The sequence below is a fragment of the Siniperca chuatsi genome, linkage group LG1 (genome assembly GCF_020085105.1).
Source record: "Siniperca chuatsi isolate FFG_IHB_CAS linkage group LG1, ASM2008510v1, whole genome shotgun sequence".
NCBI lineage: Eukaryota > Metazoa > Chordata > Actinopteri > Centrarchiformes > Sinipercidae > Siniperca > Siniperca chuatsi.
The window spans coordinates 36,271,941-36,393,836 of record NC_058042.1 but is presented as its reverse complement, the minus strand read 5'-3'; the positions used below and the strand labels follow the sequence as shown (position 1 = coordinate 36,393,836).

The window sequence follows — 121,896 nt, the reverse complement described above, 5'->3', positions numbered from 1 at the left end:
CCGGAGACTTTCCTCATGCAGCCATGGAACTCTTTTTGCACTTTGCTTCACACTTAGGCACTGCTGTGCTTCTTTTAAAATGCAAGTATGCACGTAAAATTATTTTACTTGATTTGATGCATTCTATGTATTCCATTTTTTTACTTTATTTTATTATTATGATCAAGTGGGTTTTATTCTCCGTCTTATCTTACATTCTATCAATGTTTTTATGCTCGTTCTGTCTATTTTCATGTGAATATGCATTCAATGTATTCTATTCCCATCTTTTTCTTATTTTTCCTATCATTATCAAGTGGGTTTTGTTGCTTTGTATTTTCCATCTTATTTTAGATTAATTATGGAATTCTATCCCGGTCAGTTGCTCATTCTATATCTTTTCTTAGTGAACCACTCGGTGTGTGTAATTTCTTTGCTGTAAAGCACTTTTACAGCTGCATTTCTTGTATGAATGGTGCTATACAAATTAAGTTTATTATTATTATTTCTATGAATATGAGCTGTACTGGGCCTTTGATATAATATTGAATCACTTCACCACCATGGGAACACAAACATCATGTTTCAGCTTTATGTCCAATACTTTACATGAATAGTTTTAGAAAAGGAAAAGGCAAAGCATTAACAAAACTCACATTCAAAGGATTGGCATCACATTGGAGAGCTACACTGTTGAGTAAGTAATGGCCTTTATTTTTCTAAACATGCACTTGGTGTAGACAGTGTAAATGGGTGAAAACAACATTTTGTCATCAGTTACAAAGCCAAGGGGAGGTGATAGCCACTGGTGAGAGCTGATGCACTCATTGTGATAACACTACAATCACAAACAGACACTATAACTGCCTGGTGCTTTCAAACCATGCTGGAGGAAAACTGTTAGCGCTGTCATTTTCCATCCTTTTCTGCAGCCATTTCCCTCAATCACCTCTTCCATTTTGCACTTAAGCACACTCAGAGGGGTGTTTTATAAAAAAAATATTACCAGTAAAGCCAGACAAAAAATTCTGTCTCATAAAATAGGTTTGGTCAGTCCACCACTTTGGTCCAGACTGAAATATCTCAACAAATATTGGTTGGATTTCATGACATTTTGTACAGACATTCACGGTCTCCTGATGATGAATCTAGCGCCACCAGCAGGTCAAATTTCCACTTATTTAGTGAAATAGCTCAGAATCTACTGGATGGATTGGAACAAAATCTGGTACCAACATTCGTAGTTTCCAGATGATGAATCCTACTAACTAACCACCAGCAGGTTGACATTTGCAGTTCAGAGTGAAATGTCTTAACAACTATTGGAGAGATTACACTGAAATCTGGGAGAGACATTCATGTTCATATTGTTTTAACGTTGGTGATCCATCATCATGTCAAAATTTCTATTTGTCCAACACTTTGGTTTCTGACCAAATACCTGCAAAATGAATGCCATTCCCATCAGCCTCAGCTGTACTTTGTGTTTAGTGCTAATTAGCAAATGTTAGCATGCTAACATGCTAAACTAACACGGTGAAAATGGAAATCAATACCTGCTAAACATCAACAGGTTAACAATGTCATGCTTGATAGCCTACTGGCATTAGCAGTTAGCTCAAAGCACAACTGTGCTCTTAGACTCTGGTCTTGTTTTGCTTCAGGCTATTCGAGTAATTCAATGAAATGAAAGGTACGTTTGGCCCACAGCTGTGTGAAAGTAGCCTAGTAGACCAAGTAGCCTAGGTCTCATTTACATGAGACAGACCATTTGGTCTCATGTAAATGAAAGAAATGAAACAGACACCCAGAAATACTACAATCAAAATACTAGAGAGGCAGACAACCAGCCTGAAGGTATTTAAACATTACTTTCATCATACAAAGGCTATTATGTCACTTGTACAAACCAAGTAGCATAATTCAACTGAACTTTGTTCTTAGAAACTGCAAATTATCTAATTTTGGGCCCTATTTGATACATCAAAGTTAATTATTGTCATGTTTCATTTTGTGCAAACATTTTCAAATTCAAATGACTCAAACAGGATCTGAAAAAAAGATGGCATGATTACAAGCAGAGCGCTGTAACAAAGTGAGCTAACACAAGAGTTCATGGGTTCTGAGTTCATCTACAGCTGGTGTGGAACATGCTGCCGAAAGTTCTCCTTTGCTTTGTTAATGGCAGTCGTTTCGGTTTAGTTTTTTCGCTTTATTATTTTCTTCCTAATATTATCTGTTTAAATGTGCTGCTCTGTTGCTGTGAACATCACAGTTTTGTCTTTACGTGTGTGTTTGCTTTATTGACGTGATCTGTGCTTGATGTTTCAGGTCTGTGTTTCAAAGTCATGAACAAACTGCTCTAAAAGCAGACTTGACTTCGCCTGACGTCATTAGCTTAATCTTGGTTCAGTTTGTTCAGCTCCTTCAAGACTGCTTGACTGAGCCTTCTTTATAAAACGCCTCTCTGTTTCTTTACAAAAATCAGCAGCATGGTGCAGGCACGAACAGAGAGCATGTGATTGTGAGCTCTGTCAGAGGGGACGGTGCAGAAGACAGGATGGGAAATGTGATCTTGTTGTTCACTCAGGTGCAGATTTATGTGTGAAGAGCTGCGCAGGCCTGGTATCATCTTCTTATTCAACATTACAAGGTACAAAAATATGATGTCTGCATTTTAAATGAACACATGTTCCAATAAACCCTCATGTCATGCTTTCTCTCTCTCTCTCTCTCTCTCTCACACACACACACACACATTTCATATGAAATAAATAGCAATATGTACAAGACTGTCTCCAGAGGGCAGAAAACTCAAGTTATACAGAATGTAAGTACACAAAACACATCTACACACAATACACAACTTCCATCATGTAAACAACCAACAAAATGCGTAGCCCTGTCAGGTTAAAGTTACAGAAAAACCATAAACCATGAAATGTAAGTTGCACAAGGATTCCAGGATTAATCAAGCTTAATCAGATCTAGACACAATCCAGATACGAGGCATTTTATAATGGTGTCAAGGTGGTCGGTGTTCCCAGACATCACACCGACAGTCTTAAAAACCCTTATGACAGAATGAAAAGGCAGCACTCAAAGGATGATCTCCCATACGAGCCCAGAGTTCAGGAAAACATGATCCAACCGTTCTTGTTCTGGCAGCCAGTCCTTCCTGGCATGCTAATCGCCGCCCCCCACCACTACCTCACCTCTAAAGTCCCAACAAAATGAATAGCTAGTTCTTTGTCAAACAAAGTGTAATAGAAGGCAAAGGCAGTATGTAGCAAAATCAAGCTGTCTGGATGAAAGATAACAGGATCTTCTTTTCTGTCTTTCACCTTTGACAGCCTTTCTGGGAAGACTTTGACCTTTGAAGATGCTAATAATGCTACACACCCATGTGAATGAGGACATTATTGAAGGGTAATTCTGCTTTCTTACAACTTGGGTCTTATTCTCAAACCTGGAATAACTGGGAATGTTTAACATTTTACAATTTTAACCTTGTACTCACTAAAATTATTAATGAGATGTCGGAACATCTGAGACAACGGAGCAAAAACAACTTGGATTTATGATCAGACAGGCTGTTAACAAGCCAGGTTTAACCAGATGATCTAAACCACATTGTTTGGAGGTAAAACCGAAAGCGAGGCCATCTGAATTTTTACTAAAAATTCCTGATTCGACAGGAAATCTGTGTGCACACAACTAGTTGAGATCTGCTTGGGCCTAAAACTGAGACCAGAACCCAGCCCTTACCTGCATCTTTCACACCTGGCCCGGCTGAACCCGACTGGTACTATCAATTTGAGACCCAAATCCGACCCAAGACCCAAAACTCCATTTTTGCTACATTTCATTCATTGCTGACTGTTAGATCGGCACGCATTGGCTGTCTCTAAGGCTCTCCCCACTGGGCAATGTGTATCTTCTTAAAACACAAGACACAAATGGAAGCAGACAACTGGAACAGTCAGAGAGAGAAACGTGATACTCTGTCGGGACCAGACAAGATCAGGTCAGGTAGCAGAAGTTGAAGTGGAACAGTTTAGGTAATAATTTTACTGTGCCTCTTCATTTTCTCTTCCAAATAAGTTGGGCTAACCTGGGGGTTTGTTTAAAGCCTGTCTGATCATCTGACTTGGTGTGTTTCTTGCCCTGTCAGCATTCTTTCGAGCGATGTAGTTGTGTTCCCAGATCTCGGTGAGTACAATGGTATTATTACTGATAGAAATGATGGACAAAACTCTGAAAAAGAGATCTAAGTTGTAATAAACTAGAACTATCCCTTACCATCTCACTCAAAGTGAGGCGACCTGTCTGCTGATTACAACACTGTTATAACATCAGGATTTCTCTCTCATTGTTTGCTTTTTCCCTGTTGTCACATAATAGGGTACTTGAGTGGTCCAAGTGCCCCTCTGGTTGGTCCAAGTGCCCTTCAGTTTGACCCAGATATGCTCAAGTGCTGCTCTAGTGTGACCATTGGGGACAAACACCTTTATTTAACCATGATGTGTCTGGAGGCCCACGGGACACTTCCATGCTTCACATTTGACCTGATGTCACATAACATGTAAGACATTTGATGCACCTTGAGAGCCCCTGTAGGCAGCCCAAGTTCCCCCATGTGCCCCTTCAGTTGGCCCTAATGCCTTCTAGTTCAAGTGCCGCTCTGGTGTGACGTTAGGGCAGAAATGAACCCTGACCCTGTGAGAGGAAGAGATGCCCCTGCTTTATTTCCACCTCGGCCCTTTAGAGAGTCTGTGTTTGCCAATGTTTTCCTGTTTTTCTCCTGTGTTCAGTGGAGAGGTTCCCACTTCAGTATTTAGGGTTTACTTGTCAGAAATACACTCTTAGGGAGAAATGAATATCTAGCATTCAAGGGGCCAAATGTAAAGACACTGAATATCAGTTATTGGCAGGTTCAATGCAAATGTATCATCAGTATGGGCTTTCAAAATTCCATATATGTTGACCTCTACATTGGAAGTTCCTCTTCCAGTTCTAACCCTTGAATAAGAAAATGACAGGGTTGTGCAAATAGAGCTCAATAGAAGCATGTGGCTACTAGCCTTTAAATACGCTGCCTCCACTTCCTGGAATAATGTGCAGAAGGACCTGAACTTGTCAGAGCTGATTACTAAGGGGGAATTCAAGTCGATTTTAAAAGAGCGAGAAAATAGTACTCTTGGTCATTGTAATTCCTCCTAAACTTTAACTGAAAATAGTTTTAGGAAATTCTACCTGTTTCTGCATTATAAATGGATTTTTGTCCTTGACCTTGTATTGCATATTAACTGGATATTGTGTTCACTCGTGTGTAGTGTGTGACAGTTGTATTTGTCTGTTTGTATTATTGTTTATTATTGTAACAATGTTTCTGCTGCTCTGTTGGCCAGGTCACTCTTGAAAAAGAGATTTTAATCTCAGTGAGACTTTTACCTGGTTAAATAAAGGATACGTATAGGAGGTGAGATAGCACACATCCCAGAGAGAGTCTGAAGCTCTACGGGTGAATATCCTGTTTAGTACAGGAGCCAATCCATAAAATGAATCCGATCACAGTTTCATTTCACATCAGTTATCAGCGAAATCAAAGGCATTGATCCAGATGCGGACATACAGTGAAATTATCAAGTATTCTTCATCCAAGTGTGTCAGCTGGCACTGGTACACTGGGAACTTTCCACATGGGAATCCTAGGTGTCAGTGTATTTCCAAGCACAGTCCATGTGGTGCTATTAAGGCAACATGCAGTCCCAGCCCACGCAGTATTCAGTCTAACACACTAGACCTTATTGACGTTAATCCCATGGCAGCCATCTGGAACTTGTGACACCCTTGGGGTAAGAAACTCAAGCTAGAACATCAGATCCGGACTTGCTAGTCCTAAAGTATACACACCATATAAAAAACATTGGAAATGTGACCAAAATTTTGCATTTCACAGATTCCTCACTAAAAAACTACCAAATCTAGACAGGTGGCTGGGTAACAAGATAGGTTTGTTTGTAAAGGCTTTAATATGCCTCAGATGAACTAAGTTCTACGGTGTATCATCAAACACATCGCAAAAGTGTTTATACCTGTTCCGAATGGCCACATTCGAAGGTGGAGTGAAAGACCCGCCTTGAAGTCTTGACGCAGCGAAACGTAAAAAATGTGATATCAACACACATTTTTGGACAGTTTCTCCTCAAAGGCATTCATGGTGTTGCACTAGGTTTCACACATGAAAACTGACAAATATTCAACATATATGGAAAGCAATGTTTCTAATAAATATATATAATGAATGAATAATGGAATTAATTTTTATTTGGATTTAAATGGAGCATTTCTTTGGAAATTCATATTTCTGCTATAATTAGGACCAAATTACATAGTTCTCTCCATGAAATGTCCTGGTAAAATGATTAGGTAATTATTAGGAATGAATTGACCCATAAAATAAAGTGTTATCAGTTTACTGTAAATATACACTACAGTGACATCAGTTTTCATGTCTTCCTCAAAACTGAGAAATAAGCCAAGCTAGGCCGATGTTAACAATAACAAATATGGATCCCGGTGCTAGTTTTGACACTGATGAGGTTGAAAATACATATTCATATGCATACGATGGACCACAGCCAGCAGTGAGAAACTGAGTTGTGGTGCGAGCAGAACCAGGGGAGAACTGGGCAGGTGTCTTGGTGATGAGTGACCAGCATTAGTTAACGAAAGCAAATGCTGTGTCATTTCACTTCACAATGTTGCAACATGTGCTATCAGCTGAATCTCGTACTGCCAGAGATTTACTATCTAAATCATAATTTCAATAAAAACCTTTAGTATAAATTCAGTAAAAAGAATCCCTAAAAAATTGCTCCTTAAGGCTTTTCACCCCGCCTTCGAGAGTGGCACAGGTGGAAACACTTCTGCTTTTGGACCTGTTCGGACAACATGTAATACAATCTAGGTGGTTTAAAGCCTACTGAGAGCTTTCAGTCCTTACTTTAATCAGCAGGCAACATATGCCAATCTTCCAGGCAGAGGTTCTCAGCCTGAGTGTGGAAAAATGTCAAATATCCCACATCTCCTGTGAAACTGTAGGAGCTGCAGTCATGCTGCGGTCATGTAAGGAAGCCCAATCTCCATGCAGTCTTTTGTGGAATTTAGTTTTCACTTCCTGCTTTCTGCATTCAGGATGGTCGTTTGGCAAGTCCCGCCTACAACATCTCCTGTGAGGTGTAACGTTGGGCTGTAAAACTAATATAAGGAGTAAGAGTGTGTGTTTCTTTCAGTGAATTGTGTGTGCTGCATGCATTCTTCTGTGTGTATGTGTGTGTCACTGTCCAGGGTAGGTGGGGTAGTGTGTCGGGGAGTGTGTGTGTATGTGCGGCTGGGACTGTGCGTGTGTGTTTGCCAGGGGCAGCGTAGCATGGCGGTCAGGAGGCAGGCGAGTGGACAGCAGATCGTCTTCTGCAGCATCACCTACAGACAGAGCAGAAGCACAAACCAGATACATTGTGTTAATTCATTATCTTTAGAGGTGTGTTTTTCCACTTTGGACAGAGCCAGGCTAGCTGTTTCCCCCTGCTTCCAGTCTTTATGCTAAGCTAGGCTAACCACGTCCTGACTCCAGCTTTGTACGTAACACTCAGACATGAGATGGATATAAGCCAATCAGCGTAAACTATCAAACTATTATTTAAACACTGAATATGAGACAAACCAAAAAATAAATATTCCTGCGCACACCGGGATACTAGGATAGACACTAATTAATTAACAGATTACATTAACAACAAAAAGGAGCAAACTACGTGTTTCGCGTGTTGCTTCATCAGATTTGCAAAAAAGGAGAGACGACAGTTCTGGTTTGTGATTGGACAGAACCCAAGTCCCCGGTGACAATTCAATGTCATGCCTTCTTTGTGTAGCCTGGCCTGGCCTACCGCTCTCAGCAGTGTCCTGGCACAAATCTTAAACTGAGTTTGAAAGGATGGAAGAGGAGATTGAACCCATAAGAGAATACTTTAACAAAGGACATGATGTAACCTAATTCTTGATATGCTTTCAACATATCATGACATTAAAATGTCCCGTGGGCCTTGGAAGCACCCTTGAAAGAATTAGGACTGAAGAGGCGGGGCGGCTAGCCTACTCTTTAACATCAGGTTATCAAAGCGCAGTGCAGACATGTGTTTGGATACTAAACTGGCTGACTTTAAAGCAGAAACTTGGCCTCTGTGTTAAAAGGGAGATGATAATGTGAATACTTCGTGAACTGAACCCACGTGGAATATTGTTGCACGTTGTTGGCATGGAGACGGGTAAATTAAAACCGCTTGGACGGGTTCTCCCGCAGAATCACGCTGGTCAAATGTGGACCAACAAACAACAACAACCCCGAGGTAATAAAACACTTCGATATCCAAACATCCCTGTTTCAGAAAGCGGGTTTAGTGAAAACTCTGAGTTTGTTTACCCTGAGATGAGGGAAACTCTTTTCCATTCCAGAAAGAGACTTAACTGACTGTGAAGCTGCTCGCTGGCAGGTTTACTTCAACAACATGACGCTTTCATGATCAGTCTGTCATCAATGTAAGGACAGAGACAGCGACCGCTGGACATCGTGGATTCATGATGAAAAAAAATATTTAAGTGAAAGAGGCAAAACTCAACATTACGAGAGGTTTATTCTGATCTTGGTGTGTATCATCTCCACTCCAGCCATGTTGGTGCAAGCAGGTTTGTTTGGCAGCAGGAAATTAGGTACAGGCTCAATAAAAGATGTCATAGTTTGCATTATACATATTCTGTAATTTACCATATAATGCCTACATAAGAAAAAAAAGGACAAAAATTGTCTAAAGGCTGGTGTGTGGCCTACCGCTGCCAGGATCCATGCCGGTCTGGTTTCCAGTGATGTGGTGCCAGTAGGCGGATCGAGGCAGGATGGCGGTGGGGGTGCAGGGGTAGGAGCCAGGCTCTGAACCCATAGACATCAACTGGGAGTCACATACACACAACATCACAGATTAAAAAGAGCACTGTGGATGAGAAATGTTAAGTACCACAATTAACAATGTCCACAAATATTTTTGTGAATTTCACTTCAATTCAAGTGGCTTTACTGGCATGTTGCCAAAGCATATTGACATAAACTATACAGTCATAATCAACATAAATAAACAAAATAAACAATTAATAATAACAATAGGGCTTGGTAAGAATAAGATAGGTACGAATAAGATAAGATATAAACATACAACAAATGAATTAATTATTAGCCATGTGGGACCGAGGGCTCACAGAGCTTTGGAGCTCGTGGCAGGCTGCTACATATCTTGCCGCCAGTCTACAGCAGTCCTCCCTCTCTCCCAGTAGGACCGGAAGTCTCTCTGAGTCACTTAGATAGAGGAACTCTGGGAATATTTTTATTATTATAAAATATTGGTCTCTAAGACTTTGATATTGGTTGCAGTGAGTTAGGAAGTGCAGCTCTGTCTCAGCTGTTCCCTGGTCACAGTAAGAACACCACCTGAGACGTAGACCGCTCGCTGCAGGAAGAGGCAGCAATCCCTGTTGACCCCCAACACTTTAAAGCTGCATTAAGTTTTTTTTGGCCACTTGGGGACAGTGGAACAAGTTGGAAACACAACAGTGGAATATTATCACCTTATAAAGTTGATGGTGAACATGTCAGCAAACAGTCGCCTATTCACACATCCAGCAGACACAGAGAAACATTATCATTCATTTGGAGTCATGTTTCTAACCTTGGAAGCCAATGTTGTGTTAAAACACACTTAAAAGCGTGTGTGTGTGTGTGTTGGGGGTGGTGCGTGTATATGCATGGGTGTTAGCCACACTCTCACCCTGCTGTTTTTTTCCATCTCCAGCAGGACCTTCTTGTGCTGCTCTGCTATAGCCAGCGTAGAGGAGTGAACCCTCTGGTAGATCTGCTCTCCCTCTCTGGTCTGGAAAGTGTAGAGGCCTTCGCCGCTGTCACACATCCTACACACAACAGCAACTCAGTATGAAACCGGTGTAAAAACAGCACTGGCTGACAAAGAGGCCAATGCAGTATAATGGAGGATTTTACAGTGTGGAAACCCTTAATGAGCTCCTTCTCCTACTACACCTAATATAATTTAATCAATGTAGGATACCAGGGAGTGATTCAGTGTCCTTTGATGTAAATGCTGTTTCATTCTGACAAGAACACAAATTTAATGGAAACACAGAAGTATTGTCAGTTTTAAAGCTTTTCCACACTGTGTCCAAACCAAATTCTGATGCCAAAATGCAAATGGGACTAAGTTCACTTGACTGTAGTTCATTCGGTCAAGACCAAAGAAAAACATGATGCATTGTTGCCTTTTAGCTCTAGTCTGGTTTGTATTACTCACTAACCAAGGGGAGGACACACAGCCAGTCACAAGTGGACTGACATGTAACTCATTCACTGGACAGTTTTAGTGATGTCATCCTACATCATCACTGCTTCATGGACACACGTGGGGAAATGAAACTGATTGATTGACACCAGGTCATGCAGTACTTTACTGAACCTGATGTGTGTATTTATGTAATCTGGTGTCACAAAGAGCTCACAGAGAAATACCTGATTATCAGCATTATGAGTCCAGACTGCAGCTGGACCTCGTATAATCGTGTAAAATGTATTTTATAACCCGACAAGGAACTGAAATCTGCGAAGGTGCTTAAAATATGAGGAATGGAGGTAGGAGCTTTATCGACATAATAAAATGTCATCAGCATATAGGGAAATTGAGTGACTGGTATTAAAAAAGTAATTGGAAAAATAGATGGATGTTCCCCAAGAGTTTTTGCAAGTGGTTCGAGTGACAAGGCAAATAGAGAGGGAATAAAGGGGCAGCCTTGACGACAAGAGAGTGTGATGTGAAATTGGGGGGAGGCAATACCACCAGTAACAATCCTAGCTGTAGGGTTTTTATAGAGAAAGTGAGTCATTTTGATGAATTTTGACCCCAATTCAAATTTTTGTTTCAGTAATATCCACAGATAATCCCATTCAAGTCTTTCAATTGCTTTTTTCGCATCCAGGCTAAAAACAGCACTTGGGGATATTATATCTTTTGCAGCATGTATGATATGCAGAAGTCGGCCAGCCGTGACTTAATAGAACCTGTGTGGTCACAATGAACCAATAATTTACATAGAGTAGGGTCCTTGCCGGGTTTAGGTAATACAGATTATAGAGCTAAATTTATATATTTTAAAAAGCAATCTTTTTCAATAGAACAGTTAACCATATCCAATAGAAACTGACCTGACAGTTCTCAAAAAGTGGAATAAAATTCTGGGGGAATACTGTCCCTTCCCTGTGATTTACCCCTTTTTTTTTATCCCCGCAATAGCTTCCTTTAGTTCAGTCAATGTGATGGGGGACCCTAAATCATCCAAAAGAGAGGGTGGGAAGTTGTCACACTTCCCTGTGATACATTTTTTTACCCTTAAGGCTAAGAGGTGGCTTGGTCTGGATCCACTGAAATAATAGTTTCTTCTGGATCTGTGAATCAGACATTCTGCTCTAGCTCTTAAGAAAGTTTAATTTAATGGATTCAATTTGTTTTTTCTTATCCTCTGAGAAGCCAATATGTTGCTGATCATGCTCTAAAGAGTTTAGATTAGCCTCATAATCATTAATTTGGCGTCTAGTTTTATTGAGATGAGAGGAATAGGAAATTGCTGTGTTTCTTATACAACCTTTAACGGCACTCCAAAGAATCCGTGGGTTGTTAGTGGTCCCAGCATTTTCAGAAATATAAACAGTGATGGTTTCTCTAAAGTAAGCGCAGATCTCATTTTTTCTGTCAAGTTCTCTGCTTCCTCCTAGCCAGCAGTCTCTCTCTCCCTCTCTCTCTCTCTGTTGGTCTGTGCTTGATTACAGGAGTGGGATCAGGTGTGTGGGTGTCGGCTGGCAGGTGGCCAATCATCTCCAATCTACTCTGCTTCAGATACTGGGCTTCAACTCCACCACACCACCAGGTCGTAGACTTGGTTACCCAGTTAGTCTCGCGGCAGCCGTTCTTTTTCCGCTGTTGCCTTGTCTGAGTTTTATGCTAACCCATGTTTCTTGTGCCTTCAGTTACTCCCTGCCTAGACCCGTCTCCCGCCTCATTCCCACTTCTGCAAGCCCTGGATCTCTGGACTCTCTCCCTGGATCTCTGGATGTGCTCGGCCTGGCATCTCCGCCTGCTCTGCTGCCTCGCTTCCCTGGTTCACGGCTCAACCCCCAGCTCTCCCTAACTCAGACTCTGCTCCCCTTTTTAAGACTCACTTAAGTACTGTGTCCAATAAATTATCTTTTGCACCAGCTTCCTGCCTCGGAGGGGTTAGGGGGGGGGGCTGCTTCCATAAATTTCTATAATGCTTACAGAGAGGTCACGATTAAGGACCACTGAAACACAGCTCTTAGAATTAATTGAGGCCGCAGCAGCTGTGTAATAGTGCCTATTAGCAAAATGATGACAGTCCTTACTGGCATGATGGGATTTCTGAATAAGTGCCACCTGAGTTTCATGCTTCTTCAAAAAGTCTAAACATGCAGAACGTTTAACTGGACCATTAAGACCGTTAGCGTTCCAGCTGGCCACATTAATCGTACTCACGTGGGTAAGTTATGAAGAGGACATTACACATCCTACTGCAAAAAACAGGAGATCAATCACATCCCATAACCCAGGTAACCCTCACATATCTATTATCACAGAATCCTGAGGTTGGTCTGCTTTGCATTCAGACCACAAATGAACTACACTGTTGTTTTCTTGGAAGAAGACCGAGACGCACCTTCTCAGGCACTCTGGTGTGCTTTCACACCTACATGTTTGTTGCGGTTCAAACAAACCCTGGTGCATTTGCCTGTTGGGTTCAGTATGTTTAGGCTTGTGTGAATGTTGTCAGTCAACTCTGGTGCGGACGAAACAACCAGACCGAGACCACCTGAAGAGGAGGGTCTGTATGTCACAAAGTAAAAACAGGTGTGTTGAGCTTGTGTCCTACTCTGTGTATTTTAACAATTAAAACAAACAAAGTAAAATGTAGAAACCACACTGTCACTGTAAATAAAAATGAAACTTTTGCACACAGACTTTGCCACATAAATGCCGGAAAAGTACAAGTGCACTTCTGTACAACCTCGGTGTCCTTTCACACAGATGACCTACCATTTTGCACTGGTGGTTGTGATTGTGCCCTTAGGCTTTCTGATCATCAATTCACAAGCAACTAATAGTAAGCTAATTCATTTAAAATGGTCTGCTTCTATCATTTTTAGTTAATGCACATTACTGTGTCCATATTGTGAGTCTAGTAATAAATGTTAGCTTAATGAAATTGAATGGCAGTAAACTAGCTGTAAATGTATACATTACATACAAGCCAAGTCTTTGGGAATGATGCAGTACAACACACCCACAGACAGAAGGCTCTTTTTCTATTTTGGTTTGTTTCAGACCTCAGACACACACACACACACACCCCATTATCTGCATGCTGACCCAATCATAGCTCGTTTTATCAAAGAGGAGATAAGGAGGTCTGGCCCAGCATTGATTCATCGTCTAATCTATTCAATCAATCTCTTCATGCTGCTCAGCCCAACACAACCAAGCTGTGTGTGTGTGTGTGTGTGTGTGAGTGAGTGAGTGAGAGAGAGAGGGAGAGAGGGTGAGATATCCTTGGACTGACCGTAAGCTGACTGACAAGTACACGCACACACACACACACACTGTGGTTGTTCCGATAAAGGTCAAATATTTCATCTTAAATACACACTTCTATACCAAAAGATTGTGTTGTCCCTAACTTGACACTAACTTTGTAAATGTGTGGCAACCTACGATGTATGTAACCTGTATTTATCTGAGGACAGACAGCGATCAAACATCTCCCCCTCCCTCCAACAGCCGTCCCATTCCTGTTCTCACCGTCCGGCTTCGAAGGTGAAGCGGGTGGCGTCGCGTCCGTAGCGCCGCAGGGAGCAGAGTGGCCAGGTGACCAGCTTGGTGCGAGGGTTGTGAATGTCCCACAGGTAAATGTTCTCGTGGGTGATCTGCATCATGCACTCCCCATAGATGTCCAGGTTGGGACAGGGGAGGAGGAACACGTTGAAACGCTCTGAGGAGACCAAGGAATGACAAGAATAATCCCAGGGACTTATTTTCACTGTAGTTTGAGTTCCTTCAGAAATATCACCAGAATCAAGTGTTAACAGAGAGAAAAAGTCCTGCCCCACAGGTCAGCTCTGTTGTGGGTTAGTGCTGTCTCATTGCTCATTGTAATTTCTTATTAAAGGTTTTCTTTCATCAGTCTAAGTGAAACACGCTCCTGTTTTTTTGTGTGTCCATATTCATGTTAAGTTAAATAGGTATCTAAGAGCAGAGCTGTTTCTAAGGCCAGGCAAGGCAAGTTTATTTGTAAAGCAGCTTTCAACAACAAGGCAATTCAAAGTGCTTTACATGAGAAATAAAAGGTATTAAGAAATGAAACACAAGGCAGTGTAAAAAGACAATATGAATAGGATTTAAAAGAAAAAAATAAAATAGAAAATAAATAAGATAAAACAGAATAAAACAGATTAAACGGGGGAATGAAATTACAGTGCAGCTACAGTGCAGTGCAAGATATGAATAAATAGTCCCAAATGTAATTTAATAATGACAGAGCTTCTGTGGCTCATGGGAGGGTCACAGGATACAATGTTGAATGCTAACAAAATAATTAGTTAGTTTAATCTTTGTTAAAACCATTAGGTGTACAAATGTCACCGTCCAGTACAGCAGGAGACACCAATTTAGCATAAATATGGACAGAAAACCCCACAACAATGTTTAATTTTTTTTTTTAGAAAAATTATAATAAAATGACCCTAGCTTCCAGAAACTGTTTCAAGCAAGTCAAATTGTTATTTCCAAAGTTGCATTAAAAACATTTCAGTTTGCATTCTCCCAAGTGGGAATGTCCAATTACACTGCAGTCCTTGTCACTGCTAGCTCCATTTGACCAAGGAAGGATGCAGACAGACAGATCGCTCCTCTGTTATACATGGTGCTTCGTTTCACTCCGCCAGCAGTGAGCTTCAGGAGCAACAGATCTGTGGTGGTGGCAGTAGAAGCTTAAACAACCTGTTGAGATGGAAACCTTTACTCTGCATGTTTGATTTTGTGTGTTTGTGTGTGAATTACCTGTGTGTTCACACTGCACTCCAGCAGCCAGGAGATCAGGCTCTCCCATACTGATGTCATTGAGCCGTGTGCCCAGACACTCGATTGACAGCGTCTTAAACCAGTCCTCTGCCTCCAGCTCTGGAGTGAGAGAGACAGAGAGATCACATACAGTCAAGATCATTCCTGAAACAAAGAAGTCAAATGGTGAAATGACGACCCTCTGCTGGCAGGTGTTTGGAGACTAGATTTAATGACAAACAGGGCAAATATTGTGTGTAGTTCATGAGGCTTGAACTGTAGCTGTGGTGCAGGTCGGATTAGTAGGAATACATGCATCAATAAATATGGTATAGAGATGCAGCCACATCAGCAACCTACAACCATGTATGTAGAACGAAACGCGTTTTCATCCGGAGCATAAAAGTTCATTTTTGACGTTGGAAATAGTAGTTTGATAAAGAAATAAAAATCTCATCTCAGTTACGTGCTTGAACTATTTCTTGGTGAACAACAGCCGGGTGGACTGACTGCGCTCAGCTTCCTGAAGTCTTGTCATCAAAGTGAGGTTGCCAGGTTTGTTTCCATCGTGCCGCTACAGCAACCTTAATATCTGTGCTCCCCAACTGTATCTGGCAACCCACGCTATAGCCAGAGATGCTGTACAAGCATCAACAAGTGCTGAGCGGATGGATAAATTGATGTTTGTCAAGAAATATTTCTAGTGTGCGACTTCTCCTAAGATCACAAATTGTGCTTTTTTTGGTGCTTTTTTGTCTGTTTATGTACAGATTACAAAAACGAGATACGTTGTGTTAATTAGTGAGCTTTAGAGGTGCTGGTAGGTGTATTTTTGAACTTTGGACAGAGCTAAGCTAGGCTAAATATGTCCTGACTCCAGCTCTGTACTTAACACACAGACATGAGAAAGATATCAATCTTCTAATCTCACTCTCAAACAAATAAGTGTATTTCCCACAATGCTGCACTATTCCTTAAACTTTTCATAAAGTGCCCAAATAAAGAAAAGAAATCCATCACGTTACCTACATTGTCCACTAACTGTCTGATGTACTGTAAACCAACCATTAATGAACTGACTGTGTGTGGAACTACAATTGGCCCAACCTTTTCTGTTTTATGTATAGAGAAGTTTTTCCTTGCCACTGTCACCAAGTGCTTGCTCATGGTGGGATTTGTTGGGTCTCTGTGAATAATATTATAAAGAGTACGGTCTAGACCTGCTCTATAGGAAAAGTGCAATGAGATAACTTCTGTTATGAATTGGAGCTATATAAATAAAATTGATTTGAATTGAAGTGCACTCCTGGGTCTGGTGTGAACAGCGATAACCCATGACTGCATCAACAGTAAGTATGCATGTTTAAACTTGGGTGGCACTACACAGGGTTTGTGTGTGAAAGTGGTATTAATAGATTAGTAGTCAATTTCACAGCAAATTACCACATGAGACTAAAACACTAAGTAGGATGTGTTTTGGAGTGTTGAGAGTAAGTTTAGGGTTGAGTCCTGACAATACAGAGCTGAATCGGTTGTGTGTGCGTGTGTCCATACATTACCTGATTCACAGGTGAAGGTGCGTGAGGTGTCGTCTGCAAACACAATGGCCACTGCCTGTCGCTTGGTATCTCGCGGCAACCGTGTGACATTCTTGACGTTGCTGATCTCTGTCACCTAGGCAACAGGTTGAAGGTAAAATGGTTAACAAAGTGGACATCAGGGCAGATTAACTTACTTGTTATTGTTTGATTACAGTTTTTCTCGATTGCTTACACACATTTAGCGAATCATGGGTCAACTTAATCTAATGCTCACACCTTCTTTGCACAGCAAGGGTTTTCTCCGGCGAATGGGTTAACTATTTCTCATTGCTTTCACACAATTTTCTTTGAGTTTTCACACACTTTTCAAAACAGCTAACATACTTCTCAAAGAGAGACATGAAACCTAATTAAATAACCATGTCAACACATTTCAAACACTTAGCAGCCTATTGAAACTGCTCTCTCAATTCTAAATATCGTCAGCACCTGTGTGAACTCTCTGTGCACATTCATCAATTAGTTCTCAATTTTATATAGAGGTCAATAGGTTGAAGTTGGTACCAAGCATCAAGGAAGCTGCCACCGACAACCTCAGCGAGGACGGGGACGAGGACAAGGAAGAGGTCGTGGTACAGGTAGAGGGGCCCCTGTCAGGGGACGTGACATTCACATAAGATGCTTTAATGAACAACAATCATTGATTACGTAGTCAATCATGGCCTCTCCATGAGAGAGGCTGGTCAAAGGGTTCAGCCAAACCTGAGCAGTCATACTGTGGCATCAATTGTTCGTACGTTCCGCATTGAAAATAGGTAAGTCACTTCGCCAGCCTTTACAGTCAATGTACTGTGTTTCACTGCATTTGCATTCTTGCACAATAATTTCTATACTTTTGTAGTGTGTTGCCACAATACAGTGCAGTACTGTAGTTTCACCAAAACCATTTACAAAAGAGTAACTGACTTTCAAAATATACAGTAGAATTCTGATTACTGTATATTTACAGCAGCCTATTGCATTATTTTCACAGAATCAACACACTGGCCCACACTGGTGGCGGGGGGAGAATGTTCCCTGCAGAACAGGAGGCCGCTCTTTTGGACATGGTGGTTTCCAACAGTGCCATGAGATTGCGGGAGATCAAGGTAGTGGCCATTGCTGACCAGGGGACATTTGTCAGTGTGAACAGTGTCAGTGATGCAACAATAGACCGCATCATCAAACACAATCTGGTGGCAATGAAGCAGCTGTACAACGTACCATTGCAAGGGAATAGCATACATACAGGTAAGGATCTGTCTGCAAAGGGTTTGTCTTGCTGCACAGTATTCAATTACTGAAGAAAACAGCACCTTCTGTATGTGTTGTAATATATTCTGTGTTGTAATTTCTTTATGAATGTAGAGAGTAATGGATCTGGAAGCAGACGCAACACATCGTGTGTTCATCTATGTGGAGGAGGCGGGAATCAATCTCTCCAAAAGTCAGGAGACTTGGCCGTAATATCGTTGGTCACAGGCGACAGTTACCGTGCCAAGACAGAGGGGTGCCACCATTACAATCTGTGCAGCCATTTCCACAAATGGAGTCCTTTGCCATATACCAACCATAGGCCCATACAACAGTGATCGCCTAATTACGCTCCTCAATGCCTTGCATGACAGCCTGGTGCGGTCACATGAGAGAGAGAGGACATGTCCGTTTTGTAATCATTTGGGACAATGTAGCCTTCCACCATTCACAAGCAGTGAATGACTGGCTCACTGCTATGGGGCTGTTATGGGGCACTCAGACATGTTGTTGCTTGCCCAGCTTTCCTGCACTGCAGCTTCGGCCCTTCTCCTCGCGCTCAGGCTGCTTCTGCGCGCTCGCAAAACGTCTGCTCTCAGATTTCTCCTCTGCTCTCTGACTTTTTGGGCAATAATGCTGTCAAAATCCCACAACCAATGGAATGCCAGGTGAAGTGTTGACCAATGAAATGATCCGTGCCTCGTTGCAGGCGCGTTTCCTTTTCTTCTTAGAGCGTCCCTTACGGGCGGTTACTCTTAGCCGGGGTCATCCACTCCCGCCCTCCAAGGCTTTATAATATATACTTCCCTTTCTTTCTTTACGACTTTTGGAATAAAAGGACAGTCAATATATATACCAGCGTGTACTTTTTCTTTTAAATAACATTTTAAAAAATGCATAAACTCCTAATTGGGACACTGACTGCCTCATTTCATTCCTTGGTGACCTCTATGAAACACTTGTGCCAGGTGAGGAAGGGGGGCAAGTGTGGCAGAATCCAGAAGGTTTTGTAAGTGTTGATGTGGCGTTTCACCATCACTTCCAGTCACAGAGTGGTTTACAGCCCATCCCAAGACGGTGTAACTTTTCTTTCCACCTTACTCTCCATTCCTCCACCCCACAGGGGAAATCTTGTCCTCATGGAGGAGGAGAGTTTATGACCAACAGTCACATGATCAGATGTCTGTAAGGGTGCAGTGAGGACCCACGTGTTGATTCTGAGATGTGTGTGAAGTGTTTTGGTTGCATTAGTGCATTTTGGATGTGGGATGAACTGTTGTGCTGAGCTACATGTTGGTAAAGAGTTTTGAAAAAGTGAACTCAGTATAGAGAAATGTGGGTTAGCAAGTGTAAAAAAACTTTAAGTCCACTGGTGTGTTGAAGGATGCTAAGTGTAGTCTGGTCCGGAAGTAGACAAAAAATGTCAGGTGAAGGAGAGGTGATGATGATGAAGAATGAAAGATGATTCTCGCTGAGCTCGGGACAAAAAAGACTCAGACTTTACTGTGAAGGCTGACTGCTTTCATCCCTGTCAGTGTGTGTCTGTCAACTCTTTATCTTTGGTTTTCTCTTGCAGAACAAAGTATACCTGTCACACACGCGCACACACGCGCACACACGCACACGCACACACACACACACACACACTTACCTTAGGAAAGGCTCTGATGTAGGCAGTCTTCTCATCAGGGTATTTCTCCAGACGACGAGGTCCTTTGCTGGATGACTTCTTGAACACAAGCCAGCAACGCCGATAGATCTGTAATATACACGCACGCACGCACAGACACACACACCAACACACACAGAGATAGAATCAAAGTAATTCATTATTCAATACTACTTTTATTTTAGTCAGAAACAGTGAGTTCATCACAAACCAAACCTTATGTGACAGAACAAATAAGTACTTTACATCAACACACACACACACACACACACACACACACACACACACACACACACACACACATTTTCACGCTTTAAAGGAAAACTATGGTTTGTTACAGCTTTTGTTTTACTTTTGTAGTTTGAGCCATCAGTTCTATCAGTTATAAAATGTGGTGAAATTGCTAAAGCTTGTAAACAGGGTGATACTTTTGCCGAATTAACTAAACCACTTTATTTAGTTGTATTTTCTGTATTTTTTGTGTGTCTGTATTCGGTTGTGTGTCTGTATTTGGTTGTGTGTCTGTATTTGGTTGTGTGTCTGTATTCGGTTGTGTGTCTGTATTCGGTTGTGTGTCTGTATTCGGTTGTGTGTCTGTATTTGGTTGTGTGTCTGTATTTGGTTGTGTGTCTGTATTCGGTTGTGTGTCTGTATTTGGTTGTATTTGATAAAGAAGCATATCACACCGCTAGAGCAAGACTGAAAGCTGGCATCAAAGAGGCAAAGTGGAGAAAGCAGCAGAGACTGCAGAGACCTCAACACCAACACCAGGTGGTAAAGTTAGCTGTCAAGTCTACTTCGCCTCCAGAGGACCGGCCACTGTCAGAATCCACCGTGGATGTGAGAAGAATCCTGCTGAGAGTGAATATGAGTAAAGCTGCTGGACCTGAGAACATCCCTGGCCGTGTACTCAGAACATGTGCAAATATACTAGTACAACATATCACCGTCACAGGAGATTGTTCCCACCTGCTTCAAGACAGCCACCATTGTCCCTGTACCAAAAAGTCTAAAGGACTACCGCCTTGTGGCTCTCACCCCCATTCTGATGAAGTGCTTTGAGAACCTGGTTCTCCAGCACATCAAAAACAACATCCCAGCCAGCCAGATCCACAGAGGATGCCATCTCCACTGCCCTCCACTCAGTCTTCACACACCTTGAGAACAACAACACCTACATCAAAATGCTGTTTGTTGATTTCTGATCAGCATTCAACACAATCTCTCCCATTAAACTGATTGGAAAACTTAGCACACTCCTCACAAACAGACCCCAGACAGTTCGGATTGGAGGTCACACCTCCTCCACTCTAGTGCTCAGCACTGGAGCCCCCCAGGGCTGAGTGCTCAGCCCCCTCTTGTACATGCTGTACACCCATGACTGCAACCCCCAACATGGAGACAACTCTGTTGTGAAGTTGGCGGATGACACTACCATCATCAGCCGGATTTCAAACAACGATGAGACTTCATATAGGGAGGAAATCAACAATCTTGCAGAGTGGTGCACAGAGAACAACCTGCTGATCAACGTCAGCAAAACCAAGGAGCTGATCGTTGATTTTAGGAAAAAGGAGGCAAAGACACACACCTGTCTACATCAGTGGAGCTGAGGTGGAGCTGAGGTGGAGCAGGTGAACAGTTTTAGGTTGCTGGGAGTCAGCATCACTGAGAACCTGACATGGTCATCTCACATCTCCACTCTGGTCAAGAAAGCTCAGAAATGGCTGTCTTTCTTAAGGAAACTTAATACAAGTAGGCTACTAACCACTCTGGGGTTTCTGGCAACTGGCTTTTACCAGCAGTAGTTAGCCAACAGGTATTTGCTATAATAAAAAAAAAAGTTTACCTTTCTCCCTGAAGCCCATTTTGGAAATAATATAATTCTGTTAAACTTGCAGAATTTTCTTTTGTTTGTGACCCCACTAACCTCCACCTCACAAGCACCTCGATTTGTGTCAGAAAAATGTATTTTGTTCTCTTCCTCTCGGCTGTTGTCGCCATGATTCACCGTAAGCAGGCTCATTTATATGCATCAATATTCATGTAACTGACCATTTATGGTTGAATGTGGGCGTGTAGAGGGCGGGATATGAGGCTGATCCACGTGCGCACGTTTCCAGGTGGACTGTGATTTATAGAGAAAAAGTTGCCTGCAGGTGTGTGTACGCATGGTTTTATAAATCTGAAATATTTTTGGAGCACGGCAATTTTCGACTTTTCTGCGCACGTACACTTTCAATATGGATCTTACGCTTATAAATGAGAACCCAGGACCGGGGGGCTCTGATTAAAATTGCTCAGAAGATCATTGGTACCAGAGCCAAAGGTTACTAAAGGGGGTTGGCTGATGACGTCAGCCATCAGCCCAACCCTAGTAGGCCTACGCACCCCAGCCACAGCCTGTTCATCCTGCTGCCATCTGGAAAGAGATACAGAAATCTGCTGTTGGACCACCAGACTACAGAGCAGCTTCTTCCCTCAGACTGAGACTGCTAAATTCATCCCCAGCACTTCCCCATGAAATATAGTTTTACTTCCATGACTTATTTATTTACCGATCTACTGTTTATAATTTTTGCTTTCAGGGCCACCATAGGATTGTGAGTTTAACTCCAAAAATGTCACTAGCCACCCAGTTAACCCTTGCAAAACAATGTGATCTGCCAAATAGCTTTTTGTACACAGCACAGAACATATGCACATGAATTCATATGCAAAATTCGTCCAGCCATTCTCCTTCTCTCTCTTTTAGCCTCTCGATTGTTTACAAGAGCTTAGTTCAGTCTCAAGGGCAGGAGTGGGAGAGAGAATGAGAGGCTCAGGCCCGATCTCTATTAAACCTATGGAATCAAGCTCCTCTCCTGTGGAATCAGATCCCAGTTTGGGTTCGGGAGGCAGACACCATCTCCACATTTAAGAATAGGCTTAAGACTTTCCTCTTTGATAAAGGTTATAGTTAGGGCTGGCTCAGGAGAGTCCTGAACCATCCCTTAGTTACGCTGCTATAGGCCTATACTGCCGGGAGACTTCCCATGATGCACCTCTTTCCGCTCTCCTCCTCTCCATCTATATGCATTTTTATCCCATTACTGCATGTTACTAACTCAACATCTTCTCTCTCCCGTAGTTTTGTGCTTTCTCGTTTCTCTCCTCTTTCCTTCTGTCGCTCTCAGCAGGTATTTCTGCCTCCGGAGCTGCAGAGTCTGGATCTGTGGTTGTGGGCCACCTGCTGCCCCTGTGTTCCTGCTCGACAACTGCTACTACAGTTGTTGTTATTGGCTCTGTTACTATTATTGTCATTATTGAGTCTGGTTCTGTCTCTTAAAGGACGTTTTTCCTTGCCACTGTCGCCAAGTGCTTGCACATGGTGGGATTTGGTGGATCTCTGAAAAAAATATTATAAAGAGTACGGTCTAGACCTGCTCTATAGGAAAAGTGCAATGAGATAACTTCTGTTATGAATTGGCGCTATATAAATAAAATTGAATTGAATTGAATACCAATACTTTCCCACCTGTACCTCCTCTCAAAGGAAATCTGAGCACAGTAGGCCATTGATTCTGCCTTTTGAACTTAGGATTGATAGAGGAGAAGTTAACTGAACACCCCTGTTCACATTTACACCTGGACATTAATCCATAAAAATAATTTTTCTATCTTCTGTAATCACAATTATGGCGTTTAGCTGATGTTCTTATCCAAAGTGATCTGCAATAAATGAGCATATGGCACTTCAGAAGCTTGCCCGAGGACACTTTGACCAGATATGATTATTGATGGACTGAACTGGTTGTCAACTACTGTCTCATCATAACCTCTCTAATGTTAAAATTACAATCCTTTAAATGTTCAATATATTAAATCACATTTTTGATACTATAGATTTTTTAGCAGTAGCCATTCAGTTTATTTCTGTAATTGACTCTCTCTATAGTAGTTGTAATTGTTTCTGGCCGAGGCCATGTTTGTTCATGTGTAGTTCAAATTATGTACCCACACTCACAAGGGATTCACAGGAAATGATGCATGCACGTACTGGACATGATATGGAAGACAAAATTCAGTGCAAGCACACATTTAATGCATAAGACAACATTCGAACATGAGTTCAGTAATACCAGGTTGACTTTTAGTCTTCTTTATTAAAAAATTGTGATGCAATGAATTCTCTCAGCCAACAGTTTGATTGGCTGCGCTAAAGACTATTTCTGACAGTGCAGCTGATCAAGGTGTGTCTGTCTTCTGCCCCCAGTGGTCAATACATATGTCATTGCATTATTAAAGGAAAACTTTGATAAACTTTGTAATAATGCAACTACAGTCAGTCAAAGTTGAACCAGAAAGTCTGTCTGTAAACTGTGATGGATGTTTACAACCATCACCTAATTTTACCATCACCTTTGTTTTCTCTTCCAAATAAGTTTGGCTAACCTTGGGGTTTACAAACTGTCTGATTGTAAAGTATGTCCATGAATAGAATTCCAGTTCTTCCTCAGCATCGAGGAGCTGTATAGCAGAGTGTGCAGCCATGTTTGGTCTATGGCGCTCTTCTGGGAACACTCGCTGACTTCTTGCTTGTTTGTTTGTTTGTACGCCCCCTGGCGCTTTGGAGAATACTGCAACGGATAGCGTCTCTGTGTGCGCTCGTAGCTCACGGGCCATCTGCGGAGGCCCGCGCTATTGTGTCTCGAAAGAGCCTGAACAAAGCTTAAAAGCCTCCAGAGGAAGTAATTCAGGACTCTTCGCCTATTCATTTTGAAAGCGCGACAGCCAATGGGGAAATACCAACACTCGACTGACCAATGGTGTAACTTCATCACTCACTCAGTAAGTCAGGGACAGACTTTTGCATTTATGTACGTGTAATGTAATAATAATAATGTTAATAATCAACGATCATTTATCATTGATTCTGTTGTTTAAAAAAAAGGTTTTACTAAGCAGAGAACGGCTGTATCACACATAAATATGGTCATGAATAATAAAAATGTCAAAAAATTCCATCTCAAAAATCAAAAGTCAACACCATTTGAACTGAATGTAGCATAAAATCACACTTGTGCCCTCATCTAATCCAAGTTGTAACTGTACAGCACAATACAGTCAGTGTCATCTTAAACGTAAAAGGAGTCAGTCTGTCACAGGCAATATGCTCCTGGTGTTAGTTTTGAAGAAAATGTTCCTCTGGCTCTTCTATCATTAATCTCTTTCATCTTTCTAACACACGCAGCTCTTTCTGAAAGCACTGCATGTCCTCTGGCTGCATTGCATTGTCACTGATCCATGATAACAAAATGAACTCAGAGGCCCAGAAATGAAATGCAACCTTCTTTCAATTGGAATAAGCAAGTTTCAAGTGACTTTTTGGTATGAAAAAGTAAAGTTATTCATATAGGATAAATCTGCAGGGCTGGACTTCACATGATGCTGAACTAACAGTCTTAAGATGTATGCATATTAAGATAGGCATATAAAAATTAAATAGGCTAAATGCATTTTGAAACAAGGAAGCTGATGGATTTGGCATTTTATAGAGCACTATCTTCAAATAATAAGATGTGACACTTCCTGATAAATTATTCTGGTTTTCTACTTCTGTCGCTCACTGATGGAACAGTGACTCAAAGTACAATCAGTGTATGAGAGGAGGTGTGTTAAAGAAGAAATATAAATGACAAAGCAGTACTAATGTATCACATTTCATCCTTTCAAATCCCTTCTAACCTTTAATCTTTTCTCAATCTGCCGTCTGAAATGATCTTATTTTTTAAGCCATGTTCTCACAGTCGAAAATCATGTTTTTACATTTGGAAACTACTCTGAGCACACACTTCAAACTGTATGGCCTAGTAAAAAATTCTATTAAGTAATTTTAGTTGAACTGAAGGGTAAATGTGTGATGAAGAAGAAAAACAGCTGACCATTATTCAAAATGCCCATGTATCCATTTAACTCCACTGCACTTGAAGGTTACACTAATTGCCATGCCTGCTGTAACAACATCATTTTCTTGCACTTTCATGTGAGCAAACCCAAACTCTGGAATAACAGTAACTCCACACTGTTTCATATCGGTGTCATCTTTGAGGCTGTGAGAAGGGAGCAATTAGCACTTTCTATCTCCCCCTCCCTCCCACCCCCTCTGTCTCCTCTCTTTAACTTCACTTAGCACTCCTCACAGCTAGTTTGTCTACTGAGACGCCATTATTTCAAACACAGGATGGAGAAGAGACATAGGGAAAGGAAAGATGAAGCGGAGGAGGGACATGGATGATGTGGAGGGTGGGCTAAAAAGACAGCGGACATGAAAGCAGTCGGGATGTTCAGTACATGGAGTAAAACAAAAACTATGGCTTCCACCAGACATTAATGAATAAAATCACTTGTCTTTTTTTTGACACATATTCATGCTTTTTCTCCCTAAAACGATCCGTTCACACCCAACACCAGTCCAAAACAAATACAGAATGAGATTGGCTGACAATTCATGTATTGTTTTTTAATTACACTAATAACAAAGATGTTATTAGCAGCAATAGTTGACATTTCTATAGTCGATAAGTTGATATAGCTAACGTGTTAGCAAACAAAGGCCTACTGACACATCCAACAGACGGGGAGCAACATTAGCATTTATTTCTGAATCTAAGTCCAATATTCACTCTCCTACATGTAGCTCTGTTTGATTTTCACCAGCATCTGAGAAAAAGATCTGGCTCTTTAGCTGCTAAATGCTCCACTGTGTTCACCAGCTGGTTGCTATCTGTGTCTGTCTGCTGTTTGCTGCTGGGCGGGTAGGGTAACAAGGCTGATGAAAGCAGTGAGAGTGAACCTAAAGCGTAAAGCTGCAGGCTGAAAAACCAAAACAATGAGCTGAAAGATGCTAAAAAGCTTCAGCTGAGGGGAACGGCAGAGTTGGATAATAATTCTCTTTGTGAGTTTATCAGTATGCACATTGCACGTAGTCATTTGATCCATTGTTAATGTAGAAATATTGATTATAGCAGCTTTAGTAAAATGTAGTCTGCAATGACAAAGACATCATTTGATGTGATGATTTGATGGCTGCATTCACCCAAACCTTATCTTATATGAAGCAGATGATGACAAAAGAATCCCAACAACATTAATTATCAAGTCTCAGCAGCTATTCAGCTGCACTGGGACCTACGAGTCCACAGAGACAGAGCGAAGCAAGAGGAAGTGCTAGGGCGAGAGGGATGAGCTGAAACACAGAAGGAGACGTCATACAGCACAGAAAGAGCCCTTCCCCTTCAGTCATCGCAACGTTAGGCTTTACTTCTTTACAACACTACCTACTGGATGCAAAGAGGTCATTACCACATTTCGGGCCAGATTTACTAAGAAAAGGGTGTTTTTCTCTCATTTATTGCTATCGCTACTATTGCTATATTTACTAATTGTTTATTTTCATCTGATCTTGTTTCGTTAAGCACTTTGGGCTGCATCTTTGCATGAAAGGTGCTATACAAATAAACTTCAGGACTGATCCTGGTACTGAAACTCCAGAAGCACACTCTGAGTGAAGGGGAGCTCAATAGGCGCAGGTCAGCGGTGGGATTTCTATGAGATCACATAGCTCAAAAAAGAAATAATAACATAGTGAACTTGATTACAAAACATTTATTTTGGCCTCGGTCCAACTCCACCTGAAAAAATCAAAAATTATATTAAAATCTTAAGCATATATAATTATCAATACATTAGGAGGCAATGAACATGCTCATGGGAAACAAAAAGGACACAGTAAACGCACAACGTAAACGTCTTAACAAAAGAAAGAAATGCAGTTGCAGCCTGTAGTTCATTACAGTTCATTGATGGTCAAGTTCAAATTCAAGAGGCGGAGAATTTTCCCTGCAAAACTGACTAAAAAACAGCGTGACCTCAGTAAATTCAGTGGAATACACAATCAGTCTCTGTTAACATCCTGGTATTTGCACGATCCTCCCTTCAGTGTGTATACAATGAGAGAAGCGCACCTTGCAAACACTCACACAAATGATCCAGCCTGCTGCTGTCACGCCTGCCTCAGCCCTGTTTCTGCTCATTCTTCCTCTCTGTGCCTGCCTTCTGTCACCTCTCTCTTCTCCCATACCCATGCATTCATTGGCCTTCTCCTTCCATCCACCAGATGCCCTCAGACTTTTCTGCCTTCATTCTGGTCCTGCCACTCCCATCTCCCCTGCACTCACCTCATTCCCCTCACCTGAGCTTCCCCGCCCGTGCTTCATGCATTTGCTTTCCTCTATTACCTGAAACTTGTTACATGCTTGTTTTTTGAACCTTGCCTCATGTTTTTGGACCTGCTTTGTTTCTGTAAGCTTTTGTACCTTGTCTGGTCAGTAAATCCCTGAACTTCACCAGTCTGCCTGCTTGGTCTGGTTTGGGTCCTGTGCTTGTTTCCCCGCTCGCACCAGCCGTGACAGCTGCATCTGTGTGATACAGCATGTGTTTGGGGCAAAATGCGTCACATCTGCACCTGAACAGAGACGCAAAGGCTGCAGTCAATCTGTCTTCAGTCTTCATTGATTTATTTATTATTTATTATATTGCAATGTTAACAACTAAACACTAACTTGTACCTAACCTTAACTTAAGCCATAGCTGGACATAGAACTTGAATGTAAACCTGAAATTATGGCTGAAGCGTGTAGTGTCTCCATGTCTCATTTTTAAGCGGCACATTTGGCATATTGCTCTGTTTTTGTTGAACACAGCAGTCTTAGTAACTAACATATTTTCACTAAGTACATTTACTGAAGTTCTGTAGTTAAGCACAATTTTAAGGTACTTTCCTTGAGTATTTCCATTTTCTGCTACTTTATACTTCTACTACACTTCAGAGGCAAATATTGTACTTTTTACTCCACTACATTTATTTGTTAACTTTAGTAATAAATTACTTTGCAGATTTACATTAATATAAAATAGATGCAGTAAACAAATTGATGTATTACTATAGCTTATAATAGGAAAACATTATTGATCCCTTGGTGAAATTCACAAACTACCCAGCAGTATATGTTAAAATGAGCTCCACCTTTACCAGCTGCAACATTAAAGTGATGAACACATTAATGCATCAACAATATAATACATTAATCTGAAATGGGATACTCTGCATAATTTGACTTTTGACACTTCAAGTACACTAATACTTTTACTCAATTAAAATTTTGAATGCAGGACTTTTACTTGTAATTCTACACTGCTGTAGGCCTATGATTACTTAAGTAAAAGATCTGAGTACTTCTGTCACCACTGGCAATTATCCATTCATCCATTTTCTTCCGCTTAAAAAGGAAGGCGCCCAGGTGGATCCTGATTAGATACCCCAACCACCTCAACTGGTTCCTCCTTTCGACACAAAGGAGCAGCAGCTCTACTCAGAGCTCCCTCCGGATGTCTGAGCTCTCTAAGGGCCAGCCAACTTGCAGAGGAAACTCATTTCGGCCACTTGTATCCGCAATCTCAATCTTTTGGTCACTACCAAAAGCAGAACAAAGTAATCACATTACTCCACACTTTACTCGGTAATGTGTTACTACCCAACACAGCTCATGGATAACATTATGATTTAATGCCCTTTTATGTACCATTACAATGCTGCTGTTAACAAGGAAAACCACTTAAATGTTTAGTGAAATTCAAATATTATTTCTTGCACTACTTTGCAAATGAATAACATTTGAGTAACAGTTTTCAACCTTACTCTGTTCATGTCATTGTTAGGATGGAGAAATTAGAGTGAAAACTACAGCAAGCTAAATTAGCAGTTTCAGGAGTGGTGAACAATCACCAATAAGCTGTAATTACACACACACACACAGACAATATATTTAGCAGCTGTAGTAAATTGACTTACAATTAAAAAGCTCATTAAATATTGTCAAACGAAATACAGAGAGGCTGCAGGGACAGAGGAAGAGACCAAAGAATAGAACAGAGAGTTAATGAAGCAATAATGAAAGAGAGGAATGAATACAACACAGTGTCTACTGGTACAAGACTGCAGGGAAGAAGACATTGGTCAGGTTAGAAAGAGTGCAAATGAACAGGTGCTTAACATATGGGATAAAAGCAATAAAATGTGAGTGTGTTTAATTCATTCATTACAAATGTCTATATGGATAACAAAGCCAAAATACATAGTTTTTTCGCAAGGTCAGAGGTAGGCTAATAGAAATTCTGTCGTGGATCATTGTATGGAGAGCGGTTTATTTGAATTAGCACCTGCAAGACATGAAAACTGCATCAGGAAGTGAAGAGCAATACTACTGGTCACTTTGCTCTGAACACTGGTTTTCAAGATAATTTATTGGTAGTGTATCACATTCGGTGTCCCCATTACTTTGTGCTTCCCTTTACCTTAACCTGAACCAACACTGGCCCTGACCACAAGCTAGCATCTCTGAGATGCCTAAAAATAACCCAGTCTGAACCCTAAACAAACCCAATGGTAGGCAGCGCTACAGGAAGGAGAATTCAACACAAGAACTGGCACTGTCAAGGACAACAGCTGCAACCCAACAGGCCAATCAACACTTCTCAAAAACAGTAGGAGAGTATAGAGAGTTTCTCCTACCACAGTAAATAAGATGGTGGGTGTGTTCTAAGGAGTAACTCAAAGGTTCAGTGTGGAGGATTTAGTGGCATCTAGTGGTGAAATTGCAGTTTGCAACCATTTGAATCCCGCTCGCCTCACCCTCCCATTCCAAGCGTGTAGGAGAAACTACAGTGGCCATGAAACTTGTGAAAAACACGAACGGCCCACTCTACAGCCAGTGTTTGGTTTGTCCGTTCTGGGCTACTGTAGAAACATGGCGGTGCAACATGGCGACCTCCGTGGAAGGGGACCCGCTCCCTCTGTAGATATAAAAGTAATGAAAACACAACGACTGACCCTGCAATTAGTGGACGAGCCGCTCTACCTCAGCCACAGCATCTGCATCTGCTAAAGCCTCCCTAAGCAAACAAGTCTGGCTCTGAACCACTGTCTTGGCTGTCAGTACTTTAAAACGAGAGTTAGTATGTAAATGAAGCTCTAACGAAAGTTAGGTTGTAGTTAATTCTCATACCATTCTGCCATTCACTCCATATTTCCTGCTATCATTATCCGGGGCTGTCAAATTGGGATATCAGCTGTTCCATCAGCTGGTCAAATCTATCCAATAGCACAGCGACCCCCCTTCATTGTTAACTTATCATCTAACTACCATCACTTTAAATATGATTCTCTCTATGCCTTTGGTACGTTCATGCAACTGTTGTGCGCCCCTCCACCTCCTCATCACCCCCAGTCTCCGCAGAGCCATCAGCTCATCTTTGAATCAACCTGTTCAGCCATCAGCCTCAGCAGAGTCATCAGCCACCACCACCAGCGTCTGGACTCCATGGGGGGATTTATTCTGCCGCTGCTCTGGGCAGACGCCTCCATCACCGAAATCTCCCTGAGGAGTCTAAGTTCCAAAGACTCTGACTCACATCATCTGTTTCAGTAAACACTATCTTTACTTCATTCACTAGTCTCTCCTGATTGAACTACAGTTATATGAATTCTAATGACCGCCACATATGATATGATGTGTTGCAGGTCACATGACACACACTGGCTTAAAATATGTTTTCCTATACACAATCATTACAAAAGAAACAGCTGTAAAGTGATGAATACAATTTTCTGAGATTCACAACACCCCCAAAGACTGTGTATTATAAGAATTTGATCTATTAGGTGTGGAAAGTATCAGTAGCTGTATCAGTAAATTATTTTCATGCCATTCATGTGAGCCAGTAGAATGTCAGCCGCCTTGATGCTCTCAACTGGATCAGCCCGAGGAGGACTCTATGGGCCCAAAAATGGGGAAGCAAGAGGAAGCCTGGAAAACCTTTTTGGTGTATGCACACAGTGAACAGCTTTTAATGGAATAAACGGGACGCCATCTTGGAATGCAGTATTCAGTTTTTCTTAATACATCCAGAGTGTGAATGAGTTTTGTTTAATTTGTCAAGAGGCGGGCATGTTCAAGCTAAAACGTGCAGATAAATCTATTAACAACTTCATTAAGTGCGATTTTTGATATTAACGCTTAATCAAACTCAGGTGCTGACTTTAGCAAACGATCCCAGGGTCAAACAGCTGTAGGTACACTGAGACACAATGTATTCTGAAAATATTTTTAAATATAAAAGTGGAACATATAAAGGCAGAGAACAAGAGAGTGAACTAGCAAACCAGGGTCAGGTAATTCACTCCTGACTGACTGAAAGTCCTGTGTTTGACCCATCCATCCCATGGATGTATAAAGAGAACTGGATACAGCGTTGGAGGTGGGGCATGAAGCCAAAAAAGTCTGACTTCCTGGTATAACTTTACTCGGATCTTCTGCATTGTACAGCCCAAGGAGCAAGCACACTAGAGACTCCGCCGGCCAGCCCTCTGCTAACTTGAATGGGATAAAACAATTTTGTGCGGCTCATCACGCAGGGGGTTGTGACGCCCAAAAAAATTTATCCACCATTTTACATTTCATAATTCAATGGGTTGGCCACTATGTCAAATTGGCGTCAAAGCCCGGCGCACTTCCTGGGGGCTTGATCCATAGCTCATTCAGTGAACCAAGGTGCAATAGAAGATATGTGTCCGTAAATAAGAAGTAGACATTGTAGCTAATTTGGATTGTGGTTCAAAGTCTGATCTTTGTGTGTTGTGGTTGCTGTATGGCTGTTAGTGACGTGATGGTGATATTACTGCTTTATAAAATACATGTAAGATTAAATGATTTGATTTGGCTGTATGCAAATAATTTCTCTGCCTACACAGATGAAGATACAACAGCATGTCATGGAACCAAAAAATGTAAAACATTAATAAAAAAAAACAACATGCAATTTATTTTCAGTTGGACTTACTGAGTGTTTCTGTGCTTAAATATGAATTAAGTGTAACACTCTTGCTTAAATCCTTTATATCTACTATAATCTATGGTATATTTTTAATTCAAATATTTTTATTCTTTTCATCACTCCTGTGGTAATTTCGCATAGGTCCTTAATACGAAACAGACACAGCTGAAACAGCAATAATCATAATTTAATACAGATCCGGGCCAGAACCCAACTTCAGCTCTAACCCAGCACAGACTTTTTAAGATGGCTCTTCTCAATGTAAGATCCCTCTCTAACAAAATGTTCCTTTTAAATGATTTTATCTCTTCTACTGATTTAGATTTCATGTTCTTAACAGAATCCTGGTTACGTCCTGGTGATCACAGTCAGCTGGCTGAATTGTGCCCTCCAGATTATGACTGCTTTATGACTGTGGTCGTGGTGGGGCCTTGTTACTGTCTATAGGAAGCATTTAAAATGTAACCTCACAGCTTGCAATGATTTTTCCTCCTTTGAAGTGCTCATGTTTAAACTTGGTGGGCCCCTCCCGGTCATATTTGCTATTATTTATCGCCTCCCTAAACCAGCTGGCTCCTTCTTGTTGGAACTCCCTGAGTTTTTATCCAGTCTTAAATAATAATGACAGAATTGTTCTTTTTGGTGATATTAATATTCATGTTGATGACTCTTCTAATGCTCTTGCTGCTGATTTTTTAAATATCACTAACTCTTTTAGCTTTCAACAACATATAATTGGCCAAACTCATTCCCATGGCCACACCTTAGACCTAGTCTTTACTTTGGGCCTAAAAACTCCATCTGTGAAAATCAGGGACATGTTTGTATCTGATCACCTATGCATCGTTTTTAACTGTGAATTACAGGCTGCTAGTTCTGAATTATCCCGCTCTAAGTAGCCATGGCTAGAGTATGGTGCAGTATTACAGTATTCAAAGCTGTAAAAGGAAATGTAGAAGAGCAGAATGCAGATGGAAGAAATCAGGTCTCCAGGTCCACTTTGTGGCTATGAAAGAGTTATTACTCCTTTATAATAGGAAGGTGAAGGATGCAAGAACATGCCATTTCTCTGCACTTATTTCTGCCCATCAGCACAACCCCAGATTCCTATTTAAGACTGTGGATCAGTTAGTTAACCCAGTCTCTCCTTGTGCCCCTGCTGAGTGTGATGCTGATTGTGAAAAGTTTCTTTTGCACTTTGCTGGAAAGGTGGAGTTTATAAGATATGGTATCACCCCCAACCCTGCCTTTTTAGATGTGGATCACCCACTCAGGGATTCTTTGAGCAATTTTTCTGCTGTTACTCTGCCTGAACTAACAGACAGCATGTCTGAGTATCCTCCAGCCCTCTGGACAAAATCCCAACTAGGTTTTTATTGGATGTTATGGATTATATTACGCCCCTTTTGCTAATTATTTTGAACAGCTTGCTGTCTACTGGCTGTGTCCCAGATTACTTTAAAACTGCTTGTGTCCAGTTAGTCCTAAAAAAACCTGGGCTTGATCCCACCCTCCTAGATAACTATTGCCCAATCTCCAAACTGCCGTTTATTTCCAAGATTCTCGAAAACCTTGTATCTAAGCAGTTTCTTGCTGCTGTGGAAAACAATTGTACCTTTGAAAAGTTCCAATCTGGCTTTCGTCAGCACCACAGCACTGAGACAGCCCTTCTCAAAGTTACTAATGACCTTTTAATGAATGACGACAAAGGCATGTGTTCAATTCTTATGCTGCTGGACTTAAGTGCTGCCTTTGACACTAATGATCATGGCATTCTTTTAGATAGACTGAGGCACTGGGTGGGCATATCTGGCACTGCACTAGACTGGTTCTCATCTTATCTGTCCAATAGGAAATTCTGTGTCACCAATAATAACTACATGTCATCGTTGTCCCATATCAAGTACGGTGTGCCTCAAGGTTCAATTCTGGGTCCAATACTGTTCTCCTTATATATGCTTCCCTTGGGTGATGTCATCCGCAGACATGGGATTTCTTTTCATTGTTATGCGGATGACACACAGTTGTACCTCCCTGTCAAGCCCACTGACCTTAGTACGCTGAGTTCTCTGCAGGACTGCCTGTCTGACATGAAAAAAACTGGATGTCGATACATTTTCTTCAGCTCAACTCAAATGAAATTGAAATCCTTGTTATTGGGCCCCAACACATCACTAAATAAATACTTGCATCTACTGGTAACCTGTCACAACATATCAAGCCTGTTGCAAGAAATCTTGGTGTCCTGTTTGATAGCAATTTATGTTTTGAGCAACATATCACTAAGCTTGTCCAATCATGTTTTTATCACCTCAGAAACATTGAAAAATCTGATCTATTTTAAATCTTAGTGATGCAGAAACTGTTGTGCATGCTTTTATCTCCTCACACCTTGATTATTCTAACACTTGTCTTAATCAAAAAACTTTGAAATGACTGCAGACTGTACAGAACTCAGCTGCTCGGCTTTTAACCAGGACCAAGAAGTACGACCACATACCACCTATTTTAGCCTCTTTACATTGGTTTCCTGTTTGTTTTAGGATTGATTTTAATATCTTGTTGATTACTTTTAAGGCTCTCCATGGCTTGGCTCCAGACTATATTTTAGACCTTTTAATCTCTTATGAACCTTCACGTAGTTTGAGATCTTCGGGCAGGGGTCTTCTGTCTCTTCCTGAGTCCAGGATGAAAACTAAGGGGGACAGAGCTTTTGCCATCAGGGCCCTGAGGCTCTGGAACAACTTGCCTGAAGAAATTAGGTTGTCTGAGTCAGTGTCTTTTTTTAAGTCTCTTCTCAAAACGGAAAGCATATCCTGATTTTACCTGAGCTTTCTGTTTATTTTATTGTTTTTATATATTTTATATTTTATCATTCACTGTGGAATTTTATTTCTCTCTTTGTGAAGCACTTTGTACTTTGTTTTGATAAGTGCTCTATAAATAAAGTTTTATTATTATTATTATTGATTATTTTTCCAGAGCTTTTAAGCACATCTCATGGTCTTCCTTGTTAAGATTGTTTTTTTGTTATCAAACTGTTTCCAAGGTTAAGAATGAAATTTCATGCTCAAATAAGGATTCATCCTCTAGGGAATATCTGTATGAAATTTGATGGAAATCCATCTAATAGTGGTCACTAAAAAAAAAGTGGTGGACCGTCCGACCGACATTGCCATGCCATGCTATTATAGTGTGGTCACTATCAAGTTTTTGTGGCCCCGTTCCCGATCCAAGTCCTAGTACAAGTCCAACAGGTGTAGCCTACTAAATCTGACATACCTTTTTCAGGAGCTAGATAACTTGATAATATTAAATTATTGACACGATATAAAAGTTTAACTAGGAGAAGGCAGTCACTCGCACTTTTATGTCCAAATAATGTTGCCCAAAAAATATTCCAATCTAACATATGCCGCAAAATATTCGCACTGTGGGTTCTGGCTGTCATACAGGAGAGCAGCTTTGCAATGCAGGCTGAGGTGGACAAAACACAGTAGAGCACAGTAAAGAAAGGATTGAAATTTAAATGGGTTTACTTTACACATGAAGAGCAACACCAAAATGATTTTAAATGTGAAAACAAAGGCTGGTTTGGAATGTTATGGAAAAATGTTATGGACTTAATGTGTGACAGTAACTTGTTCCAATCAAAGGGAGTCTAAAGCAGAATTCTTCTTGTTTCTGTCGAGACTAAGGGAACAGAAAGGCAGAGCTGATAGGAGTGTCTTACATTGAGGTACAAGCTGTAAAAATTGCTTCAACTTATACTAAAGTGAATGAATTCAATAATTAATATTAACCAATGAAATTTGAAATTTGGCATCTTAAATGTCTCATACATATCACAAAGGGTTTGCTGAGCATGCATGCCCTTTACTGCAACATCGTGCTTCCTTGTTTCACTACTTAGTACAGTGACACTGTCGGTGACCACTGACAACTGCCCAGTGTCGATTCCAGGTCCACTAGACTAACTTCTGGTTAGGTGCCATTCTCTAGTCTAGTGCATCTTGATGGTAGTTTTTGAAGCGGACAAAACCATCTCCCTTCTCATCTGCATCGTGCCCACCAATTACACAGGAGACTGGGGTTCAATTCCCAGACAGCAAGGCGAGCTGCACAAACAAGTGTGACCTATTCCAATCAGATTAGACACATTTTTACCAGGAGGACAATAAGCTTTGAGCACGGTAGATCGATCTGCTGTTGCAGTGCCTCAGGAAATGCTGCGTCCGTCTCTATCCAATGTCCCCACAGGCATCATTTAAGTTTGATCTGATCTTATCTTACCTGCTTCAGTAACCTTTAGGCTGCCACCTCTGCTGCACCGTCCGCCTAATGGCAGCATATGACTCCTTTCACCAGCAGTGGCTCTATAATATTGTAGCAGCTATTTTTGGCAATGACTTTGGCCTACTCATCTCATAGAAAGCAAGGTCATTGCTAACAGCTACCAAAATAATTATTTTGAGTGATCATCTGGGTGCTTCACTTATCAATGTGAAGGAGAAAATTCAATATCTCCCATAACTATTCCATCATATGTGGTTGTCCAAAATGTGCTGTTTATCACTGACTAACTGCTAGTGCATTGTTGACAGAGGCACCATCAGTCTGCACAGGAGAATGAGGAAAGCGCAGCATCGTGGGATGTGGGTGATCACTCAGACATTTTATGTTGGTCATCAATGCCCAGGAAATGTTTTATTTGCATTTTTTTTTAAAAAACAGCATGGGGGATGTCCCACCAGAACTGGTGAACATTAACATGTGTATTGGGTATTTTACTTTAAGTGAACGATGGGTGTCTGAGAGCTCACTCTGGTTAAGTGTTTTGTCGCTGGGTTTTCCTCCGTTCAGTGTGATGCCCTGGAAAGAGTTCTCAATTCCTCTCTGGCTGAGTTCAGTGTAATGCGACATGGCCTCAAATACTCAGATTTCCTTACAAATTGCCCTGTGTGCCGAAATGATGGTACTTTCTCTTATTTGAAGCTCGAGTGACAGTTCGGATCATTCTTGTGATGCATCGCACATGATGCCTAGGTTGTTTACAAACGCATGGGAAGATTTGTGCATACCAAGTCCAATGTATGCTTGCTTCGTAATGCCATCCACACTGCTTCTACTGCTCTCAAACTTGATGCCACCCACCTAGTGTCTAATATCTGACCAATTTTGCATAGCTTGACATCTAAACTCTCTGCAGACTCTCTCAGCACTATTTGGTTTTTGTTAGTGCTATAAATTGCATATAGCTTGTCCATCAATATTTTAAAATAATTGATAGCCCCCATCTCTTTCACTACATCTCCTACTCAAGCCTATGGGCCAAGCAGTGCCAAACATGCCTTAACATGATAGAAGCGCCATACCACGTTACTCCAATGAGGATTTTAGAGAGAAATTCCTCAGTCAAATGTAGGCGCTCCAGAGCAGATAACAGATGATGGACAATTCCTTAATCTAACTATGAGTTCAGTAAAAATGTCTGTAGGCTTGTCTATATGAGGCAACTGAACCCTAAGGTGTATGATCAAGGAACTCTTTCTGTTTAAACTGGTAGACTCATCCAGCATTAGACTGAGTTCGGGTGCACACTGTACTGTTCTTTCAGTTTTCTTTTCATTTTCTGCTGAAATATGTTTCTGTATATTTGAACACGCAACATTGGAATGTAGAATTCTACCCATATCAACTCCATTTAACTCCTGGCAAACATGTTCAAAGCCATTTGCAGGCCTGTGGCATTTAGCCTCCTTGTACGCTGTGCGAAATACTCTAGCTGTAGTGGCTATCTGTTCAGACTGACTGTTAACTATAGCCTGTACTAAGGTGTCTCCTTTCACCTTGTCAAGAATGCCTGCTGCTGCTAAATGAGCCTTGGGCATGTGCAAATACTTTTTTTCTGAGTGCCCGTTGCTGTTTTTTCTTTGCTACTTTCATCCCCCGTTTTCTCTGGCCCCAAAAACCCCACCGCCTTACATGTTGTGCAGCCCAAACTCGAATTTTCCATTACAAGCCAGGGGGTAGTAGGTGTGCTTAATCTTGAACTGAGCTGCTGTCCAAAACCCATCCCTGACCTGTCGCTAGACGTCCCGAACTTATCTCTGCTGAAAGCACTCTCCCTCCGAATCTGACTTGCGTGTACCTGCTCCTGCTGTTGAACCTGGCTAGCTGCTGCAGTGGTAGCCTCCTGCTCCTGGCTGATAAAGGGCCAGGAGTCGCTGGACAAAACACATCAGGTAAGCTAACGTCACAATTGCAACTTTCTTGACTTGCAAAATTATCTTTTAAATTGACAAACTTTTGGCACAATTCAAACAGGATCAAAAAATTATTTGTCTCTCGCCATTGACTTTTTCCAAAATAAGGTCCCATGGGGGACACTGGAACGTGCGGGACTTGATTGGCTGAGAAGCTTGAGGTCGGGTCTGAGGGGAGGGGGCAATTCTCTTTATACATTCATGGGGGAGGGGGCAAGGAGAGCGTGATTCACATCTGCATACTAAGGAGACTTTTCCTGAGTTCCTGAACCAGCTGTCCTCTTGTCCGCTCTGAATCTTCATCAACACAAACCTATGGCAAAGGCTTCCACAAGTTCAACGGGCAATCTCAAACAGCAAGTAAGTCTGCTTCTCTCTGCCGTTGCTTTCTCACATTGGACCGGGCTGGTTAAAACTTGAAACTTTTTGACTCTACATATCTTCAGAGTATGTAGCAGTTAAAAGTTTAAATGCATTAAACTGATCATATCAAATTACCTTAATTTTGGTGAGAGAAAGGAGCAGGTTTACACTCACTTCTGGCTATCAGAATAAAATCAGCGTTCATACTAAATAACAGAATGTAACTTATGTCAACTTAATTTTTCAACAGGGCACCACTCCCTTACCAAGAGAAAAAATTGGTAGCTATTTATAATAATTAATAAATTTATGTGCAGTTAGACCTCGAACACACCCTTCTCCCATGTTAAAGCTTTGTCTCATCAGTTGTTGGAAGGCACCACACACTTTTATGATGAACAGGATATTATCTATGTATAAGTAATTAACAGACAGTGTTAATTAAATGTCATACATGGTAATATGGACATGGACGACACACCATATATAGGTTATACTCACATATATCTGTAACAGTAAATGAAATAGTACAGTAAAATCACAAGTTAAATGTCCATATATTTTTAAAGTCTGTCAGAGGCATGCACAAGGGAGGGGTTATTTCTTCTCCCTAATAGACAGACACAGCACCTTGTGGGACCTTTCTAATTGCATTTTATCTTATTGTAAGCTATGATCAATTACTGTATTGTATGCATGCATATTTACATTTCCTGTTTCATTAGCTATTCAAAGAGGCTAAAAACATCAAAGAGGCTATGTCAAGGGGAGGGAGGACAGAGTAAAGCTATCATAATACATCATAATAGGCTAATGCATAACATTAAGTGACCTTAAGCATGTTTGATTGATTAATATTAAGGTTGAGACAACAAAAACTCAGTTTAAAACATTTTGGCAATATGTCATTAGAGTTCAAAGCAAGGACTTACATTATATAGAAACTGTATGCCAAATTATCACTCATGCTGTCCACATTACTATGGGTGCCCTAAAAGAATAGTTTTGTTAATACAGAAAATGGTGATTCATACTTTGTACGACATCATATTAATTTCTTTACATAAAGAACAGTTCTACAGGGTCTATTGCTCTTTGTCGGCATCAGCATGACAACATCAAGCTTCACATTCTTCTTATACTGTCAATTAAACACAACATATTAGTTAATACATTTTGATTCTGTATGGCAAAGTCATGTTTGTTGTTCCTTTGGTCATAAAGTTTTACAAGCGCTGAGTTTCACTTGATGGAAACCAGAGATAGTGGAGTTTTCAGTTTACCAAGTTGATGAGGGTCATAAATTAATAAACTGGCTTAGGATCAGCCTCAACTGGCATTCAACATTCCTTTGAGAGTTCTTATAGGCCTGTCACAAATCATCAAATTATCATTCAACTTTCCATTAGTGACTTTGAGTCCGAGTGACGTTCTCTCCTTAGTATGCAGATTAGATGTAAACCATATACCCCTCCCCTCAGACCCCTCCTCTCCACACCAAAACGGTGAAAGAAAGTTCAGAATGCAAAAAATATCAAAATAAAATGAACATTTTTTGAATGCCAAGCGATGGCAACATCAGGAAAAAGGAACATGAGAAACTAGAGAAGTACCAAGGGCTCAGAGAAGAGCTGGAGAAGGCCTGGAAGGTGAAGGCAATAGTGGTGCCCGTGGTCATCGGAGCACTCGGGGCAGTGACCCCCAAACTGGAGGAGTGGCTACAGCAGATCCCTGGAAGAACACCAGACATCTCGGTCCAGAAGAGTGCAGTACTGGGAACAGCAAAGATACTGCGCAGAACCCTCAAGCTCCCAGGCCTCTGGTAGAGGACCCGAGCTCGAAGGATGAGACCACCCGTGGAGGGTGAAGGACAAAAGTATATATATATGTATGTATATGTTCAAGTAGAAATATATGCATGTGAAAGGAGAATGTATATATGTGAGAGGGCCAGAATGAATTATGGCTTGTACAGCCCCTCATACACCTGTGCTTTATTCAGCAGCATCCTGATGATAATTTTCAGTGTGTCACTGTCTGAGCTGCATAAGGCCTGCTTGATGTGTTTCATTCCTGCCATGAATCCACAGGTTCTGTGCTTTCTGATTGTCGACTAACTAGATTCAACTTATCGCATGATCAGACTATATAGTACTGTATAACTTTGCAGTGATGGTGGTGAGTGTAGGGCACAACAATTTGTTGCTTTATTCTGTGTAGTGTGTGCTATGATCAGACAGCTCAATGTCAGACCAATAATGGCCCAACAAGTGTGTTGGGAGGGTGTTGGGAACAACAATGAGTGTCGGGTGTGACAATAGCTTATTTTATCCTGTGTAGTGTCTCATAGAGGAGGACAACTGACATGACATCTGGGACACCTCATGATGTCCTGACAAAAAGAGATGTTTTTTGCCTTCTCTCACAAAGTTTGACAAATTCTATGACGTGTTCTGATACGTTAACCAATGGGAGCCCAGAGCGCTCTTCCACCAACAAGGAGTGATGTTTTATTTCATTTCCATGAACCTGTAACCATGTGACTGTCACCCTCGGGTCAGGAGGATTATACCACTTGTGGGTGTGACATCACCCTCTGCACACATGTATGCTTCTCACAGACACGCTCACCCTCACAGAGAAAGAAAATACAGAGCCCACCTTCACGGCCCAATGGCCATGAATGGTTCCAGGTTCACTTTCAATCAGGAAACAGTCTACATATGTACATTATTGGTGCTGTCAGGTGGAACAGTGAAGTCAATCCCTGACACCTTACCGATCAACTATGTTCACAGGTTGATGCAAGCTATTATTTGTTGGGGTCCAGCTTGTAGTCTGTCATGTCTCTTTTCCAAGTCACGGCAAGAATTTATGACTCTATGATCACTTAATCTGACACAGTGACATCTCGAAAGAGCAAAATATTGTGTAGATAGTTTTTCCCAGCATAAGATGCCTCACAAGTTCCCAAAAGAAAGGCTTGCAAATAATATTTTTTGTGTGAAACTCTGTGACGCTGTCACGGAAGTTCATCTCTGGCCCCTCCTGCCTGATCATCTTTGCATGTCATGCAGGTTGTGAAAGACTACAAGCTTATATCAAACGTGTCAAGGCAGGACCATAATCACCAAATCTGACATAACCATCTGGAAAGATAAATGTAATTTAATCTGATCACGGCATTAGCTGTTAATGTAGACACACATCTCTGATCCTCACTGCACCTTGTGCACCTTTACATTTGCACCTACACATCTTGATGTAAACCAGCCACCAAAGAAACATGTTAAGGAGCAAAGTCGAGCCAGGGAAGGTTGTGAGAAAGATTGCAGTTAGACATCAAAGTCCACTCCAAAACGTAAATTCTCTAATAGCGGCCTATATATAACTCAATTGCAGAGACAAATAGTTAATTGAAACAGGCTTATAATAGAGACAGAGAATTTTCTGTAGTTGTATACTTAAATATTATCACACTTAAGTTGGACATTTTCTTGTTTTGTGAATTTACCATATGCTGTTGTAACTCAGGTAATTCCAGACCCCAACAATGTTTTTTACCCAGCATTGTAATGTTTTTTACATACCCAGTCTGTATTTGTTCGTGCCTGCCCCCTCCTATTATTTGAGACTGGACCATTATATGAATACCAGCTTTAATTTGAGAATTTACAGTAATCTTTTATTTTAATCTTTACGTATTTCTCAAAAGAGAACAAACATTAAACTAGGAAAATGATACTGTATTCTTGCAGTGCACCATAATAAGGTCTAAAGCTACATCTATCCAGAATGAGTGAATTTGCCTCTTGATAACCATGGCACTGTCTCTAAAAAGAGAGAAAAGGAGCACCAGATGAGAAGAAGCAGAAGCAGTGTGCTCGGCAGGAGCGTAGGAGGATATTGTATGTGGAGGAGCAGGGAGGGCAAAGTGCCGGCAGCCAGAGCAGTGCCAGGAGGAGAGTTTGAAGCTGAATGCCAGATCACGGAGCTCCGGCTCTATAGAGCAGGCTAACCTATTAGTCTCAGAGGGCTGCTTACATAATGATGCGTTCAAGGCATATAAAACACATTTACAGGTTCTTTTTATTGAACAGAGAAAGCTGGATATGGCAGGGTGAGTGTGAGATTGGACTAAACTGTAAAAAGATCATCATGTACTTTATTTTATTATTTTTCTCAGTGCACAGACTGATACAAACTCGTGGATCTCTGTCTGTAGTTTTTGCGTGCAGTCTGAAGGTATGTTAAATGGTGATATTAGTCTATGTTAGCTAAATGTTTGGAATTTGATAATTAACACTAAAGCCTAACATTAAAGCTACACACTACACACAGAAAATTATCACCAAACTCTGCAGTTCCTCTCAGCTTTATGGAGTGTTTTAGCATCATTCAGCTCATCGTTTAGCTATTTTAAGTGAAAAGCCTCAAAAAACAGGCAAAAAATTAGACAAATTTAGCGACTAGCTGGTGAACATAGTGAAGCTAAAGAGCCAGATATATAGAGTTGGTAAAGACCGAAACAGAGCTAAAAGGAAAGTGAATATTTGGCTTACACTCATCAGGTGGAAACACAACTCCAAATGAATGCTAATGTTGCTCTGTGCCTGCAGGATGTGTAAATAAGCAACTGTTTGCTGAGACGTTTGTCATATTAACTTTATATAACTGAAACAAAAATGAACTCAACTCTGAATGCCACTCCTAACGACTTTAGGACAAATGAGCCACTGCCACCTCATCTTCATCTTCATCATTTCAACAATGTGGAGACAGTCAGTAAAAGGCATTCAGTTTTCTTCATATCGTGAGTTTTTCTGACTTTCGATATGAAAGAAAATTTGTAACATTCCCCACAAACTGAACTGTCCTTTAACAAGTGGCCTTCACAGATTATTTTCTTGCTTTGCACACACTTGATAACAAGATGGATGCAGGGATACAGTATATAATTTAAGGGAAATTGAATTCAGAGCACAGTTGATAAGAATATTGATTCAGGGAACACACATGTGACAATCAGATCTGGAGCAGAGAGATTAACACCATGAAGATCGTCTCTATCACTGTGACATACTAGTGCTAACAAAATTGGACCTCCAAAATGATCCATCCAAATTGTGGAGACAATCAGTAAGAAAGCTGTATGTACTGTATCTCCTGCCAAAGCAACCAAAGCTGCCACGTGTCTCTGCAGCCCTTAAATCCAACCCACTTATGCTGTGCATTTGCAGACAGCTCAAGTGATTATAATGGAAATACTCTCCAGCATGCTTGCTTGGCATGACTGTGAAACTCATCTTATTGTCTTACAGAAATCTGTGCTGGATATGCAGAGAACAGAGCAGGTGTCTGAAGTGATATATCATGCATGCATGTTAGCTCAGCTTCCACCTACGCATGTGTCGTAAGTATTACTCAGGCCTCGGGCAATGTCACCTTTAATTCCAACTGTGAGACTCTTCCAGGACTCCAGGGCAGGTAGGTCCAGAGGTAGATGTTTCGTCCTCTATTAATCTATGTGAATAATTTCCAGTTTGTGTTTTTAAAAGTAACATATATCTGCAGAGAAGCATCTAAAATCTAAAAAGGATTAAAGTGTTGGAAACACAAAATATAGTTGATTTTTGCCTGGTTTGTGAATGGATGCATTATTCAGGGTACTCTCTCCAGAATGTGCCATTACTGGAAATGATGTCCACGAACTACTTGAATTCTGGTGCATTAAGAACAGCTCTCTCCATATTTGAATATAAACTAGTCTAAGGAGTGTTTAGCCTAATCTCAAAGTTTGGAATGCATCCAACGCTTTAGTGTGTACATGCATTTGAAGGATGGAAAATGTATTTCACTGCTACTTGCAGAATGTGGGAAAAAAACTACACGCATTAATTTCCTCATACCCAAAAGGCACAGCTAAGCATATGGACAGATGGGGCAAACACATCTCACATATGCTTTTAGACTTGGTGCCTATTAACCATTTGAATACATTGACTGCGTGCTTAATCAGTGGAAGGTTGGTTATGGAGGGTGTGGGGGTTTGAAAGCCTTGTACCATGCGCATAGGCTGATCAATATCAATCTCATCTAAACTCAGAGGACTGTGGTAATACCAAGACAGGAAACGAAAAACAGACCGTTGTGTGGAAACATTAGGTCTCTACGGGTACATCAGTGCACCCAAGGTTAGTTTAAGTCAGTGTGCACTGGGACTTTGCATGTCTGGGGCTTTTTCCTTTGGCTTTGTTGTTCCTGTTGAAATAAATTAAGCATTACTCTGGTAGTCTATCTGCCCAGCCTTGAGAAGGACCTCAGCTGTGCAAGTCCTCTCTGCCTGAAGGATACAGAGACTAACTCAGATAACCCTCTTTTTATCTCCCCTTGTATTCATGCCCTGCTCTCTCCCCTGGGTTTTCTACAACACTGTGCTAACTCACTGACTGAAACTGCCGCCCTCCAGGGTATCCAGAAGTTTCACTGAGAAATCTGAGGCTTATTAAAACTTTGTTAATGCTATCCTAAACTTGAATGTATCCACCTATTCAAAAACAAATGCTAGATTTTTTTCCAACTTAAAGCTGCACTAATATATATCTTTATATAATAATGTTATTTTAGCAATAGATAAAATGACTATGTGTAATGTGAAAGGTGTCGCTCACAGTGACAAACCCAACGCTGTATTTCCTCTCAGCTCCGTGGAGCATTATAGCGTCTTTGAGCTCATTGTTTTGGATTCTATGGGCAGCAACTTAACTGTTTTCATTCATTCTCACTACTCTCAACCTCCAGCAGCAGCAGGCAACTGGTTTCAATGAAAAAGCTCTGATGAACTCACTGTACACTACCTACCTAGCGACAAACAGCAGACAGACACAGTTAGTTAGTAGCTGGTGAACATAGTGGGGACCAAACACAGAGCTACACTCATCAGGTGACACAAACACGACTCCAAATGAATAGTCATGTTGCTCTGTGTCTGCTGGTGTGTAAATACTGTAGACAACGGTTTGCTAACACGTTGTGATAACAACTTTATCAGGTGATGTGTCAAAGTTGTAGCCAAAAAAGCAATTAATTCAGCTTTAACATAGCTAATGAAAGTTCTGACATTACATATACTGTACGCTGCATTCACGCTATGATGGCAAAATGGAAGCTCCTTGTTTGGGAGCGTTCACACATTATTCCAAGATGGTTACGCCCATTGCTAGCCTAGCCCACAAGAAAAATGGAAATCAAGCTTAAATGAGAAGTTTTTATCATGTTACATATTTATACTGTTTTGACTACCTCTAACCCTAACAAGTGAAACCATACAAACAGTGTATAGCTCATCTTCAGTTGTACCACTGGATCATTGGATGTATTTAGATTACTAACTACTAGTCGTGGCAGTTTAGTGTAGCTTTGGCTGTAAAGTGAACTATTTCATTTGTGAAGCACTCCGTGACGTCTCTTGAAAGGTGCTATGTAAATAAAGTTACTTACCTACTTGTAAGCGTATGTGTGGGTGTTGTGTTGGACTGTTGTGTTGAAGAGGGAGCTAAGCATGAAAGCAGTTAAATCAATTTAAATCAAAGTCAATTTTTTCAATTTCCAGCTGTTTTGCCACTGGTTTGTTGACATTTTTGTAGTTCTTTCTGGCAAGTGGAAAATATTGTAGTTGTCAGAAAGTCTACCGTTAGCTGTGTTTCCCACTCGACTGCAAGTAATTATGGTGTATACCAAAGGACATGAATACGGTAATACGTACAACAAGTAAAAGCACAACAGAAACATCAAATCCAGTTATGTTCAATAAAACAAATACTTTAGAATTACTGACTGAAACATCAGGAGTCACCATGTTTTTAATGACTATTATCCATTACTGTGTCATTCTAAAACCAGTTTCATATCCAAAGCACGCCAGCTGCATTCCACTGATGCCAAGCTATCTCTGCTTCATACTACACATCACGAGGTATGGGCAGACTGCTAACAAAACTGGCACAGGGAGAAGATGGATTAAGAGAACAAATGAAAAAGGGCAAGAGAGAGAGAGATGACACAGAAAGAATGTGGAGGAAGGATACAGATAATGAGGCAGAAAAGGAAGAATGAGATGTGAAGAATCAGTGCTCTGGGCAGAAAACCGCAGAGGGAGAAAGAGAACACACAGGGCAATTAAATGACAGGGGCACTGTGAGAAAGAGGGGGAAATAAGACAGGGACAGAAAACGAGGGCAGTTAGTGTTCAAAACAAAACAGGAAAAGATTCCCAACGAGAGAGAGACAAGCAGAGCGAGAGAAACTGTAAAAGGCAGATTTACTTTGTTCTAGTTAATTCGGCTACCAGCTCGAACGTACTGTAAATATGAATGGGTTTCTTAAATATTTTGTAGATTATTTTAAAATAAAAACGACGCTGGCTGGGCAAATCAATACCACTTCCATGCTCAAATGTTGCCCGTATTTGTAGCACATTTCATGGGCCAATCAGTTTGATTTCAGAACTCCTGAAACTCAACTAAATGTGATTAGTGCTAACTGATAAACTGCCAGATAAAAATGGGCAAATGAACAAAAGCAGACAGATCCTTAGACTTCCATTCCTCAACTTCATGATGGAGGACAGTAAACATTCATTCACATCACAGCCAGACAGTTTGTACAGCTAAATCAAAGCCTGGGCTGGTAGAGGACACACGGTACAAGGAGACAGAGGAGGACTCAGAAGACCTCAGCTGGGAAATAATCTGCATTGACTCCACCGTGCGACCTTTTTATTTAAAAGCGCAGGAATCCAGCACAGCCCTGTGTCCCAGTGCTGGATCATGGTTACGTTGTCTCAGCGCTTCAAGTTTCAGACAGGGACTCTCGCAAATAAAGGTTCACAATAAGTCATTTTAGTTTCCCATTTTTAAACCAGCGTCAGAAACAAGTAGTCTGTTTTCACTCTAATAGTTGTGTTAACTAAATCGAGTTGTCTTAACTTTTTTCTTAATTAGCATTAAAAAACAGCTGAGGCTTTTCAGGTATTTAGTCATAAGCCAAAGGACTGGACAAATTCTGACCTGATGATGGTGCTAGATGAAAAGTCAAGGGAAGTTGTTACAATCCACCCTGAGGGGAACATGAATGTCTGTACCGAACGTCATGGCAGTCCATCCAATAGTTGGCAAGACATTTCAGACAAAACCACAAATTTAGACCTTTGCTGATACCCTGACTTTTCGTCTTTCAGCGCCACCATGACGCAAGACGAAAAGTCAGGGTATCAGCAAAGTCATTACGATACATTGGGCTTCATGATACTGTATGGTGATATGAACTACTATACAGAGAGGTAATAACTTCAGGTGGTGAACTTCATTGTGGCACTGGAGAAAAAAGTAAAAGGGATCACCCTGACTCCCCAACGTCATTAGGATTTATCATCTGGAGAAAATTTCATGGCAGTCCGTCCAATAGTTGTTGAGATATTTCAATCTGGACCAAAGTGGTGGACATCTGATTGTGTAGGTTCTATTTCGACTCAAGGCAATTTCCAAGGATGTGTGTCTTTTGATATATGTGCTGGTGCACACAGACACACACACACAGTGTCATCCCCTCGCAGTATTCAGTCTATCCAGTGAGAAGGTTTGGATCTGCCAGTAAACGCAAGGATAAACACACACACATGTTCTCTCTTTCTCTTACATCACACATTTGTACACAAAGCACTTTAAGAATAAACAGAATGGTCACTGTAGGTTAAGCACTAAAAAGCAAAAACATTATTTATTTTATTAATAAGCCATTAAGTGAGCTAAATATTAAGGGCAAGAAACGTTATTTTGGTAATATCCTAAGCACTGAGTTCATGCTGGAATGGGAATTTCATCAGTCCCCTCAGAGCCAAACGGCGCGGGTCATTCGGCTGTGGGAGCAGCGATAGCGGAGGAGACCATTATTTGAAGTGCGCTGGTGAACAGAATCTGGCTTAAATTGATGTGTTCTTTTCCATAATATGAGTCATGCAAAGTTGAATTCCACTTCCTACACCATCTGAATGTGACTCACACACAAATTAGAATTCCCCATGCAGTTTATGCAGCTCAAGCCACAGGCAGAACTGTAGACAGAACGGATGGCGATGTTCAGTCTGTTTAACAAGAGGTCTTACAAACTATACATCTTAAGGTCATTTAGCAACATACTTAGTATTAAACCTTAGTTTTCATAAGCCAACTGAAACAAACTACTAATTAAAATCTGCCTGCTTCTAATATAAATCTACTTGTTTTAAGGACTGTCTTGATTCTGGTGGATTATTTGTCCAAACCTATACAAATAAAACCAAATCTACCTGCATGAATAGATACAACTAGAGGGAACTGATACTTTTAATAATAGCACTTAAATAAATAGATGCACACCATACAAGCAGGTCAAAAACAATTATAACCGATAAAAAGCTAAATAAAAAGCTAGTCTGTGAAAAATGTAGCAGCCTGAGCTCCATAAGCAGTCAATCCGATATCAGGATACTGACACTTTCATTAACAATTCCTGAAACAAGCACCTACAAATAAAAATGAGTTCAGTGCAGTTGAGCACCGTTTTGAAAACTGAATAGAGTTCGTACTGTATACAGGCAACGTGTTATGAATACAAAGGAATTGAATGGGCCTCCAAAGGTTATAATGCATTATATGACTCATAGTAACTCATAAACTGTACATGTCCTCATAATGAACTTATGTACAGTTGATCAGCATGCAATATTGAGCATTTTGAAATTTGAACGGAGTTTGCACTGTATAAATGTACCAAGTTAAAATACAGTGGGACAAATTGGGCCACCATAGAGTTCAATGCAACATACAACTCATGAAAACTCAAACTGTGTGTCACCACAGTAAAGTTATGTACAGTTGAGCAGTGGACAGTAATGAGTATTGTGAAATACCAGTGGCATTTAAACCGTACACAATGACTGACATATAGATATGATCCGTATCAATGGGGATTGCCTTTGACTGTTAAAAATTCATTAAGTGTAATAGTGATCAAAATGAAAAGCCCTAGCACTCATCTACAAAGAATTACATATGATTTAACATAGCAGTCGCATACATAAGCATCGCAATCACACGAGTTAACTCACCCAGTTGGTGGAAACTCGCAGCTACTTTAAGAAAAATTGAGAAGATTGTCTAAGATTGTCTTTTTGTGATGGATGTGATAAAACATCAATGGAGAACCAACACACACACACACACACACACAAACACATATATACACACACTCACCCCCAGCTTGCGGCTGCGCATGCGTACGTAGCCCTGCTTGACGATGTCGTTGAAGTTGGAGGCCATCTTCGGAGGGGGGGTGACCTGCTGGCCGTCACTGTGGAGACCATCCAGATGTTTCTTCCCTCCCTAAACCAGTAGTTCCTCACGTTCCCCTCCTACCTTTCCAAAGCTCCCAGATTCTTTTTCCTGCGTGGCTTCCTCTCTTTCACTTTCAGTCTTGTCTGTCGCTTTCAGGACTTTGTGTGTTCTCACATCTCCCACTCTCCCTTTTCTCCTCCTCCTGCTTCCTTTTGCTCTCCTCTGTTGGATTTGTTTCTCCCCTTCTTTGCCTCTTGCTCCTTCTGTGTTTTTCCTTTACTCTGTCTTTCTTTCATTCAATCTTTACGAGATGGGTCGTCCCTCAACTCCCTCCCTCCCTTGGCATCTCTAAGAAATGGACAGAAAAAGAGAGAGAGAGAGTGAGAGAGAGAGAAATATATATATATTATTCATTGAAGAGTGAGGAGCACAACAGTATCGTCCATTATTCATGCTGGTAGCACACATCATTACTGAGGGCAAGTACGCAGGATGGCTGCTTGTGACATGACATTGTGCTGTAATGTGCAGTATACTGTATATCTGGTTAGATGTTGCCTTTGTTTGAGTCTGTGTGTGTTTGAATTTAAGTAAATGAGCACATGTGTGTATATGTGTAGTGCCATGACATAAAGCTGTAATGCATATCAAAGGATATCACAGGAGGTAGCATCTATTAGGAGGTAGGTACTGTATTCAGGAAATAAAAAGGTATAAGGATTAATCTGCTCTCTTATCAGAGCCTGCTCACCCATCATGCCACACTGTTTATTCCCTGCTTCCATCTAGTCCAATCTCCATTTCAAACACTCTGATCTCTTTATCCTTTCCTTTCAGCATATCTGTTATGTTGCAATGCTGCTGGGGATACGTGGTTACAGTATTAACACCTTAGCGCAATGGATCCGGTGTCCTTAGTTGTCTTCATTCGTTACAGCTGCACTCATCTGTTTTTGTTAATGTTAACAATCAAATGACTGTGTAATGTGAGTGCTCCACTCCGCTTTATGCAGCCTTTTATCCTCTTTTAGCTCCAATAAACCCACTGTACTCTTCCAGACCTCTGAATTGCTGTTCACGTCTGGTGTTGTGCCAGTCGGCAGCTATTTCCGCCAGCTGGAGAAACAATCAGCCAATCAGGGCTTTGTAGGCAGGATTAAGATGTGAATGTCATCTCCCTACATAGATACCTAGCTATATCCATAAAAAACAGCGATAGAAAAATTAAATGTTGTTAGTTGACTTGCAGAAATAACAGCTCTTAAACAAGCTGTAAACAATACACTGACATACAGTATTATCACCTTTTAAGATAATATGACAAACATGTTAGCAGTTACTTACAGATCCAGCAGATATGGAGCAACTTTAACATTCATTTGGAGTCATGTTTCTGTTCATCAGATGAATTTAAGTCGAATATTCACTCTCCTTTTAATTCAATTTTGATCTTCATCAACTCCTGAGAAAAATATCTGACTCTGCTAAATACTCCTCTTTATTTACCAGCTTGTTGTAGTTCTCTGTGGGTTCATCACTAAGAGCAACCCACTCATATACATGGGGTAATTTGGTTTAAATATTAGAGCAGCTCTAAATTTGCATATTTCTTTGATCGTGGTGAAAAAAGTTAAGTGAACTGCTCCTAGAATTAGCTATCGTAGCTTCCATGTTAACTGAAAATATCATCGACGGGACAGATACATCACTCCTTTTGTCTAGAACTTCTCACTTCTGGGCACTGAGCAAAGTGCTCAGTGTAAGCTTGTTTGCACTACTGCATTTTTTTTGTTCTACTGGATTACTGGCATGTAGCTGAGCTGAGTTCCTTCGGCACATATAGCAGAGGATATAATGTCGTAGCAGCTGGAGAGTCAGTGTGAAGGTTAGAGAAAGGATTGAGAGGCACAAGAAATTTAAACCTTCTCTTCCATCGATTATCATGGGGAATGTGAAGTCACTCGCCAACAAGGCGAATTAACTAACCACCTTGGTGAACAGTTAAGAGTGCAGCTTGCTCTGCTTCACAGAAACATGGCTAAATGGGAATATAATGGACAGACTGCTTGAACTAGCCGACTTCAGGCTAGTACGGGCAAACGGGGAAATAGTGGTAAGAAGAGAGGTGGAGGTCTTGCTCTCTCTGTTAGCTCTAAGTGGTGTAACCCTGGACACGGGAACTGTGAAGGAATGCATTTGCACTCCTAATATGAAACTGAAGGCAGTAGGATTGAGACCTTATTATCTCCCAGGAGTGTTCAGACGCCACTGTTGCGGTTATTAGCCTACATTCCACCATCTGCTACTGCGGTGGCAAGCGCGAGTGACGTCACGCACACAGTCATCACAGGACTTCAAACGCAACACCCCAGCGCCCTCTAGACTTGGGCAGTATCAAGGTATTGTGGAATACCAGGGTATTTATAAATCCCAAAGGTAGCATTTTCAATGCCATCAAAAATACAGAATAATACCCCCCCACACGCACACACACGCACACACACACACACACACACATCAGATTTTCAGATGGGAGATGTGTTTATTTTCACATATTTTCCTGAAAACTGAAAAATACAATTCAACTCATAATAATACAATCTCATTATAACTCTTTGTTAGTCTTTCCACTGTTCCAACTCTGGTTTGGTCGAAATAAACCCTTAATTCACTGAGTTAGATGTAAAAAATATTCTGGTTCTACAGCTGTTTTTCCCCCATTGCCTCTCTCTGCCGTTGCTGGCGTCTTTGTGCTGCTGGGTTAGCTCACTGAACGAGTCTGTCGCTGAGCAGCAGCTCTCACTCGTTCTTCGGAGCAGACCATTAAATAAGCAAAATAAAATGACAAAAATCACCCCAAAAAAAACCCTACCGATTGTCAATATACTCGTCCAATCGCCCAACATTAGTGGCTGCGTAGGATTGTTTCCGACTCCAAACATTTTCAATAACTAGAGAATTGTAAAGTCGAAAAGTCGAAATGTATTTAAAAAAGATAGATGTAATCATTTCCAAAATTCACAACATGTTTTTAACTTACAAAATATTCAGCTTCAATTCATATTCTGTGGTGTATGGCCTTTCAAAAACATTTTCACTGCGGTCAAAAAACTGTTTGCTGTCCTGTTTGCACAAGGGAGGCATGCACCTGTAATAATGGAGCGGTCTAGCAGCAATCTAACAGCACCATAACTAACCTTAATCTATGAATCACTTTATTCAAATTGAGGATTTTGTTTGAGGATTTCTTTTTTTAGGGGGATGACTTCATAAAATATGACGACGTCATTTGAGAACCTCAATAGGAGTTTCAAATATAAAAAAAATGACATTCGGTACATCACTACTAAGTAGGCTAATTGCATATTAAACAGCACTGTAGGCTAGACAATGTCATACATGCTATAATGACTTCTATCACCAGCAGCTCAGTTTTAACGTTTTGGGGTTTTTTTTTTGCTTTGTTTATACACAAATACCGTCATATACCGTATACCCTGGTGAAATGTCAGAAAGGTACGGAGGTATGAAAAAATACCACCCAAGATACCACCCAAGCCTAGCACCCTCTTAATAACACTTAAAGCATGTGCTGGGCAGCTTGCAGCAGTCTTCCAGCTTCAATCTTTCTTTGAGGTTGGGGAAGGTGCCTAAACTATGGAAGATCTCCAACATTGATCCAGCACCAAAGAAAGGACATCCCAGCACTCTCAATGACTAAAAAGCCTTTGGCACTTAAGTCACATGTCATGAAGACCTTTGAGAAGCTGGTCCTGCACCACCTGAGGACACTGTTAACTGCTTTCCTGGACCCACTGCAGTTTGCATACCACCCAAACATTAGAGTGGAGGATGCCATCATCTTCCTATGGGCCCTTTTCGCACCTGGAGAAGCAGGGAAGCACTGTGAGACTCTTTCAAGAGGTCTTCAACTTCTCTAGTGCTTTCAACACCATCCACCCCTGCCTTCTAAGAGAAAACCTTCTGGCGGTGCAACTGCTCCCCCATACTGTATCCTGGATCACGGACGGAGGTTGTGATAAGCAACACCTCAAGAAACTGTACTGGTGCCATTCCTCTTCAAACTTTAACTCAGGTTCCTGCCACCTTCAAAAGTTTTCTGACGACTTCTTCATTGCTGGATGCATCAACAAAAACAACAAGAAACAGGAGGCCCCCCTGTGCTGGTTATCATCCAGGGAGAGGAAGTCGAGAGGGTGGACTCACAAGCAATGCATGAATGCGTTAAAAGAATGCCATTCATGGAACACTCATGTTTTTGGTGAACAGTCAGGTGAGGTGTGTACTTACATTATCCCAAATGTTTCCAACAATATTCAAACCCAGAGAATTCTGTAATTTTAATCAAGGTAATGGTGCAACAGACAACCACCTCTTCATGAAGTCGGGGTAGATGGATTTGAAGTTCACAAGTAGGAACTCTGACTTTAAGTGATGTTCCATTGTACTTTTTCTAGTAGGAGGTCGGAAATTTTCAAGTTCCGAGTTGTCTGGAACGCAGCATTGTTGTTTTGATGTGAGAGACCCCTAGCGGCAGAAATTACATACTGTGCATTTTTTGAAAAATCCAGAATCTATGAATATGCAAATATTGTTAATTTCAAAGGCTTAACTGCTGAACACAAGGTGTCTCCTACTTCACTGAAAAGTCCATTCTCACTGTATGAGCACTGGAAGTTTAAGCTTCCATGTCACAACTGTTTCATACTGGCCCGTGACTGGCTTCCAAACTAGTTGTGATGTCACAAAATCCTGCTCGGTACATATGCTGCGTTCCAGTCAACGTCATAGGTCAGAATTTCCTAGTGGAAATGTCCGACTTCCGACCTCCAAGCGCTCCAGGTGCACAACGTCAAACGTAGACAAAAAACATGGCAAACTGATGTTTCTTTTTGCAAGTGTACACACAATTTAACTCTCAGCAGTGTACCCTCCTTGCATATATAAACAAAACAGAGGAGGAAACAACGAAGCATGAACAGATGCCATTATGCATATTATTTTACGATACTTTCATACTCAGAAACGTATCAAAATTTTCCAATTCACTAGCCTAATACAATACTGTAGTCTACAAATACATCCTACCCCCCTCCCCTATTGGTTGAAATGTGTGCTTCCATGGGTGATGTCATTATTATGTGACGTCAGACAACTGCTTCTTCATGAAGTCGGGGTATATGGATTTACTCCATTGTACTTTTTCTAGTAGAAGGTCAGAAATGTTTTTTTTCAGGAACAATAATTACAGAGTCCACTCTTTCAGTGTACACATTGGCATGCAGCAGGCGATTTGTTCATTTTTAACACGGGGGCCCAATGTGAGCAAGTTTCAAGGGCACTTTTTGGTCCAAGCTCTGTTAATTTCTGACCTGGCCTTTGGCATGCTGCTGCGCCACTTTCCCTTTCCCCCCATCTGCTGTAGAGAATATCGATCAATTGTTGAGAATTATTACATTTTGATGGAGCGTTTAAATTTTAACCGGTGCCACTTTTTTGGCACTGGTTTAGCTTCCCAGGAAACTCACAGAACAATTGCATGTATTATAAATCAGCTCAGATGATGCTACTCAGCCAATCAAATACGTGCATAACCATTGCGACTCGAGTCAGTGAGTGAGGTACACACACACAGGGAGAGTAGAGACGAGACGAGTCGGAAAAATAATTTCACATGCTGTGTTCTAAAAAGAGAAAAGTAGACAGCGGAAACAGAGCTTTTAAGAATGGACAGACGCTTACACGTTCAATCTTCCCACAGGCAGTTCAAAACCAGTATGTCTCATATGTTCCGGGATCGTGGCGATTATTACGTGGCAATGTGAAGCACCACTACGAGACAAAGCACAGAGGATCTTTTGAGCAGATTAACAAGGAGGACAGATTTTGATCATTTTGCTAACAAGGGGGATGGCACTCCCCCTCGTCCCTCCTCAAATTGCCTACTCTTGGCATGTGAGAAATGTATTAAGATAGACTTGAATGCATGCAATTAAATAAATACATACAGGCAATTAATTAAATTCAAATGCAAAACACCAGGTCATCCCTATAATCTGAAAGTCTGCAGTAATGTATTTTATGATGTTTTTATGATTGATGTATCTTTATAGCGGTAGGAGCTCTGTTAAAAAAAATTGTCCACCATGAAACTGAAGTGAATGTTTGAACAGATCCTTGCTGTTGAGTGTCTTTCCTTTGAAAAACTCATATGTAGGCAGATAAGAGTACTACAAACTATATCATCTTCTTTGATTTTAGACATGATGGTCTCAAAACCGAGTTTAGCACACATTCCAAGTCCAAATAAACTGTTATGTAACATTTTGCTCAAATCTAACGCACAAGAGAGCTGGTATCACAGTCCTCAGTATAAGAAAAATACACTCCTTCAGTCTGTTGATGGACTGGTTCAAGCACAAAGAGCATACCCAACCTAGTGCTGGAGGAAGCTATTTGTGAAGTACAGCAGAAACACACACAAAGACACACATTTCCCCTTCAGACAGCGAGGACACTTGCCGTCTTCACTGACTCACTTGCGGTAATGAAACTGATATACAAGTGGCGATGTGGCTTATACGACCATTTATGCATGTGCAACCTAATGTGCATGTGTGTGGGAGTGTGTGTTTGCCATCAGGCTAGGAGCAGTGGGGCAGACAGTTCCCATTGGGCTCAGTGGTAAATCTCCCTGACAACAGTGGAACAGAGACATTAAACTTTAACAAGGGGATCATTAATACAGTACACACAGGCGCACGCACGCACGCACGCACGCACGCACGCACGCACGCGCGCACGCACACACACACACACACACACACACACAAGACTGGCAAAAGAGGGAGAGACTTATCATTATAGCATGGTTTAGTATGTTGGTTTAGCTGAGTGGCTCAGGCACGAAAGACTATTAAACATTAAACATACCAAATCAGACTAAAAGGAAGAGCACACAATCATGCAAAAACACCCACAGTGTCAATGACTAGAACATACAAATGCACATATGTGTAAATACAACAATAATCTTTGTCACCATCCTAATGGAGGCAGAGTATCTAGGGCTAATATGACACGCCTGTGTTCAATTGAACCACCTTAAATATTGTGGTCAGAATGCACTGTGTTCAAGGTATGTTCACCATAAATAATTAAGCACATTGCTAGGAAGCCTCTAGTAGGCCTTACTCTTCATTTTAGTACTGCCAGGTACAAGGGATGAAGGATTTGGGGAAAATATCAAATTATCAAACATCAATTGTGATTTTTCTGACCAATATTGCAATTGTAATTTAAAGCTGCTCTAATCAATATTTTTATGTTAACAATGGATCAAATGACTATGTTATGTGAAAGGGGTTGCTCATAGTGACAAACCCACAGAGAACCCACCTTACTCTGCTGTTCCCCTCAGCCTTACTGAGCATTTTAACATCTTTTGGCTCATTGTTTTGGTTTTACAACTCGCAACTGTTTTGGTTTCTCTTTGTGTAATGTAAATGCTTTATGCAGATTTAAATTGCAATTATTCTCTAAAAATTAAACTTAAAACCTATGTGGTGGTCTACACAGTACTAAACACAATAAGTTTGTACCAATAATCACTACCTTAGTTTATACATGAAAGGAATCGGATAAAATGATACAATTGCTTGTTTAAGTCCTAGCCTTGGCCAGTTTTTTGGTGAAGAAAATATCAATTTAGTGTAGTGTGTACTACATATGCTGTAGTATATACAGTATAATATATAGTATAATATATAGTATTAAGTATATTACATTCAAATACAATATAAAAAATCATCATGACATTCATTATATATTAACTAACAACAGCATCATAGTTGTCCACGGTGTAAATGTTTTGATATCCAACAACCCCTAATGATACTATTGACAGCTCTGCACCGTAGCAGCTTGAGCTAACGTTAGCTTCAAAGACTGACAAGCTAGATGAACTACTTCATAGCCCCGAACCCCAAAAGGTCCTGATTTGGAGCTTCTAAGGTGATACGTTTAAAACAATAATATGATGTGCGTAGCAGTTTAACTGGGGAATTATGAATACTGTCAACTATCAGCCAGCTGTCAGTCACTCAACAACAATCTAGTTGCTAACCAGAAATATGTATCAGAAAATGCTGTGATGCGATTAGCAAGATTGGTTATTTAGAGTGACTCACCACTCTGTCTTTTATAACAGCACAACAATACAGTACACTCTCGATCTTTCCAAACATCGTAATAATACAGTGGTGCTTCTTAATTCTCAAATAAACCATCCTTGATCGAGTATACAGTAAAAACTACTGAGAGTGGCACGTAGTGAGCTTATTAACCAGAAAACAGCAAACTGTTTAATTTCATGGTTTGGCCATCTCACAGATTTAACGGTTATTAGCTAAATGGTAAATAGACTGTACTTATATAGCGGCTTTCTAGTCTTTTCCGACTACTCAAAGCGCTTCAACTACATATCACATTAACCCCATTCACACACATTCATACACTGATGGCAGGTGCCATCAGTTCAAAGAAAGTAAATCATTCACACACATTCACAGCTACAGCTTAGTAAATTCTCTGGCAACAGTTTCAGTCTGTTAAACAGTCACCGTCGCAGACAACAACTATCACCTCTAACAGCTTAAGGCATTGATCATTTCATTTAAATCATGGCTCTTGTGATTTGGAAACTGCACTCATTCAAATCACAATTTTGATATCAAAACAATTAATCTTATAGGCTTTTCAGCTACTAATGTCTACTGGGATACTGTCACAGTTGTGAGTGCAGGCAGCAGGGGAAGGACCCAAACGCAGACAAAACAGGCAGACTGGTTCAATGATTTATTGTACATGAATGAGTTTAATGGTTGACAAGCTGTACAGGCAGGCAGATTCAGATCCAGGTCCAGGTAAAGCAGCAGAGTCAGAGGGGTCAGGTTGAAAACCAAAGTACAAGGCACATGGCAACTAGGATGAACTGGCAAGGGTACAAAGGATCTGGGCTGGTGTCAGTAGTGAGTGAAGGTTACATGGACAATATTTCTTCAACCCGGAAATATAACAGACGAAGATGTAGAAGTGGTCCTGCCTGTTAATCCAATTTTCAAGATGGACCCACATCGTACCCTGGGAACAATACATGCGTTTCTGCTGTTCTTTCTAATTAAGCAGTAATCTCAGCAGCACATACTTCTCCTGCAATCTTTCAACAGGGGGAGAGTGCAAGAGGACCTTTATAGCTCATCAAGAACGTTAAACTTGGTGCCCCTTCCTCCTCCAAATACCAGGAGCCAGTGGATTGAAGCCCAAAGCAAAGACTGGTGGGATAGAGTTGTCCTCACAGTTTACCGATCAAGAATGGAAGCAAAATTTCCGAACGACACAACCATTGCTCGGGAAATTATGCACGTTAATGGAGAAGGACATATATATATAAAAAAGAGCTCCAATTCCACTTATAATGCGAATCGTGATCGTACTTATGTGCTGCAGGCTGTAGTCAACGACAAATGCTGGTTGGACATCTCTTCTATCGGTCACGCTATAGTAGGCCTATGCTATATTATTCTAAGACCTTAATTTTTAGGCTGTTCCCTGGTGTAAACAATGCAACCAAACAGCTGATGTGCAGCGGTGCCCTGGCCGAGTAGCAGGAGAAGAAGTTCCACGGTGAAAAAAAGTACCAAAACACTTTCTACTCTCATTTTCGTAAAGAGCGTAGTTTAAATTATACTTACACACAAGTTACTCAAGTTTTGAAGACATAATTGCCTACTGCAGTTCTATTTTGTAGGCATCAAATGGCCTCTATTATTCAGTAACCCGGGCCGCGGCAGTGAGAGTGCCGAATCCTAACCACTAGACCACCAGGGAACTAAGACAATGAGTCGGAGCTACGGCAACAGGCAGCATGCACGTTGGCGCATGCGCACTTATGCCAACAGCAACTGGTTGGAGGATGCTGGTGATCGTACTGCCTAGCCTACCCTAATCCTAGCCAGCCAGTGAATGCCAGTGGTGCAAAGGGGGCATTGACCACATATATGGCCACCCACTTCATACAGGGCATCTGCATTAACAGAACATCAGAATAAAAAAACTAAAACAAATCTGGGACACAAAGGCACAGCAATGCTCTTTTAATGGACAGAAAAAAATGTTCAAACATTCAAATAAGGTCACTCTTGTAAATAAGTGCCAGTGCACTGCATAAAAAAAAATGTTGTGCAGAGCTGTGCCAGGGCATATAAAAAAATATTTCACATTGCGCCCAATATAAAAACATGTGTCCATAGAGCTTCAATACTATACAATGCACATTCAAAAAAGTTGTCATTGTGCAGAGCTTTAAATTGAATCCTAAAGTGCAAATACACTGCCTTTTACACGGCAGTGTAGGTAAATTCAAACTGTATAACATGTCCCAGTGCTGTTAAGAGACAGCTGTCCCTGTAGCAGCTACATAAATCGCTACATTATACTAACATACGTTCACCTGTAACCGTTGTTAAAACAAACAGGGGAAAAAAAGGAAATCTGTTCACACATTCATCTCCAATAGTTGCTGACAGTTCTGCTGAACATAAAATAGTAACAATTTACTCAAACCACTGCCACTAACAACTTTTGGAACAGATTTGGTTTACTTTTAATATTTAACCTAGGTCATGGAGTTTATAGTCAGAGTTGTAGTTTTCACTTTAGTTTGGGTTGGGAATAGTGAGCAGGACTGCTGCTACAGCTTGGTCCTGGGTGTGTGGAGGGGTTTGATGACCCAGGAGACGATTATTTGTGCGGGAGCTTTCTTCCATGAACCTCGAGAGGAGCCTCTCTTCCCTTTGTTGATATGTTGAGAAGGACTGTGTACGCACAGCTTTTGCGTAACTAGATGAGGTTGGTCTTGCTCCTACAAAGGCATTGTGGAACACACCAATTAGTTTGTATGAAATTCTTTTTTCACATTTATACAAAATATAAAAGATAAAGTATATAAACTGAATGTATAATGTCTTCATTAGCAGGTAACCCAAGAAACACATAATATATATTTAATCATGATTCAAAGAAACAAGTCTAAATCTAATTTTTATTATTTTTCAACACCTCTTTCTTCCCTTGAACTGGACACACCATTTTTAGTGGGTGTAGCACACATTTCTTCCCTGCCTGCCTGCCACAACCAAGAATAAACAACTTTTACAAACTGGGTACATTTGCAGGCAGTGTTCCTGGCTCCAAACAGCACAGCTAATTGATAACTCAAAGCTAATTTATTGCTTGTGTCCACATCACCAAGGGCATTCATTCTGAACAGCTTGTTTAGGCTTGTGAATCTGAAGACATTTTCCCCCAGCACCTAAATAACATTTCAGACTGCCAAATCCATACACAGACTAGGCAAAACCTGTTTTCCATAATATGTCCCCTTTAACACATAGCTTACTCGTTTTGGTGGTACATGGCTCTTTAGAGGTATGGGGACAACTGTGTTCTGTCTCCATTGATATCTGTTGGGTAATGCTGTTGTCTGTCTCTTCAGTGCTGGTATTCTCATCTTCTGAGTGATGAAAACAAAACATAGTTATAGGTAGTTATAGTAGCCATCTCAAATTGTTGGCTAGAACAGTTCTGAAATGTTTAGAAACACACACACACACACACACACACCATATTTGCTGGTCCCTGGCTGTAATATGTAGCTTTAACTCTACTTTAATGTTAGCTAACATTACATATCACAATAACGTTGCTCGACTTTCAGGTTAACGTTACGTTAGGTTACAAGGTGGGAAACCTCACCAGCCACAGCTCGTCTGTTAAAAGTTCACCAGCCCCTTTAACGTTACAGGAATAGAATAGAAATGACGTTACGAACATGTGGCTAACGGTGGCTGGCTGGTACTTCCCATCATGTTTATTCAGCTAATGTTGTGCCGTTAGTGTTAGCTGTTAAGACTGAACTTACCAGTAATGCTGCTGTCCTCTTGAGTAGGAACTTTGATTTGGTCGATGGTCCGGTGGTGTTGGGAATTAAAATGGTTTAAAGGGGCACCAAATTGTGTGGGTGCAATCAATTAATTTTGGCTATCAGACTTATCAAAGATAATAATAAATAATAACTTTAATATTAAAGTTCATTGGGGCACCACCCTTTAGGAAGGGAACATGATAGCCAATTCAGTCTCATAAAATATACTAAACTATGAATTTTGAACTCTGATTAATAATTTAATTACCAACTCAAGGTTGGCATTATTCACTCTTGTGCAACATTAAAGAAACCAGTATGTATATCCACAAGCGTTTATTAAAAAGATAATAAAAGCAAAAACACACAATTTAAATCTAACTAAATTGCACTAAACTATAGAACAAAGGGGAGTGTGAAACAAAGAAAGTGATCAGAAACAAAGAAAGCATGTGAAGCAAATCGAAGTATATGTGTGTGATCTGTAAGCTAACAGTGCCAAGTTAAGAGAGACAGTTGCATGTAAATACTCTCTGTGTGAAGCATAACTAACATCAACTTAGCATATGGCTAACAAATAACCTAACAGATGAAAATCACTTCAATAAACCTCAGAAAAAACAAATCAATACATGTAACGTTACATTACAAAAGTTAAGCAGTCCTGTGCTTAGCCACGTACACTGTTACTCTATGCTATGACCAGTTATGTTACATTAAGTTACCAGTCCATGGAGGGAAAAAGGTTTGCTGCTCCATTAGCTGGCGATGTGGATGAGCCAGGTGGAGAAAAAAATCGTGGTTCCGATTCAGTCTTTGCTGTGCAGTGTACGCTTGTGCAGATTGGAGGAAGCGATTGCTCCATTCTTTGTTCTCCTCCTTGGATCTAACTAAGCTTTGTTGCAGAAATATTACGCAGGCTCTCGTGTCACTGGAGAAAAGAGAGCGAAACAAAGGGCAGCTGACCCTTTTATTGACCTGGTGACATCATGGGTCAAAAGTCCCACTGACCCATGGTAGCTGAAAGTTGGGTGTGAATACCTGAGGATTGTGGGAGACTGAGTTCAGTGGCTCAGTTTCATAATAAAAGTTCAGTTTAGGTCACACAAATGAACAAATTAATTTGTAAAGTCCCAGTGGTCCCAACCGTAGATTCGGGCTTTGTTCATCATCATTACCGAGCTAGTGGCTAATGTCGGCTCACTGCTACCAGGGTGACATACCTAGACAACAGATGCGAGGACCTGGAAAGCAGAATGCGGAGGAAGAACATTCGTCTTCTGGGAGTACCAGAAGGACCGGCTGACCCAGTTTGTGTCCCAGCTGCTTCAGGAGCTGCTCAGCCTAGAGGAGACCACACCCTGCATAGCCGATCCCAGAATAGAGAACCTCCGCAACCCTTTGTCATCTGGGTGCATTTCTTTGACGTCCACAATGACATACTGAAGAGATCTGGAGAAGCATCTCCTCTCCCCTATAACGGTAGGAGAGTCTGGATATTTGCAGCTACACCACGGTTGTGGTTAAGAAGCAGGCTAGATTCAGAGATGTGAAGCGCCGGTGACCAGGCGTGAAGTTCGGCCTCATCTACCCTGCGGTTCTGAGACTGACTCTACCGGATGGCTCCACGCACAGATTCGAGGACCCGACTCTTGTGGCCGATTTCATCAAAAAAAGAGTGAAAACAGCTGTTGTGCCACATAGTGTGGAACAATAAAAATAAATAGTAAGACTTTATTTATGGAGCACTTATCAAAACAAAGTACAAAGTGCTACACAGAGAGAGAAATAAAATACCACAGTGAATGATAAAATACATTAAAAAAACAATAAAATAAACAGACAGCTCAGGTCTTGTGTCAAAGAAGACACTGACTCAGACAACCTAATTTCTTTGGGCAAGTTGTTCCAGAGCCTCGGGGCCCTGATAGCAAAAGCTCTGTCCCCCTTAGTTTTCATCCTGGATTCAGGAACAGACAGAAGACCCCTGCCCGAAGATCTCAAACTACGTAAAGGTTCATAAGGGATTAAAAGGTCTGAAATATAATCTGGAGTCAGGCCATGAAGAGCCTTAAAAGTAATCAATAAGATCTTAAAATCAATCCTAAAACAAACAGGGAGCCAATGTAAAGAGGCTGAAACAGGTGTGATGTGGTCGTACCTCTTGGTCCTGGTTAAAAGCCTAGCAGCTGAGTTCTGTACAGTCTGCAGTCGTTTCAGAGTTTTTTGATTAAGACAAGTGAACAAACTGTTACAATAATCAAGGCGTGAGGCGATAAAAGCATGTACAACAGTTTCTGCATCACTAAAATTTAAAATAGATCCAATTTTTGCAATATTTCTCAGGTGATAAAACATGATTGTGATATGTTGCTCAAAACATAAATTGCTATCAAACAGGACACCAAGATTTCTTGCAACATTCTTGACGTGTTGTAACAGGTTACCAGTAGATGGCAGTATTTGTTTAGTGATGTGTTAGGGCCCAATAACAAGGATTTCTGTTTTATTTGAGTTGAGCTGAAGAAAACATTCACAAAAAATTGACATCCAGTTTTTTCTTTATGTCAGACAGGTAGTCCTGCAGAGAACTCAGCATACTGAGGTCAGTGGGCTTCACAGGGAGGTACAACTGTGTTTCATCCGCATAAAAATGAAAAGAAATCCCATGTCTGCGGATGACATCACCCAAGGGGAGCATATATAAGGAGAACAGTATTGGTCCCAGAATTTAACCTTGAGGCACACCATAGTTGATATGGGAAAAGGATGACATGAAGTTATTAATGGCAACACAGAATTTCCTATTGGACAGATGAGAACCAGTCTAGTGCAGTGCCCAGTCTATCTAAAAGAATGCCATGATCAACTGTGTCAAAGGCAGCACTTAAGTCCAGCAGAACAAGAATTAAGCACATGCCTGCGTCGTCATTCATTAAAAGGTCATTACTGACTTTGAGAAGAGCTGTCTCAGTGCTGTGGTGCTGACGAAAGCCAGATTGGAAAGGTACAATTGTTTTCCACAGCAGCGAGAAGCTGCTTAGAAACAATTTTTTTGAGAATCTTGGAAATAAAAGGCAATTTGGAGATTGGGTGATAGTTATCCAGGAGGGCAGGATCAAGCCCAGGTGTTTTTAGGACAGGCTGGACACAAGCAGTTTTAAAGTAATCTGGGACGCAGCCAGTAGACAGTGAGCTGTTCAAAATAGTTAGCAAATGGGGCGCAATACAATCCATAACTTCCAATAAAAACCTAGTTGGGATTTTGTCCAGAGGGCTGGAGGATACTCTCATAAGAGACATGATGTCTGCGAGTTCAGGCAGAGTAACAGCAGAAAAATTGCTCAAAGAATCCCTGAGTGGGTGATCCACATCTGAAAAGGCAGGATTGGGGGTGATACCAGATCTTATTAACTCCACCTTTCCAGCAAAGTGCAAAAGACACTTTTCACCATCAGCATCACAATCAGCAGAGGCACAAGGAGAGGCGGGGTTAACTAACTGATCCACAGTCTTAAATAGGAATCTGGGGTTGTGCTGATGGGCTGAAATAAGTACAGAGAAATGGCATGTTCTTGCATCTTTCACCATCCTATTATAAAGGAGTAATAACTCTTTCATGGCCACAAAGTGGACCTGGAGACCTGATTTCTTCCATCTGCGTTCTGCTCTTCTGCATTTCCTTTTACAGCTTCGAATACTGTCATTTAACCATGGCTGTTTTCTAGTCTTTGAGTTTGGTCCATTTTTCAGAGGAGCTATGAGATCTAAGGTTGAAGAACACAGGTAGTTAAAAGAATCAACCAAATCGTTGGTGTTGGAGGAATCAGGAAACACATTGCCAGGAGAATTGAACAGTGTACAGAATTTTGAGGCACTATGCTCATTAATGCCACGTGTGTACTTATAATTCAGTACTAGTAGCCTGTAATTCACAGTTAAAAACAAATGGTTGGTTAGCTGATCTGGTCAGCAGGCTAGTTAGCAGGCTAGGTGACAGGCTGGTTGGCTGCCTAAAGTGACTTTGCTGGGTTCACTGATACTTGAATGCTCCCCACTATAATGCGATATAATGCAGATATGCATATATATATTTTATTCCACTTTATTCCACAAAGTGCTCCACCACCTTCATCATTTGAAAGCTCACATCATCTTTCTCCAAGAAACTCATCTCAAGGTATAACAACACTCAAGTCTTAGGTGCAGATGGGTGGGTCGCATGTTCCATTCCCCATTTCAGAGTAAGGCAAGAGGGGTGGCTATTTTACTTCACAGATCAGTACCTTTAACATGTTCTAATGTGATCGCTGATCCCAATGGTAGACATGTAATTGTCAGTGGTAGGCTGTTCAATACAAATATACTTCTTGTTAATATTTATGCTCCTAATTGGGACAATGGTGATTTTTTTTTAAATTGGGTTTTATCTAGAAGCCACAATATGTCCTCTCATATGTTGATCTTAGGCGGTGAACTTAACTGCTGGTTAGACCCACTTTTGGATCGATCCTCCACTGAAACTACTACCCTGTCAACCTCAGCTACGGTTGTCCTAAGTTTTAAGTCTGAATTCGCAGTTTCAGACCCTTGGAGAATTTGGAACCATCTAGAAAAGCATACTCTTTTTTTCTCACCAGTTCACCACAGTTTTACGTGCATAGACAACTTCCTTGTAGATGACAGACTTCTCTATTCCATATCTTCATGTTCATAAAACCCAGTTGTTGTATCTGGTTACTATGGAAGTAGTCTTTCAAACTGTTGACAACCTGTGACTAAATACTGGCAGCTAAATACTCAACTGCTTAGTAATGACAACTTCTCAATTTTGCTTCGGATCAAATTTACTTTTATTAATAGAACCCAAAACATCTCTGCGTCTACTCTCTGGGAAACTTTGAAAGCTTATATCAGGGGTGAAATTATTTCCTATAATGTAACCTTGGAGTTATCTTTGATCAGGATTTATCCTTTAACTCCCAGGATTGCCTTCTTTGACCTACATAACATTGCAAAAATCAAGCAAATCCTGTCTCAAAATGATGCAGAAAAACTAGTGCATGCATTTGTTACTTCTATGCTGGATTATTGCAATTCCTTATTATCAGGCTGCCCAAATAAGTCCCTTAAGACTCTCCAGTTGATCCAGAATGCTGCAGCACATGTACTGACAAAGGAGATCACATTTCTCCAATATTAGCTTCTCTGCACTGGCTCCCTGTAAAATCCAGAATAGAATTTAAAATCCTTCTCCTCACCTACAAAGCTCTTAATGGTCTGGCACCATCATATCTTAAAGATCTCATAGTACCATATAGTACCATATTATCCGACTAGAACACACGATCCCAGGATACAGGGTTACGTGTGGTTCCTAGAGTCTCCAAAAGTAGAATGGGAGCCAGAGCCTTCAGTTATCAAGCTCCTCTCCTGTGGAATCACATCCCAATTTGGGTTTGGGAGGCAGACACCATCTCCACATTTAAGAGTAGGCTTAAGACTTTCCTCTTTGATAAAGCTAATAGTTAGGGCTGGCTTGGGTGAGTCCTGAACCATCACTTAGTTTTGCTGCTATAGGCCTAGACTGCCGGGGACTTCCCATGATGCACCTCTCTCCTCTCTCCTCCTCTCCCCTCTCCATCTGTATGCATTTTTATCCCATTACTGCATGTTACTAACTCGGCATCTTTCTCCCGTGGTTTTGTGCTTTCTCGTCTCTCTCCTCTCTCCTTCTGTTGCTTTCAGCAGGTATTTCTACCTCATGAGCTGCAGAGTCTGGATCTGTGATTGTGGGCCACTTGCTGCCCCCGTGTTCCTGCTCGACAACTGCTACTACAGTTGTTATTATTAGTCTTATTACTATTATCACTATTATTCCTATCACTATCATTAAATTATTATTACTTTATTAATATTACCACTACCATTACATTGTTATTATTTTGAAATTCAAAGTTAAGACTAAATCTAAAATAGCTGCCAAAATGAACACTGCGTTCCTGACATGGATGCTTGCTTTTGTACCATTTTGATGTCTCTGGAGATTCTGAGTTTATGAAACTAGACCACTGCATTTCATGCTTATTTTTAATACTTATAAGTATTTCTGTTATAGGTCATGCGCCCCATACAGAACTTAACGATCCACTGACTATGCTATCATAACTCAGGTTTGATGATATGCTATTAAGTCCACTGAAACGAAACCAATGAGCATCAGTATTGGTATAAAAGAGCCATAATGACTAACATTGGATAAGCACCATCATGACTAGAAGGAGGAAAAGGAATGCATTTACAACCCTTCCCCGCAAAACTCCTTTCCTTTTTTTTCCTTCCCTTGACCATATGAACATCAGATGGAAGTCTAGGTCCGTCTTTGTTTATTCTTTTCTTTATTTCACCAGGCATCTGTGGACTTCCATACACCAAGTGTGACCCTTGGAGCAACAATGAAACTTTGCTGTAGGCTAAATGAGCGTTTGGGTGCGTGTACAATCATAGAAAAAAGGGGACAATAGAACATTTGCCTCAGGAATCACAAACAGAGAAGAAGAAGAAGAAGAAGAAGAAGAAGAAGAAGAAGAAGAAGAAGAAGAAGAAGAAGGGACAATAATCTGGCCACTTCATTCTAGTGATGATTAAAAAAGGCTCCAAGAACATTTAGCCCAACTGAACTGATTTACTGTTTTGAACACTCAAACTGTGCATTTTGACACCTCTCCCCTCTGATTTGGTCATATAAAAGAAGGCTTAGAAATAATACAAGACCAAAAACTATAAAAGACAAAATATAAAAAAAAAAAAAATTACAAAACAACCTGCAATGGCCGAAAACTGAGTATATGTGTTTTAACATGACTTTAATTATTTTCAAATGGGTTTCGACTGCACCATCAGATTCAATGGGTTAGTTATTCCTGCTTCCTGTTACATATACCTGCTTGAATAGTGATCAGTTATTGAAAACACACACACACAGAAGGCATCTTGTCGAAGCAAGATATAAATCGTAACAAGGGAACAGCATCGATTTACTGATGCGCCCTCATTGATCCTGTTTGGCTCTTCCTGTGTGTGTTTGTGTGTATGATGACACTGGATCAATCGAGTGTTCACAGTCTATTCTCTGACAAGCCAGCAGCCCTCATAACAAAACACACCCAGCTACAATTCAAACTCTTCTCACCCACACTGACAAAAGTGTTAAACATCTATATTGGGGTGCAACGGTTCACAAAATTCACGGTTCGGTTTGATACCACTCAGTGGTGTTACAGTTCGTTATGTTTTCGATACAGCAAAAGTAGAAATGCCAGAGAAATTTCCTTGATTTTTAAAACATCATAAAGTATGATCTTTTTTACTTTGATCAATGATGGCCCATCTTCAGAGGTGTCTTCTTACAAAAACAACTCCTAATAAAATATGGTATTGTAGTAGTTATAAACAAATACAATAAAATAAAATAAACAACAGACACTCCGCTCCGGTGGCATCTATCGTTTTTCCAACCTAATTCTCATTTATGATGTTCTAAGTCCCATTTGTGGTCTGATAAATAGTAAATTGATCACATTCAGTGGCCATCATCACTATTTTACAAGCTAAGTTACTGTAGCTGTCATATGCCGTCGAGCACACAGGCAAGAGGATGAGCCAGTGCTCACAAGCACTGGTCGCTGCCTAGTCTTGCATAGCCAGACCTATCTCTACACTTCATGTTAGTGCTGTGCCAGATAGTTGCTGCCCAGATGGCCAATCAGAAGAAAGTGGGCTTTTAGGGAGGGGGTCTTGAAGAGACAGGAGCTAAAATGGCTTGTTTCAGACAGAGGATGAACTGAGGGACTGCATAAAGGGCCAGTATAAGATAAATAAGTGAAATATGCTTATTCTCTTTTGAGAAGATCAATATCACTCTCATGTCTGTATACTACATATGAAGCTAGAGCCACCAGGAGCTTAAAAAACACAAAGTGATGTTTTTACATTTCGTTTTTTGTACGGATTAAACAACCAAGTGTTGATTAATTAATGTTGCTTGGTGGATTTTTTTGCCTTTGGACAGAGCCAGGCTAGCTGTTTGCCCTTCCAGTCTTTATGCTGAGCTAAGCTAATCGCCTGTTATCGCCTCATATTTAGTGTACAGACATGAGTGTAGTGGCACTCATACCCAAGCCCATTGGTTCCTACTGAAGACGTAATCTTCATCTCACACATATATGGTTTAATTTTTAAAACTGCTGGCCACTGTAGTTTTAATCGAACGTTACTTAAACAGACATAGTGGCTATTTTCAGCCACAGATTAATACACATTTGGTGCTTGAGAGAATATTGCTGTCTGCCACATTGTCTTTTTAATACTACCACTCAGGGGCACCAAAGGTGGCAGTTTCAAATTGTATACACAGGGGCTTTTAATTTGATTCTCATGTGTTGATGAAGCAAGTTTTAGTTAACTTTTCCCTTTAAATTTGCTCATTGTGAGAGAATGGCATTTGATTACAGCGTAGGTGATATAAACAACCAAGATACAATATTATTTTGTAATTACACATTTTAATTTACAGAGCTGAAGAATATTCCCTACAATTCCCCCACAATAAAAATGAATAATACACGTGGCAAATGCTGAGCTGTACATGGACTGGCTGACAGTTTTGTCTGTTCAGAGCTGTATGTGTATGAGTCTGCTGTTTGTGTGTACAAACCTGCAACGTCTAGCAACCACTAAATTTCCGACAAACAAACAATATATATGTGTGTGTTTATGTGTGTTTGTGTGTTGTGACCTTTATCCTCTCCTGAGTATTTTCTATCTCAGGTTGACACTTTTGAACATCAAAGATCAGATCTGGTCAGTATCTCTGTAAGTCTAGACACACACTTACACAACTAATAAGATTACTGCCACACACAGACACACACACACACACACACACACACACACATCACAGTGAGCCATGGGGACACATACTCACACACAGCCACCTGTCTCTCCGGCCTCCTGACTGCAGTGACTCATGAAATCAGTCAGGCAATCAGCCCCTATTCCTCTATGCCCTTCTCTTCTTCTTTTCACTTCTTCCCTTCCTTTTACTCATTCCCTCTTCTTATTTCTCTCTTACGCTTTTCCTTCCATTCTCACTTATTCATTCCTTTTGACAAAATCTATGTATCTACGTATCAGTCAGCCCATTTATCTAAAAACCTGGATAAATTCTGACATGCACAGGAGCCAGTATTATCCAGACACTGACATGTAAACCCACTGTTTTGATTACTAGTGGTTTTCATGTTCACATTTTCAATATTTCTCCTGGTCATCTGATTTGAAGAGTGAAAATGAAAAGACAAGTCAAGTGGAAGATGGCACAGCATCAGTGAGACGGTGTTGGCACTGACTGCTGAGCAATTCTGGCACCACTATAAAGTTATGATGACATTTTGTTATATCAGGTCAAATTTTACAAAGAATTAAAGTTGTATAAGAGGTGGTGATCCAACTTCTTCAAAAATCAGGGGATCACCAAAGTCAATAGGGTTCACCCTCTGTGGACCATGAATATCTATACAACATTTCATGGCAATACATCTTATAGTTGTTGAGATATTTCAGTCTGGATCCAATAGGTGGACTGACGTGCCATCCCCAGAGCCACACTGCTAGCATGGCTAAAAAGTGCATCTCTCCCAAACAATCACCTAAGAGCATGTTCAGTGTACAACACGAGTATACCATAACGTGAATGAAAGCAGATTTGTATCTTTGAGAGTTTTCTTCAAAGGAAATGTAACAAAGTAAAGCTAAGCAGCTAGTGATGTTGCTTTGCAGCAGTGCTGCTAACTTGGAAGACAAAAACTGAGTCACCTGGTAGTATTTGTGCTCCAGTAGTCCACCAAACACCAACAGAAAGCGACTTACTGTGCTGCAGTTAGTTTCACACTGGTCTGTTTTATTCAAACTGTGTTGCTACTGCCACCATGAATGAGATGACAAAGGGTTGAAACTTTCCTCACTAACTGAAAGAAACAACCAAAGCCAACATGAACTAGTCCATAGGAACTGTCGTCCAACCACATCTAAAGGCTAAAGTGTTATAAAGGCTGTGGCAACCCCTACAGGGAGCAGTCAGTAGAAGAAGAAGCATTGACACAATGAAAACATTAAAACACCTGAAAAACACAAAAGTTCGATGTATTTAGAGACCCATGTATACTGAGGCAACATAATACTCCCAACACATAAGTTTGCCAAGAAATATAAATAAATAAATAAAACCACAAATTGACATTTTACATTCCTGTGTGTGTTCATCAAATCAATAAAACATTCAGTGACTTAAGCTTTATAACTTTGGACAGAGCTAAGCTAGCTGCTCCCCCTGCTTCTAGTCTTTATGCTAAGCTAGGCTAACCACGCCCTGACTCCAGCTGCATATTTAACATAAAGAAATCAGGCTAATATCGATATTCTCATCACACTCTCTGAAATAAAGGAAATAAGCATATTTTGATGATTCATTGATCGGCTGATTGAATTATCTTGTTTCAACAATGAAACCGTGACCACTGCCAATCCTTTTGGCATTTTACGGAGTGGCTGTGAGTGCGTCTGTGCATGATTGATAGCACGCTTTACTGTAAGAGCAACTGAGCTTTTCTAACCCAGTTTCACCCTGCAACACTTTCCAACTTCCAACAAACACTCTCTCTCTCACACACACACACACACACACACCTTCCAGGAGCAGGACATGGGCCCTAGAAAATATAAGAAACTTCAATTGTAATAAATCTTTTCTAGTCTGCACTGGTATGTACTACTTCCTGGAAATAGCCACAGCCTCACACTCTGAGTACGACACTGACAAAAGGTGTCACTTTCTCTCGTCTATTCGGCTTTTATATATTACCAGTGATTCAAATAAATGCATTAAACCCTAAAACAGCATCACAAACCCACTCAGTACTGTGTGACAAAGTTTAGCTTGCTTTAAACAGTTGAGTGGTGACTGACAAAGACTGTCACGTTTTTCACTTGGGGCTTACCGTAGGTGCTGAGATTGTTCAGTGCTGCAAACCCGTATACTTGACTCAACCTGACACAAGGTTCAAGGTACATTTATATGTTAGTCTACAACACAGGGCTGCAAAATATAATTAGTAAGTTGTAGCCCCCTTCACAAAACACACAGAATATAAATACAAATATTTAAAATTAGAATAGAATAAACATTTTAATTAAAAACAATATATACAGTTACTTATATATGTATATAGTATATTATAAGAAGTAGTGGTATAATATACAGTATGTGCAAAACCAGCAAAACTGAAAGTTCCATGTCATTTATTTATGGTGGAGTGCGGAGGATGAGGTGGAGTTGAGCAGTCTCACAGCCTGAGGGAAGAAGCTGCTCTGTAGTCTGGTGGTACGGCAGCGGCCAGACAGCAGCAGGGTGAACAGGCTGTGGCTGAGGGTGAGGTGGGCACTGTCTTTTAGTATCCTTTGGGCTCTGCGCAGGCACGTCACCTCACTGATATCACTGATGCTCGGTAGGTTGGTACCAATGATCTTCTGAGCTTTTTTTAATCACCCTCTGCAGAGCCCTCCGGTCCTGGGCCGTGCACATCCTATGCCAGTTTGTGATGTTTCCAGTCAGGATGCTTTCTGTTGCTCCTCTGTAAAAGTTAACAAGAACTTGGCACAGGAATTTCACCTTCTTAAGTTTCCTTAAGAAATACAGCAATTTCTGAGCTTTCTTAACCAGAGTGGAGATCACAAAGAACCATGTCAGGTTCTCTGTGATGCTAATTCCCAGGAACCTAAAACTGTTCACCTGCTCCACCTCAGCTCCACTGATGTAGACAGGTGTGTGTCTTTGCCTCCTTTTTCCTAAAATCAATGATCAGCTCCTTGGTTTTGCTGACGTTGAGCAGTAGGTTGTTCTCTGTGCACCACTCTGCAAGATGGTTGATTGTCCAATATGAAGTCTCATTGCTGTTTGTAATCTGGCCGATGACTGTATTGTTGTCAGCCAACTTCACAACAGAGTTGTCTCCATGTCAGGGACTGCAGGCATGGGTGTACAGTGTGAACAGGAGGGGGCTGAGCACTCAGCCCTGGGGGGCTCCAGTGCTGAGCACTAGAGTGGAGGAGGTGTGACCTCCAATCCGAACTGTCTGGGGTCTGTTTGTGAGGAGTGTGGTACTCAACCCAGAGTGCTAAGTTTTCCAATCAGTTTAATGGGAGAGATTGTGTTGAATGCTGATCAGAAATCAACAAACAGCATTCTGATGTAGGTGTTGTTGTTCTCAAGGTGTGTGAAGACTGAGTGGAGGGCAGTGGAGATGGCATCCTCTGTGGATCTGGCTGGCTGGGATGTTGTTCTTTATGTGTTACAGAACCAGTTTCTCAAAGCACTTCATAAGAATGGTGGTGAGTCCCACAGGGTGGCAGTCGTTTAGACTAGACACTGCAGACCTTTTCGGTAGTTGGTAGTGGAAAACAGTTGCATTTATTTGGAGTCGTGTCTCTGGCCACGTGACAAATGTAAGTCCAATATTCATTCTCTTTTTAGCTCCGTTTTGGTCTCCACCAACCCTTGAGGACAATTTCTGGCTCTAAATGCTCCGCTATGTTCACCAGCTAGTCTCTGTGTAACTCTGTGTGACTGTGTCTGCAGTTTGGTGCTGAGCAGGTAGTGTACAGTGGGTTTATCAGAGCTTTTTCACTGATAATGAGATTAATGAGAGCAGTAAGAGTGAACAAAACAGTAAAGTTAAACACAAATCAATGAGTTGAAAGAGGCTAAAAATGCTTCGTATATAGCTGAGGGAAACTGTAGAGTTGATTGATTAACTGTATGTTTGTCACTATGAATGACCTCTTTCACATTGCACATAGTCATTTGATCAATTTTTTCCTCCTTATGTACTGAGTGTGAAACACACTTGGATTGTGATGAAAAACAAATTTCAGAGGAATCTGATGTGTAATCTAATCTAATTCAGTGTTCACTGTGATGGATTACGCAAGCAAGTTTCAAGTCTCTATACTGTAGAGAGATTTTTGTTTTTCTCTGAAATGACCTGCTCCAGGGGCTACTGGAAGGTGTTTTCACTGCCGTTTTGTGCTGTCTAGCTGTGTGGTTGTAGCTGTGGCTCTGCATTTGTTTCTTATTTATATATTTTTTTAATGGTTAGTGGGGTGATGTTTTATTGTGATCCTTAAAGAATGTACTGTATGGTGCACATGAAACTGTGGTTAATGTAATATAACAAAATGATTAACATAATTGTTACATAATACATGGTGTGGAGTAGAGGGTCTAAGGAGAGAGGGTGTTGTGTGCTGTACAGATTGTAAAGCTCCTTGAGGAAAATTTGTGATTTGTGATATTGGGCTATATAAATAAAATTGAATTGAATTGTGTGTGTAGGTGACTTGGCCCTGTGCTATTGCTCCCATGTCGCAGAGTGTTCCTAGGGCCCATGGTCATGACAATTTGACATGACTACTGACAAACCAATTAACACACAGTAAATGTAGAGCTTTTGTGGCTTTTTTGTAATGTGTTAATTAGTGAGTTTTAGAGGTGCTGCTAGGTGGACTTTGTTACCTTTGGACAGAGTCAGGCTAGCTGTTTCCCCCTGTTTCCAGTCTTTATGCTAAGCTAAGCTAAACAGCTGTTGGCTGTAGCTTCATATTTAACGGACAGATAAGATAGTGGTATTGATCTTCTCAGCTAACTCAACAGAAAGTGAATAAATGTATTTCATAAAATGGCAAATCATTCCTTAAATGTAAAGTAGGCATAACTTATAATAAATGGGCTTGGTCCTAAGAAAAAGAAAAACGATTTTAATACTGGATATGAGACTGAATGACTTGTGAAGATGAATATTTTACAGTGATAGCAGTAAAGACCAAAAGTGGAGGAGTTGGGGATGAAACAGAGCATTCCAGACGCTTATGTCTCTCTCTCTCTCTCTCTCTCTCTCTCTCTCTCTCTCACACACACACACACTCCCATGCCTCTCCCTAGTCCGCCCCAAGGCTAACACTTGGAAAAGCGTCAGTCTGTCTACTCATAACTATCTGTCACAGATAATGGTGGGGATAAACACACACACACAAACTTGCTCTCCCACGCTTACCCACAAACACGTCCCTGGACAGCTGGGCCATAGACAGACAAGACACTCCATCTCCAGCCCTATATCAGATGAAACACACCCATCCACACACACATATTCACAGCCATAACCACCTCAGCCATGGGCCTCCTCTGCCTTCACAAAAGCCTCACATGAAACTGGTGTATCGATGTGCTTCTGGCAGACACACACACAGTTATCACCAAAATCCCACAAACCCTCCTCTACAGTATGTTATTTACCTCTCTGACTCACTAAGTGTGTTTACATCCACCATTTTCAGTTTATGATTTAAAAGACCAGAGTGAAAATGCTGAAAATTTGAAAAAAGTCAATAGTATTGCAAAAACGTTTTTATGCTTAGCTGAAGTGTAAAGGTTGTTGTAACGAAAAAACTAAATGTGGCAAAGTGCAATGGAAACAGACATAGATTATGATGCACATGAAACATGTGACTTTTATATTTCCATCATTTAGGTATATTTTAACACTACAAACGCCACCGGATAAAATGTACCCAGTTCACACACTGGCAGCATGGCTTAAGGCATGTCGGCCTCTTGGTCAACTGCTTTTGGTCCAGACTGAAATATCTTAGCAAATGGCAAATATTGGATGGATTGCCATGAAATTTGGTACAAAATTTCATGTCTCCCTCAGGATGAACTGTAACAACTTTGGTGATCAACTGACTTTTCATCTAGTGCCATCATCAGGACAGTTTGTCTAATACCTGCAAAACTAATGACGTTCCCATCAGCCTCAGATGTACTTTGTGTTTAGTGCTAATTACCAAATGTCATTAGCATTGTTATTGTAATCACATTAGCATGCAGATGTCAGCATTTAGCTAAAAGCACCACTGTACAGTTTGTCAAAGCCACTAACATGACTGTAGATTCTTTTCTTGTTTAAAAAATACATATAACCATATAGCTTGACAGTCCTTGATGTTTCCTAAAAGTGTGTTATTAGACATAATCTAAGGTAATGAGGTTGTAGAGCAAAGATAAAAAAGATGTTAAATACTTATGCTTAAAACGCCAGTGGGTCACATTGTCCCCTACAGTTGTTATTATTTCTCCTGCATCACAGGTATAGCTTAACAAGACTACAAACGTTACAGGCCAATGCAAACGTCTCCCCTCTGCTTTTATTAGTGAGAATTTAAGTTCCTAAGCAGCATCTTTCATTTGTCTTTCACTGCTTGTTATTGATGTATTCTACAACAAGTGCAGCTGTCATGGTTTGAGGGTTTTGAATTTAGTAATTTCGTTTTATTTTGTATACTCACCTCTCCTCATGTGTTGTGTAACATCCCTTCCTGTCTTTGTGTTTTTTATTATTTGCCCTGCCCTGATTAGTTTCACCGGTGTCTTGTTATCTTTCCCTCACTAGAGTATTTAGTCTTGGTATTCCTTTGTCTCAGTGTTAGTTCATCCCAGTTGTGATGTTGGCTCTTGCTTTTGGTCTTCTGCCATTTGGACCTGTATCTGCCTGCCTGCCTGTTAACTGTTTGCCCATCTACTTGTCCTTACTGCTGCCCAGCTCTTCGTCCTCACCACTGAATCGCAGCAGCCACGTCCTGTTCTGCTTGGGGCGCAACCACATCCTGTTCTGGTTGGGCAATAACCACATCCTGTTCCAGTTGGGCCGCAACCACATCCCGTTGCGGTTCAGCCGCAATCATGTCGTGATCCGTCTGGGCCACAACTGCCTTCTGCTCCTGAACTGCAGCAATCTCCTGTTTCTACTGGGCCGCAGTGACTCCCTGCTCCTGCTGGGCTGCTGCAGCAGCCTCCTGTTCCAGTGCCAGGCTGGCCTCCAGAGGGCAGCCTTTGCCTTCCTGCATCCAGCCTGGCATCCAGAGGGGTTCCGCCTTTGCCACCGACCTTGAGAGGGGTTTGGTCTTTGCCACTGGCCTCTTGCCCGACCTCCACAGGGGTTCTGCCTTCACGGCCAACGTCCAGAGGGGTTTTGTCTTTGGTGCCGTTCTCTAGTCCAACCTCTTGAGGGGTTTTGCCTTTGCCGCCGGCCTCCTGCTTGACCTCCAGAGGGGTTCTGCCTTTGCCGCTGACCTCTAGAGGGTTTCTACCGTCGTCGCCGGCCTCCTGCCTTTGCATTTTATTTTGCCAATTTTCTGGAAATTCTGTTCAGATTTGTGCTACATATTGATGGAAACTATTGTTAGAAAAGCCGAAGAAAATAGAATGCAAATTAGGTAGGTGCATTTCCATCAGCTGGGTCAAGGCAAATAAACTGTCTACCTGAGCACAAGGCTCCAATGTCAGGAAAAATCATGGAAAAAAGAGCTTGGCTGTCTAGACCTTACTACTATTGGGCATGTTCTTTTGTTTCAGCTCATAAGACCATATTTCTTGCTTTCCGAAGCAAGATGATGACAGAGAGGTGCCAATGACGGGTCTCTTGATACATGGCAGAGAGTCTCCCCTACAGGTGCAGCAGTGTGTTTGACAGCTGGAGAAAGTTATGCTGGAGATCATTTACAGACAGTCCTTGCTGCTTAATTTCAGTATGTTCGCAGCAGTATCCTCCTTTTCTGCCGGAGTGGCAGGCTCCGGGTTCCCGGACATCACTGGTTCTGCCAGCTCCTCTACCAGTCTCTCCATTGCTGGCTTACTGTTCTGCTGTCCCGTTGCCGGCCCCCTGTCCTGCGGTCCTGTTGCCGGGCCCTGAGCTAGTTCTCCGGCCTCCTGAAGGGTTTCATCTTCGCCGCCAGTCTCCAGAGGGACTCCGCCTTCGCGGCCGGCCTCCAGAAGGGTTCCGTCTTCGTGGCCGGCCTCCAGAAGGGTTCGGTCGTCGTGGCCGGCCTCCAGCAGGGTTCTGTCTTCGCCACCGGCCTCCAGAAGGTCTCAGTCTTCACTGTCGGCCTCCTGTGACTCTACGTCTTCGCCGCCGGCCTCCTGGGACCTCCTTCCTGTGCCACCAGCATTCCGCCAGGCCTCCAGATGGTGTCGATCTTTGTCACAGACCTCATGAGGTGAGCTCCGCACATGTCCAGCCCCAGGGCCGTCCGCCCAAAGTCTCCCACCTGGCCCTTGGATTCTGGATTTTGTACTTTGCCTGCTCCCTATTTGGACTGTTTAGCCACATCGGACTCACTTCCCTGTTTCCACCACTGCCAGCCGTTAATCCATTTTCCTGTTGCCTGTTCATTTCCTCTCTGCCTACCGGTCTGCTTGTACCTGCCTGTAAACCACATCACCCCCAATAAACACGGTAGCCATCCAGCTACTTCATCTCATACTGCTTCCTGGTCACCTGCCTTTGGGTCCACATACCACTACACAGCACATACGACAAAATTGCTGTCAGTCACCAGAATTTGATCTCCCCAGATTGGTCTGGATGATGCGCTGATGATGCAGGATGACAATCGCAAAAACTATCCAATCACAATGAGTTACCTGTCAGTCTGTATAACTTCATGTTCACTCCTCTTGGTTCATTTGTAAAAAGTCAGTGTGAACAGGAACTGGAACAGAACTCAAATGCAACAATGTATAATTTTTTACCTTTGCCCTGACCAAATGAACCTAACCACAGGTGTGAAAGCACCCTTAATCCAAAATTGGGCAGACAGTAATTAGAGCAACCAGACGACCAGATACAACTGAAAATAAAAGTGCATAGCTAAAATTGAGCAGAACTTCAAAAGTGTTGTTCCACCACGAGCCTCCGGGACAGCTTCAGTGCTCTTTGTCATAGATTCTCCAATTGTGTGGAATTCTACTGGAGGTATGAACAGCATTCCTCTAAAAGATGTTGGTGTTTTCATGATGGTGGTAGAGTGCGCTGTTTAACAAGTCGCTCCAAAATCTCAAAGTTGTTCAGTTGGGTTGAGATCGGGTGACTGTGAAGGTCATAGCATATACTGGGCTTCCATAGGAATGCTCAGCCAACTTTTACTCATATCTCTCTCTCTTATACTCAAAACATGATTATTATTGTTTTTCCACTCATTTATTCTGGCTTGTCCTTTAATATGGTACCAATCTGTTTATTCTTTAAATCTGTGTGTTCTTTAACAAGTCCCATAGAGTCCAATAGAAGACTTTTATGTACCTGATTAGAAGCTGTAGCTTTTTTTCTTCCTGAACATGTAGACGCATGACAGGAAATGTTTTGAAAGTTCTTTTAGAATAAAAACTGCGATTTCTCACAGGTTAATACAAATATGTGTATCACACTTGTGAACAAGATTATTTTGGGGTTATGCTTATGAATGCAGTTAATGCGATCATGTAAAAAGCTTAAACCAACATTGCCTTACTCACAGTTTTGCAGTAGTGGTACACAGCCACTATTTAATGGCAACATTAATAAACACTCAAGCAAAACCACTGCGGCAAACAGCAAAAAATTTGAGCCAAAATGTAGAGGAGCTCAAAGCACCGCTGTGCCTAAGTACAGCCTCACAGTGCCGCTAGCATAGCTGTAGATACTTTGTCTTGTTGATTAAATCATGTATTTTACCTGATTACAATGCCAGAAGTAATGGATTGCAGGTTTGTTGATTTATGATCATAGGATAGTTTGGGCTTAGCATTACAACACAGAAATGTTTCATGTAGATCAAAATTGATTTAATCTGCACATGCAGTTATTACTTTGCTTTTACAAAGAAAAACAGCCAGTCTTCACGTTTGTGAAGCTGGAGAAAATGCCCAAATCTTAGACAATGTTAGGATAAATGACTTTACTGATTAATCAATTTTCAGGATAGTTGGTGTTTAATTTCCTCATGATCAATTAATCCACTAATTGTTAGATCTTAGTGCTGCATTCGACACCTTTGACCATCACATCCTATTACAGAGACGGGAACATGTAATTGGCATTAAAGGAGCCGCACTAAGCTGGTTTAAATCCTATCCTATCTCAGCTTGTACATGTTAACGGTGAGTGCTCCACGCACGCCAAAGTTAGTCACCGAGTTCCACAAGGTTCTGTGCTTGGACTGATTCTTTTCACCTTATATATGCTTCCTCAAGGCAATATTATTAGGAAACACTCCATAAACTTTCATTGTTATGCGGATGATAGCCAATTATATCTATTGATCAAGCCAGATGAAACTAACCAGTTAACTAAACTTCAAGCATGCCTTAAGGACATAAAGACCTGGATGACCTACAACTTTCTGATGTTAAACTCAGACAAAACTGAAGTTATTGTACATGGACTGAGACACATTATCTAAAGATATAGTAACTCTAGATGGCATTGCCCTGGCCTCCAGCAGCACCGTAAGGAACCTCGAAGTTATCTTTGATCAGGATTTATCCTTTAACACCCACATGAAACTAACTTCAAGGACTGCCTTTTTTCACCTACGTAACATTGCAAAAATCAGGCACATCCTGTCTCAAAATGATGCCAAAAAATTTGTGCATGAATTTGTTACTTCTAGGTTGGACTATTGCAACTGCCCGAATAAGTTCATTAAGACTCTCCAGTTGATCCAGAATGCTGCGGCACATGTACTGGCAAGAACTAGGAAAAGAGATCATATTTCTCCAATATAATTCCCTGCACTGGCTCCTTGTAAAATCCAGAATAGAATTTAAAATCCTTCTCCTCACCTACAAAGGTCTTAATGGTCAGGCACCATCATATCTTAAATATCTCATAATACCTTATTAGCCGACTAGAACACTGTGCTCCCAGAATGCAGGGTTACTTGTGGTTCCTAGAGTCTCCAAAAGTAGAATGGGAGCCAGAGCCTTCAGTTATCAAGCTCCTCTCCTGTGAAATCAGGTCCCAGTTTGGGTTTGGGAGGCAGACACCATCTCCACATTTAAGAGTAGGCTTAAGACTTTCCTCTTTGATAAAGCTAATAGTTAGGGTTGGCTTGGGTGAGCCCTGAACCATCCCTTAGTTATGCTGCTATAGGCCTAGACTGCCGGGAGACTTCCCATGATGCACCTCTTTCCTCTCTCCTTCTCTCCCTCTCTCTCTATCTGTATGCATTTTTATCCCATTACTGCATGTTACTAACTCGACATCTTCTCTCTCCCGTAGTTATGTGCTTTCTCCTTTCTCTATCTCTCCTTCTGTCGCTCTCAGCAGGTATTTCTGCCTCCGGAGCTGCAGGGACTGGATCTGTGGTTGTGGGCCACCTGCTGCCCCTGTGTTCCTGCTCGACAACTGCTACTACAGTTGTTGTTATTGGCTCTATTACTAATACTGACATTATTTTTCCTATAGCTGTCATTCCTATTATTATTAATTAATTAATATTAACACTAAAATTACAATTCTACTTTTTATTTTAAATTCTAGTTGGTGAATTGAATTGAATTAATTCTTCCAGCAGAAGCCTAAAAAGGAACATCTGCACTTATAAGACGGTGTAGTCCCTCATTTGTCCAGGAGTGTTCTATCATAGAAAAGGTTTCAGTCATAGTCATCTGTACACTGTTTTCAGAATCAAGACGTTTCGGCTCCCATTCGGAAGTCATTCTCAATTGTGAAAAATGGTCCGGGAACTCCATGATGGCCCAATAGGCCTGATTACTGATTACTGGGCCATCATGGAAACAATTAGGTCAGTTTCAGGTGAAACTAGGCAGGGTAATCAGCACATACTCAGGAAGACTCCTTCCTGAGGGCAGGGCCTAAGTAACACAGAGTAGCTTAAATTTCTGAGTTCCCGGACCATTTTTCACAATTGAGAATGACTTCCGGATGGGAGCCGAAATGTCTTGATTCTGAAAACAGTGTCCAGATGACTACGAATGAAACCTTTTCTACGATCTGCACTTATCTTTGTGGTAGTTTCATATCTGCACCTTAATAAGACCCTAAGCTTCCCGTATACATTGGTGTGAAAAAGTATTTGCCCCCTTTCCGATTTCTTATGTTTTCGCATGTTTGTCACACTTAAATGTTTCAGATCATCAAACTAATTTAAATATTAGTCAAAGATAACACAAGTAAAGTACAGTTTTTAAATGAAGGTTGTTATTATTAAGGGAAAACAAAATCCAAACCTAAATGGCCCCGTGTGAAATAGTGATTGCCCCCTAAACCTAATAACTGGTTGGGCCACCCTTAGCAGCAACAACTGCAATCAAGCATTTGCGATAACTTGCAATGAGTCTTTTACAGCGCTGTTGAGGAATTTTGGCCCAATCATCTTTGCAGAATTGTTGTAATTCAGCCACATTGGAGGGTTTTGAGCATTAACTGCCTTTTTAAGGTCATGCCACAGCATCTCAATAGGATTCAGGTCAGGACTTTGACTAGGCCACTCCAAAGTCTTCATTTTGTTCTTCTTCAGCCATTCAGAGACCCCACAACAACATCCAAAGAACAACAGGCCTCACTTGCCTCAGTTAAGGTCAGTGTTCATGACGCCACCATAAGAAAGAGACTGGGCAAAAAAACAGCCCCAGACCATCACACTACCACCACCATATTTTACTGTTGGTATGATGTTCTTTTTCTGAAATGCGGTGTTACTTTTACGCCAGATGTAATGGGACACATACCTTCCAAAAAGTTCAACTTTTGTCTCGTCAGTCCACAGAGCATTTTCCCAAAAGTCTTGGGGATCATCAAGATGTTTTCTGGCAAAAATGAGATGAGCCTTAATGTTCTTTTTGCTCAGCAGTGGTTTTCGTCTTGGAACACATGCAGGCCATTTTTGTTAGCTCAAAGCACCGCTGTGCCTAAGTACAGCCTCACAGAGCCGTTAGCATGGCTGTAGATACTTAGTCTTGTTGATTAAATCATGTATTTTACCTGATTACAATGCCAGAAATAATGGATTGCAGGTTTGTTGATTTATGATCATAAGATAGTTTGGGCTTAGCATTACAACACAGAAATGTTTCATCCATCCTATGGGCGTTGTTCAAAAATGGCAACAATTAGCCACCCACAGCCGATGTCAAAACAATTCCAGACTAGTGCGACAAGACTGAATATCATACACAATCAAATAGGCTGAAACTAAATGCAGTTGGACTATACCACTGCAGTAACGTTTCCAGGTAGGTGAATATATCGCACGCCAGGCTCCACTTGGTTGGTGCTTGTTTGACTTCCACACACTGGGTGGGCACATTGCAAAAATCATTAGAGGTGAACAAACAAATGAAGAAACAAACACAGAGCCAAGCCTGTTTAAATAACTGCTCCTCCTAAGCACCTAATAAACTTATAAATGATTAGCTGAAGATGAATACTGTACAGATTTCACTTGCCACAGTGCCACAAACCCAGCTAATGCCAACGGTGCTCAATAGGCACCATCCGCCCATCAGTTCCAGGCATTTCTCTGGCACTCATCTGCAGAGTGACTTACAGTGAGTGCAGCAGCAGCAGCATACTAAGCTTCAGTTATTTGGCTGCCATCAGCCACCATCACATTAATTTGCTGTTAAAATCAAGCAGCAAATTGGTTTTGGAGACTACAGCCTTGTTTACAACTGTGACAGTTTAACCTTCATGCTGACTAGTTTAAGTGAGCAACAAATCCACCACTTGAATTCACACTGTCACGCTGTTGTACCACGTTATTGGGCCTGGATGCTGGCCTTGGCATCTAAAAAGTCCTTCCAATCACACAAATGTATGTACCAGGCATGTGATTGGCAAAGGACAAAAAAGCAAGAAAATATACATAGCGCAGACCATGGCGCGGCAGCCCCCCCACACATACACACACACACAAACACACACACACTCACACCTTAGACTGTATATAACAATGGACGTAGTGTTCGTGACGTTGCTATCTTGGTAGTGCGTCACTCAGCCCAACTCCTGGGTAACCAAAAAAGGGCAAAGAGGTGGAGCGTGGGTGGAGCTGAGGTGGGCCTGGTTGCTGAACCACGCACACCTTGCTCGACGTTACCAAGCTAGCTAAGGCTAAGGAGCTAGGCTAAGAAGCTGGGCTATATGTTACACTGTGTTGAAACCATACAAAACTTCAAATTATGATTTATCTGTTATTGAGATTATACTACACAAGATTTAAAATGCTTCAATGTTTTTAAAAAATATAATTGTGGTAATTTGCAACATTAGATTTTGTCAGACTTGCGGAAATTTGGCCAGTGTTACCATGAATTAGCGTAATGTTTACTTAATACATGTCTAACAAACGATTTGAAGCAAATCAATTAACCTGAATTTAGTCATTTATTTGGATGTCACTTGATTATAACGTTACTTTTAATAAGTTAACATTAATAAGATAACGTTAACGTTACCTACATGTGATTGTGTAGTCATAATTATTATAGACGCTTTTTTTTTTTTGCCTATTAAGGAATTATACCAAACAAGAAATTTGAGCAGTGCAGATGCGTCGGCGCAGAACAGCTGTTTCATTTTCTCCTACAGATGTAACATAATAGTATTGTAAACATGAGAAACTGAGCCACCCTTTATAGTTAACTTTATATTTTTCATTATCTGAAGCATTTATTAAACTAATATATTTTCCTCCCATAATCACAGTGTGGATTATTGGTGAGAGAGCTGCAGAGACCTTGGGAAGCAACCTCAGCGTGCTGCACGTCCATATCTGTTGGTTTGGCTGGGTGGACTGGAGTGGAAAGGCCGTAAGAGAGAAACTCAAGACTTATTTAAAACTGATAACCTTAAGGGAAACAAGGAATGTTCAAAAGGAAAAATAGTCACACAAATAGTCAAACAAACTGAATGTAAGCATAAATACATTATTCCTGCTGCTTGTTACTGTGAAGTACAAAATTGAATGAATTGATGGAATATGAATGAAAAGGATGTTTGTGTGTCTGACTCCCTAAGTCAGAAAGGCAGCCGGTGTTAGCATCTGTATCTGCTTGAGTGTTCACCTGCGTGGAAGGCTTAACCTCCGTGGGCTAGCTCTCGGTTGAAGCGGTTAGATTCAGAGATTCCGTCTTGACTTAGTGTTCTCCATCATTGTTGACTTTTCCATAAAAAAAATGTCAATTTTCCTGACTGTCCTAAGGGGTTCCATATATCATTATTATAAAATAAAAATTATCATAAAATTAGTAGTGAGTTTTAATGTTTGCCGGTAGTATACTAAAAAAAAAAAAAAATTGTTGAAGGGTAATTAAAAAAAAAATCTTCAGTGATAATTTTGGGGAAGCTAAGCTTCCCCTAGCCTCTCAATAGTGTGTGGGCCTTTCTCCCAGCTAAAGACTTCCAGCAGCTCTGTTCAGAATGTCTGTCTGTAGAAATATCAGATAATGAAGAGGACACAGCAGAACACTCAACCCTGAGGTGACTGATGTTAGCGTGATGACTACCTCCAAAGCACACCAGCCATTAAATCCTCCTGGCTGAAGAGAAATTCCTGAAGTCATATGGTGTTTAATTTATAAGGACATGTTCCCATACAGCTTTGATTAAAAAATACTGAATTTAGATGGCTGACACTGACCCTGGAACTGAGGAGAACACTTGAACACTGCTTGTGTGAAAGTACATATACAATCTGGGATATTTCGGATTCCATACTTGAAATAAAAATTGAGAAACTATTGATTGATTTTTTCATTTAGTTACTCAAAATGAATACACTTTAATTCAAGAACAAGTAAAAATATCAAATCCTATTGAATCTATATTAAATTGCATAATCTAAAGACATATCCCATCATCAAATAGGGAGATAAACACCCCTAATGAATACAAGAGCTGTATTAAATGCATGTGCACTAGGGCTGCAAGTTTTGATTAATCAATTAATCTGGTCATCATTTTTAGGATTAATCCATCTATTGTTTAGTCTATAAAATGTCAGAAAATAGAGAAAATGCCCAAACCCCTAAATATTCAGTTTACAGTGATATAAAACAAAGCCAAAGCAACAAATCCTCACATTTGAGAAGCTAGAACCAGCAACAGTTTTGCCTTTTATCCTGATAAATAAATGTAATGATTAATGTACACCATCACTGCCATGTCAAAACTACAGATAACGTAATTCATGCAGACTCATCTAGAGGTGTAAAAGCGGCACGAAGAACAAAGATAGCTTAATAGAAGTGAAAATCTAATTGGAAAAGACATTAAAAAGTGTTACAGGAAAAAAAACAACATGCATAAAATAGAACCATTCCCACAGTAAAAATTTAATTACTACTCTATAGAAGGTACCCCAAGCTGGACCTGGACACAGACAGACTTCCCTCCGGATAAATTGTCTGACTATTTCATCTCTCTATGCACAAACACACACACACACATATGCATATATACACACACACATACAGGGACCTCTTGCAATATGGGGGGTGTGAAGAGTCTCGGAGGACAAGACGCACATACATACACTTGTGTGATTATTTATTAAAAGTTCCACATGTGTGTGATTAGTACAACTCTGCCATGCAGACGCACGTGTGTGCACACGTAGAACTCCTAACACACAGGCGTTCATGTCCGCGTACGCATCCTGCGACTCTTAACCCAGGGGTGTATTCCAGAAAGCAGGTTGAAAACACGTTCAGACTATACGCAGAGTGTTTAAAAAACTCACTTTCAAACCACATTCTACGGCTGCACCACGATCCTGCTCACTCAGAAATATTAACATATAATCTCCAGTATTACAGAAATTATGTTCCATCAGTGCGACCAATCACATCATGAGTGAGAGAGATCCTACGTGTCTGAATGCATACCGCTTTTTACAATTTAAACTGAGATTACACGTTATGTGCAATAAACATTTTAGTGGAGCTGCTCTAACAGACACACAGTCACAGTGTCTCTACATGTAACTACAAATTGTATATTTTCTAAGTGTTAGGTGTAGTGTCAGGTGTTGCTCGATAGTGCAGCACACCACACCTGCTCCTACACCTAACTAGTTAACTAGGTTAGGTGTAGTACAAGTTAGACAAGCAGGTACGTGTGTGATGTACTGGTGCATGTTTATAGATACCTTCCACCCCTCATACGCACACAGATGTACGTACACACGCACGCCTGTGTGTTAGGAGTCCCACGTGCGCGTTCGCATGCGTGTGCATGGCTGAGTTGTCCCCTGCTAATCACACACAGATGCACATACATACACACATGTGGGACTTTTGGTAAATAATTACATGAGCGTATGTATGTGCATCTTGTCCTTTGTGACCCTTCACACCTTCAGATCAAAGAAAAGGACTCTTCCTCTCTTTCTATCTACATCAGTCTGTCTCTCTGTCTCTGTCTCTCACACACACACACACACACACACACACACACACACACACACAATATACTTGCATACATCAGTAATCTCACTGATACCAGTACCATAGCTCCAGTGCTCAAGATTATTAAGATGCAGGCATTTGGGCAACAGTTGTGAGTCAGCGTTATCAGGAGCATGGACTGACATTTTGGACCCAAAAAACTCAAATGTTGCCTGCAAAGTTGCCCTTCTACACGGCCTAAAAATGCTGCTTGTCCCACCCAGTCTCCAGGCCGCCTTTCTTTCCATTACTTTTTACGAGTTTCATCTAATACAAAAACATTTTAATTATTAATGATGTCCACATTGATTTTGACATAAAGCCAATTGTCAAGTTTACCCTCTCAGTTTCAGTTTACATCATTGGATGCTGTATTGGCATGAGACAGGGACAAAGGGTGACTAAATTAAATACAGTCGGCAAAAATGTAATTAGAGGGGATTAACCATCATCAATAAATATCTAAATATCTGTTATAAGTTTAGAAGAGGTGAAGCAGATTTACTTAGGTGGGGAGGAAGGAGAAAAAAAGAGAACCCAAAAGCCAGAAGAAGTGTTGAAAGGTCTCATAAAAAATCTTTACAAGAGGTGGAAAGTAAAGGTCCAATATGTAGGATTTAGTGGCATCTAGCAGTGAAATTGCAGTTTTCAACCATTTGAATCCCGCTCGCCTCCCCCTCCCCCTCCAAGTGTGTAGGAGAAACTACGGTGGCCGCGAAACTTGCAAAAAACGCGAACGGTCCTATCGAGAACCAGTGTTTGGTTTGTCCGTTCTGGGCTACTGTAGAAACATGGTGGTGCAACATGGCGGCCTCCGTGGAAGGGGACCTGCTCCCTCTGTAGATATAAAGGGCTTATTCTAAGGTAATGAAAACAACGATTTCAGGTAATTATACACTAATGAAAACATACTTATAGATATTATATCCTATTTTTCCTCCTCCTAAATGTTGGACCTTTAAACAAGTTTATGAATTGTTACTTTTAAAGGGAGCCAATAACTATAGATTTAATTCAAATAATGATTTGAATGATTTATTTAATGGCAAATAAAATGGGTAAGCACTTAGCAGTTCTTACAAAATGAATACAAGCCAAACCAACTATAATTCTGAAAGATTAGGATTCAAATGCTTTAATCAGGAATAATAAACTTATTAACAACACTTTTAAATCCTTTTATGAAACTTTATAGAAATCAGAAAAAAACTATTTACTAGACCCAAGTTCTTTTTTGGATACAATTAAACTAAAAAACCTTTCCCATGATAAAAAAGAACAATTAAAATCAGAAATAGGTTGAAATACTAGAAACAATTAAAACATTTGCACTCAAAAAAGCCCCATGTGTGGACAGATTTCTTGTTGAATTTTATTCAACTTTTTGGAGCAAATTGGCTCCCCTATTCAGTGAAATGACAAGATACATGTCAAATAACTTCCTAGATCTATGTATCATACCATAATCTCTGTTATATTAAAACCAGGTAAGTCTGGAGAATCCCCTCCAGACTTTATACCTATACCTAAGTTTAATTTATTGTGATAACAAAATATTAACTAAACTTATAAGCAATAGATTAGCAAAGGTTTTACCAGATCTGATACATATGAATCAAACAGGGTTCATTAAAAATAGGCCCTTACAAATACAAGAACATGTTTTGGTACAACATGCAAAAAAGCACAATATAGATTTATCAGTGATGGCTGTTCATGCCTGAAAAATCGTCTTGGGTGGGTTTTTTTGTTTAAAGTTTTAGAAAAATGTAGTCTTCCGGATGAAATCATACATATTGTAAATCTATTATATAAATATCCTATAGCTAAGATCTATACTAACAAATTACTGTCTGGAGAATTAATATTACAAAGGAGTACTAGGCAGGGTTGCCTTTTGCTCTAGCAATAGAACCGCTTGCAGAGAAAATCAGACAAGATCCAAAAATTATAGTCAGTATAGGTAAACAATATAAACTTAATTTATTTGCAGACGACCGTTTGATGTACTTACCTAACTTGGAAAAATCTATACCTGCTTTGTTTAAAATTATTTCAGAATATTCAGTGGTCTCAGGTTATAAAATTATTATGGAAAAGAAATAATGGCAGTAGGGAACCATAAAAACATAATTCAAGACTTACAACAATAATTTAAGTGGACAACCAATATCAAATATTTAGGATGTGTAAAAAGTGACAATAAGCAACAGATATGAAGACAATTTTATTTCATTACTCAATAATATGAACTTGACTAGATGGATGAATCTTCCTTTAAATGGGAAGAATCGATCCATGAAAATGACGTGGCATCCAAAATTTGTATTTCTATTTTCTACTATACCAACTACTCCACCTAAAATGTTCATTAAAAAAGTATATTCTCTCATTACAGACTTTATATGGGGATAGAAAAATCATAGAATTTAAAAGGAAGGTTTTACATCTTCCAAAGATGGAAGGGGGATTTCATTTCCCACATGTAGAATTATTTTACCTTGCTTCTCAAGCATTTTACCTACGCCACTTAGCCAAAAACACAACAGAAGACCAGGGGATTCAAGTTGAAAATGCACAAGTCTATCCTTTTCATATATATTTTCAAAAGATAAAAAAAATTCTGTCCATTTTATAGTACAAAATTTTGCAGAAACATGGGGGGGGGGAGACGACGACAATGGAGATGTTTTTAGACAGCCGAGATTACAGCTAAAAAGATGTAAAGAAGCCATTGGAAAGAGCGTTGCTGGATATCATGGACATGGAGGAAACCAAGTTTGTATGCCAATGAATTAACAATTTCACTGTGTTAAGTGAAACAATAGCAAGTGCTAAGTAGATATAAATTAATCTTAGAATATATATAATAAACCCCAGGAACACAGTTTGCTTTAAAATGATTTTGTATTAGATGAAACTCGTAAAAAGTAATGGAAAGAAAGGCGGCCTGGAGACTTGGTGGGACAAGCAGCATTTTGAGGCCTTGTAGAGGGGCAACTTTGCAGGCAACATTCGATTTTTTTTAACAAATACCGCAATTGAAATCGCCATTATTTACTATGAAGTCAACTCCAGACCTGTATTGTGGTCTACATGGTTTTAAACAACAGCAATTCTCATCACAACTCAGTGATTTTTAAAGCAGTCAGTCAGAGAAAATCTAAATTGAACCTCTTGCAATTTGAAAATTGCACCTTTTCAAATCCCAATTTCAACTTAAAAATGATTTATAGAAGCTAACCAGATGGGAATGTCTTTTTTTGTCTAATCTGGTGAATTAAATACCTAGCAAATCAAGTATTTCATTGATGCAAACATCCTATAAATCCAATATTATCATAAAGAAACGGTGGCCTATTACTACTAAGATGTTGAAGGGATTGCTTCCACGATATAAACCCTGTGACTAAATTTCTGACGCTAGACACATTTCTGTTGTCCCACGACATACAGTATATTGTCATATTGCCCAACCATAGTTGGAAGGTCAATTTTTTCTTGACTCTTGACATAGGCTAATTCCTTTTGATTCCGACCTCTGTGCTAAGCTAAACTTTGTGAGTACGGTAACAGTTATTCATCTTCTCATCTGACTTTGGGTGAAAAAGATAAACAAGCATGTTTCCCAAAATGTCCGAACGTTCCTTTAAATTCCACTCCTTATCTGCGGTCATGCTACAACAGAAACTCAGACACACAGGCAGCAGCTGCTTCATCACACAGCCACGGCATCTCATCAGCATCATGGTTTCATAACAGGCCGATTATGCTATAACTACTGTGCATGTGATTCCTCATCACGGTAATGTAACAATTAACAACTGCTTTAAACCTACACTTAATCACAAAAGCAGATTTATATCAGTATCATTATTCCAGACTTGCTTTCCAGCCCTGAAACACTAACACACAGCCCACCTCCCTCCCACCCACCATTAACTGTCAAAGTGTGACACGCCATGACACAACAGTACTGACAGTAATCACACAGATGTTTTGGGGGTGGAAAGGCAGGATGGAACAAACACAATACAGCTGGGCATGGCGCCCACACACACGGATGTCTACACACACATAGCTAATGAGGAAATATGTTGGGGGCACTCTGTTGCTTTGGTATGCTGGTTTTAGGCTTGTACTATAGTCTTAGTTCTTACTGCCTTCTACCATACACTGTTGTGCTACATTTTTTTAGGCTTTCCCATTTACACCCCTAAAAGTGACACCTGTGCCCTCACTTGCCTTTGCGTCTGCTTGTATTCCATTTTTTGGTTTTGGACTTTTGGTTTTGGATCATTATTCGAGATGAATTCTTCATTAGCTGAAGCAATGTGTGCAATACTGATCAGGGTAGTTTCAGTTTAAAATTTGCATCTGACTTGAACTTTTCATACACCACCTTTTCCTTTTTTGCATTTATCAGGGGTGCAGACAACAACAATAAAGATGGCATTGCTTTTTCGTTTGCAATCACTTTCTATGCATCTTCACTGTCAGCCCTGTTAATGTGGTATCTCAATTCTTCAGTTCAGCCAATTTACTATAGTTCCATCTATATTTATGAATCACTAGTTACAAATTATAAATACATTTGATTGTTTTAATTTCATATGATATTGCTACTTGACATATTAAGGATTTCATGTAAATTAAATTTTTTTCAGAAAAACTGAGAGAAAGAATGGAATGGAAAGAAAGAACAATGTAGGAGATGTAGAGTAAATCATTGTCTGATTTGCTGTTCCTCTCTATTGACGTGATTAATCATGTGATCCCTTGAGAGTTCCACTTTGTTGTTGATAAATGTGTCTTATTCTTCACTTTTAGCAAATAACTTTTTCACTAATAAGTAGGCTCTGTAGTGTAATTCTTAGAAATTTGATAAATACTGGCTCCGCTCAGCATGTAATCACGCTATCATTCTTTCGACGGTTTAATCGGTGAGTTGACATTTGAGCAGCCGATCGTCACAGAGCATCCTCAACATTAAATCCTCCTCTAGCTGTTATTTTTTTACCCTTACATGAAACTTTTATATAATCGTTTATATCATCACGACTGTACATTCTGGTTCTGATGACCTGGCTCTGCTGGTACGGAACACTGCTGCGATGCTTTTGGCAAACATGAGCCATAAGTCTCACATCACCTCAACACTGGCATCTCTCTCTGGCTTCCGGTCAAGCACAGAATTTATTTATATTTACATTAATTTATTTATTTCATTTATTTTCATCACACTTTGCTTAGTAAGACTGATTCAGAGTTGTTGTTGTGGGCCCCTCAGGTCCTGTGAGCAGGGTCCAAACTGAAACTAAAAGATTTTTAAAACTACAAATTCTATCATTTGTTTTACTTAAAGCTGTTTTAATCAATATTTTTATAATAACAGTGGATCAAATGACTGCATAATGTGGAAGGTGTCGCTTGCAGGGACAAACCCACAGAGAATTATCACCAACTCTGCAGTTCCCCTCAGCTCTACAGAGCGTTTCTGCCTCTTTCGGTTCATTGTTTTAGTTTTATGACCCACAACTTCCCTGTTGTGGTTCAGTCTCAGCGCTCTCATCAATCTCATTTCCAGCAGCAGCAGGCAGCTGTTTTCAGAGAAAAAAGCTCTGATAAACCCGCTGCGCGCTACTTCACCAGCACCAACCGGCAGACAGACAAAGTTACTGTTGCTCCATGTCGGCTGGATGTGTAGATAGGGAACTGTTTGCTAACACCTTCGCCATAACTACGGTCTTACTGTTTCCTGTGTCATTTACACCCCCCTGGCATTTTGTTCTCAGGATTTATGAATTATGAATAATTTCATTCAATAAAGAAAAAAAAACTTATAAAGGTGGCATGTCAAGTTGAATTTTCCATAGGGCTGCAACTAATGATTATTTCCATTATCAATTAATCTGTCAATTATATTTCAGACTAACTGATTACTCATTTACAGACAGTACATTTGTAGTCTTCCAATATCAAAAAAGTATTAAAAATGCCCATCACATTTACCCAGAACTAAAGGTGACGTCTTAAAATTGCTTTTTTTCAGTCCAAAATCCAGAGATATATTCAATGTATGACATAAAGCTTAGAAAAGCGACGAACCCTCACAATTTAAAGTTAATTTTCCACCGATTGACTAACTGATTAATTGATTAATTAATTTCAGCTCACTTGCTTTGAGTGTTTTTTCCAGAGCATTTGTGCAACAAATGTTATTTTCATAATCAAATTTTTCCCCTGGATTTTTATATTACATATGTTAAATCTAAATTCAGTGTTTTGTTTTTATTCAAAACAAATATTTATTTAAATAAAAACCCCAAATAATGAGCACTAACCATAGGACATGTTTGTGTGTCATACCACACTTCTGTGCTACATTTATTTAACACATATGGCATCTTTTAACAATGATATAAAACAATAATGGTTATTCACCACATATGGATGCTGCAGCATGAGACACCTACCAGCCAATGTCCTTTAAAGGTTTAAGGCATCACAGACTGAGCCTATTCATGCACCAATATATCAACTCTCATACTGTGTCAGCTTATTTTTGATGCTAAGTGCATTTAATAGAAAGTACATACAACTAACCTACTAATAATTTAGATTGTTGCAACTTTGAAAAGACAAGTACAGAGTTCAGCAGTTTCTCGTATTATACGAGATCTGGTGGATTCTCATTTCAGTGGGCAGCAGCTGAAGAGGCAAATACTGCTATAAATATTTTAGTATTCCATAAGCTGTTTCATCAATGTGAAGCTGCCACACATGTTCAGCTATCTGACAACCTGCAGGTGAACACACACACTAACACTTTCTGTCCTACAACTTCCTTCAAGACGTTCTTAACAAGAGATACAAATGAAATGTGGAAGAATAAATTGGGAAACATTTTTATGTGACCTCCAGTTGTTCAGTTACAGTACAGCAACACTGCCTTACTGTGGTTACAGGTCCAAACTAATTCAACCACTACTCAGAACAAAGGCTGTGTATTTAAATCTTTACTTAATAATAAAATCCTGGCACAGTTTAAAGATGCCTGAAGTTTGTGCTCTTTCAGTGGGCTCTTTATTTTTTTACCCTCAATTTTAAACTCTTCCTGCAGAAAAACTGCACTGTAAACAAGTAGGATTCTTTCACCATACCTGAACATTTTATGACTTGTTTTACAAAAAAATAAGATTCAGCCCTTAAATCCTAAGCTTTTTTCCTTCGGTTTTCCTTCTCTTTATTTGCAGGCTTGTCTTTGGAGGCCTACTTTTCTTGAAAAATGTTAAAATTGTGTAAAACAGTATTGCCTTTTAGTTCTGGTCTGGTTCATGGTCTCACTGACTTATTGCAAACAAACCAAGAGCTGCAACCATGCAGTCGAATGGTCTGACATGTAACACATTCACAGCTTTGGTGATCTTGCATCATCAGCGCTACATGGAGCCATGTTAGGAAAACATGCAGCACTTTACTGAACCTCATGTGGGTATTTATGTTGTCTGGTGTCACAAAGAGCTCACAGAGAAGCTCACAGGCCAGTGGTGGACTGGTCCGCTTATGAAAAGACAGTTGCTCTTCTTTAAGAATGGAGTGGACGTGTGATCCCAATATATTACTGTGTATGTGTCATGTTGAAGGTAAATTAAAGATCAGAACTACTGTAAATCTGCTCATCATAGTGTTTAGACCCAAAGCATGACTGTTATTGAGAGTGTCATCTCAAATAGCAGTCTAATTTGACTGGATTAAAATGTAAATATTTACCTAATGTCTTATAGTGTAAGGATGATTGAAATGTCATTTTACAGTGTGTTGCACTATAGGGCCCCTGTAATTATTAAATGATGGGGGAAAAAAAAGCTTACCTAAGCTAGCTAGCCATATCCTAAGATTACCATAGATAACACTATATGAAACACCACCGCACAAAGTAACCTATATCTATAGCTAATGTATAGTTATATGTTGCAAAACGAATTAATTACTCTATCACAAAAGATTCATCACTTGACATGACAGACTCTGTATGAATCTCACTCCACTCGACCATGAAATATGCAGGTTGTGCAACGAACTGGCAACCACTGGAATGGAATGGAAGGGGGGAGGGGGAGTGTGTCATCTAGTGGCTGACTGTTATCAGTGTTATCAATAGCACCTTTAATCATTCACCATCATCTTTGTTTTGAAATATCGTCGTTTTATACATACAAGATACAAGATAGATTTACTGAATATTTTACAACACAGGGTTGTATAATGAGATTTTGTTTTGTAGTTCCCTTTATGCTACGCAAAAAAAATTCTAAACTATAAAATTATATACAGTAGATGTTTCCAGTCAGGATGCCTTTCTATTGCTCCTCTGTAAAACTTGTTAACTTTTTTCTTGTTAAAGCATTTTGCCTTCTTAAGTTTCCTTAAGAAATACATCTGTTTCTGAGCTTTCTTTACCAGATTGGAGATGTAAATGGACTGTACTTGTATAGCACCTTGCTAGTGAAGCGCTTTAGTCAAAGTGCTTCACACATTACATATCACATTCACCCTATTCACACACAGATAGCATAGAAACTAACTAATCATTTACACACAATTTGGGGTTCAGTGTCTTTACCCAAGGACACTTCGACATGTGGGTTGGGGGAAGCCGGGATTGAACTGCCGAACCGCTCTACCACTAAGCCACAGTCTCCCATAATGTGAGATGACCATGACAGGTTCTCAGTGATGCTGATTGCCTGGCACCTAAAACTGTTCACCTGCTCCACCTCAGCTCCACTGATGTAGACGGGTATGTGTCTTTGCCTCCTTGCTGGCCGATGATGGTGGTGTCATCCACAAATTTCACAACAGAGTTGTCTCCATGTCGGGGGCTGAAGTCATGGGTGTACAGCATGTAAAGGAGGGGGCTGAGTACTCAGCCCTGGGGGGGCTCCAGTCCTGAGCACTAGAGTGTCCGAACTGTCTGGGGTCTGTTTGTGAGGAAGTCCAATATCCAGTTGCAGAGTGTGGTACTCAAGCCCAGAGTGTTAAGTTTTCCAATCAGTTTAATGGGAGAGATTGTGTTGAATGCTGATCAGAAATCAACAAACAGCATTCTGATGTAGGTGTTGTTGTTCTCAAGGTGTGTGAAGACTGAGTGGAGGGCAGTGGAGATGGCATCCTCTGTGGATCTGTTGGTTCTGAATGCAAACTGGTGAGGGTCCAGGCTGGCTGGGATGTTGTTTTTGATGTGCTGGAGAACCAGGTTCTCAAAGCACTTCATCAGAATTGGGGTGAGAGCCACAGGGCGGTAGTCGTTTATACTAGACACTGCAGACTTTTAAGGTGCAGGGACGATGGTGGCTGTCTTGAAGCAGATGGGAACAATCTGAGATGAGATAAAACAATCAGTTTTATCTCCATTATTGGTTACAAGCACTAATTGCTATTGCAGAGGATCTTCCCTGTGAAACAATCAGACCGCAGAAACAGCAACAATGTAAAAGCTTTTAAACCGGAGGTGCAGTGGTTGGTACACGCAGGTGGTGTGTACCCTCCTCTGGGCAGGGGGGATTTACAGTATATATTCCTAAAAACAAGCCAGGGGCATGTTTCAGTGTTCATCTTGCAGAGCAAGGCTGCATCAAATCATGCTACAAGCATGCCTCCTCCAAGGCAGTTTTAAAGGACAGGTCTGGTGATATTCTATATTCTCCTTACTTTCAACAAATTCCATGAAAAGACACAAATCAACAATGAATGTACTAACAAATATTAGAAAAACACATCAGTGAGCCACACTGTTGCACCATTACCATGAACACACACTGTAGTTTATTTTGACTCAACCCCACATAAACCGTCCTGCTGCCCCAAATACTGACTAGAGCACCAAATGTGGATTAATCCGCCGCTCAAAATAGTCCCCAACAAATGCACTATTTCCTCCTGTTTGAGAAACGTTAAGAACTACAGTGTCGAGCTGTTTTGGGGATGACTTTTTATAAATGAAACTATATATTTGTGACCTGTTTTTAAAAATTCATGTCTTCAGACAAACCAATAAGCTTGGAGCTGAGAGCAATAGAAAAAGTAGGGAAGTAAGAAAGTATTAAGAGACACCCTAACACATTTTGAGTTTGTCAAGGGATTTGTTGACAATTACTAAAATACAGAATATTGCAAGCCTTATCATTAAAGTATTTGTCCTTAATCAACCACAAGCCAAGGGGGAAGCACTGTCTTATCCCCAATGTCTACCAGACTGGTGAGCAAAGTGTATCAGCTGCAGCTCTTTTCTCTGCTGTGCTATCTTTACGTGTCTGGTCTATTTCTGCAAGAGAAGATCTGAATAGTAAAATCTACTTATGAATGTATATAAATGCCTGACAGTTGACATGAAAATAATATTTAAAAATGAATTACATTTGTTATTGACTGTATTTATGCACATAAAGCAAAAGTAGTTTATGTCACTTCTCCTCAAAAGTCTGTAAAGCAGGAGAAGGAGTTTTCCTATACTATTATAGAATACAGATACAAAATAAAATTAGGAATCAAGCCACAAAGCATCTGTTACCACTTTGATCATAAATGTGCTGTAAACATGTTTTCAATATGCTTATAAAACACTGACACATTAAAAAGTCAACAAAACAATTAGAACCAATATTGGAAATGTGTCTGTTGGTGGCTGCTGACGAACAGACTGCTTGAAGACGCTCCACTTCTGATAAGCTTCAGGTGGCCATGACAGAGACGTGACCAACCAATGCAGCAGCATCCAGTGGACATGAAGGGTTAAGCATAAACATGAGGAACAAAAGTCTACTCCCTTGCTTTCTGTAACCTACAAGCAGTGTTGCCAGATTGTACTGGCAAAAGGTAGCCCAAGAGAGCTATGACAGAATAATAACTGGAATAGGATAAGATAGCATAGAAAAAAGTTTAATCTTAATGGTAATAAACTGAAATGACATTTGGTTTTGACAGTCAGCAGTTATCGGTCATTGCATTGCCCTGTCAGACTCAGAACTACTCAAACTTTTCGATGGTGGAAACCCCAAATGGTACAAAAAGTAGCTCAAACTATCACATCCCACCCAAAACAATTTTACCCGCACAGTTACATAACAGAGAACCACCTCTCTGGCAACACTGCCTTAAGCTTCATGGATCGGTATGAGATAGATAAGTCTAGTTACAACACTAGTAAGCTAATTGTGCATAACTAAAAATAAGACGCAAACACATCAAAGCACACTAAAAATCAACTGGACTAAAGAATATTGTAGCATCAAGTGCATCAGGATACTAGTGAAGTCATCTGCCAGAGCATACAAACCGGCAGATTGGTCACTTTGTGTAAGTTTTCAACCTGAATTCTGAACTGAATGACTTAATAGGATGAAGGGAGCGTGTCACAGAAGGAGGAGGAGAGGAGAGGACAAGCAAAGATAAAGGCACAAGAGGAGGACGAGGAGGACCGCCTTCGTCTCCTCGCTCCTCTGGAGGTTTGAACGCTGTGATGTGGAAACAACTGGAGACTGTCTGACCAAACTGGAGCAGGAGGGCGAGAGACATAGCCAGACAGACGCAGAGAGAGAGAGTCCACCCTGCACTCTGTCATTTACAGATGTGGAATGTGGCAGTCTGTTGGCCTTGAGCATTAATTACAGACCATCTCTCTCTCTCGCTCTCTTGCTCTCTCACTCGCTGTCAAGGCCAGTCAACCAGAACCAGACTGCACCCACAATCCTTTGCTCCAAGCTCCAGTCCCCAGACACAAAAAACAGGCAGTACCCATGATTCACACACACACACACACACACACAGTGGTGCTGGCGCTCCAGCTGCTACATTTGAAGCTGTCTGTACTGATTATGATCCATTCATACAAAACCACCAACTCATTCATTTAATTAAGTCGCTGAGCTTGTTAACTTGATGAGGAAATAAAATGAAAACAAGCAGTCAGGGAGAGCTGCTCACAAACTAATGCTACACTTAAAGAGTGGAAGAACACTACATAGAACCGACATTTAACAGCCGTCACTATACTGATATTGATACACAACTTGTTATCATGTGACTGAAGTGCCACACATGTTATGACACCTGAGCAGGTTTCATTCATGGATGAAGACCATGAGATGCAGCTGAAAGCTCAGAAACAAGTAGTAAGTGGACCTTTGAGTTGAGATTATTTAGTCACACACACTGTTCCCAAGATCAAGCCTGAACTTCCATGCACAAGTCTTCATCGCCCGTTAATATTCCATACAAACTGTTTGCCTTGGAGCATAAAAGGGGAAGCCTGAACAAACCAGGATGAAGGCATTAAAGAGTTAAAAAGACTATAAGCAAGGCAGAAACAGAAGACCGTTACGACGCTGAGGGCTTCGTGAAGACGTCATATCTGTCATCTGTCTAATTGTGTTTCATGCCCCTTTGGACGTCGTTGCAGCAATATTTCCAGATCTCAGCAATCAGCTTGGCGAATACAGTCTTATCATAACCAATAGAAAGGATGGCCAAAACTACAAAAATAAGACCCAAGTTGTAATAAACCAGAATTATCTTTTACGGTTTTCTCCACACTGGATACAACTTGTCACTTGGAATAAGAGGAATAAGACTTAAAAGCTGCATTAAATGCCACATGGGGGCAGACCTCCACAACAGGCTGGAAATCACACACGGTGACAGGTAAGGGCAGCCTTATAAACCCTTATAAATATACATGGCTAACATGTTAGCAGACAGTTGCCAGTTTACACATCAAGCAACACAGTCGAAGTGTCCTTGGGCAAGACACTGAACCCCAAATTGCTCCCGAGGGCTGTGCCATCAGTGTGTGAATGTGTGTGAATGGGGTGAATCCGATATGTAGTTGAAGCGCTTTGAGCGGCCAGAAGACTAGAAAGGCGCTATACAAGTACAGTCCAGTCCAGAAGTCCAGAATCTGTAAGTGGTCATACTGTATCAATCAGGGCAAAGAAACCAGGAACGAGTGAGCATGAAAAATAAAATATCATGGACTGATGTATGAATAAAACACTTTTATTTACATTTATTGTTACCGAACTAATTGTGCCAATTAATCGTGATATAGACTTAAGTCTTATCGTCCAACCCTGACATGTTTTTTCTTTGTTGTCATCTATATGAGGCGACCTATAGGAGTTATCTAACATCAGGAGTAAGCTGAGAGTTTGAAGTTTCTTTTCAAAACTAATGTGCTGCGAAAATGAAGATTTATTTCGCCAGACTGAGCACAAATCAATTTTCAGCATTCAGTTCCATTTCCATGAGAAAACCGTTCAGTGTGGAAGAAGATTTGCAGCTGGGAGGGTGGACGGTGTACATACTGCTGTGACAGCTGACATGGCGCCCATGCGGTGCTACATGATGACATACTATCCCCTGTCCCATAGCTATCTGTCACAATATTCTGTCATTCCCTCGTCTGCTGCTCTCTCCTCATTGCATCATTGTTCCAGGTGTGTGTTGCTCCCCTGCTGCCAAAAACTGCATATGTGCAAATGTACACATGGTCACTAAAGAAAGCGTGTAAGCAGAACAGATGAATATAAGCTGATGGAGAGGACACAACCAAATCATTACAAACACAAAGGTTTAGTTAGACCAAAACCTGCACCGAACGTGTGTGTGTGTATGGGCCAGAGGTATTGGGGCGGCCCGAAGAAGATTAACAACTGAGTGACTAGCAGGCCCAACCCAGCTGACCTCTGCCAGAGCCCTGGTGCCCAGAGGTGCCAACTTACGTGATGTTATAACCCTTATTTGGTGTTTTCCCCTTTCATTTATGTATTTATTCATTTGTATTTATTTATTCTTTTTTTTTTTAAATTAATTTTTATTTATTTATTTTTAACTATTTTCTCAGTCTTCCCTCACTGTTCTGTCTTTTCTCTATTAGTTATAAATACACACACACTCATATGCATACACACTTGTGCCCTAACCACTCTTAGCAACAATAACTAGCTTGCATATTATTATTATTATTATTATTATTATTATTATTATTATTATATATCTTATATTTTTTTAGTATATATATATATATATAATTTTTCTTTTGTTTTTCCTTTTTGGGTTTTCTAGTTTTCTCATGTTTCGTCTGATGTACACTTTATAGTATAGCCTATGTTGCTTGTAAACCTTTCATTTAATCTAATTCTATGTGTGTCTCTACCTCTGTCTGTGTTTACGTACTGTTGGTTTGCACTAATAATAAAAAAAAAGTGCGTGTATGTGTGCAAATGTGTGTACGTGTTCACACAAGTCCGTTAAACATCATAAACCAGAGCTCTGTCTAAAGCCTAATTGTCACTTTGTCTGCATGTAAAAACAGGCTGTAAGTTGTAATAAGCTGAAATAATAGTGTGGAGGACAAGAAAAACACACACACACTCGTAACGTATCATCACAGGCAGGTGACTGAGCACACCAGTCACATTCTTTGAATTTGGACACAGAGGTTATTTTGGTGTCAATAGTCCGATCATGCATTGGTTGGACGCATTGGATCCGAATGCTATACGGAAATGTAGTTAAACGAGAAGCTTTCCTCCGTACAGTGTTGTGTTGGGACCACTGGGACTCCACAGATGAATTTGCTCATTTGTGTGACTTTAACTGAACCTTTATTCTGAGCCACTGAACTCAGTTTCCCACAATCCTCCAGACACCTGTATGTGTACTCTTCCCCTGGACCCAGCTTCCTGTTACCATTGGCCATTCAGACTTGCCCTGTGATGTCACCAGATCAACAGAAATCCCAGCTCGGGCCATAGTTCTCTCTCCTTCCTCCAGGCCTCTTCACTGCAGCTGGGCAGCAGCCGCTGTTTTCCGGTGTGTCCTGCTCGGAGCTAACGCGCCGCAGAACCAAACCCTCCGATCCTGCAGCAGCGCTGCGAGGGCCACTAACTGAGAAGAACAGACGGAGCGACCGGCTTCCTCCATCTTCCCAGTCGGAAAACAGCACAGCAAAAGGCGCTTCCAAAACAGAACCACAATTCTTCCCCACCTGGCTAATCCACAACGGAACCGCCATCTTACAACGTAGCACGCCAAAGCAACTTCTTCCTATAGGGACTGGTAACCCACCGGGGCATTATATAGCGTCACATAGCTTCACAGTGTACTTGGTTAAGCACAGGACTGTTTGGTTTTAACAATGTACATGTACTGATGGGTTATTCTGAGGTTTATTGTTGTGATGTGTTTTCATCTGTTGGATCATTTGGTAGCCATATGCTAAAGTGATGTTAGTAACGTTATGCTCCACACAGACAGTCTTTGCATGCTAACTCCTTTTAACTTGGCATCTTTTCCAACACCCACACACACATAGATCGCATACACGTCTAATTTGGCCTACACGATCGCACATGGCGGAGAGGAACTTCCTGCTCCTGCTTCACATGCTTTCTTTGTTCATGATCGTGCACACGAGACCTGCATACGGAGGCAGAACAAAAGAAAACACACACACACGTGTCTTTTGTTCTTTAGTTAAGTGCATTGTAGTTAGATTTCATATTGTGTGTTGTTGCTTTTATTATCTTTTAATAAATGCCTGTGGATAACCTCTTCTATGCTGAACTGCAAAACCCTTCAACCTATTTGCTATTTATATGGTCATTTTGGTTGTAGTTATTAAATTAATTATTAATCAGAGTTCCAAATTGATAGTTTAGTATATTTTACGAGACTCAGTCAATTGATTGGCTATCATTTCCCTTCTTTAGGGGTGGTGCCCCAAGGAACTTTATTAATTAAAGTTATTATTTATGATTATCTTTGATAATCCTTTAGACCATTTTAATTCCCAACACCACCGGACCATCGACCAAATCAAAGTTCCTACTCAAGAGGACAGCAGCATTACTGGTAAGTTCAGTCTTATCCACGATTAACTGATTGCATGTACACAATGTGGTGCCCCTTTAACCGTAGTACTGTAAACCCCAACAGTTGCTGCTCCCCAACATCGATGGCCCCTGGAGTTTTTAGCAAATTTAACTCAAACAGCAGGAAACAGTGCATTTGTTGGTTTGGATCTGCACATGGGATTTGTTGCCAGTAAGAAAAATATAAAATATCATTAGTCTTACACTTTAAGCTGTTTGCTCATTTATTAAGCAAGCTCCTAAAACTTTGTACAGTGGATATGGATGGCTCTGCAATTCATTCATTTAAAAGTGACGTTTAAATGAAACCTGGAATTGAAGAGCAGTTCACAGTTTACCATGTGCGTAGCAGGTGTTTGTTGTTGTTCAGACGGTGATCATCAGACGTTCATCAACTTACAACATACACTTATTAACTTTCTTTCTGAGAGTAAGATGAGAAGATCAATATCAACCTCTTGTCTGAGTATTAAGTACGGAACTGGAGTCAGGAGGTAATTAGCCTAGCTTAGCATAAAGACCGGAAGCAGGAGGAAACAGCTAGCCAAAAAGTTTACTTACCAACAACTCTAAAGCTGATTAATTAACATGCTGTATCTTGTTTGTCTAATCTGTATGTAAACATGACAGTTTGTGGATTTAGGGGCAGTTACGTGATGGAACTGTGACTCGGCTAACAGCTGGACGCAGTGACTTCCTGGAGTCTTCACAGTGAGGTTGCCCAGTTTGGTACTATTGTACAGAGGATGGATAAACTAGATCTGTTTGCAAGGTTCATTGTTTTTTTTGCTTTTTGTCTTTTACTGATTTTACTAAAAACATTTTAAAGAAGCAGATTAGTTTGGACAGATTAGTCCCCACATTTTGTTGTCCTGCTAGCACCAGGGGAGACTGGCAGTACAGTAAACAGGGTCCTCTTGTGGCAAGGACTGCTTAGAAAACAGAGAGAAAACGCAAAATAAAATCTGCTTTCTCACAGATCAGGTCTGTTTATAATACAACGCGGAGGTATTGGATAATAAGCAAGAGGAGAGACTACAACAGACTGCACCAGTCCGGCTGTAGTTAGTGCAGCATCACCAATTAAGCCATGTTAGAGAGACAGTAGGAACACTTAGTGTCTCTCTCCCTCCTATACAATGCAAAGGCTTGTTCAGAGCCTGAGCCAATGGAGCAGCTGTCAAAGCAAATTAGAGCAGGAAAAAACACTGGAGAGTCTCCTCCTCCTCCTCCTCCTCCTCTGTCCTCCCCCCATCCTTTTCCCCTCTCTCCTCATTCATCTGGAGACTGAGCCAGACCCACACACACACACATACACACACACACACCAGAATACAAATAATGTAAGAGCATGCATGTACATCATTCGGGATACACTGGTGAATGTTCTGTGTGAGCTGTCATACAAACCGGACAGCTTCACCATTAGTGTGTGTTTGTGTGTGCACACCATTAGCACTATAGATCACACACATGACAACTGATCCATTAGCAGAGGAGGTATACTCAGAAGTAGAAATGTGTGTGTGTGTGTGTGTGTGTGTGCATCTTTATGCTCATAAGACACAGCCAATGCAGGTAACAGAGGTTACAGTTATAGCTCACCAAGGATACAAGCTACCTTTTCCTCCACAGCATCCACACACACACACACACACACACACACACACACACACACACACTCTCTCTCTCAATGACAGGTTTTTTATTATGCTAATATCTTCACCATAGGCATAACCAGGCTAGTATGCACCGTCCTCATATGCCTTTAGTTACTATGTTCCAGTGGTAACAAGCAAGACTCATCCTTCACCCTGGAAAACCTCCACTCCCCCACTCCAACCCTCCTCTCCTCCCCAGCATTATCAAACTCACTTATTACCAGGATCACTTTATGGCTGCTGAGATAACAAAGGGCCGGGGCTTCGTTAGCAGCACTAAGACAGAGGCTCCATTATCAGCCAGGGAGAAGTCCCTTGAGAAAACATTGCTCTATGGTGCTTTTCAGGGGGATAAAGGGACAGAAAATACAAATAAGTGCCACAAGGTTGCGATAAACTCACTATTCTGTACTACAGACAAACTAAACCAACTAGTAATGATGATTTTGTTCAGTGACAACCAAACAAATGGACTCCAGCAGCTTTTAATGAATTGCCTGGGAGGGATGAGGACCCACAGGGGGTCACTGCTACAGCATCATTCCCCCCAAGACAATGAAGGCGACGGGAGGTCGCTACCTGAACTTGACCATAGTCATTAAGGATATAAGGAACACAAACAGCACCTTTAGACTGACTGTGGACAGCCAACTTGAGAGGCACTAAGGTTGGAAGCACAGGAAAGGAAATATTGCTGGTGGAGGAGCCTGAGGTGGAGGCAGAGTGACAAGCTTTGTTTTGTTTCTTTGTTTAGGGCTGCAACTAAAATTATTTGCTTCATTGTTTAATCTTCAAAAAACAGTCTCCATGAATCAATCAATTCTTTGGTCTATAGAATCTCAGAAAATAATAATAATTATACAAGTGCTGTGAGCCCAGGTTGATATATCAAACCCGTTTGTTTTTAACGACTTACAGTTCAAAGCTTAGATTTATTTATGTTATATATTAACATATATTGCTGGGAAGTGACATTCTTGCTTAAAAATATTACTTAAACTGCAAAATGTTCGCGGATGAATTTTATTTCAATCGACTACTTAATCAATTAATCAAAAACATTTCAACGTATCGCAAATTGTTAATAATAATGGTTCCCACAGCAAAGTACTCAGAAAAAAAACCATGATTAAATATGTTGTTTTTATAATAAAATGGCGAAGAAGCACGAGAGCGTTTAGAGTTAACTGTGTGACGTAGTGACTGTAGGACGCCACAAAACTTTCATGAATAGCCTTTCTACTAATAATCGACTTAATTCATCACAGTAAGGTCGGAATAAAGTCGCCCCTTAATAGCAGTATATGGGCGGCTAGCGCACGGGACGTCCATATCACCCATCGCAGGGTCACCCTAACCTCAGCAGCACCGCCGTGCTCCAGCCGGGATGTTACCTGGATGACAGCGGTGACAGACTGGCTGCGGCCGGGCGGGGTCCCGGTGTTCGGACGGGGTCTCCCTCCCTCCCTCCGCTGACTCAGTCCTCCTCTCCTGACCTTCCTGTTGCAGTGGCTCTACCAGCTCCTCTACCTTGCAGCTGCAGCAGACGCCACAATAAATCCACCTGGACCGGGGGCGAAGCGCCGGCAGTCGCCTGTTTGTTTTGTGCGCAGCGGCAGCGCTGATGCAGCTCACCGCCCCCCCTCCCTCTCCCTGCGTACGTTTGTGTCTGTGTGACGCTGAGCCGAGCCGTGCCGTGCCGGAGCTGACAGCAGCCCGACAGCACAACACATACACAAAGACACGATACGCCCAGCCGGCCAGCCACGCTCCAACGGGACCGCCCTCTACCGTAATACTCCGAAGAGCCGCTTCAGGAGAACGCCTCAGTCTAAACCAGCTCAACACCGGTTGATAATATAGGACAGGACTGGTACCACAGTACCGAGTGCCAGCAGGGACAACTAACAGTGACTTTAGGGAACAGATAGTAGATCCAGCCCTCTGTTTTACAAACAAATCTAATCCTCAAACACTCTTCAGTCCTGCCACTGCAAAATATCTCATCTAGTGTGCAACAGAAGAATTTAGTCTCCATTCCTTGACCCAAACAAAGATGGCAACCAGAAATGGCAGTTACCTTCTTGAATATAGAAAATGTTTTGTTGTCCTCCTGTGTGACAGAGCAGCCCTGCAACAGATTCATTTTAGATTCAGTTTAAAATCCTTTTATTTCTGATTTGTAAACAGCACATACTGTAGCCCAGTTACATTCCCAGAAGCTCAGTTTTGGACCAGACGTGTGACTCGGCTTAGCTGGAAGGACCGAACTCTGGGTCCTACTTCATCTTTCTGCAGTTGGCATTATAAAGGAATTGACTTTATTAGTACAAATTCAGAGGTAAATGACACTGATGGTCTTTTCATGTTCAAGTACATGGTAAGTAGAAGCTGCTTATGCTTCCTACTGCACACACAGTTGAGGCAGAAGCAGGTGTGTGAAGACTTAGAAAGGAGCTTAAAGGTCCAGTGTGTAGGATTTAGTGGCATCTAGCTTAGCGTAGCACGAGGACTGGAAACAGGGAGAAACAGCTGGCTCTGTCCAAAGGTTAAAAAATCCACCTAGCAGCACCTCTAAAGCTCACTAATCAACATGGTTTCTCTTGTTTGTTTAATCCGTACAAAACCCAGCCTGTGAAAAGGACAGGTGGTTTTACGGGTTTTATGTTCTAGACTTAAGCAATACTAACTTCCTGGAATCTTATTGTCACTGTGAGGTTGCCAGGCAACCAGCTTTGACTTCGCAACCTCAACTTTATTGAATTGTATTTGCCCTTTATTGGACAATAATGTGTTGCCTTCCACTTTATCTCTGTTTCCTTTGTTTCCTTTGTTTCCCTACATGTGTAACTATATCCGTATGCCTCCTTGAGGGGTTATCGCAAAATAAAGACAATTCAAAAGTCAAAACAGTTAAAAGTCAAAAGTAAAGCATGTGGACAGGTTAACCCCTCCACAGCCAACAGGTAAACTTGACACTAAAACACCTGCTACAGATTAGTGAAACCGTTGAAAGCTGCAATAATCACACGCAGAAATCCCCTCACCAGGCTAATTTTATGAAACACAATAGACAACAAAAGTCTCAGCATGCACTCCATCTCTAATCTCCATTTTACTGCCTTAAGACATTCAATTACCCCCCAGTCTTCATTTCAGATTATGTCCACTTTAATTTGAAAGTGTAAGTGTAAATATTGGGGGTAATTGTGTCATATTTATTCTAAAAAAATACATCCATAAAGCATGGATGCTGAAATAACAGAGGTCGTGTATGATGGTGAGGATAGAATACATTTCATGTAATTTCAACCACTGTGAGCCAACCATATGATAGGCGGGCAGGTTATTTTGGAGTTCCATTAGTCTACATGAGAAGGTCAGAGAAGCTCACACATCAGTCATGTGTGGCGACAGTACAGTGTCACTAACAGACGGTTTGAATGAGGTCAACTGTGAGTGTGTGTACCAGTTACTAACAGAATGATAGATGAACACACCGCTCTCCTGCTCGCTCTGTTCACTGAGAAATGCTGATTGAGGAGCTTTCGGGTGTCGCATCAGTGCATTACCTTGGATATGTTTGATATGAGCACCAACACCATCAGTCACCCTGACAGCCAATCAATTAGCCAGCCAATCAGGTGAGAGTATGAGTGAAAAATGCAGATTGGTGGTGCTGAAAGTGTGCGCACCTTTTCATTCTTCACAACAGGCCAATTAGGCACGGTTTTGACTGATATGTTGGTCTGAAGGCAGACTGACAGTAGGTAGACAAAATAACACGGACGTCTCCTGAACAAGGACCTCTTATTTCAGATTGTTTACCATGACAGTTTTGCAGTTTTGTTGACTGATGCTCCTTCAGTTCAGCCACAGAGGCTGAAGTTATCTCTCTGAAAACTGAAAACACTCAATTTGTTGTTCCAGACAGGCCCCTTTATAGCTGACAAATGGTGCTAAGTGGCATGCGACCGAACATGATGCTGTAGCAGTGCTTGTCATTGTGATGAAGTAAGAGTTTGAATTAGAACCCTTCAGAATCAGGTGTAAGTAAGGTGAAACAAGGTGTTGGTCACTGTAATCGTTCATACTGACCGGGAAGTGAACAATTTATAGACTGACATCGTAAGACGTGGAGGACAAAATCCACAGTCCTTAAAAATGCATTTTAAAGTTCATCTGAAGCTAATATGAGGCTTCAGGAGTTGGAGTTGCCAAACATCCAACTACCAGGATGTGCCGAGTCCCACGTTAAGACTATCAAGACCCAAGTCAAGTCCAAGTATTTAACTTTGTGTTTCAAATCCAAAACAAGTCATTATGCACCCTTTACTAATTTAATGCCATTTAAAATTTTTATCAGTTTAGTCAATTTACAGAAATAATAAATGCTTTCAAATATGTGTATTTATTATTGTCAAGTAAACTCCACATTTAAAAGTAAACTGATCAGGTGTGTTTTGATGTGTCATTCCTGTGACACAATTAGTCATTCGTAATTTCTGAGCTGAATGTTTAACAAGTGTTGACCACAGCAGAGTCTTCACATCTGTACGTGATGATGAGGTCTCACCTGTTGTCTGAATGTTAGTCTGCCTCCTGCTCGCACAATGTGATTGGTTGCTGTCGGACTGATTCAAAGTATATCCGTTGTCAGGAAAATCAAGAGCTGATTCACTGCTCACTTTGTGGGGGCTTGGGGAGAATATCAAGTCATTCAAAGTCAAAAGGCTAAAGTCCAAGTGAAGTCACAAGTCATCTGTGTTAAAGTCAAAGTCAGGTTAGAAGTCGAGCCTAAAGCCATCAGGTTCATGGCTGAGTCATGTGATTCGTGTCCACGTCTCTTTTATGGAGAGGAGGAATGATTACAGCAACCAATAACTCTTTCAATGTACACATGGCATGTGAGTAATGTATTGAGACACATTTGAAACATTTTTATGGCAAGACATTCAGCTTTAAATCACATATTTAGAATTTAAAAAAAATGAAAAAATCATTACATTTTACATAGAAAAATAAAGATAACATGTAGGTTTTATACAGTCCTGCTTAAATTGGAGGGTGCTGTCTTACAAGAGTTACGGTTGGGTTAATAAAAAAGCATCATCTCTACATATATACAAAGGTTGTCTGTGTGTGTGTGTGTGTGTGTGTGTGTGTGTGTATGCAAGCGTTTGCATGCATGTATGTCCCTAGGTGTCTGTTAGTGTATAGTGATGACACAGTGGAAACTTCAAACAAACACAACCCAACATATCACTCTCTCTCTCTGTCTCTTTCCCTCACACACACACACACACACACACACACACACACACACATACACACACAAAAAGCTTGGCATCGAGAGTCCTTGGCACCAAAGATGTAGGAAGTGAAGCGCAACAGAGCAGCTGAGTCTTACAAGTACATAGAGGAAACAGACAAAACAACCCCAAAAACACCCAACACCCTCCCACACACACACACACACACACACACACACACACAGTCATGGTTTCATCACTTCAGAGGACATTACATTGACTTACATGCATGTCCTGGAGACTTATTCTAACCCTAACCTTAACTATTATTTGCCTAAACCTAACCTTACCATAACCTTAAACCAAGTCTTCACCCTAAAATGTAATGATTTACGTTATGGGGACTTGTGTTTTAATATAAGGCCACACACATACATACATACAGTTTCAAGCATGAACCTAATACCCAGACAGAAATACAAATATAAAAACACTGTATCAGCTAATGCTTGACCATTCCTCAGAGTTTATGGCATAAAGAGAGAAACAGAAAAGCGGGTAGAGTGGAGTGGAAAGAGCAAGGCTGTGTGTGTGTGTGTGTGTGTGTGTGTGTGTGTGTGTGTGTGTGTGTGTGTGTGTGTGTGTGTGTGTGTGTGTGTGTGTGTGTGTGTACGAGACAGAGAGGTTTGGTGCCAGTGAGCTGATAAGGATGTGATAGCACTGACACAGTGAGGTGCATAGGACAAAACACAGATATGAATACTCGCACTGACAGGTCTCTCCAACACACATTATGCACAAAACAAATGCACACATACAGAGACACACACACGGTGAACATACTGCAGGGGTAAATGTTGACACTGTTTTATATTTTTATAACATGACACATGTTCCTCCTGTGTCGTCGCTGTGGTGCTATCAAACGTGTCTGTTTTTGTGTATGTGAGTACCAGTGTATCATAAGTGTGTCTGTGTGTGTGTGTATGTAGCTGATGTAGAACGTTCATAAATTGGTATAATGGGCTCCATATGGTGAAGTCAGAGAGCTGGAGCAGAGTGTGTCTGGGAGAAATATCACCCCTGTCTCCACCTTTCACACACCACTGAGCTAACACACACATACACATACACACACACATACATATTACAACTTCCTGTGGGGATAAAGATGCTGCTGTTTCTCCAGACGGTGTTTACGTGTTAGTGCAGCGTGATGTCAAATGGAAATGATTAGAAGGTAACACAAAATTTTCACTCATGTGCTGAGGAAGCAAGGAGTGAAAGGGAAAGGAGTATAAAGTAATTATGAGTGGTGGAAAGTAACTTATTTCCGTTTTCTGTTATTTTATACTTCAATTCACCGATATGGAAACAGATGGTGGTTTATTTGGAGTACAGCACAGCCAACAAAGTATGCAGGTAAGAGGTGAGGTTATGGGTTATCAATAGGAGGAATGATGTCCACAGATACTGTCCTTTGTGTTACTGGTTTGTTGATAGTGGATGGGTAGATGTTCGGGAACATGAGGAAGGCTGGCAACTCCCACACAGGCGATGAATGTGTGGAGACGAGGAAAACACCCTGGAGTAGAATGGAGTGGAAAACATGCTGGAGTAGAAACACGCTGGCATAAAGTAGAGTCCTCTTGGTACTAACGAGACCGGACAACTGGCTGAGGTGCGTGGTGTGCTTATATCTCAGTTGTGATTACGTGTTGATGGGGAGCAGGTGTGTGTGATTAGTATTCTGGTGATGGAGTGCGTTGAGACTGGCTGACCTGGCAGTCTGTGAACCCCCAGAGGAAGGGGGGGTTCAGCTGCAGCGCCAGGCTCTGTGGAAACAGAAACAGAAGGGTGGTGAGGTTTGAACTGGAGCTGACAGGTAACTGGGTTGATCTACTTAGTGATGGTGAAGGGACCAATGAATCTGGGACTGAGCTTCTTGCAGGGCAGATGCATTCTGATGTCCCGGGTTGACAGCCAAACTTTCGAACCAGGTTGATAGACTGGGGCAGCGGATTGTCTCAGGTCGGCCGTCGTTCTGCGTCTGCAAAGAGCTTGTTTGAGCTGATGGTGAGCTGCGTCGCAGACCCTCTCGCTCTCTAGGAACCAGTAGTCCACTGCTGGTACCTCCGATGGTTCTCCTGACCATGGGAAGAGAGGGACTTGGTAGTAGAGTACGCACTGGAAGTGATTGAGTCCAGTGGTAGATTGACAGAGGGAGTTCTGGGCGTACTTGGCCCAACCCAGAAACTGGTTACAAGAGTTCTGGTGGCCATGGCAGAAGGTACGTAGAAACCGGCCGATCTCTTGGATCTTCCTCTCCTTCTGCCCATTTGACTGCAGATGGTATCTTTATGAGAGGCTGACAGTCAAACCTAGGAGGAGAAGAAGGCTCTCCACATGTGAAATGAACTAGGGTCCCCGGTCAGACACTATGTCTTCGGGGATCCTGTAATAGCAGAACACGTTGTTTAACAGGAGTTCAGCCATCACCATGGCTGTGGGTAGTCCCTTGAGGGGTATCAGTCTGCAGGACTTGGAGAACCGGTTAACCACCACCAGGATGCAGGTATTGTTATCAGAGGCAGGCAAGTCGGTGATGAAGTTCACTCCCAGGTGTAACCAGGGTCTGTTGGGAACGGGCAGAGGAAGTAGCTTGCTGGAGGGAAGGTGGTGAGGGCTCTTTGAGATGGTGCATTCCTGACATCCCTGTATGTACCTTCTCACATCCCTAGCCATGTTTGGCCACCAGAAGCACTCCCTTAGCAACAAGAGGGTTTCATTGGCCCCTGGGTGGCCAGTGCCCAGAGATGTGTGGGAGGAGTGGATGAGTGGAGTGCGCTGACATCTCCCAACATATTGTAAGCCCAGGGGACAGCACGGCAGAGCGTTGGCAGAGGCATTGGAGGAGGACACCAAATTGACCATCTGACCATTGAATGGGACGAACAATAACGTTCCTAGGGATGATGGGCTCAGGTTCTTCATTGATCTTTTCAGAGGTGTATAGGCGGTATAAGGCATCTGCTTTCACATTTTTGGGACCAGGATGGTAGGTGATATGAAAGTGGAAACGGGTAAAGAATAACGCCCAATGGGCTTGGTGTGGATTTAACCTCTTGGCATCTCTGAGATACTCAAGATTCTTGTGGTCAGTGAGTACAGTAAATGGGTGCTTAGCACCTTTCAGCCAATGCCTCCACTCTTCCAGGGCCAGTTTTATGGCAAGGAGTTCCCTGTGGCCGATGTCGTAGTTCCTCTCCGCCGGGCTGAGTTTGCGGGAGAAGAAGGCACATGGATGGAGTCTGGCTGGATTCCCCTGCTGCTGTAAGAGCACCGCTCCTACCCCTGTGGTAGAAGCGTCTATCTCCACTATGAAGGGCTTCTCTGGATCAGGGTGAACAAGGAGCGGTGCGCTGGTGAAGGCTTCCTTCAACGTGTTGAAGGCTTTGTTTGCGGCTGGTGACCACGACAGAGACTTGGGCTTATTACAGAGCAGGTTGGTAAGCGGAAATGCTATGGAACTGTAATCTTGGATGAATCTTTGGTAGAAGTTGGCGAATATGAGGAATCTTCTTCCTTGATGGTGGATGGAGTGGGCCAGGTCCTTATGGCTTCTACCTTCCCCTCGTCCATCTGGCTGCCACTGCTGCTGATGATGTACCCAAGGAACTGCACTGAGGGTTGATGGAAGGAGCATTTTCGGCTTTGAGGAAGAGCTGGAATTCCCTCAGGCGTTTCAGGACAGTGGCACCGAGGAGATGTTCCAGAGCCGTTGGGACGAGGGGAAGAGGGTAACGGAACTTGACTGTTATTCTGTTGAGACCCTGGTCTCAAGGCCACAAGCCTCCGTCCTTTTTGGCCATGAAGAAGAAGCTTGAAGCAGCAGGGGAAGTAGAAGGACGGATGTAGCCTTGCTGTAATGCCTCTTTGATGTACTCCTCCATGGCTTCTGCTCAGGGATGGACAAAGGATATATTTTCCCGTGGGGCACTGGCTCACCCAGAAGTAGATCAATCACACAGTCCCATGGCCGATGTGGAGGCAGCTTAGAGGCTTTCTTCGGCAGAAAACATCACTGAAGGGTGCATAACACAGACCGTTTCTCCACCGGGCTCTCGATGGAGGTGGAGTATGCAGGAAGCGTCTCTGAGTGAGGAGCGGGAGGTTGAGGTCTGTGAGGGAAACAGGTGTCGCCCCATTTCAGGATTTCACCAGTGGTCCAAAAAATGATGGGATTGTGCTGCTCCAACCATGGGCACTCTAGGATCACATCAGCGGTGGAATACTCCAGAACCAGAAGATGTTGATGTCCCACATGTAATAATCCGACCTGGAGCAAGACTGGACCAGCACTCAACTGGACACTGGCTGAGGGGTGACCTGTCACGCAATGAATTTGGTAGATGGACGGCATGGTTGTGGTCTTGAACTTGAGCTGGCAGCAGAGGGCACTCGAGATGAAGTTGCTGGCTGGCCCGGAGTCGAGGAGAGCATGGGCAGGAATGGAGACATTGACTGCAGTAAGCCTCACAATGGTGGAAAGTGGTTTCATTTTATTCAAGGAGGGAAAGATGTTACTCACCGTGGGATGAGGAGGACGAATGGGGCATGTCGGGATGACCGTGGCCCCAAAATACAAGCATAAGCCCCAGGACAGCCGCCTCTGCCACTCAGCTAGTGTCAATCGAGTGTCAATGTTATTTTCCAGTTGCATAGGTTCGGGACCTGGTTCCGGGGGGCTGATGACCTCTGGCTGGCGGAGGGATGGTGAGACTAGTGGCTGGCCCTGGTGTTCCTCTAGACACGACTGCGTATGAGTGGAAACTCGGATGGAGAGCTGGATGAATCATTTGAGGCCGATTGTATCCTCATATGCAGCGAGATGCAACTGCACCCTAGGATCCAACCCCTGGCAATGGTGGTGATGAGGGATTGTTCATTCCATCTGCTGGGAGCTGCGAGAGTCCTGAATCTGAGTGCATAGTAATTTATGGATTTGGAACCTTGTTTTAAATGGTACAATTGCTCACCAGCCGACGAATCACCTGCTGGGATACCGAACACCTTCTTGAAGTGGGTTATGAAGTTGTGGAGAGATTGGGTAACTGGTCCATTTTGTGACCACAGGGATTCTGCCCCATGGAGTGCTCGTCCATGTAATTGTGAGATAATGAAGGCCACCTTGGAGTGATCATCAGGGTACAGGTGCAGCTGCATCTCCAGGACCAGTGAACACTGCAAAAGGAAACCATTGCAGTCCTCTGCCAAGCCAGAGAAGGGCGCTGGTTTGGCCATGGGACTGACATTATATATTCACCTGAATAAAGGCCTTTGATCCTCTAAGTAAATCCTTTCTATCACTTATTGATACTTTTGATTTCACTCAGTTTGTACATGAACGTACTCACTGCAGTGGTAACACCCTTGACTTGATTCTATCACACAGGATAGAGGTTTCTGCCCTAACTGTCTCTCCTATCACTTTCTAATTAAATTTGAAGCAACACTAGCCTGTTCTTTTAATGTTGGTGCTGATGTATTCACTACTCGCCACATCAGTTCGTCAACCTTAGCTGCTCCTTTGCTCCTTTCACTGCAGCAGACCTGTTGATAATTGCACTAGTGACTTAAACTCAGCCCTCTCTAGTCTCCTGGATTCAGTTGCACCTCTTTCTTCCAAAACAAGACGGTGAAAGAAGTTTACTGAAGTCATGTTCTTAAGCAGGCCTGCATGAGCATGGAACATAAATGGCGTAAATCAAAAGTGGAGGTTTTCTACCTCTCATGGCACGAGTGTGTATTAAATTACAAGTGTGCTCTGTCCGCTGCCAAAGCAGCATATTTCTCTCACTTAATCAGTAACAATAAACACAATCCTAGATTTCTCTTTGACACTGTAGCCACACTTACTCAAAAACAGCCATCTGTTAACCACTCGCCGTCTACTTAAGAAATCACATCTTAATCCAGAGTCTCTAAATAATTATCGACTAGTCTCAAATCATATTGGCATCTCTGGTCTGGCTCCTGTGTGGTTAACGTCCTATATGAAAGAACACAATGTGTATCCTATAATAATACTATTTATATTTGACTATTTTACAAAGAAATTCTGATTTTAAACATGCCTGCTTGTCTGCTGTAAAAACTGAATGTCACGAAATTTCCTGCTCCTAAATTCTGATAAAACAGGGATGCTGGTCATTGGCCCTGCTCGACATAGAAACCAGTTTGATAAAATAACAGTAACTCTTGACAACTGTGTGATTTCTCAAAGTTCGACAGCCAAGAATCTTGGTGTTACATTTGATCCTACTCTCTCTATTATCAGCACATAAATAAATAAATCACCAAGACAGCTTTTTTCCACCTAAGCAACATAACTAAAATGAGGTCTTCCTTGTCCTCGGCTGATGCAGACATCCTAATTCACGCGTTTGTATCAGCCAGACTTGATTATTGTAATGTTTTGTTGTCAGGTCTACTGCATGCTAGTACTAAAAGGCTTCAAATGGTTCAGAATGCTGCAGCTAGAATCTTAACTAAAACTAGAAAATTTGATCATATCACACCAATTTTTTAGCTTCCCTTCAATGACTCCCATGTTATGCTTGTTAGATCAGACTTTAAGGTGCTTCTAATGACTTACAAAATTGTAAAGGGCACGCCCTTTCATACCTGTCTGATCTCCTTTCTGATCTCCTAGTCCCATCCCGGGCTCTCCACTCTCAGAATACAGACCTCTTGTCTGTCCCTATTGTTAAAAAGAAGTCAGCTGGCCGCAGGGCCTTTTTCTATCACGCCTCCTTCCTCTGGAATAACCTCCCTGTTGTAATTAGACAATGTGACTCAACCTTCAGTTAACTGCTTGTTCTTGATTACCTTGTACCTGTTACCATTATCATTCCGGCGGGTCAGTCTCAGTCTCAATGTATCTATTAAGCCGAGTACTTATAGTCCATGTTTGTCCTGCTGACGAGAATATTGTAAACGTTCTGAAAATCACCATCTCTATAACCCCCTGTCTGTTTGTGTCCCACAAGCACAGCTGTGTGTCCCTCTCTCCTCTCTCTCTCCCTTGTTTCTCCACCTTGTCCTCTCTTTTTACTCAGGCTTCTCTGTGCTGGACCATTGATTGTCCTGGATGTTTTGGATCTGGATCTTCGTCCTTCAGGACATTCAGCCTCTCTTGTCTTTCTCTCTCCCTCTCTGTGTCTGTTCCTTTCTCCTATCTGTGTGAATGGTGTGCTTGAGTTCTGCCTTTTGTGTGTTTGTGTAGTATGTCCTCTTCCAGGTTCCATGGGGGAGAGGAGGTCATGTGACTGAGGTCCTATCTGTTTGACGACACCTTGCTCGACGTCCTCCCGGATCCATTCTTCATATATGTTACATATATGATATCTATTCGTAACTCATCATGATTATCCATACTGTAATTTTATTATGTTGGTCTATTCTGTACACACAACATCTATTGCATGTCTGTCTGTCTTGGGAGCTTTCCCTGAGGTTTCTTCTATTTTTTCCCCATTATAGGTTTTTTTGGGTTGGGTTTTTCCTCATCCGAATTGAGGGTCTAAGAAGGTCCTATCTGTTTGACGACACCTTGCGGGTGTTGTATGCTGCACAGATTGTAAAGCCCCTTGATGCAAATTTGTGATATTGGGCTATATAAATAAAACTGACTTGACTACACGCCCTTCCCGACCTCTACATCCTTATTTTCCACCTTGCTACATATAGGACACACTACTTCCTGCATTGGCACTGAATATAATTGGGAGATGCAAAATTGACCAATATGAACATATTTCCTAGGGCTATTAGCCTGATTTTTATTGTGGGATTAATCGGTATTAAGATGTGTTCAGAATGAATGAAAAGCAAATTTTTGACATGGCACAGTCAATGGAAAAACCCAAGCGGGCTTGAATAGATGAAATCCGGGTTGCTGGTTTGTGGTGTGGTCGGCAGTTTGGCGTGGCTGGCGAGTCTTCAGTTTGACGTGGCCGGTTCAGACGCCGTGTCTTTCCACAGTTGAGTCTCCCAGTGATTTTGAGATATGCCTTCTTACAGTTTTCTGTACTGCACGTTCATAGTGTGTGTCATCGGGGTTATATTTATATCTGCTCCCTTGTTTTGCAGCGTGGCTGGCTCATCTCCTGGCTGCAGGTCCAGGTAATGTTGTCTTACTTTGAACCTTGGCTTAATGCAACTTTGCTCCTGCTGAGGTAGGCTGCCATTTGGCCTCCAGCTAAATGTAATCCTTTTTCTTGGTCTCTGTTCATAGTGATCGAGCCGCGGCCTTGCAGCTCTCACCCGTTCCCTGTTTGGGAAGCTGCTCTTCTGCTCTACAGTATGGTCATTTCAATTAAAAATTTTTATGTAGCACCAATTCATAACAGAAGTTAGCTCATTGCACTTTTCCTATAGAGCAGGTCTAGACCGTACTCTTTATAATATTATTTACAGAGACCCAACAAATCCCACCATGAGCAAGCATTTGGCGACAGTGGTAAGAAAAAACTTCCTTTAAGAGGCAGAAACCTTGTCATGTTTTGTGAGAGAAAGAGAGAGAGAGAGAGATAGAGAGAGAGGGAGAGGGAGAGGTTTGGAGAGGGAGAGGTTTTGGGGGAGGGGTGTGGGGGTGGGGAAGAGGGAGGCACAATGCAAATACCACCTAGAATTTTTAAAATACTAGTAATGTAATTGTAGCGTTAATATTAATAAATTAATAATAATAATAATAATAGGAATGATAGGTATAGGAATAATAATGACAATAACAACAACTGTAGTAGCAGTTGTCGAGCAGGAACATGGGGGCAGCAAGTGGCCCACAACCACAGATCCAGTCTCTGCAACTCCAGAGGCAGAAATATCTGCTGAAAGCTACAGAAGGAGAGAGGAGAGAAACGAGAAAGCACAGAACTACGGGAGAGAGAAGATGTCGAGTTAGTAACATGCAGTATTGGGATAAAAATGCATACAGATGGAGAGGGCGAGAAGGAGAGAGGAAAGAGGTGCATCATGGGAAGTCTCCCAGCAGTCTAGGCCTATAGCAGCATAACTAAGGGATGGTTCAAGGCTCACCCAAGCCAACCCTAACTATTAGCTTTATCAAAGAGGAAAGTCTTAAGCCTACTCTTAAATGTGGAGATGGTGTCTGCCTCCCAAACCCAAACTGGGACCTGATTTCACAGGAGAGGAGCTTGATAACTGAAGGCTCTGGCTCCCATTCTACTTTTGGAGACTCTAGGAACCACAAGTAACCCTGCATTCTGGGAGCACAGTGTTCTAGTCGGGTAATATGGTATTATGAGATCTTGAAGATATGATGGTGCCTGACCAGTAAGAGCTTTGTAGGTGAGGAGAAGGATTTTAAATTCTATTCTGGATTTTACAGGGAGCCAGTGCAGAGAAGCTAATATTGGAGAAATCTCTTTTCCTAGTTCTTGTCAGTACACGTGCTGCAGCATTCTGGATCAACTGGAGAGTCTTAAGGAACTTATTCAGCCAGCCTGATAATAAGGAATAGCAATAGTCCAACCTAGTAACCAAGTAACAAATGCATGCACTAGTTTTTCGGCATCATTTTGAGACAGGATGTGCATAATTTTTGCAATGCTGCGTATGTGAAAGAAGGCAGTCCTTGAAGTTTGTTTCATGTGGGAGTTAAAGGATAAATTCTGATCAAAGATAACTCCGAAGTTCCTTACGGTGCTGCTGGAGGCCAGGGCAATGCCATCTAGAGTAACTATATCTTTAGATAGTGTGTCTCGGGCCAAGTACAATAACTTCAGTTTTGTCTGAGTTTAACATCAGAAAATTGCAGGTCATCCAGGTCTTTATGTCCTTAAGGCATGCTTGAAGTTTAGTTAACTGATTAGTTTCATCTGGCTTGATCGATAGATATAATTGGGTATCATCTGCATAACAATGAAAGCTTTCTCAAGGATCTTAGAGAGAAAGAAAAGGT

The 121,896-nt window shown here is 41.2% G+C and overlaps 1 protein-coding gene across 1 annotated transcript; it reads right to left on the bottom strand.

The window, feature by feature from the left end:
* Nucleotides 1-557: 557 nt before the first annotated feature.
* On the bottom strand, nucleotides 558-108,440 carry dok4 (docking protein 4). Its single transcript, XM_044197364.1, has 9 exons — nucleotides 108,051-108,440; nucleotides 50,572-51,000; nucleotides 19,701-19,808; nucleotides 16,775-16,889; nucleotides 15,216-15,335; nucleotides 13,959-14,148; nucleotides 9,858-9,996; nucleotides 8,870-8,987; nucleotides 558-7,467 (listed from the first exon to the last, which is right to left on the bottom strand). Exons 2-9 carry the CDS (start codon nucleotides 50,635-50,637, stop codon nucleotides 7,322-7,324), a joined length of 1,002 nt encoding a protein of 333 aa, XP_044053299.1. The 5' UTR covers nucleotides 50,638-51,000; nucleotides 108,051-108,440; the 3' UTR covers nucleotides 558-7,321.
* Nucleotides 108,441-121,896: the final 13,456 nt, after the last annotated feature.

Excerpts from the sequence above, each read along its gene's own strand:
- dok4 (XM_044197364.1), bottom strand. The coding sequence starts at position 50,637 with ATGGCCTCCAACTTCAACGACATCGTCAAGCAGGGCTACGTACGCATG. Across the intron at positions 19,809-50,571 it reads TGCGCAGCCGCAAGCTGGGG|ATCTATCGGCGTTGCTGGCT; the intron begins GTGAGTGTGTGT and ends TGTATATTACAG. Across the intron at positions 7,468-8,869 it reads CGGCATGGATCCTGGCAGCG|GTGATGCTGCAGAAGACGAT; the intron begins GTAGGCCACACA and ends CTCTGTCTGTAG.